Below are 141,015 nucleotides of genomic sequence, written 5' to 3'. Positions count from 1 at the left end.
CAGAGAGTAAAAGGAGCAGATTTCTGGGCGTGGAAGAGTAGATTCAAGGCATAATGTACAGACAAGAGTATGGTAGCATGTGAGTACAGTGGAGGTAAACCTAGGCATTGAGTGACGATGAGAGGTTTTGTCTCTAGAGGCACCAGTTAAACCAGGTGAGATTGCCGCATGTGTGAGGGGTGGGACAAAAGGGCTATCTAAGGCATATTGGGCAGGGCTGGGGGCTCTACAGTGAAATAAGACAATAATCACTAATCAAAACAGCAATAGACATGGCATATTGATATTAGGGAGAGGCATGTGAAGCCGAGTGATTATCATCCAATGAGTAGCAATAGGTGAGTCAGGCAGACGATTCAGTAGTCACTACTACACTAGGCAAGCTGGAGACACGGCGATTCAGACAACTAGCAGATGGGCCTAGCAGATGGGCCTTCGGCGATGTCGTAACGGAAGAGACTGTTGAGACCACCTCGGACGATTACGTCGGCAGACCAGTCGTGATGGATCTGCGGGGCTCCGTGTCGGCAGTAAAGGGTCCAGGCCAATTGGCAAAAGAGGTATTGTAGCCCAAGAATTGGCTGGTGGACCTCTTCGGCTAGCCAGGAGATGGGCTTCGCTCGAGGCTAGATCAAGTTTAACTGGTACTTGCTTCGGGACAGAGATGTTAGCCAGGAGTAGCCACTCGGATTGCAGCTAGCTAGCTGCGATGATCCAGTGTAAAGGTTCAGAGCTTGCAGGAGGAATCCGGAGACGTGGTAAAGAAAAAGCAGTCCAATATGCTCTGGGTTGATATCGCGCTGTGCAGACTGGCAGGTATTGACCGAGCTGAGACTGGCTGGTGTCCGAGTTAACGGTGAAGACCGCTAGCAATGGCTAACTGACTACTAGCTAGTAGCTAGTTAGCTGGCTAGCTTCTGATGGGGGTTCCGGTTCTAAAGTATAAAAATAGCAGGTCCGTACCACATTGGGTGAGACGGGTTGCAGGAGAGTATATTCAGTGTGTAGATGGAAAGTGAGATTAAAATATATACGAAATATATACAAAAAAAACGAGGAAAACGATATTTGCATGGGACAGGACAAGACACACATCCGACTGCTACGCCATCTTTGAACCATTTTTGTTTCAGATTGTTTCAGAATTCTAGGCCTATATTGTAGACTAATTTATGTTCTTATAAATGGAGGACGTAGGCTTGGTGTACTATGATCTTACATAATCATAGACATACACTGAGTGTACAAAACATTAGGCACAGCTAACACCCTCCTAATATTGAGTTACCCCCCCCCTTTTAACCTCAGAACAGCCTCAATTCGTCAGGGCAAGATGTCAAAAGTGTTCCACAGGTATGCTGGCCCATGTTGACTCCAAGTTGGCTGGTAGTGGATCTCTACTTCAAATAGCTTGTTCCATTTCCTCCCACAGATGCTCAATTGGAATGAGATCTAGTGACTGGGCAGGACACTAGGGATTAACATGGATAACTAGGATCCTGGGACTGTCCTGGGAAAACTTAACATTTCCTGAAAAAAACTAATGCCAAGTACCGGGAAATGACAAAAACATCCCCAATGTCACACTAATACAACTCCACAAAATACACATGCGCAGCAGCAGATTAGTAAAAAAATGAATGGCACATTATCCAAACTGTCACACCCTGATCGGTTTTACCGGTCTTTGTGCTCGTCTCCAACCCCATCCAGGTGTCGCCCATCTCCCCCATTATCGCCTGTGCATTTATACTTGTGTTCTCTGTTTGTCTGTTGCCAGTTAATCTTGTCTTAATAAGAGGCGTGTCTTAATAAGTGTGTTTCACGTCTTCCTGCTTTCTCAAGTTTATGTTTCCTAGTTTCCCCGGTTCTGACCATTCTTCCTGCCCTGACCTCGAGTCTGCCTGTCTTTCTTTACCTGCCTGACTCTACCCCAATTACGAACCTCTGCCTGCCCTGACCCAGAGCCTGCCTGTTGTTCTGTACATTATTGATGGACCTATTCCTGACCTTGACCTGTCTTTTGCCTGCCCCCTGTTTGGACCAATAAACATATGTGATTCTAACTATCTGCATCTGGGTCTTATCCTGAGTTCTGAACTGGCCATGATAAGACTCAGCAGGCAGACCCGCTCCACAATGTTGTCTCCCAGAAAGGAGCCACCAATGGAAGACACGAGGAGTTACTGCAATGCCTTATAGTGGGACTCCTGACCCTGGCGGAATGCCATGACCAGGTGTTCAATACATTGCTGGAGAAATTCAGCAGATTCTCTACAAGGCAGCAAGCCACACCATTATTTCTCCAGACTTTCAGCAGGCCCGCCACCAGCCTACTCCAGTGTCCCGAGATCCCTGCTTACATCATCTGGAGCATTACGCTGGAGATTCTGGAACCTGCGCGGCCTTTCTCTAGCCGGGGCTCCCTCGTCTTCGAGCTGCAGCCTTCTTTGTTCCCCTCGGACCGCTCGAGGATAGCGTGCATCATAACGCTGATGTCCGGGAGGGCACTTGCCTGGGCTACGGCGGTGTGGGAGCAACAGTCTGCCGTCTGCCTCAGTCTGTAGGAGTTTGTGGCAGAAGTATGGAAGGTGTTCAAGTCTCTGTTGTGTGGGAGAGAGGCTGCTCATAAACTGCTCCAGCACAAGACTCCCACACACTTCCGGCGCCGACAGAGATGGCCGCCTCGCTTCGCGTTCCTAGGAAACTATGCAGTTTTTTGTTTTTTTACGTGTTATTTCTTACATTAGTACCCCAGGTCATCTTAGGTTTCATTACATACAGTCGAGAAGAACTACTGAATATAAGATCAGCGTCAACTCACCATCAGTACGACCAAGAATATGTTTTTCGCGACGCGGATCCTGTGTTCTGTCTTACAAACAGGACAACGGAATGGACTCCATGCAGCAACCCAAAAAAACGACTCCGAAAAAGAGGGAAACGAGGCGATCTTCTGGTCAGACTCCGGAGATGGGCACACTGTGCACCACTCCCTAGCATTCTTCTTGCCAATGTACAATCTCTTGACAACAAGGTTGATGAAATCCAAGCAAGGGTAGCATTCCAGAGGGACATCAGAGACTGTAACGTTCTTTGCTTCACGGAAACATGGCTCACTGGAGAGACGCTATCCGAGGCGGTGCAGCCAACGGGTTTCTCCACGCATCGCGCCGACAGAAACAAACATCTTTCTGGTAAGAAGAGTGGCGGGGGCGTATGCCTCATGACTAACGAGACGTTGTGATGAAAGAAACATACAGGAACTCAAATCCTTCTGTTCACCTGATTTAGAATTCCTCACAATCAAATGTAGACCGCATTATCTACCAAGAGAATTCTCTTCGATTATAATCACAGCCGTATATATCCCCCCCAAGCAGACACATCGATGGCTCGGAACGAACTTTATTTAACTCTTTGCAAACTGGAAACCATTTATCCGGAGGCTGCATTCATTGTAGCTGGGGATTTTAACAAGGCTAATCTGAAAACAAGACTCCCTACATTTTATCAGCATATCGATTGCGCAACCAGGGGTGGTAAAACCTTGGATCATTGTTACTCTAATTTCCGCGATGCATATAAGGCCCTGCCCCGCCCCCCTTTCGGAAAAGCTGACCACAACTCCATTTTGTTGATCCCTGCCTACAGACAGAAACTAAAACAAGAGGCTCCCACGCTGAGGTCTGTCCAACGCTGGTCCGACCAAGCTGACTCCACACTCCAAGACTGCTTCCATCACGTGGACTGGGATATGTTTCGTATTGCGTCAGATAACAATATTGACGAATACGCTGATTCGGTGTGGGAGTTCATTAGAACGTGCGTTGAAGATGTCATTCCCATAGCAACGATTAAAACATTCCCTAACCAGAAACCGTGGATTGATGGCAGCATTCGCGTGAAACTGAAAGCGCGAACCACTGCTTTTAATCAGGGCAAGGTGTCTGGTAACATGACCGAATACAAACAGTGCAGCTATTCCCTCCGCAAGGCTATCAAACAAGCTAAGCGCCAGTACAGAGACAAAGTAGAATCTCAATTCAACGGCTCAGACACAAGAGGCATGTGGCAGGGTCTACAGTCAATCACGGACTACAAGAAGAAATCCAGCCCAGTCACGGACCAGGATGTCTTGCTCCCAGGCAGACTAAATAACTTTTTTGCCCGCTTTGAGGACAATACAGTGCCACTGACACGGCCTGCAACGAAAACATGCGGTCTCTCCTTCACTGCAGCCGAGGTGAGTAAGACATTTAAACGTGTTAACCCTCGCAAGGCTGCAGGCCCTGACGGCATCCCCAGCCGCGCCCTCAGAGCATGCGCAGACCAGCTGGCTGGTGTGTTTACGGACATATTCAATCAATCCCTATACCAGTCTGCTGTTCCCACATGCTTCAAGAGGGCCACCATTGTTCCTGTTCCCAAGAAAGCTAAGGTAACTGAGCTAAACGACTACCGCCCCGTAGCACTCACTTCCGTCATCATGAAGTGCTTTGAGAGACTAGTCAAGGACCATATCACCTCCATCCTACCTGACACCCTAGACACACTCCAATTTGCTTACCGCCCAAATAGGTCCACAGACGATGCAATCTCAACCACACTGCACACTGCCCTAACCCATCTGGACAAGAGGAATACCTATGTGAGAATGCTGTTCATCGACTACAGCTCGGCATTCAACACCATAGTACCCTCCAAGCTCGTCATCAAGCTCGAGACCCTTGGTCTCGACCCCGCCCTCTGCAACTGGGTACTGGACTTCCTGACGGGCCGCCCCCAGGTGGTGAGGGTAGGCAACAACATCTCCTCCCCGCTGATCCTCAACACTGGGGCCACACAAGGGTGCGTTCTGAGCCCTCTCCTGTACTCCCTGTTCACCCACGACTGCGTGGCCACGCACGCCTCCAACTCAATCATCAAGTTTGCGGACGACACAACAGTGGTAGGCTTGATTACCAACAACGATGAGACGGCCTACAGGGAGGAGGTGAGGGCCCTCGGAGTGTGGTGTCAGGAAAATAACCTCACACTCAACGTCAACAAAACTAAGGAGATGATTGTGGACTTCAGGAAACAGCAGAGGGAACACCCCCCTATCCACATCGATGGAACAGTAGTGGAGAGGGTAGCAAGTTTTAAGTTCCTCGGCATACACATCACAGACAAACTGAATTGGTCCACTCACACAGACAGCATCGTGAAGAAGGCGCAGCAGCGCCTCTTCAACCTCAGGAGGCTGAAGAAATTCGGCTTGTCACCAAAAGCACTCACAAACTTCTACAGATCCACAATCGAGAGCATCCTGGCGGGCTGTATCACCGCCTGGTACGGCAACTGCTCCGCCCTCAACCATAAGGCTCTCCAGAGGGTAGTGAGGTCTGCACAACGCATCACCGGGGGCAAACTACCTGCCCTCCAGGACACCTACACCACCCGATGTTACAGGAAGGCCATAAAGATCATCAAGGACATCAACCACCCGAGCCACTGCCTGTTCACCCCGCTATCATCCAGAAGGCGAGGTCAGTACAGGTGCATCAAAGCTGGGACCGAGAGACTGAAAAACAGCTTCTATCTCAAGGCCATCAGACTGTTAAACAGCCACCACTAACATTGAGTGGTTGCTGCCAACACACTGACATTGACACTGACTCAACTCCAGCTACTTTAATAATGGGAATTGATGGGAAATGATGTAAATATATCACTAGCCACTTTAAACAATGCTACCTTATATAATGTTACTTACCCTACATTATTCATCTCATATGCATACGTATATACTGTACTCTATATCATTGACTGCATCCTTATGTAATACATGTATCACTAGCCACTTTAATAACTATGCCACTTTGTTTACATACTCACCTCATTTGTATATACTGTACTCGATACCATCTACTGTATCTTGCCTATGCTGCCCTGTACCATCACTCATTCATATATCCTTATGTACATATTCTTTATCCCCTTACACTGTGTATAAGACAGTAGTTTTGGAATTGTTAGTTAGATTACTTGTTGGTTATTACTGCATTGTCGGAACTAGAAGCACAAGCATTTCGCTACACTCGCATTAACATCTGCTAACCATGTGTATGTGACAAATACAATTTGATTTGATTTGATTTGATAGTGTGGCAGACTACACGGTGGATTTTTACACGTTGACGACTGAGAGTGCCTGGAACCCGGAAGCATTGTTCGACATGTGCTTCACAGATTATCGGAGGTGATCAAAGATGAGCTCACAGCCTGGGAGTTTCCCATGGACCTCAACTCCCCCATAGCCTTGGCCATCTGGATTGATGGGCGGCTACGAGAACGTAGGAGGGAGAGGAAATCTGTTGCGTCGCTTTCACTCACACTCGATTCCCACCTCGACTCCCGGACTCCCAGAAAACCCAGAAGGCAGTTCCTGAGAAACTCCGACGTCACCCAAGTGCTCACGAGAATTGCTGAGGGCGGTCAACCCGCCTCCTCCAGAGCCCAAGCTACTGGGAAGGGCTCGATTGTCTCCAGATTAACGTTTACGCAGACTGAACACCAGGAGCTGTCTGTATTACGGGACTACAGAACATCATCATCACACCACCACAACCAGCCTGCAATGTTGACATGCGGCTTGATGGATGCATGTACTCATGTGGTTTTCTCCATAACCTAGTGCAGTCATAAACTGCGATCATGTCAGCCGACACTCAAGCCATCAGCTCGCTGTCAAGCCATCAGCTCTTCAGTTTCCACCTGAATTTGCGTATGTGAATAGACAACACTTTACAGTATCGAATGTTTTCTGGTAGGGAAACTGAGTCATATGCAATCTCATGCAGCACTCCACCAATCAGGCCTTCATGGTAGAGTGGCCAGACAGAGCAACTCCTCAGTAAAAAGCACATTATGGCCTGCTTGGAGTTTGCCAAAAGGCACCTAAAGACTCTCAGACCATGAGAAACAAGAATCTCTGGTCTGATGAAACCAAGATTGAACTCTTTGGCCTGAATTCCAAGCGTCACATCTGGAGGAAACCTGGCACCATCCCTACTGTGAAGCATGGTGGTGGCAGCATCATTCTGTGGGGATGTTTTTCAGCGGCAGGGACTGGGAGACTTGTCAGGATCGATGAACAGAGCAAAGTACAGAGATCCTTGATGAAAACCTGCTCCATAGCGCTCAGGACCTCAGACTGGGGTGAAGGTTCACCTTCCAACATGAAATTTGCAAAACATTCTAAAACCTGTTTTCTTTGTCATTATGTGGTTTTGTTTGCCACACCATTACAGAACATCATGATGAGTGGGCTGTAACTTAACATTTAGAAAAAGTCAAGGGGTCTGAATACTTTCCGAAGGCACTGTAAAAGCTAGATTTTAGCAAAAGTATAAACAACTGTTTCACAAATCCTCTTGTTACTTTTGATAAACAAATGTATTGAGCTAGCGATCTGCCATTCTGGGCATTACATAATAGGCTGCACTAGCACAACTAGCTTGTGTCCACAACTAGTTTGCTTATAACTTTATTTGAAAAAAAAAAAATGAAAAAAAAAAGCTTTATCCACTGCCTCTCACATTACCCAAAGCCAACAGGACAGTGGTACTGTAGGCTCAGCTGGAGCAATCCTTGAGTGAAAAGTAAATGGCAGCACTGCAAATAAATGCAATGCTAATTTGTGGTGAAGCCAAATCAAGTAACACTACTACCAAATATTTATATAACTAACCCAAGGTACTCTAATTTCTCCAATTAATCTGTTTTTGCTGTCTTTTGTCACTTGAGTGGCCTCTATTGTCATAATGTGGAACTGAAGACTTGACTGTTTTGCGAGAACAAGGAGAAGTCCTTTGTCATGTATGGCCAAATGCTTAATTCGTAGGTTGATAACAGAAATTGACAGAGAAATATTTGAGTGAACATTTTATTTCAGGGTATAAGGGGAAGAGACATTACAGGCTATCCAAAAGAAAACCATCGTCCTCCCCCTGGCAGATATCAGACCTAAATCATTAGATGTAAAACCTGCATAAATATATGCAGGTTTTATCACATCTCAGCGATATGCTGTCTTATATCAGGTGTTTGACACTTAAAAGCAAATCAAATGAGTGCATTAAATGATTAGAGTATACTGTACAGCGCGTGTCTGACTATTATTACAGGAGTTAAAAAAACAGTAGCCTACTTTGAGCTAAGAATAAGTGCTAACAAAGTAACAAGAAGCAGACCCCTAAACAGTAATAGGACAATAAGAAATATAGGATATCTTAAAAAAACAAAAAAAAATGGAAAACCTATGTGCAACTATAACACATTGACGAGATTGGTTTGACATGAGCGAGACATACTGTAAGAACAATGTGCTGGTGTTACATCAATACATATTATGGGTACATGGGCTTCGATACAATACAGGAACAATACTTTTTAGGGTAAACCTACCTAACCACACTAAGGATGATTACAGTTGAACACAATGTACATCTGTTGAGGCAGGGAACTTTGGCTAGCTACGTTATGGCCCACTTAAACCCTTAGATTCTGCCACTCAAATGAACATGCAGATGCAACAAAATAGTGAAATAAAATGTTCAAAAGTTATGGGGTGGCAGTATGTGCTTTGCGCAACTGAACCCCTTCTGCAGAATCCATACTGTGACCTGTAAGATAATGCACACAGAGATGGTGCATTGGCTGCAAAATGTACACTTATAACACACAGAAACATCCAATAGCACATTTCATTACCTCACAGAACATAACTGTTGAGATGAAGTAGTAGATGCCTGCGTCAAAGTCCTTGCCATGCGATGACTCTGTATATCTTCCTTATGAGGGCCTCTTCGCACTTGGAGACTGCAGGATGAGCAAACTTGGACCCTTCTTGTCTCATCCTGAAGGATCCAGCCACTTGCTCATCCGGTCATTTGTGACTGTGCCGTAGGGAAAGCTCTCGGTATGCAATATAATAGTTAAGTGAAAGGGTACTGTTAGTCATGCAAATTGTAGTTGAGAGACTCATCAAGACAATCAATTTCTTCAGACAAGAAAATTGTCTCAATGTCTTCGTCAGTGAGGGCATCAACGCTGAGGTGGCGGTGGAGAGCAAGTGTTCTGGAAAATACCAAGTGATAAAGGTCATTTTTTATTGATCAAATGTTGTACTCCAATAGCAAAATTTCTGCATGAAGAAGCCGGGTGGCTGTACCGACTCTGATGACGTATTAGTTAGCCATGTTTCCGTGAAACAACGAACGTTACAATCTCTGATGTCTCTCTGGAAGGCAACCCTTGCTCAGATTGTCTACCTTGTTGTCAAGAGACTGGACATTGGCGAGTAGTATGCTCGGAGCGGTGCGTGATGTACCCGTCTACGGAGCCTGACCGCTCCGTCTGCCCCTTCTGCGGCGCCGTTTGGGTCGCCGGCTGGGATCCAATCCATTGTCCTGGGTGGTGGACCAAACAGAGGAGCCGCTTCGGGAAAGTCGTATTCCTGGTCGTAATGTTGGTGAGTTGACATTGCTCTTATATCCAATAGTTCCTGTATGTAATATAAGCTAATATTTCCTGGGGTAAGAATGTCAGAAATAACACATTAAAAAAAATACTGCATAGTTTCCTAGGAACGCGAAGCGAGCATCTCTGTCGATGCCGGAAGTTAGAGCATGCACAGACCAGCTGGCTGGTGTGTTTACGGACATATTCAATTAATCCTTATCCCAGTCTGCTGTTCCCACATGCTTCAAGAGGGCCACCATTGTTCCTGTTCCCAAGAAAGCGAAGGTAACAGAGCTAAATGACTAAATGAAGTGCTTTGAGACTAGTCAAGGACCATGTCACCTCCACCCTACCTGATACCCTAGACCCACTCTAATTTGCTTACCGCCCCAATAGGTCCACAGATGACGCAATCACAATCACACTGCCCTAACCCATCTGGACAAGAGGAATACCAATGTAAGAATGCTGTTCATCGACTACAGCTCAGCATTTAACACCATAGTACCCTCCAAACTCGTCATCAAGCTCGAGACCCTGGGTCTCGACCCCGCCCTGTGCAACTGGGTCCTGGACTTCCTGACGGGCCGCCCCCAGGTGGTGAGGGTAGGTAACAACATCTCCACTCAGCTGATCCTCATCAATGGGTTCCCACAAGGGTGCGTTCTCAGCCCTCTCCTGTACTCCCTGTTCACCCACGGCTGCGTGGCCATGTACGCCTTCAACTCAATCATCAAGATTACAGACGACACTACAGTGCTAGGCTTGATAACCAACAACGACGAGACGGCCTACAGGGAGGAGGTGAGGGCCCTCGTAGTCTGGTGTCAGGAAAATAACCTCACACTCAATGTCAACAAAACAAAGGAGATGATTGTGGACTTCATGAAACAGCAGAGGGAGCAGCCCACTATCCACATCGACGGGACAGAAGAGAAGAAGGTGGAAAGTTAAGTTCCTCGGCGTACACATCACGGACAAACTGAAATGGTCCACCCACACAGACGGAGTGGTGAAGAAGGCGCAGCAGCGCCTCTTCAACCTCAGGAGGCTGAAGAAATTCGGCGTGTCACCAAAAACACACAAACTTTTACAGATGCACAGTTTAAAGCATCCAATCGGGCTGCATCACCGCCTGGTACGGCAACTGCTCTGTTCACAACCGTAAGGCTCTCCAGAGGGTAGTGAGGTCTGCACAACGCATCCCTGGGGGCAAACTACCTGCCCTCCAGGACACCTACACCACCCGATGTCACAGGAAGGCCAAAAAAATCATCAAGGACAACAACCACCCAAGCCACTGTCTGTTCACCCTGCTATCATCCAGACGGCGAGGTCAGTACAGGTGCATCAAAGCGGAGACTGAGAGACTGAAAAACAGCTTATATCTCAAGGATGGTGAATTTTACTAAAGTAGGAGGAGGAGGCCGTACTGACCAAGATGCATGCTGGCCATTTCGGAGTGAAGGGCAAGTTTGACAAAATCAACCCAAGCTTCTTCAGACGTAGACTTGTCAAGGAGGTGGACTGCGGCAAGTGAAATAATCTTTTGTTTATCAAACACATTCTATTGTATTTGAATTTATTATGATATCAATTAATGTCATATCAGAGGACACAATGTTTAAATTTGTCACTTTGTGCTTATAGGTCAGTACCTCAAGCCTGCCAGAAGTTTGAGAGGGTGAAGACTGTGGTGCCGGAGTTGAAGCCCATCAAAGTTGTTTCACCATGATACATGATCGGAAAGTGTCCCAATTCAAATTTTGCCCTGATACAGTGGATATTTAGTCAGCCATTTAGTCAGCCACCAATTGTGCAAGTTCTCCCACTTAAAAAGATGACAGAGGCCTGTAATTTTCATCATAGGTACACTTCAACTATGACAGACAAAATTAGAAAAAAATCCAGAAAATCACATTGTAGGATTTTTTATGAATTTATTTGCAAATTATGGTGGAAAATAAGTATTTGGTCAATAAAAAAAGTTTCTCTCAATACTTTGTTATATACCCTTTGTTGGCAATGACAGAGGTCAAACGTTTTCTGTAAGTCTTCACAAGGTTTTCACACACTGTTGCTGGTATTTTGGCCCATTCCTCCATGCAGATCTCCTCTAGAGCAGTGATGTTTTGGGGCTGTTGCTGGGCAACACGGACTTTCAAATCATTCCAAAGATTTTCTATGGGGTTGAGATCTGGAGACTGACTAGGCCACTCCAGGACCTTGAAATGCTTCTTATGAAGCCACTCCTTCGTTGCCCGGGCGGTGTGTTTGGGATCATTGTCATGCTGAAAGACCCAGCCACGTTTCATCTTCAATGCCCTTGCTGATGGAAGGAGGATTTCACTCAAAATCTCACGATACATGTCCCCATTCCTTCTTTCCTTTACACGGACCAGTCGTCCTGGTCCCTTTGCAGAAAAACAGCCCCAAAGCATGATGTTTCCACCCCCATGCGTCACAGTAGGTATGGTGTTCTTTGGATGCAACTCAGCATTCTTTGTCCTCCAAACACGACGAGTTGAGTTTTTACCAAAAAGTTATATTTTGGTTTCATCTGACCATATGACATTCTCCCAATCTTCTTCTGGATCATCCAAATGCTCTCTAGCAAACTTCAGATGGGCCTGGACATGTACTGGCTTAAGCAGGGGGACACGTCTGGCACTGCAGGATTTGAGTCCCTGGCAGCATAGTGTGTTACTGATGGTAGGCTTTGTTACTTTGGTCCCAGCTCTCTGCAGGTCATTCACTAGGTCCCCTGTGTGGTTCTGGGATTTTTGCTCACCGTTCTTGTGATCATTTTGACCCCACGGGGTGAGATCTTGCGTGGAGCCCCAGATCGAGGGTGATTATCAGTGGTCTTGTATGTCTTCCATTTCCTAATAATTGCTCCCATAGTTGATATCTTCAAACCAAGCTGCTTATCTATTGCAGAGTCTTCCCAGCCTGGTGCAGGTCTACAATTTTGTTTCTGGTGTCCTTTGACCGCTCCTTGGTCTTGGCCGTAGTGGAGTTTGGAGTGTGACTGTTTGAGGTTGTGGACAGGTGTCTTTTATACTGATAACAGGTTCAAACAGGTGCCATTGATACAGGTAACGAGTGGAGGACAGAGGAGCCTCTTAAAGAAGAAGTTACAGTATTACGGTTTTCTTCTGGTGAAAGAGAGGCGGACCAAAAAGCAGCGTGGTTATTTATAAACATCTTTAATAAAGATGATAACGTGAACAATATACTTATACAAAACAAGAAAACGTGGAAAACGGAAAACAGTCCTAACTGGTGCAAAACACAGAGACAGGAACAATCACCCAGGAAATACCCAAAGAATATGGCTGCCTAAATATGGTTCCCAATCAGAGACAACGATAAACACCTGCCTCTGATTGAGAACCACTCTAGGCAACCATAGACTTTCCTAGACAACTCTACTAAACACAACCCCATAAATCTGATAAACCCCTAGACAAGACAAGACACATAAAATCACCCATGTCACACCCTGGCCTGACCAAAATAATAAAGAAAACACAAAATACTAAGGCCAGGGCGTGACAGTAGTACCCCCGCTCCCAAAGGTGGCGGCTCTGGCGCGGGACGTGGACCCCACTCCAACATAGTCTTAGTCTGCTTTCTTAGCGTCCTTAGAGTGGCGACCCTCGCCGCCGACCTTGGCCTACTAATCTTAACAAAGGGCCCCACTGGACTGAGGGGCAGCTCGGGACTGAGGGACAGCTCGGACTGAGGTAGCTCGGGACTGAGGGGTAGCTCGGGACTGAGGGGTAGCTCGGGACTGAGAGGAAGCTCGGGACTGAGAGGAAGCTCAGGCAGGTTGATGGCTCTGGCAGATCCTGGCTGACTGGTGGCTCTGGCAGATCCTGGCTGACTGGCAGCTCTAGCAGATCCTGGCTGACTGGTGGATCCTGGCTGAATGGCGGATCCTGGCTGAATGGCGGCTCCTGGCTGACTGGCGGCTCTGGCGGATCCTGGCAGACTGGCGGCTCTGGCGGATCCTGGCAGACTGGCGGCTCTGGCGGATCCTGGCAGACTGGCGGCTCTGGCGGATCCTGGCAGACTGGCGGATCCTGGCTGACTGGCGGCTCTGGCGGATCCTGGCGGCTCTGGCTGCTCCATGCTGACTGGCGGCTTTGGCTGCTCCATGCTGACTGGCGGCTCTGGCTGCTCCATGCTGACTGGCGGCTCTGGCAGCTCCATGCTGACTGGCGGCTCTGGCTGCTCCATGCTGACTGGCGGCTCTGGCTGCTCCATGCTGACTGGCGGCTCTGGCTGCTCCGTGCTGACTGGCGGCTCTGGCTGCTCCGTGCTGACAGGCGGCTCTGGCTGCTCCATGCTGACAGGCGGCTCTGGCTGCTCCATACAGACGGGAGACTCTGGCGGCTCATGACAGACGGGAGACTCTGGCGGCTCATGACAGACGGGAGACTCTGGCGGCTCATGACAGACGGGAGACTCTGGCGGCTCATGACAGACGGGAGACTCTGGCGGCTCATGACAGACGGGAGACTCTGGCGGCTCATGACAGACGGGAGACTCTGGCGGCTCATGACAGACGGGAGACTCTGGCGGCTCATGACAGACGGGAGACTCTGGCGGCTCATGACAGACGGGAGACTCTGGCGGCTCATGACAGACGGGAGACTCTGGCGGCTCATGACAGACGGGAGACTCTGGCGGCTCATGACAGACGGGAGACTCTGGCGGCTCATGACAGACGGGAGACTCTGGCGGCTCATGACAGACGGGAGACTCTGGCGGCTCATGACAGACGGGAGACTCTGGCGGCTCATGACAGACGGGAGACTCTGGCGGCTCATGACAGACGGGAGACTCTGGCGGCTCATGACAGACGGGAGACTCTGGCAGCGCTGGACAGGCGGGAGACTCCGGCAGCTCTGGACAGACGAAGCGCACTGCAGGCCTGGTACGTTGTGCTGGCACTGGTGGTACTGGGCTGAGGACACGCATAGGAAGCCTGGTGCGGGGAGCTGCCACCGGAGGGCTGGTGCGTGGAGGTGTTACTGGAAAGACCGGACCGTGCAGGCGCACTGGAGCTCTTGAGCACCGAGCCTGCCCAACCTTACCTGGTTGAATGCTCTCGGTTGCCCTGCCAGTGCGGCGAGGTGGAATAGCCCGCACTGGGCTGTGCAGGTGAACCGGGGACACCATGCGTAAGGCTGGTGCCATGTATGCCGGCCCAAGGAGACGCACTGGAGACCAGATGCGTAGAGCCGGCTTCATGGCACCTGGCTCGATGCCCACTCTAGCCCGGCCGATACGAGGAGCTGGTATGTACAGCACCGGGCTATGCACCCGCACTGGGGAACCCGTGCGCTCCACAGCATAACACGGTGCCTGCCCGGTCTCTCCAGCCCCCCGGTAAGCACAGGAAGTTGTCGCAGGTCTCCTACCTGGCTTCGCCATACTCCCTGTGTTCCCCCTCCCAATACATTTTTGGGGCTGACTCTCGGGCTTCCATCCACGCCGCCGTGCTCGTCTCTCCAACTCCATTCTCCTATAACCCTTCTCGCACTGCTCCAGCGAATCCCAGGCGGGCTCCGGCACTCTCCCTGGGTCGACCGTCCACCTGTCTATTTCCTCCCAAGTCGTATAGTCCTGACTTCGCTGCTCCTGCTGCCGCTGCCTGTCACCACGCCGCTTGGTTCTGTTGTGGTGGGTGATTCTGTTACGGTTTTCTTCTGGTGAAAGAGAGGCGGACCAAAACGCAGCGTGGTTATTTATAAACATCTTTAATAAAGATGATAACGTGAACAATATACTTATACAAAACAAGAAAACGTGGAAAACAGTCCTAACTGGTGCAAAACACAGAGACAGGAACAATCACCCACGAAATACCCAAAGAATATGGCTGCCTAAATATGGTTCCCAATCAGAGACAGTGATAAACACCTGCCTCTGATTGAGAACCACTCTAGGCAACCATAGACTTTCCTAGACAACTCTACTAAACACAACCCCATAAATCTAATAAACCCCTAGACAAGACAAGACACATAAATCACCCATGGCACACCCTGGCCTGACCAAAATAATAAAGAAAACACAAAATACTAAGGCCAGGGCATGACATACAGGTCTGTGAGAGCCAGAAATCTTGCAGGTTTGTAGGTGACCAAATACTTATTTTCCACCATAATTTGCAAATAAATAAATTAAAAATCCTACAATGTGATTTTCTGGATTTTTTTTCTCATTTTGTCTGTCATAGTTGAAGTGTACCTATGATGAAAATTACAGGCCTCTCTCATCTTTTTAAGTGGGAGAACTTGCACAATTGGTGGCTGACTAAATACTTTTTTGCCCCACTGTAAATTGTTTTGTAATGGTTGACCACAGCAGAGTTCAGTATTATAGAATGTGTGTGTGTGTGTGTCAGTATCCTTACAAATATGAAAATCTGCATACTGTATGGCACAGATATGGGTAAGAATAAAGTGATATTCTCTCTAACACTTTAAATGTGTTACGGTGCGTGAATGAGGACCCAAAAGCGAATCAACTTAAACAGAGCTTCTTTAATTACCAAACATAGGTAGGCTCAGATGGACCGGCAGATTCCGACAGGACAGGACAAGGTTACAGCAAACATGACGACAGTCTGGTTCAGGCATGAATGACACAAACAAACAAGAATCCGACAAGGACAGGAGCAGAAACAGAGAGAGATATAGGGACCTAATCAGAGGGAAAAAAGGGAACAGGTGGGGAACGGGGTGAATGGGTAGTTAGAGGAGACAAGGGACAGCTGGGGGAAAGCGGGGGAGAAAAGGTAACCTAACACGACCAGCAGAGGGAGACAGGGTGAAGGGAAAGGACAGAGACAAGACAACATGACAGTACATGACAGTACCCCCCCACTCACCGAGCGCCTCCTGGCGCACTCGAGGAGGAAACCTGGCGGCAACGGAGGAAATCATCAATCAGCGCACGGTCCAGCACGTCCCGAGAGGGAACCCAACTCCTCTCCTCAGGACCGTACCCCTCCCAGTCAACTAGGTACTGATGACCACGGCCCCGAGGACGCATGTCCAAGATCTTACGGACCCTGTAGATAGGTGCGCCCTCGACAAGGATGGGGGGGGGGGGGGGAAGACGAGCGGGGGCGCGAAGAACGGGCTTAACACAGGAGACATGGAAGACCGGGTGGACGCGACGAAGATATCGCGGAAGAAGAAGTCGCACTGCGACAGGATTAATGACCTGAGAGATACGGAATGGACCAATGAACCGCGGGGTCAACTTGCGAGAAGCCGTCTTAAGGGGAAGGTTCTGAGTGGAGAGCCAAACTCTCTGACCGCGACAATACCTAGGGCTCTTAGTTCTACGCTTATTAGCAGCTCTCACAGTCTGCGCCCTATAACGGCAAAGTGCAGACCTGACCCTCTTCCAGGTGCGCTCGCAACGTTGGACAAAAGCCTGAGCGGAGGGGACGCTGGACTCGGCGAACTGAGATGAGAACAACGGAGGCTGGTACCCGAGGCTACTCTGAAAAGGAGATAGCCCGGTCGCAGACGAAGGAAGCGAGTTGTGGGCGTATTCTGCCCAGGGGAGCTGTTCTGACCAAGACGCAGGGTTGCGAAAAGAAAGACTGCGTAAGATGCGACCAATAGTCTGATTGGCCCGTTCTGCTTGACCGTTAGACTGGGGGTGAAAGCCGGAAGAGAGACTGACGGAAGCCCCAATCAAACGGCAAAACTCCCTCCAAAATTGAGACGTGAATTGCGGACCTCTGTCCGAAACGACGTCTGACGGAAGGCCATGAATTCTGAAAACATTCTCGATGATGATTTGTGCCGTCTCTTTAGCAGAAGGAAGCTTAGCAAGGGGAATGAAATGAGCCGCCTTAGAGAACCTATCGACAACCGTAAGAATAACAGTCTTCCCCGCTGACGAAGGCAGTCCGGTGACAAAATCTAAGGCGATGTGAGACCACGGTCGAGAGGGAATAGGAAGCGGCCTGAGACGGCCGGCAGGAGGAGGGTTACCGGACTTAGTCTGCGCGCAGACCGAACAAGCAGCCACGAAACGACGCGTGTCATGCTCCCGGGTGGGCCACCAGAAACGCTGGCGAATGGAAGCAAGCGTACCCCGAACGCCAGGGTGGCCGGCTAACTTGGCAGAGTGAGCCCACTGAAGAACGGCCAGACGAGTAGGAACGGGAACGAAAAGAAGGTTCCTAGGACAAGCGCGCGGCGACGGAGTTTGAGTGAGTGCTTGCTTTACCTGCCTCTCAATTCCCCAGACAGTCAACCCGACAACACGCCCCTCAGGGAGAATCCCCTCGGGGTCAGTGGAGGCTACTGAAGAACTGAAGAGACGAGACAAAGCATCAGGCTTGGTGTTCTTAGAGCCCGGACGATAAGAAATCACGAACTCGAAACGAGCGAAAAACAGCGCCCAACGCGCCTGACGCGCATTAAGTCGTTTGGCAGAACGGATGTACTCAAGGTTCCTATGGTCAGTCCAAACGACAAAAGGAACGGTCGCCCCCTCCAACCACTGTCGCCATTCGCCTAGGGCTAACCGGATGGCGAGCAGTTCGCGGTTACCCACATCATAGTTACGTTCCGACGGCGACAGGCGATGAGAAAAATACGCGCATGGGTGGACCTTGTCGTCAGAGAGGGAGCGCTGAGAAAGGATGGCTCCCACTCCCACCTCTGACGCGTCAACCTCGACAACGAACTGTCTAGAGACGTCAGGTGTAACAAGGATAGGAGCGGATGTAAAACGATTCTTGAGGAGATCAAAAGCTCCCTGGGCGGAAACGGACCACTTAAAGCACGTCTTGACAGAAGTAAGGGCTGTGAGAGGAGCTGCCACCTGACCGAAATTACGGATGAAACGACGATAGAAGTTCGCGAAGCCGAGAAAGCGCTGCAGCTCGACGCGTGACTTAGGGACGGGCCAATCAATGACAGCTTGGACCTTAGCGGGATCCATCTTAATGCCTTCAGCGGAAATAACAGAACCGAGAAATGTGACGGAGGAGGCATGAAAAGTGCACTTCTCAGCCTTCACAAAAAGACAATTCTCTAAAAGGCGCTGGAGGACACGTCGAACGTGCTGAACATGAATCTGGAGTGACGGTGAAAAAATCAGGATATCGTCAAGGTAAACGAAAACAAAGATGTTCAGCATGTCTCTCAGGACATCATTGACTAATGCCTGAAAGACAGCTGGAGCGTTAGCGAGGCCGAAAGGAAGAACCCGGTATTCAAAGTGCCCTAACGGAGTGTTAAACGCCGTCTTCCACTCGTCCCCCTCCCTGATGCGCACGAGATGGTAAGCGTTACGAAGGTCCAACTTAGTGAAAAACCTGGCTCCCTGCAGGATCTCGAAGGCTGAAGACATAAGAGGAAGCGGATAACGATTCTTCACTGTTATGTCATTCAGCCCTCGATAATCTATGCAGGGGCGCAGAGACCCGTCCTTCTTCTTGACAAAAAAAAACCCCGCTCCGGCGGGAGAGGAGGAGGGGACTATGGTACCGGCGTCAAGAGCTACAGACAAATAATCTTCGAGAGCCTTACGTTCGGGAGCCGACAGAGAGTATAGTCTACCCCGGGGGGGGGTGGTTCCCGGAAGGAGATCAATACTACAATCATACGACCGGTGTGGAGGAAGAGAGGTGGCCCTGGACCGACTGAACACCGTGCGCAGATCGTGATATTCCTCCGGCACCCCTGTCAAATCACCAGGCTCCTCCTGTGAAGAAGAGACAGAGGAAACAGGAGGGATAGCAGACATTAAACATTTCACATGACAAGAGACGTTCCAGGAGAGGATAGAATTACTAGACCAATTAATGGAAGGATTATGACAAACTAGCCAGGGATGGCCCAAAACAACAGGTGTAAAAGGTGAACGAAAAATTAAAAAAGAAATGGTTTCACTATGATTACCAGAAACAGTGAGGGTTAAAGGTAGCGTCTCACGCTGAATCCTGGGGAGAGGACTACCATCCAGGGCGAACAAGGCCGTGGGCTCCTTTAACTGTCTGAGAGGAATGTCATGTTCCCGAGCCCAGGTCTCGTCCATAAAACAGCCCTCCGCCCCAGAGTCTATTAAGGCACTGCAGGAAGCTGACGAACCGGTCCAGCGTAGATGGACCGACAAGGTAGTGCAGGATCTTGAAGGAGAGACAGGAGTAGTAGCGCTCACCAGTAGCCCTCCGCTTACTGACGAGCTCTGGCCTTTTACTGGACATGAAGTGACAAAATGACCAGCGGAACCGCAATAGAGACAGAGGCGGTTGGTGATTCTCCGTTCCCTCTCCTTAGTCGAGATGCGGATACCTCCCAGCTGCATGGGCTCAGCACCCGAGCCGGCAGAGGAAGATGGTAGTGATGCGGAGAGGGAGGCGACGGAGAGCGCGAGCTCCTTTCCACGAGCTCGGTGACGAAGATCAACCCGTCTCTCAATGCGAATAGCGAGTTCAATCAAGGAATCCACGCTGGAAGGAACCTCCCGGGAGAGAATCTCATCCTTTACCTCTGCGCGGAAACCCTCCAGAAGACGAGCGAGCAAGGCCGGCTCGTTCCAGCCACTGGAGACAGCAAGAGTGCGAAACTCAATAGAGTAGTCTGTTATGGATCGATTGCCTTGACATAGGGAAGACAGGGCCCTGGAAGCCTCCTCCCCAAAAACAGATCGATCAAAAACCCGTATCATCTCCTCCTTAAAGTCTTGATACTGGTTAGTACACTCAGCCCTTGCCTCCCAGATTGCCGTGCCCCACTCACGAGCCCGTCCAATAAGGAGAGATATGACGTAGGCGACACGAGCAGTGCTCCTGGAGTAAGTGTTGGGCTGGAGAGAAAACACAATATCACACTGGGTGAGGAACGAGCGGCATTCAGTGGGCTCCCCAGAGTAACACGGCGGGTTATTGATTCTGGGCTCCGGAGATTCGAAAGCCCTGGAAGTGGCCGGTGGATCGAGGCGGAGATGGTGAACCTGTTCTGTGAGGTTGGAGACTTGGGTGGCCAGGGTCTCAACGGCATGTCGAGCAGCAGACAATTCCTGCTTGTGTCTGCCTAGCATCGCTCCCTGGATCTCGACGGCTGAGTGGAGAGGATCCGAAGTCGCTGGGTCCATTCTTGGTCGGATTCTTCTGTTACGGTGCGTGAATGAGGACCCAAAAGCGAATCAACTTAAACAGAGCTTCTTTAATTACCAAACATAGGTAGGCTCAGATGGACCGGCAGATTCCGACAGGACAGGACAAGGTTACAGCAAACATGACGACAGTCTGGTTCAGGCATGAATGACACAAACAAACAAGAATCCGACAAGGACAGGAGCAGAAACAGAGAGAGATATAGGGACCTAATCAGAGGGAAAAAAGGGAACAGGTGGGGAACGGGGTGAATGGGTAGTTAGAGGAGACAAGGGACAGCTGGGGGAAAGCGGGGGAGAAAAGGTAACCTAACACGACCAGCAGAGGGAGACAGGGTGAAGGGAAAGGACAGAGACAAGACAACATGACAGTACATGACAAAATGTTTGGGGTGGACCTCATCGGACCGTTCACGAAATCCAGCAATGGCAACAGCTAGTGTCTGACGGCGAACGATCACTTTACCAAGTGCGTGGAGGCCACACCATTAAGGTCAGTAAAGCAAGAGAACGTGCTTAACTCTAAATCACCTTCTGCAACCCATTAAAAAGGGTCCTTGTAACCAAAAATGTATTTCCGTTTTGTATGATACCTATCAAGGACGAGACTGGAGCCGCAGCTGTTGACTGAGGTAAACAATGCAATTGTATAAACAATTATTGCATATACTGTAGTCTTTCAAATTTGTGATTGACTATAATGTACTTTCAGATCACTGTTGATGAACCAGATCGGAACTCCTTTGAGGACCACATTCAAGCACAGACTGAGAAGGATGTGGAGGTTTTCGACCAGGTAAAAATTGTAATTTATTTTCTGGCCCTCGAAGAGATATGTAAGAAATGTATTTGTAATATGAAATATAATTGCATATATTCCTGTTATCAATCAAGGTGAGACTGAACATCGAAAAGGCAAAGGAGAAACAGAAGGAGAGCTACCGGAGGAGAATCAAGCAGACCAAGTGCAGGAGACATCCAGGCAAATTACTTGGTTTGGAAGAAGGAAGAAATTATGGCAAGACCTGGGGATCAGGCTATACCTTCCGAAACTGTTGAAAAGTGCATATCTCCCATTTACAACCCTGCACTAAGTCATACATTTTTTTCACAGTAAAGTTTAACCTGTGTTGCTTGTTTACGTCTGTCTCCTACCATGTTCCCTTTAACTAGATTGGAAAGCTGCCGCGGTCATCCCCCTCTTCAAAGGGGGAGACACTCTAGACCCAAACTGCTACAGACCTATATATCCTACCCTGCATCTCTAAGGTGTTCGAAAGCCAAGTTAACAAACAGATTACTGGCCTCCCGGGTGGCGCAGTGGTTAAGGGCGCTGTACTGCAGCGCCAGCTGTGCCATCAGAGAGACTCTGGCTCTGTCGTAACCGGCCGCGACCGGGAGGTCCATGGGGCGACGCACAATTGGCCTAGCGTCGTCCGGGTTAGGGAGGGCTTGGTCGGTGGGGATGTCCTTGTCTCATCGCGCACCAGTGACTCCTGTGGCGGGCCGGGCGCAGTGCACGCTAGCCAAGGTTGCCAGGTGCACGGTGTTTCCTCCGACACATTGGTGCGGCTGGCTTCCGGGTTGGATGCGCGCTGTGTTAAAGAAGCAGTGCGCCGGGCCTCCCGGGTGGCGCAGTGGTTAAGGGCGCTGTACTGCAGCGTCAGCTGTGCCATCAGAGTCCTGGGTTCGCGCCCAGGCTCTGTCGTAACCGGCCGCGACCGGGAGGTCCGTGGGGCGACGCACAATTGGCCTAGCGTCGCCCGGGTTAGGGAGGGCTTAGAACCAGCTGCCAGTGTTCACAGTGCTCAGGTGTTCGTTAAGCTACACAGCGATTATTATTATTTATGATCACAGATCATTGCACCTGTTCATAGCCCATCTGTATAAAGCCCATCTATCTACCTTATCCCCATACTGTATTTATTTATTTAGCTCATTTTGCACCACAGATCTCTACTTGCACATCCATCTTTTGCACATTTACCATTCCAGTGTTTAATTGCCATATTGTAATTACTTCGCTACCATGGCCTATTTATTGCCTTAACTCCCTTATTTGACCTAATTTCCACTCACTGTATATAGACTTTGTTTTCTTTTTTTCTACTGTATTATTGACTGTATGTTTTGTTCATTCCATGTGTAACTCTGTGTTGTTGTATGTGTCGAACTGCTATGCTTTATCTTGGCCAGGTCGCAGTTGCAAATGAGAACTTGTTCTCAACTAGCCTGTCTGGTTAAATAAAGGTGAAAAAAAAGAAGAAAAAAACTGCTCCTGTTCTCCAGGAGCTAGGGGTTCTGCCCAACACCCAGGACTGGATGCACCTGATGTCCTCCATTACCAACCACCCTGCAACTTTTTATTACATCATCTACAGATACTCTTATTGTCATGTTATTATATGCCAAGAAAGTGGTCTTGCTCTATCATACTGGGCACACAATATGTGAGATAACACTAGTACTGCAAACACTCAGAACAAAGATAGCAGGCCCTGGACTTTTCAGCCTCTCTCTTCAAGTCCCCCTTCCGAGACTGGCTGCCTGTTGAAAACAAGTGACAGGCATAACCTCCCACCCACACAGCAACCTCCTCTATATCCCACGCACCAGAATTTAGTATTTTAGTCTATGATTGCCATGTGAGTGTAAAAAAAATGGCACAACTGTACCCAAAACATATCAATGTTTATATATAAAAATCTTAAATACTACCAGGTTGGTTTTCACAGCTGTTTCACCAGGTGTTCATTATTGTAAGTTGTAAGGTTTCCTTTGAGGGTATTTATTAGTTCCAGCAGCCTAGTGGTTAGTGTTGGACTAGTAACCGAAAGGTTGCAAGATCGAATCCCCAAGCTAACAATCTGTCATTCTGCTCCTGAACAAGGCAGTTAACCCACTGTTCCTATGCCAATCATTGAAAATAAGAATTTGTTCTTAACTGACTTGCCTAGTTAAATAAAGTTTTTTTTATTTTTATAAATAAATATCCTAGGACCTACAATAGATACATATATATTCAACATCAAGGGTGTACTAATGAGCTATGCAAGAAATTATATTATTTCAGTGTAATAATAGGGCAGGTTAAAATACTGACTTTGTAATCTGTAAGGTAAGTAACATTAATGTGTCAAGCAGATTACATTTTCTTAGCTATTTCCGAAATGTAGTAACATTTAAGACATGGATGTTATGTTGTTAACAAGATGCCCAAAAGTAGTTAGAAGTAATGTTTTCATTTTATTAGCTAAACACAACTCGTTGAAACAGCTACATTTTTGCGGAAATCAGCCTTATTTGCATAGCAGGGATGAAAAGAACATAATTTAGACATGTAATGATCTCCAAAATTCAAATCATTAGATCATCATACCATTGATACAGCAATGAAAGTGACCGTGGGACACTTTTTGGCTGGGGGCCATTATTTGGCATGACAGGCCCACAACCTCCAGGGGACCAACAACCCCCCAAAACAATGTCTGTTGGCCCTTACAAAAAAATATAGCAGTTTTAAAACTGCAATTAAAGTGCAGTAACTACAGTCGACTGTGGTATTGTGGACACAGTAATTGTGGAATAACTGCAGTGTTCTGTAATTATACTGCACTCTGACTGCAGTTACACAGCAAAATTACTGCAGTAAAAAAAAAAAAAATTTTAGACGCAGTATTTCTTTGACAGAAACTTTTTTGGTAATGTGGGGCTGTGGAGCTCAGGGGTCCCCGTGCATGTGCACAACATGCTCATTAGTAAAGTTAGGCTGCTGATTTCAATTGCACTAGACACTGTGCTTGACTCTGCCATGAGCTCACCGGAGCTGAGTACCAGCACCCCAAATGTTATACTCCTTGAGCTTCTGTTTCTCTTATAGAATATTAGCTCAAAAGTATTGTGGAGCTCCTGCACCTAAATATAAACAGGACTTAGACCCAACATGAATACCGGAACCTATTTCAGTCAGTCCAGCACTGACTACACAAACTTTTGTTCAAGGCTGAGCTAGAACTATTCGGATACAATACTTTAATTTCACAAGTTCAGCGGAATCAAAAGTCAACCCGTGCTTAGAATAGACTCCACTCCATACTTTATTATCCACAACGACAAGGCAACTTTAGACGCAGCCTTGCGGATGGATACATTTAACAGCACTACGAGTGCAAATAGCCCGACCAGGGAACAATAAATAAAACATTTATAGAAATCAACCAGTTAATCACGGAAATATCTGCCAAATTCCCATCTATAAATCCGACGGTAAATGTCGTTAGAAGCTTTTACAGTAGCCAATTCTGACACCAGAATCTCGCATTTTCCAAGAAGAGGGGGACGTGATAGAGTCAAAAGAACACACAAAAACGAAAGCACCCTTCCAGCTCTGCAGCGGTCTCCATTTTAACTGTTTGCCCAGTCGGTACCTCACGTGTTCTGGACGGTCTTTCTCACATGACCCTTGTTTGTCCCCGTGATCAGTACTTCCAACTCCGTTTTTCAGTGTCGCTGAATATCACATTTTAAACTGTAACCTTCATGGATATGCATGAACAGAGTTTGGACAGCTCTACAGGGTAAGAAAACGCATTCTACGCTCACAATAGCTTCACAGGCCTAGGCACCGTCTTTGCAACACATTAGCGCTAGCTATATGAACAAATGTTTTATTTTCTGTAATATATTTCGTTTTGTAAATCCAATGCATAAGACCAATATCTTAACGTGTTTGTCTAATATGTCGTGCTTTGCATTCAGTTATTATTGCTATGGTTTATTTAATCGACTCAGTCAAGCGAGACCAGCGACAGTCGTGTAGGTCAATTGTGTAGCTGTAACTGTCAAATTATTACAACCGTTTTAATGTCAGTGATGTGATTAGAAAATGTATGATGTCGCTTTTTTTTTGTTGAGAAATACATCAAAATAAGATTCATAATAATGCACGATTTATATACACAACTTCTATACTTCTCAGTGTTACGTCAGTAGAAAAATTTACATTATCCTCCTGTGATTTGTTTGCAACCCATGATGAACAGCAATGATAATATCATTATGGGTTACATGAAACTGGCTACATTTGAATAATGCATTTGTTTCAATGATTCCATTATATTATTGTGCAATATTCCACTATTGGTTTAATAATAATTTCTAATTTGTAAAGCGCGTTCTCACACCCAAGGCGCATCCTTATAAAGCTTTTCTGAACCGCACGGTCTTGAGCTGTGCCTTCAGTTCGAAGGATTAAAAGTGGCCGTTACCAATTTGTCAACGTTTTCGAAGTGGAGGGAAAGTCTAGTGTTGACCTGCTGATGCATGCAAATCTGATTACAAAAAACGTCAGCCAATATGCGTCAATTTGACTAATTCAACTTTAGCAGTCTAGTATGGTGATGAGTCCACTTTTTTTCCCGGTAACACAACGCCAGGGGCACTCTTGCTACTTATATCAGTGCACAGTAACACGGAACACAAACCGTAAAATATCAAAACAAACTCTGAACATTAATTTGGGGACAGGTCGAAAAGCATTAAACATGCTTGCACTTGCGAGCTAATTTGTCCTATTTAGGTAGGTTGCTGTTGCTAGCTAATTTGTCCTGGGATATAAACATTGAGTTGCTATTTTACCTGAAATGCACAAGGTCTTCTACTCCGACAATTAATCCACACATCAAATGGTCAACCGAATCGTTTCTAGTCATCTCTCCCCGTCCAAGCTTTTTCATCTTTGAACTTATATGGTGAATGGCATCTACACTTTCATAGTATTACCATGACAACTGGCAAAACAGTTCATCTTTCAATCATCCACGTGGGTATAACCAATGAGGAGATGGCATGTTGGTACCTGCTTCTATAAACCAATGAGGAGATGGGAGAGGCAGGACTTGCAGCGCAATCTGCTTCAGAAATAGGAATTACTTCTATTTTAGCCCTTGGCAAAGCAGACGTGCACAAGCAGTGTGGGTGCAATAATGGAATAACAAATATTCCTACATTTATTTTGCAACGCGAGCGGTATAGTCAGGGTATAAGAAGTACACAGTAATGCACGGATTGACTCCTAACCCGCAGTCTCCTGTTATATCCGCAGGGCTGACTGTTTTAGGGTTGTTAGGCTAAATATTGTGTGGATGAAGGGCAGGCGGGTTGAATAAAGAGAACAATACATTAAAAAAAGTCCATAAAGGTATAATATTATGCAATTTATATCTATAGGCTACCTTGAGGTTTTTCTTTAATTATGTTTGGCTATTTAGGGCCTAACTACGCACACTAAATACCCAACACGCCAATCCCCAAATACTTTTGGGAACGGGCAGAAAAAGGTAATGCTGATTTTTGGAGGCAAAAAGCAGAATGTCGGAGTTTAATTCAATATTAAAAAGCTGCGAAATGTAGAGTGGAAAATAAGAGAAGGGAGGGCAAGAAAAGTAATGTTTGGGAAATATTTGTTGAAGTGGTAAAAGAGGATGATACCATTGCCGGTGTTGTGCCAAATCTCCCCCATGCCAGGAACCCCCCCTCTTTGCACACTCACTTCATTGCTGCGACTTCTTTGCTAGTTGAGATTTCTAATCACGTTAGGCTGCGTTTCATTAGATTTTTTATGTCGGTTTGATCACGGGGGAGGCACTAGTAATGTCTGCAGTTTTTGGTTTGGCTATTTGTTTCAAATGTATGAGTCTATAAATAAATCTCTTTGACAAAATTTGCCATCTCTCCCATGTCTTATTCAACTAGTAATTGTTCTGAAATGTTTATTGCTTGCCTACATTTTACTCCCTCCTCTATGTTTAATATAACACACATATATAAATTATACATTTCGTTTGCCTATCCTGACGTGAAGTTTGTTCTATAGAAAATATTTGACTATGATGTGTGCAACAGAAAGTATTTGACTCTAGCCACAAAATTAAGGAAATTAGAAAGGCCATTTTCTTGCCTGCCGAAATCTCCCCCTAATAATTTCCTTAATTTTGTGGCTAGAGTCAGATACCTTCTGTGCCACACATCAGAGTCAAATACTATCTATAGAACAAACTTCACGTCAGGATAGGCAACCAAAATGAATAATTAATGTACAGTTGAAGTCGGAAGTTTTAGCATCTTGAAAGAATTATACCGTCTGAAGGTGCTATGTTTCAGCGTCATAAAAACTGATAGTATTCCAACCACATAAAATAGGCCTATTCATCCAAGCCAAACAGAAATCTTATCAGAAACATTTTGGGTCATTTTCACAGATTTCTCTTTCCTTACAACCGGTGAAACTGATGTAATATGGCCATTTTGCAAAGAAAATATTTCCTGTTATTTTTTTTGGCGGGGGGGTGGTTGTTACATTTTCATTAGGGATGGTAATTGAATAACCGTGTAACTGACGGTTATGGATGAAGCCCGCCATGAAAATAAAATAACCGTCAAAACTGTTTAAATAGGTCTACATGCATTTGAGGATTTATTTTATGTCAACTTCATTTTCATGTAGATAAACATGACCTAATAGCGGGAGTGTTGACTTATGACAAAAGCAATTGTTTTGCTAACTTTGTCTGGCTATTAAATGTACTATGTCTCCTCTTTCCAACTTTCCTTTGATGCTTGAGCAGCTCATCCCTAGATGTGCGGGGTGTAGAGCACTATAGGCAACAAAAAAAATTATGTGTGGACTTTCTTTTATTCAATGCACATTTTCATTGCTTGCTAGTAAATAAATCGGCTTTTAGACAAACTTTTTTTACTTTTTTTATTTTTTACTTCATTAATTATTCAACAGCAGTCAACAAGATTGTTCTGGCTCTGTGGCCTAAAATGCTCAGATTTTGTGTCAAGTGGACACGTGCCATCCTCTCCAACCTGGCATGGTATTATTTGATACAGAATATTTTCTTAATTGATAGACTGGCCGATATACCACCCTAGACGAGACAAAAAAAAAAATGCCACCCACATATACCCACAAAGTAGAATACCGTTAATCCCTGTCATTTGGTTACATACATTTCTGTTAATGCAATGTATTAATTACAGTAATATACCCATCTCATTGTCAGAGTGGAAATGTTGTTTGCAGAGCTCACAACTTGCTACACTTGTGAGAAACAAGTTTTGGTTTATTTCATACCATAATTTACATGCTCCATGTGAGAGCAATGAGCATGTGTCTGGTTTCTCTATCCTGTTAGTGTTGATGGCACGCAAGTCCTGAGCACACATAAAAGTATCTGGCCTGCTTAACGTAAATGTCAAATGTAGGAAAGTGCCCCGTTGGGCTTCTGTCATTTTTTTATTTTCTTCACCTCACACAGTAAGACAATGAATTCCATAGAAGTATTATAATAATATTTATATTTTACATGCATCCTTTCCAACACTCTCCCCTTTGATAATCAGTATTGCTGATAAATATGCTGTTGCGTGTATTTGTTTCTTTTAGTGATTGTCAATGTCATCTTCATGCTATAGCATAGCTGTCCCCTTCATACTTTCCTTGTCAATTCATTATCTTCTAGCCTACTTTTGGTAGACCTAGGTTTTTTAATACATTTAAGGAAAGGCAAAATATTTGCTCTTGAGTCTGACATGCGTTGGTGGCTTTGATTGACGTGTGCTTTTACAGGGGTGGGTGTGTGAGTTTGCTGACTCTCTATAGGCCTATATGTCCATTTAGAAAGTTTCCTTAACCTCTAGCTTCGAGCAATCCCGTATCCGGGAGCGTAATCATAGCCTCAAGTTCATTACCATAACGCAACGTTTCCTATTCATGAAAATCGCGAATGAAATAAATATATTCAAACACAAGCTTAGCCTTTTGTTAACAACACTGTCATCTCAGATTTTCAAAATATGCTTTTCAACCAAAGCTACACAAGCATTTGTGTAAGAGTATTGATAGCTAGCATAGCATTAAGCCTAGCATTCAGCAGGCAACATTTTCACAAAAACAAGAAAAGCATTAAAATAAAATAATTTACCTTTGAAGAACTTCGGATGTTTTCAATGACGATAGATAGCAAATGTTCATTTTTTCCAAAAATCTTATTTGTGTTGACGAAATAGCTCCGTTTTGTTCATCACGTTTGGCTAAGAAAAACACCGGAAAATGCAGTCACTTACAACGCCAAACTTTTTTCCAAATTAGCTCCATAATATCGACAGAAACATGGCAAACGTTGTTTCGAATCAATCCTCAAGGTGTTTTTCACATATCTATTCGATAATCTATCAGTGGTGGCAGTTGCCTTCTCATCAGAAGCAAACGGAAAAATACTGCAGCCGGAGATTACGCAATAATTGCGACGGAGGACACCAGGCGACCCACCTGGTAGATGTAGTCTCTTATGGTCAATCTTCCAATGATATGCCTACAAATACGTCACAATGCTGCAGACACCTTGGGGAAAACGTGGAAAACGTAAGCTGACTCCTAGCTCCTTCACAGCCATATAAGGAGTCATTGCCATGAGGCGGTTTCAAAAAATGCGGCACTTCCTGATTGTATTTTTATCTGGGTTTTTTCTGTAACATCAGTTCTGTGGCACTCACAGACAATATCTTTGCAGTTTTGGAAACGTCAGTGTTTTCTTTTCAAAGCTGTCAATTATATGCATAGTCGAGCATCTTTTTGTGACAAAATATCTTGTTTAAAACAGGAACGTTTTTCATCCAAAAATTAAAACAGCGCCCCCTATATCCAAGAATCAAGTATCTTGTCTGGACACCATCTCTTTATTAAAAAGTAAATGCTGCTGTCCTGATTTAATATTGTTGAATACCAATTTTTAGGAGCTTAGGCTACATTATTTCTCTGATTACGGTGTCCTCTCTTTGAAGAACATATGCCAATGCCATCGAATGACAGCAACCGGGTTTGTGACGTTATGTGAATATTTCGGGAAAAGTGGGAGAAAGCCCATCAGAATTTGTTTGAATGGTTTTGTGCGTCGAAATAGGATCTGCATTTATTTTTTTTATATACAGAAAAGCCAACCTATGATGAAAATTACAGGCCTCATCTTTTCAAGTGGGAGAACTTGCACAATTGGTTGCTGACTAAATACTTTTTTGCCCCACTGTACTGTACTCTATACCATCTTGCCTATGCCGTTCGGTCATCGCTCATTCATATATTTTTATGTACATATTCGTGTTCATTCCTTTACACTTGTGTGTGTATAAGGTGGTTGTTGTGAAATTGTTAGGTTATATTACTTGTTAGATATTACTGCATGGTCTGAACTAGAAGCACAAGCATTTCGCTACACTCGCAATAACTGCTAACCATGTGTTTGTGACAAATAAATTTGATTTGATATGTCTTTGTTTTGACTCTGTTAATGTTGTCAATACGAAAATGCGCAGATTCTCTCCAACCTGGCACTTCTTTAATTTGTTCATTTTAATAAGTAATAACCTGAATAATAATGAAACGCCATGATAGTTCAAAGTGTATTGGCTTGTTTCAAATAGGTTTTATTAAGAAGCATATCTATGTAAACAAGTGTACAAACATTATTTTTTTTCTCTTCCCCATCCCCGAACAGTTGTTGGTGACCGTGTACATTGGCCTGGCCAATTATTTAACCTCATATTACAAGACGTCATAGCTCAAATTTTCATCTCAGTCCCAAAGCATCTTTGCTCCACGAAAGAACCAGAAATTATGTAACTTTACCGATGTCAACTAGATAGATTGAATGCTTCAATCATTTATGACATTCTGGTGAGCAAGGGTTTATTTAGTTATCTAGGACAACGTAATGACAGAAATGGGGCCTCCCAAGTGACGCAGCAATCTAAGGCACTGCGTCGCAGTGCTAGAGGTGTCACTACAGACTTGGGTTCGATCCTGGGCTGTTTCACAACCGGCCGTGATCAGGAGTCCCATAGGGCGGCGCACAATTGGCCCAGCATCGTCCGGGTTTGGCCAGGGGGGCTTTACTTGGATCATTGTGCTCTAGCGAGTTTTTCTGGTGGGCTGTGCGCCTGGAGCCTGACGTTGAACTGTGTTTCCTCTGACACATTGGTGCGACTGGCTTCCGGGTTAAGCGGGCGGGTGTTAAGAAGCGCGGTTTGGCGGGTCATGTTTCGGAGGATGCATGACGAAACCTTTGCCTTCTGAGCCCGTTGGGGAGTTGCAGCGATGAGACAAGATCTAAATTGGGGAGAAAAAGGGGTGTAAAAAAATTATATAATGAGGAGAGGTTAATGTAACAAATAGCCTAAATTGGTTGAAATTATATGCAGAAACATATCAAAATCAGTCACAACAAATCCTTCACCCCCGTCAAAAAAATAGCTCTGCCTTTCCTGCATTGCATTTTCTATATTAACGGGTTAGTCGGGTGCGGGCTGCCGATTTTTTTTATTTTTATTTTTTATTTTTTTTATTTTTTAAACTTTTTCATATATAGTCTGCCGGTTGCGGATGGCTTATTAGCAACTGCAGGCAGGTGAACAGATGGCTGACTCATTGCACCACTAGTACACACAGTCACTTATAGTCCAGCGAATAGGTTAAATAATTGTTCAATTGTATGATAAAAGTATCAGACTTGGTACATTACTACTAGATACATTAAGGAACATTTTTAAAGATTGGAGGCAGTATGGGAAGCTTGTCAGTTAATCTGGATGTCCTGTTCAAAGAAAAATAGGGTAGTCATTCCAAACGATATAAAAATGGATTTGTAATATAATCTACCTACTATATAAACTGGTACGGTAATCTAGACAATTATCATCATAAAGTACTCTTAAGGCCTTCATGGAGGTCACACCAAGTTTGTTTTGACCATAGACCAGTGGTTATTGGGGGGGTGGACTTTGAGAGAGCCACCAAATTTTACACACACCTAGGGCATGTCTAAATAAGTATTTTGGGCTAAAGTGCCATCACAGATGTTGTCCTTTACCCCCCCCCCCACTGGCGGTCATTTCCAATGTGGCCGCTGAAAAATAGGCAATGATGAAAGACACCCATGATGGGGGAACTTTTTGGATAGATTTCACCAGGGATACTCTGATAATGTTAGGGAGCAAGCAGACACCAGTGTTCCAATATGTATTAAGGACATGTGGTTGGACATGGTGAAGTTGGATTTGTTTGTGGTTCTGTAACAAAGGAGACATTATAAGCAGGTTGCATTACATAATGTAAAGGTGATAAGGACGAATCAGGGCAGGCCTTATAATGTGACAAGTGTGTGGCATTGAGAGTCAACAGGTGAAATCAACTTGGTTGATAAAGTACATTTCAGTAGTATGCTGCTCCAATCACGATTCACATCTCCTAAAATAATTGGTACATACAGCCCAATGATGGCTTAAAATGTTTGAGGGGGGTCTGGAAAACAAAAATAAGATGCCATATATACATATTCTTAAATTTTTTGTAGAAAAATGCTGAAAATGTGTGCAAAACAAATTGGCTAGTTCTAGTAGTTGACATGTAAACACTTTTTAAAAAGTAATATGGGTGTTCGCTGAAGCTTATTGATTGCAATGATACAGTTGAAGTCGGAAGTTTACATACACCTTAGCCAAATATATTTAAACTCAGTTTTCACAATTCCTGACATTTAAATCAAGTAAAAATTCCCTGTCTTAGGTCAGTTAAGATCACCACTTTTTAATTAAGAATGTGAAATGTCAGAATAATAGTAGAGAGAATGATATAATTCAGCTTTTATTTCTTTCATCACATTCCCAGTGGATCAGAAGTTTACATGCACTCAATTAGTGTTTGGTAGCATTGCCTTTAAATTGTTTAACTTGGGTCAAACGTTCAGGGTAGCCTCCCACAATAAGTTGGGTGAATTTTGGCCCATTCCTCCTGACCGAGCTGGTGTAACTGAGTCAGGTTTGTAGGCCTCATTGCTCACAAATTTTCTATGCGATAGAAGTCAGAGCTTTGTGATGGCCACTCCAATACCTTGACTTTGTTGTCCTTAAGCCATTTTGCCACAACTTTGGAAGTATGCTTGGTATCATTGTCCATGTGAAAGACCCATTTGTGACCAAGCTTTAACTTTCTGTTTTGAGATGTTGCTTCATTATATCCACATAATTTTCCTCCATCATGATGCCATCTATTTTGTGAAGTGCACCAGTCCCTCCTGCAGCAAAGCACCCTCACAACATGATGCTGCATCCCCTGTGCTTCACGGTTGGGATGGTGTTCTTAAGCTTGCAAGCATCCCCCTTTTTACTCCTAACATAATGATGGTCATTATGGCCAAACAGTTCTACTTTTGTTTCATCAAACCAGAGGACATTTCTCCAAAAAGTACGATCTTTGTCCCCATGTGCAGTTGCAAACCGTAGTCTGGCTTCTTTATGGCAGTTTTGGAGCAATGGCTTTTTCCTTGCTGAGCCGCCTTTTCAGGTTATGTCAGTATAGGACTTGTCTTACTGTGGATATAGATAATTTTGTACCTGTTTCCTCCAGCGTCTTCACAAGGTCCTTTGCTGTTGTTCTGAGATTGATTTGCACTTTTGGCACCAAATTATGTTCATCTCTAGGAGACAGAACGGATCTCCTTCCTGAGCGGTAGGAAGGCTGCGTGGTCCCATGGTGTTACGTACCATTGTTTGTACAGATGAACGTGGTACCTTCAAGCGTTTGGAAATTGTTCCCAAGGATGAACCAGACTTGTGGAGGTCTACAATTTTTTTCGGAGGTCTTGGCTGATTTCTTTTGATTTTCCCATGATGTCAAGCGAAGAGGCACTGAGTTCTAAGGTAGGCCTTGAAATACATCCACAGGTACACCTCTAATTGCCTCAAATTATGTCAATCAGAACCTTCTAAAGCCATGACATCATTTTCTGGATTTTTCCAAGCTGTTTAAAGGCACAGTCAACTTAGTGTATGTAAACTTCTGACCCACTGGAATTGTGATACAGTGAGTTTTATAAGTGAAATAATTGGTCTGTAAACAATTGTTGGAAAAAGTACACTTGTGTCATGCACAAAGTAGATTTCCTATCAGACTTGCTATAGTTAGTTAACAAGAAATTTGTGGAGTGGTTGAAAAATGAGTTTTAATGACTTCAACCTAAGTGTATGTAAACTTCCGACTTCAACTATATACAGTTCCTTTAGAATGTATTTACAACCTTTGACATTTTGCTGTGTTACAGTCTGAATTTAAAATGGATTATATTGAGATTTTTTTGTATGTTTAATAAAAAATGTGAGGCTGAAATGCCTTGAGGCAACAAGTATTCAACCCCTTTGTTATGGCAAGCCTAAATAAGTTCAGGAGTAAAAATTTGCTTAACCAGTCACATAATAAGTTGCATGGACTCTGTGCAATAATAGTGTTATACATGATTTTTGAATGACTACCTCATCGCTGTAGTCCACACATAAGGTAAGGTCCCTCAGTCGAGCAGTTAATTTCAAACGCAGATTCAACCTCAAAGAGCAGGGAGGTTTCCAATGCCTCGCAAAGAAGGGCACCTATTGGTAGATGGGTAAAAATAATAAAAGCAGACATTGAATATCCCTTTGAGGATGGTGTATTAATTACACTTTGGATGGTGTATGAATGCACCCAGTCTCTGCAAAGATACAGTGGTCCTTCCTAATTTAGTTGCCGGAGAGGAAGGAAACCACTCAGGGATTTCGCCATGAGGCCAACAGTTAGAGTTTAATGGCTGTGACAGGAGAAAACAACCGAGGATGGGTCAGTAAAATTGTACACTACTGGTCATAAGTTTTTTAACAACTACTCATTCAAGGGTTTTTCTTTATTTTTACTGTTTTCTTCATTGTAGAATAATAGTTAAGACTTCAAACTATGAAATAACACATGGAATCATGTAGTAACCCAAAAAGTGTTAAACAAATCTAAATATATTTTATATTTGAGATTCTTCTAATAGCTACTCTGGCATTCTCTCAACCAGCTTCATGGGGTAGTCACCTGGAATGCATTTCAATTAACAGGTGTGTTTTCTTAAGTTAATTTGGGGAATTTGGGGATATACACAGAAGATAGCCCTATTTGGTAAAAGACCAAGTCCGTATTATGGCAAGAACAGCTCAAATAAGCAAAGAGAAACGACAGTCCGTCATTACTTTTTATTACTTTGTCAGTGACTACAGAAAATGTCAAGAACTTTGAAAGTTTCTTCAAGTGTAGTTGCAAAAACCATCAAGCACTATGATGAAACTGGCTCTCATGAAGATCACCACAGGAATGGAAGACCCAGAGTTACCTCTGCTGCAGAGGATAAGTGCATTAGACTTACCAGCCTCAGAAATTGCAGCCCAAATAATTTCTTCACAAAGTTCAAGTAACAGACACTTCTCAACATGAACTGTTCAAAGGAGACCGTGTGAATCAGTTCTTCATGGTCGAATTGCTGCAAAGAAACCACTACTAAAGGACACAAATAATAAGAAGAGACTTGCTTGGGCCAAGAAACACGAGCAATGGACATTAGACTGGTGGAAATTTCTCCATTGGTCTGATGAGTCCAAATGTGAGATTTTTGGTTCCAACCGCCGTGTCGTTGTGTGAACAGATGGTCTCCGTATGTGTATTTCCCACAGTGAAGCATGGAGGAGGAGGTGTTATGGGGGTGCTTTGCTGGTGATACTGTCTGTGATTTATTTAGAATTCAAGGCACACTTAACCAGTATGGCTACCACAGCGTTCTGCAGCGATACGCCATCCCATCTGGTTTGGGCTTAGTGAGACTATCATTTGTTTTTTAATAGGACAATGACCTAACACACCTCCATGCTGTGTAAGGGCTATTTGACCAAGAAGGAGAGCGATGGAGTGCTACATCAGATGACCTGGCCTCCACAATCCCCCGACCTCAACTGAATTGAGATGGTTTGGGATGAGTCGGACCGCAGAGTGAAGGAAATGCAGCCAACAAGTGCTCGGCACATGTGGGAACTCCATTAAGACTGTTGGAAAAGCATTCCAGGTGAAGCTGGTTGAGAGAATGCAAAGCTGTGTGTGCAAAGCTGCCATTGAGGCAAAGGGTGGCTATTTTGAAGAATCTCAAATATAAAATATATTTTGATGTGTTTAACACTTTTTTGGTTACTACATGAATCCATATGTGTTATTTCATAATTGTGATGTCTTAAAATAGTAAAAATAAAGAAAACCCTTGAATGAGTAGGTGTTCTAAAACGTTTGACCGGTAGTGTAGTTACTTCACAATACTAACCTAATTTGACAGAGTGAAAAGAAGGAAGCCTGTACAGAATAAAATAAATATTCCAAAACATGCATCAGGCACTAAAGTAATACTGTAAAAAATGTGGCAAAGCAATTCACTTTCTGTCCTCAATTCAAAGTGTTATGTTTGTGTCAAATCCAATACAACACATTAGTGACTACCACTCCATATTTTCAATCATAATTTGTATGCTTGGAAACGTTAAGGATTGGAGTTTTTAGGATAAAAAATAAACCGAATGGAGTTAAGCAACAATAAAATCTGTAATAAGTCAAGGGGTATGAGTACTTTCTGAAGGCACTGTAATATAATATTATGTTTTGTGTAAATTTTTGGAAAAACTACAGCAAACCTTCCCTGTACACGTCACTCTTTATGTAAAATCCCATGGCAATGTATTATGTCCTGGTGGCCTTTGGTCGCCAGGGGGTAATGGACAAAATATACGATGGCTCTAGCCAAAAATACTTCTTTAGACATGTCCCAGCTGTGTGTGTATTTTAGTGGCTGTATCAAAGTCCACAATTTTTCCCGTAGACACTGGACTATGATCAAAATAACCTCAATTATGACCCCCATGAAGGTCTTAAAGCTATTTTATGATCAGAATTATTGTCTTTATTATCTGTGGGGTTTATATAGTGGGCAGATAAAAACATTGTTTGGAGTGATTTTACCCTATTCTCTTTTAACAGGAAATCCGATTGGCAGCCATTTATTAAAATGGCCGCACTGGTTGACTGACATGCTTCCCAGACTGCCTCCAATCTTTAAAATGTTCGTTAAGGTATTTAGTATTAGTGTATCAAGTTTGATACTTGTATCATAAAGTGGAACGATCTTGGTATATTACGTTCTTATCTGCTGGACTATTATTAATTAGCCTATTGCACACAGCTGATCAATTGAATAGGAGTGTTATAACAAAAAAATCCCTTCTCTTTCCGTCAGTCACGAGAAACAGGAAACAGAGGAGATTCTCCAACTGGAAGGTAGGTATCGGGGTGTGTGAAATTTACTCAGTTCAAACAGATAATTATGGAATTTGTATGTGTGTGAGAGAGAGAGAGCTTAAGTGTGAGTTCTAACATGCTAGTGTGTTTTTCTCAAAAGGTGTGGGGACGGAGGAGCAGACTGCAGCTACCATAGAGAGTGTACAGCAGGCCGTAGCTTTTGCGGATCATAATGTTCAATACCAGTTCCGCACAGAGAACAGTGGAGGACAGGTGAGCTCAATCAATGACCTAGCTAATTTTGAACACACACAGTTCTTACTACCACAGTAACACAAAATCCCCCTTGTCTGGATGAACAAATGACAAGAAGAATCTGTAGATTGTGTAAATGATTTTGTCTGTACATTCTGTTTATTGTTGTCAGCACCATTTCTCCAGGTCAAATTCCTGGTACATGTCAAATGTACTTGGCGAAGAATCAGAATAAACCATATATCTGAAATGTTTGCCATACTCCTGTCCGGACCTCTCCCCTTGACTTTCTTCACTCCAGGTGACCTATCGTGTGGTCCAAGTGACAGATGACCAGCTAGAGGCAGCAGGCGACGGGACTGGGGCAGTCAGTGTGGTTTCCACTGCTGCATTTACTGGAGTACAGCAAGCAGTGGCACAGGTGTGTGTGTTGGCATGGCATACCCTATCATCTTAGGGGAGTAGTGCTGTCTAATTTGCCTTTTCTCTCGCTCTCTCTCTAGGCTGTCATTCAGAACCCCTTCAGTAATGAGGGTAGTCCGGCGGGGGAGACAGTGGGTGGGGAAACGCGTTTTGCCTATTTCCCTGCTGCCACAGTCAGTGTCAGTGATGGGGCAGCCACAGCAGTGTCGGTGCAGGCTGACCCAACACTCACACAGGCCGGAGGTGAGTAGCCACCAATCCTAGTATGAAACCCACATATAGTGTACCCATTCACTAGTGCAGCTCACTTAATGTTATGGTATTGAACAAAGATATACTGTATACATGTATTTTTTTTTTTTACAAATTAATTTGTAACCATCTCTTCTGAGTTCCAATAATTTTTAACCTAGTATCTTGGTGTTGGGGTATGTTCGTCTGTAGTCATAATGTGAAGGTTAATGTGTGTATAACCATAAATAATGTAGTGCAGTGCCTCCACCTAATAAGTAATGTAACCCTAAAGATATATATTTACAGGGGAAAAAAGCACAAATAGATATCCCCTTGAACTATGATAAAGAATGATCACAACAAACAAGATGTAGTCATTCTTTATTATTAAAGTCAAGACGTATCAATTCAGTTTCAATCCAAAACTCAAGCTTGAATCAAGTTATTAACCAAAAATGATCAACATAATTTTAATTACATCTATGTACACTTAATTAGTAAGGACCTGATACTCACAGCCCTAAATCCAGACCGTGACTGATGAGAAGCGAACGGGCCAATGGCTGTCCCATTCAAACACGGTAGATAAAAAGTCCCTCTTCTGAAAAGGATAAAAACACAGTACTCCTCGAATAATGGAGACTGGTCCCAATGTAGCTAATTATATAGCTACAGTTCATTGTTTGTTTTACCACAACCAGCAGATAACATTAGTAAAATCACCCAGAGCTCAGTCTCTCACAGCATCTGTCTGTCGAGCCTCTGAGCGGAGAGAAAAAACAGAAATCATCCAATGATAGTTGAACCAAAAACAAATCCAATGCTGTCCTCACGGTGGTCTGGGATGCGGGACTAGCTAAGAGTTCATCACTTTGGTTTACCGCATTACAACAGCTTTTTAAAGCAATAGCTAAAACAATGAAATAGCCGTCTTGCTAGCTCACGGAGTACACAGGGTGGTCCTCCCTTCACTCTCTCGTGTGTCTAACTGTTGCCTTGTGATGGTCTATCTCCAAAATATGTCCCACATGCAACAGTAAATAATTGTCTGTAAAAATACATGTATTTGACTGAATATAGTTTTGACTATTGCCTTTATCTCAATAGGGCCAGAGACATTAAGTCACAATAGTCTTTCTTGGGAATCCTATAAATCCCTGATTTGTATTACCTCTGACACCAGGTCAGTTCTATGTGATGATGAGCCCACCTGATGTGTTGCAAGCTGGCACGCCAAGGACCATTGCCCCTCGCACACAAACCTACACCACGTGAGTAAGGCTTCACCTGCCACACAGTTTAGTGTTCCATACACATTCATCACACCCCAATGCTCCTCCATCTATGTGGTTCATCTCACTTCTCCCTCCCAACTCCACATTGGAATGGACTTTCCCTAGCTAAACCTTCACGAAATTATCACCTCTTTGTATTTACCTGCCAAATTTGGCATGATTGGTTTGTGATTGTGTGTATCATGAGAAAACATTCAATTGAAATCAAAACGTGAGAAAACAAAAACTGTCCCACTTGCCTGCCATCCCCAGAGACCACGGTGAAAATGAGATACTACAGCATGGCAGTTCAAACTGGTGAGGACAACTTTCGCTCGCATTCTCTAAAACTAACCCCCTCTCCTCCCATCCTTGGCAGATGTGTGGTGAATCCACAAGTCGTGATGAATCATATGTTTTAGTGTACCTGTCAGGTGAACGTGATGTATAGTGTGTGTGTGTGTATATAGCTTTGGGTTATAGGTTCACCGAAGGAGTCCACTTCAATGGGGCGAGGAAACGTCTCGGGAATACTTTATTTGGATAGTCCATCCATAGATACTCTGCAGTCAGTAACATTTCAGATCACAATCTACTAACCCTAGCCTTATCTTAACCCTAAACTTAAGCCTTACTTTAACCATAACCCTAACATTAACAAGCAGTTGTTAATCAATAGATAATTTGTTGATAGTATGATGGATTCATGCAGGTCCCGTGTGGCTCAGTTGCTAGAGCCTGGCACTTGCAATGCCAGAGTTGTTGGTTCAATTCCCATAGGGGGCCAGTACAGTGTTTTTATGAGTGTGTATTTTACAGTGCTTAACAGGGACATAATGTTATCATTTATTTGTCTCTTTGCAGGAAGATGGATGGTCCACGGGCACCTAGGGATGAGAGAAGGAGAGCGCAACACAATGAAGGTAAACTGATTACAGAAAGTATGTATCTGGCAAATGGAAACTTGAAAGTAAAAGTTCAGATTTACCATGGGCATAGAGAGAAAAAGGAGGAGCATTACGATTTTTTTTGTTGTTGTATAATAACACTGAACAAAATTATAAATGCAACATGTAAAGATTTCGTCCCATGTTTCATGAGCTGAAATAAAAGGCCCTAGAAATGATCCATGCGCACAAAAAGCGTATTTCTCTAAAATGTGCACATATTCGTTACATCCCTGTGTGGCTGATCAAGAAACTGATTAAACAACATGATCATTACACAGGTGCGCTTTGTGCTGGGTACAATAAAAGGCCACTCTAAAATGTGCAGCTTTCTCACACAAAAAATACCACAGATGGCTCAAGTTTTGAGGGCGCTTGCGATAGGCTTGCTGACTGCAGGAATGTCCACCAGCGCTGTTGCCAGATAATTGAGTGTTAATTTCTACCACAAACCACCTCCAACATCGTTTTAGAGAGTTTATCAGTACATTCAACCGGCCTCACAACCGCAGACCACGTGTAACCACGCCAGCCCAGGACTTCTACATCCAGCTTCTTAACCTGCAGGATTGTCTGAGACCAGCCACCTGGACAGCTGGTAAAACTGTGGGTTTCTGAAGAATTTATGCACAAACTGTCAGAAACCGCCTCGGGGAAAGTTCATCTGCGTGCTCGTCATCCTCACCAGGGTCTTGATCTGACTGCAGTTCAGCATCATAACAGACTTCAGTGGGCAAATGCTCTCTTTCGATGGCCACTGGCAAGCTAGAGAAGTGTGCTCTTCACGGATGAATCCCAGGTTTCAACTGTACTGGGCAGATGGCAGTCGTGTGGGCGAGCGGTTTTCTGATATCAACGTTGTGAACAGAGTGCCCCATGGTGGCAGGCATAAGCTACGGACAACAAACACAATTGCATTTTATCGATTGCAATTTTAATGCACAGAGAGATGCCATGATGAGATCCTGAGGACAATTGTTGTGCCACTCTTATGCCGCCATCACCTCATGTTTCAGCATTATAATGCACAGTCCCATGTCACAAGAATCTGTACACAATTCCTGGAAGCTGAAATTGTCCTGCATAATCACCAGTGGCCTGCATAATCACCAGACATGTCACCCATTGAGCATGTTTGGCATGCTCTAGATTGACGTGTACAATGGCGTGTTCCAGTTCCGGCTAATATCCAGCAACTTCGCACAGCCAATGAAAAGGAGTGGGGCAAAATCTTTCAGGCCACAATCAACAGCCTGACCAACTCTATGCGAAGAAGATGTCACGCTGAATGAGGCAAATGGTGGTCAAACCAGATACTTACTGGTTTTCTGATCCATGCCCCTCTTTTTTTTTATTTTTAGAATCTGTGACCAACGGATGCATATCTGTTTTCCCAGTCATGTGAAATCTATAGATTAGGGCCTAATGAATTTATTTGAATTGACTGATTTCCTTATGAACTGTATCTCAGTAAAATCTTTGAAATTGTTGCATGTTGCGTTTTTGATATTTTTGTTCAGTTGAGTATATTGTGTAAATGGTGTTGACCCGAGGCTTAATCCCTCTGTTCGTTATGTGATCTTGTATTGGAACCGTAGCTCCTTCAAATTATTAAGATATGGCATTATTAGAGTGCTATCTGAAAGCCACTAATAACATCATTCACATACTGTCAACACTCATTACATTTAGCATCAACTGATAAACCACGAGTACCATCAATCTTTCAATTTTATCACTCTCTTTGTTAGTTTCGGTAGTCTCCATATCTATTTCCTTCAACTAGGATCATTATACTCTTCCCGATAGAAAAACCCTGTCAATCACTACGGATCACTCTCGAACAATGTTTTGCTTTTACCCCTATTGTAAGGTTTAATGGATGGGGGATGATGCCATTGTCCCCCTTTTACATTTTAGTCTACCTTAGCAATGATATATATTTATTACCAATTTCCGTTGGATATTCACTTTCTGCCTCACACTCATTAACTGTCTATTATTTTGAGATTTAATATGACCGAAATTATAAAATACATCGGTCAATTCAGAAATGGAGACATTATTTAAGGTAACTCTTGAGACTTGAGTTTCTATCTGGGATCAACATTTATTATAACTGGGCTAGCACTGCCTAACAGTCCACTGTTAAAGAAGTACTCTGTGCATAAGGTTTCTGGTACCTGAGACAGAATCGACTGAGAGACCGAGCCAGTTTCCCACTCCGTCTTGTGGAGTTGTTCAATTTAGCCTACTCGCGGATTGGTATAGAACTTCATTGCTGGGGATATCAACGAAAACTCCATCAGGAGTACAATAAATTGTAGCCATAAGTTAAACAAGTCTACCTATCAAGTTAAAAGGTTGCGTGGGTGAATACAGAAAATCATGTTCAACATTCAATGGTCCTATTGAACACGGCATGGGTTTTGTTTCAGAATGTATTACCAGGGTGGTATTTATTTAATTCTTTACGAAGGCTCTGATTAACGTGGCAATGATATTTGTCATTGGAAGCTGTTTAAAAAGCATAGAACATGCTCCAACCTTTGTTTAAGACATTATTTCACAGACCCTTTAGACCAGGGGTGTCAAACTCAAATACCCAGTGGGCCAAAATGTAAAACCTGAACAAAGCCACGGGCCAACATTGAACAAATTAACCTTTTAATATGGACCCAAACAAGTTTTGCTTTAACATTGAATATGGAACAAGCATCGCTTATTACCATACAATATATAATTTAATAGTGGAGACATGCAAAATCGAATTTCAAATGAAAAAACACATCAATGGCATTCATTTATTAAATAAATAAAATTGAAATAAAAATTGTATGCCTCTTTTCTATTTGCAGCCTTCTGATTTAAATACCAAAATAAACTTTTTCCACTGGCTAATAATTTTACAAATAAAATAATAATAAATCAATCAACCATTCAAGCCCATGCCTTGTCGCAAGAAAAAGTGCATAAAGAAAACGTTAATTATTGCACACTGGTCTAATCTGATGTGCCCAAGCCAGATACTTGGCATCTCTTCTTGGATGCTAGTTCATCAATGTCTGGGCTCAAGCTCTGAGCTGAAGAAATCCTCAGTATCGAGCGAAGATGTTCATCAGTCAGACGTCTCCTGTGAGTTGTTTTGGTCATCTTCATCGAGGAGAAAAGTTGCTCGCATAGATAAGTGCTGCCGAACATGGAGAGCATCTGAGCAGCTTGGGTGCGGAGCTGAGGCATTGTGTCAGGGATGAACCGTGGAAACTGTGCGGCGCCCACAGCATCATACTTTGACTTCAGCGTGTCGTTGCACTGGAGTTCAATCAGCTCCATTTGGATGTTGGTTGGTGCATTTTCCACATCAACTGCGAAGGGATTACTAAGCAGTTCAAACTTGCATTTCTGGGCATCGAAGTCGGCAAATCGCCGGCTAAACTCAGCGGCGAGAACACTGAGTTTTTCAGCAAACTGTGCGCATGGGAACACGGCGGTAGAGATCTGCGCTTTTATGGATTGGCAGCAGGGAAAATGGCAAGGGTTTCCTTGCAGCATCTGATTCTCCCACAGGCACAGTTTAGTTTTGAAGGCCCTCACTGCAGCGTACATGTCTGTGATGATGCGCCCCCGCCCCTGAAGCTGCAGGTTCAGCGCATCGAGATGGCTCGAGATGTCACAGAGAAAGGCCAGCTCACACAGGAACTTTTGCTCCCGGAGCTCTGCTGTATCCTTCCCTTTGGTTTCCAGGAATTGACATATTTCCTCACGCAGCTCGAAACATCTGTTCAGTACTTTTCCTCTGCTTAGCCATCTCACCTCTGTGTGATACGGCACGTCTGCGTATTCCGAACCACACTCCTCCAGAAAAGATTTAAACTGGCGGTGATTTAGACCTTTGGCTCTTATAAAGTTAACTACCTGTGTTACTGTGGTCATAACATGTTCCATCTTTAGGACTTTGGCACACAGTGCTTCCTGATGTATGATGCAGTGGTAAACAGTTAGCTCACCTGCACAGTTCTCTTCCCGCATCTTCTCCCGAACCATGCCCACCAGTCCACTCTTTTTACCGCACATCGCGGCCAGAGTTTGACACCCATGCTTTAGACTGTCATTCAGTGCTTTAACCTTATCATTATCAAATGATCCGTAAAGGGGCCACTGAACATTTCTCCAAATACTTTTTACACCACCTACATACGTCTAGGTGTGGGTGCACAAGTGTGTATTGTTTTTTGTTTAGTTTTTTACTTTATAAAATCTCTAGTAACCCATTATATACGCATACATTTTCATCTCTCTTTATCCAACTACACCTCTCAACCGACACAATTCTACCAACTTCATTAACCGTACCTTCAATGCAGTCCAACCGATTCCTGCTGTAAAGTAGTCTAAACTATGTGTATTCAATGTAGGCTCTCTGATTCCTGCTAATACATACAGTATCACAACTAACTTTTCACTTATTACCAATCTAATAATTTGTTAACTTCCTGTAATTACATCAACCTTCTCACTTACAGTGCATTCGGGAACTATTCAGACCCCTCGACTTTTTCCAAATTTTGTTATGTTACAGCCATTCTTAAATGGATAACATTGTTTTTTCCCCTTCGTCAATCTTCCACACAAAAATGGAAATTGACATTTTACATAAGTTTTCAGACCCTTTACTCAGTACTTTACTCAGCACTTAATTTACTCAGTGACAGCGATTACAGCCTCGAGTCTTCTTGGGTACAAGCTTGGCACACCTGTATTTGGGGAGTTTCTCACATTCTTCTCTGCGAATCCTCTCAAGCTCTGTCAGGTTGGGTGGGGAGTGTCACTGCACAGCTATTTTCAGATCTCTCCAGAAATATTTGATCATGTCCAGGCTCTGGCTGGGCCACTCAAGGAAATTTAGAGACTTGTCCCGAAGCCACTCCTGCATTGTCTTGGCTGTGTGCTTTAGGGTTGTTGTCCTGAGCGCTCTGGAGCAGGTTCATCTAGTCTCCTAGCCGCTGAAAAACATCCCCACAGCATGATGCTGCCACCACCATGCTTCACCGCAGGGATGGTGCCATTTTTCCTCCAGACGTGACGCTTGGCATTCAGGCCACAGAATTAAATCTGGGTTTCATCAGACCAGAGAATACTGTTTGTCATGGTCTCAGAGTCCTTTAGGTGCCTTTTGTCAAACTCCGATCAGGCTGTCATGTGCCTTTTTACTGAGGAGTGGCTTCCATCTGTCCACTACCATAAATGCCTGAATGGTGGAGTGCTGCAGAAAATGGTTGTCCTTCCGGAAGGTTCTCCCATCTCCACAGAGGAACTCTGGAGCTCTGTCAGAATGAGTTCTTGTTCACCTCCCTGACCAAGGCCATTCTCCCCCGATTGCTCAGTTTGGCCGGACAGTCAGCTCTAGGAAGAGTCTAGAATAAGCCTGTAACATGACAAAATATGGAAAAAGTCAAGGGGTCTGAATACTTTCCGAATGCACTGTATCCCTTGAAGTTACAACAGCTCACCCCAAATTCTACCACCACAGGAGTATGGCTCATGCTGTAGTTTTGACAACTAAAATATGGGATTATTGTGTTTGCAGTGGAAAGACGGAGAAGAGACAAGATCAACAACTGGATTGTCACCCTCTCAAAGATCATCCCAGACTGCAACATAGACAGTACCAAGACTGGAGCAGTGAGTGTGGTCAATTTGCCTATAGAGATTAAGTCCCATAGAACCAACTTTATCAGGACACAGATTAAGCCTAGTCCTGGACTAGAAAACATGCTCAATGGAAACTCTCCATTGAAATAGGTTTTTAGTCCAAAACTAGGCTTAATCTGTGTCTGAGAATCTGATCCGCAATGGCAGATTGTTCAAAATCACGGTTTCTTATAATAGAAGTAATGTGCAACCTCTTCTCTCCAGAGTAAAGGAGGGATCCTGTCGAAAGCGTGTGACTACATCCGGGAGCTGAGACAGAATAACCAGAGATTGCAGGACAGCTTCAAAGAGGTGTTGAGAGTTCAGGCAGACAACGAGCTACTCAAACAACAGGTACACACTTATATGTGTAACTCGCACATTCCACTATGCTGTCTGTTTCGTCAACACGTCCGGTGTATTCATTGGTTCACATTGTAGCAAAACATTTTACAACAGAAAAATGTTGCAACGAAAAAGATAATTGCTTAAATTTATTTTAGTCCCTCCCTGTTTCAGCCCGTTTGCATTTGTTTGGTAATTTTTCATGCCTATGTATGAAGGTCTTATAAAATGCCTACATTGAAGTCTTCTCACATTTGGAAGTGTTGGCATTTGGTTGTTAACATTGTTTAATTGCGACGTTCTGTCATGTTATAGATTGAGGAGATGAAGAATGACAATGCACTGCTTCGAGCTCAGCTACAACAGCACGGCATAGAGATCAATGGAGATACGACACCACAGTGATCTACTGGACACACACACACACACTTACTCACTGGAACACTGGTAAAATACAAATACTTATAGAATGCATGAAAGTACACATGCTCACGTGTATGCATCATCAGAAATTGCCACGCATACACACAGAACAGAGGGCTTGAGAGGAAGAAGTGGACTGCTGACTGATCAATCCCCCTCCAACCTCCACACACACTCTCTTCCAAGGCTGAAAGCTGAAATTCATGACTCTAACTAAATTAGTTCCCCACTTCTGCTCAAAGACATTTTCCAAATGTCGTGCATTCACCTAACTCTGTTTTTGTTATGGACAATGACAATTCACATTTATTCTGTTTTAATCTGCTGCAGTTTTCCATGACTTTTTTTGGCATTTGTTGTGAGTTATACTACTGTGTCTGACATGAATGAATCATTTTGTTTGTCATTTAATGTATTAGTTTACAATCATGCAAATATAGGGCTGAACTTTGCTGTTCCATTTTCTCTTAGAGATTACAAACCATGGTAGACATCAGGCACCTTCATCCTTTGATGCACACCATTTCAAAGGGTTGTTTCATTGTCAAGTGGGGGTAGATAAGAGAATATTGATCTAAGCTGTTTTAAAGGCCTGCGATGTAAAGGTATGGTTGTTGTATTAACACTAGGCCTGACATCGCAGACGATCAGGGCAGTAGGTGATAGCATAGCTCAGGTCATTAGGACAATATATAATATTGGTTCCCAAATGAATTTCAGTCCCCTCTTCCTTGCTTTAATTCCTCTTATCTCTTGTATTGTCCCATCTGGTGCACAGTAAATCATTTAACCTGAATATCAGTCTCACTATATGGTAATGATGCATATTGGGCATGAAATCATGGTATGTATCTGCTTGTGATAGGTCACTTACCGGAATTCAATACATTAATTGGAGCATGTGTCAGCATTGCCATGTATTTTTTATTTATTTTTATTTCACCTTTATTTAACCAGGTAGGCTAGTTGAGAACAAGTTCTCATTTGCAACTGCGACCTGGCCAAGATAAAGCATAGCAGTATGAGCAGACAACACAGAGTTACACATGGAGTAAACAATTAACAAGTCAATAACACAGTAGAAAACAAAGGGGGAGTCTATATACAATGTGTGCAAAAGGCATGAGGTAGGCGAATAATTACAATTTTGCAGATTAACACTGGAGTGATAAATGATCAGATGGTCATGTACAGGTAGAGATATTGGTGTGCAAAAGAGCAGAAAAATAAATAAATAAAAACAGTATGGGGATGAGGTAGGTGAAAATGGGTGGGCTATTTACCAATAGACTATGTACAGCTGCAGCGATCGGTTAGCTGCTCAGATAGCTGATGTTTGAAGTTGGTGAGGGAGATAAAAGTCTCCAACTTCAGCGATTTTTGCAATTCGTTCCAGTCACAGGCAGCAGAGTACTGGAACGAAAGGCGGCCAAATGAGGTGTTGGCTTTAGGGATGATCAGTGAGATACACCTGCTGGAGCGCGTGCTACAGATGGGTGTTGCCATCGTGACCAGTGAGCTGAGATAAGGCGGAGCTTTACCTAGCATGGACTTGTAGATGACCTGGAGCCAGTGGGTCTGGCGACGGATATGTAGCGAGGGCCAGCCGACTAGAGCATACAAGTCGCAGTGGTGGGTGGTATAAGGTGCTTTAGTGACAAAACGGATGGCACTGTGATAGACTGCACCCAGTTTGCTGAGTAGAGTGTTGGAAGCCATTTTGTAGATGACATCGCCGAAGTCGAGGATCGGTAGGATAGTCAGTTTTACTAGGGTAAGCTTGGCGGCGTGAGTGAAGGAGGCTTTGTTGCGGAATAGAAAGCCGACTCTTGATATAAGATGATAAATATCCCTGAGTCTCTATGATAGGGGATGTTCATTTACAGGCATTCAATTCAAATTTGGGACACTCAACTAAATATTGAGGATCTGAGGGAGAGTTGTCTATTATGGAATTTCACCATGTCCTCCAGTAATTTATATGTTTGGGAACCAGTGCTATGAAGGATAATTGTAGCACATCCCAGGTCAGCAGTGCTTTAAGGAATTGTTTGTGAGTGAAGGTTGTCAGCATCCTTGTTTTATCTCCACTGAAAGCAATCACAGCATGGCATTCTAACCACTGGCAAAATTTATTCCAATTGTACAACATTTCAATGTTTATACCATAGCATTGGATTGGTTCTGTAGTAAGGTGGAGGTGCATTTTCAAGAGCTATATGCCCAATTCCAAGTCGATCCCTAGGCCCTACACTTGGATTGGATAGGTAAGCAATGTGGTGTTTGCATTCTGATTGGCTAGGTGACATTTTCCGCATTGCTTACATCATATCCTTTTACGCCTAGTGCCTTGGGGATAGAGGCAGGAGGTGGGTTTGGAATTGAGTTTCTGAACCAATCCTTTATTGGTTCTGTTTTGAGGGGTCCAGACACGCTAGCGATTTCACTTGGTTTTGAGAAACTTGGACCACCCGAAATAGACTTCCTCATTGCTCGTTCTGCAGTTTTTTTTTTCTTCTTTTTTAAAAAAATTTTTTTTTTTTTTTTTTTAATTTTTTTTTTAACCTTTTATTTTACTAGGCAAGTCAGTTAAGAACAAATTCTTATTTTCAATGACGGCCTAGGAACAGTGGGTTAACTGCCTGTTCAGGGGCAGAACGACAGATTTGTACCTTGTCAGCTCGGGGATTCGAACTTGCAACCTTTCGGTTACTAGTCCAACGCTCTAACCACTAGGCTACCCTGCCGCCCTGTGTAGCCCACTCAGCAGAGCTGGTAGGGGAAATGGCTTGAGTCGAATCAAATGGAATATAATGTTGCGGATAAAGTTGAAATTGTGTTATTCCGAAGTGTACAACATCTAAAGACCTGCATCACTATACTGAGAGTGTGGCCATTTCTAAAATAATGTATTTTTCCGTAGCTCCTATACTGCAGAACGAGCAATGAGAAAGTCTATTTCGGGTGGTCGAAGTTTCTCAAAACCAAGTGAAATCGTTAAAAAAGTGGACCCTTATATAACATACTATTTACATTTAAAAAAATATTTGTTCGGACATGGTGAAGCAATCCTTTACCCCCTTATAAAAAAAACTTGGGGGCATCTTGTCTGTTTAAAACACCTTATCCAGGGGAGTGGCTAACCTAATGTTTACTGCTCGCTATAATTATCCCTATCTGGCTCGAAGTACCATGAAAAAGAGTGGTCCTTTGAGACAGATATGGACAACAATATACTATATAACTGAAACAAATATGGACAACAGACTTTAGTTTCATTAGCATGAGCTAGCAGGGAGAATATAGTTGCCATGTAATTTTGAACTTGTAGGTCAATTTGACTTGTATTGCCAATAGGGCTGTCCCCGACTGAAGAAAACTCTTGGTCCACCAAGAGTCAGCTGTTCTTTCGACCAATCGATTGGTCAAACATTTTTAAACATGTATTTTTCCATATATAGACACACCCAATGTGTTTTAATAAATTCTACTATATGCATTGAGCATGTCTGATGCTTTAAGACACAAATGACTCAAGAGGGAGCCAGAGATAAAGATAACCAAAAAGAAGGCCAAGTAAAACGCTGGAGAAAGCTCTCACTGAAGATTCAGTTAAGCACCTTGGGGAGTGCCACTGCAGCGGCCGCTGTCAAGCATATAAAACCTGTCAATGTTTTAGCCTACTCCGTAGTTGCATTCTACCTTACTGTTTTCAAGTGGTATGTCATATTCGTTGTTGAACTATGAGCAAACCGCTGTTTGCACTATTTGCATTCTACTTTTTGTTTGTCTTAAGTAGGACGTAGACACTGTATGTACCGGTAGGTAAATCTTAGGCTATGATTAGGCTCATTTGCGTGTGCCGTCTGGAAAGAATCTGCCGGATACACAGTTGAATGAAAGGGGATGTTTGGCATATATGTTATTAGTAATACACCATACAATTCAGGAAAACGCATTTGTTATAAAATATTTTTATTAGTGTTACACCATTGCTATTACATAACTTAACCATATACAATTTCAGTAGCACAATTAGTGCCTTCAGAAAGTATTCATAACCCTTGACTTATTACACATTTTGTTGTGTTAAAGGCTGAATTCAAACTCTATTACTTTTTTTCACCAATCTACACACTACCCCATAATGAAAAAATGAAAATATGATTTTAGAAATGTTTGTAAATGTATTAAATTAAATACAGAAATATCTAATTGACATAAGTATTCACACCCCTAAGTCAATACTTTGTAGAAGCAACTATGGCAGAGATTACAGCTGTGTGTCTTTCTGGGTAAGTCTCTAAGCGCTTTCCACACCTGGATTGTGCAACATTTTCCCATATATTATATTCAAATGCCTTCATACTTTGTCAAATTAGTTCTTGATCATTTTCAGGATTTGCCATAGGTTTTCAAGTAGATTTAAGTCAACTGTAATTCGTCCACTCACTGTCTTCTTGATAAGCAACTCCAGTGTAGATCTAGCCTTGTTTTAGGTTATTGTCCTGCTGAGAGATGAATACATCTCCCAGTATCTGGTGGAAAGCAGACTGAACCAGATTTTCCTCTAGGATTTGTCCTGTGCTTAGCTCCATTCTGTTTATTTTTTTATCCTGAAAAACTCACCAGTCTTTAACGATTACAAGCATACACATAACATGATGTCGCCACCACTATTTTTGAAAATATGGAGTGTGGTACTCAGTAATGTGTTGTATTGGATTTGCCCCAAGCATAACACTTTGTATTCTCGACAAAAAGTGAATTACTTTGCCACATTTTTTTGCTGTATTACTGTAGTGCTTTGTTGCAAACAGGATGCATATTTTGGAATATGTGTATTCTCTGCAGGCTTCCTTCTTTTCACTCTGTCAATTAGGTTAGTTACTACAATGTTGTTGATCCATCCTCAGTTTTCTCCTATTACAGCCATTAAACTCTGTTACTGTTTTTAAGTCACCATTGGCCTCATGGTGAAAACCCTGACTGGTTTCCTTCCTCTCCGGCAACTGAATTAGGAAGGACGCCTATATCTTTGTAGTGACTGGGTGTATTCATACACGAACTAAAGTGTAATTAATAACGTCACTATGCTCAAAGGGATATTCAATGTCGGCTTTTATTATTTTTACCCATCTACCAATAAGTGCCCTTCTTTGCAAAGCATTGGAAACCTCCCTTTGGTTGAATCTGTGTTTGAAATTCACTGCTCGACTGAGGGACCTTACCTTATGTGTGGACTACAGCGATGAGGTAGTCATTAAAAAATAATGTTAAACACTATTGCACAGAGTGAATCCTTGCAAGTTATTATGTGACTTGTTAAACACATCTTTACTCCTGAATTTATTTAGGTTTACCATAACAAAGGGGTTGAATACTTACTGACTCAAGGCATTTCAGCTTTTAATGTAAACGTTTTGAAAAACATCATTCACTTTCACATTATAGGATATTGTGTGTTGGCCAGTCACAAAATGTGGAAAAAGTCAAGGAGTGGGAATACTTTCTGAAGGCACTGTATGGACTTTGATGTCACACTAAGATGGCACACTCCATCACACTGGATTGGTCCACTGAGACAGGCACGAATCAGACAGGTGTCTTGTGTGCCGTGAAGAAAATATAAATACGCGACAGCTCAACCGAAAAATGATCTGCCGACCAACAGCCTATTGACCAAGCAATTGACCATTTGACTGATTAAATGGGGTCAGCCCTAATTGCCAATCTGCTGCGTCAAACAAGGCACTAAACTGAATTCAATCCCATTGTATCTATAATGTTAGAATGTACTGGTAAACTAATAACCAACACATAGTTCACTGAATATACAGGACTCAAAAAGAGCATTTATCTGTATTTATCTAGACCAGCACAAAGGAGTGCAGGTGTCTATTGGCGTGGATTACAGTTTGGAGAAGGAGCTCATGATTGCTGAATGGATGTCAAACGGTCCTTATCAGTTCTTTTGCATCACTGAACCCCTGTCTTGTTTACAGTTCCTATCATTGGAAAGAGGAGCCTGGTACACTGTGACACTGCTGTATAATCTCCCCATGTTTGCACATCCTGCTTTACATGTTTGTTACATTAAATTAACTCAATTATAGACATCTTTCACACCCACTTCTGGACTCATACAGCCTCTGGTTCTAATTTATTTCTTCCAAGCCCCATAGAGCAAGTATATTTTATGGGTGTTGCCTACTGGTCAGAGCAAAATTTAAGTGATAAGGGAGATCGATTTATTCGAACTGCACAAACTGTGGTTTGTTGAGGCGTGGGTAATGGTTGTACCATAATTGTGGCACTCCTTTTGGTAGCGTAATCAATCATAGGTAGGAACTTTGATAACATTAATTATCTTCGCAAACTTTTCCAACAGTTTCATAACATAACAGAATACACCTAATACATACTGTATAGAATACATAATTGCACTTAAAACATACATAAACCTTCATACACACTCAAGGGGGTCATGTTTCTCTGTATTTATCAGTCTTGAAGGCTACCAATGGGGGGCAGCAGTGAAGCTCCTGAAGCTGTGACTGAGCATGCCTCTGACAGACGCAGAGAAGTAGAAGATGATGGGGTCCAGGCAGGCATTGATGGTACTGGAGAGCAACGCTACATCACTCCAACTCTCGCCCTCTTTCCGAACGAACCCCACCACATGGGAAATGGTGTAGGGTCCAAAGCAGAGGGCAAACACCAACAGCTCGATGTTGGGCAGCGGAGACAGAATGCAGATGAAGTTGACATAGCAAAAGAGGCAGACGAGGAAAGGTACCAGGAATAGCTCCAGACGCACTGGGAGAAGGATGCTGAGCTGGTCTTGGGTGAAGTTCAGGTAGAACGTTGTCTGGGGATTATCCATTACGATCCCATTATTGTATATCCACTGGGAGCATAGCACAATGTTCATGATGCTGAGGTTCAGTGAAGACACCACCACCCAACGTATCTGATAGGGAAGGCCACATCAAGCTAGCGCTCCACACTCACCGCGGTCTGGAGGAGGGTGCTGTCGTAGATGGTGGAGTAAAACAGGAAACTAGTGACTGGACACAGGATGAAGGGGAGGTTCCAGTTCATATCATCCTTCATCTTGAGGGGCAGGAAGATTAGGTCCAAGATGGTCAAGTTGAGTAGCAGGATGTCAATGTAGGCAGGTTTGCGGTGCACGTTTTTGGCAAAAGTTGCAGAATGCCAGGATGTTGGCAGGTACTCCAATCACGAAGGTGACAATGTAAACGGACAGCAACAGATGAATGATTGGCATGGCGATTAGCCTACTCCATCAGTTATTGACACTTGGAGGCTCAACACAGCTGAGTGTTGAGTTGGAATGTGTAATATCTCTTTTGGGACTGTTGCAGCAATGTGTTACCAAACAGATGTCCCATAACAATATCCCATGTGATGTCCCATGAGATACTAATTTTCAGACATTATCTGTCAGCATTTCAGTAGGTAACACTACTCGTTAGCCATATTTTTGTCTGATTTTGTGTTTGATTGTTCACCTGTATAAAAATATAAGCCTCAACTTGACTTTTTTATAAAACTTTAGTTAATGTAAATGTATTACCTGTGTTCTGAATAAGTAAAATCATTAGTAGAGATTGGATTGATGCATACATTCAGAATTAACTCAATGTTAACAATATACAAAATAAATAAATAAACTGAGTGTACAAAACATTATGAACACCTTCCTAATAGCACCCCTTGCACCCCTTTTACTCTCAGAACATCCTAAATTCGTCAGGGCATGGACTCTACAAGGTGTCAAAAGTATTCCACAGGGATGCTGGCCTATGTTGACTCCAGTGCTTCTCACAGTTATGTCAAGTTGGCTGGATTTCTTTTGGGTGAGGGACCATTCTTGAGACACAGGAAACTGTTGAGCATTAAAAACCCAGCAACGTTGCAGTTCTTGACAAACTAAAACTGGTCTGCCTAGCACCTACGACCATAACCCGTTCAAAGGAACTTACATCTTTTGTCTTACCCATACAATCCATGTCTCAATTGTCTCAAGGCTTTAAAATCCTTATTTAACCTGTCTCCTTCCCTTCATTTACAGTGATTGAAGTGGATTTAACAAGTGACATCAATAAGGGATCATAGCTTTCATCTGGATTCACCTGGTCAGTCCATGTCATGGAAAGAGCAGTGTATTGTCTGTTGTGGTGAAGTTTTATGAATAACCCCTCTTTTGTACTGATACAAAGCAAAAACAGTTTTTTAGAAATACCTTATTTGCATAAGTATTCAGACCCTTTGCTATGACCGTCGAAATTGAGCTTAGGTGCATCCGGTTTCCATTGATCATCCTTGAGATGTTTCTGCAACTTGATTGGTGTCACGGTTGTCGTAAGAACGGGACCAAGGCCCAGCGGATGTTGAGTTCCACATATTTATTGAAAAGTGAAACTAAACGTGACTACGTGGTGCACAGGCACAAATACAAAACAATATCCCACAAACACAGGTGGGAAAAATAGCTACTTAAATATGATCCCCAATTAGAGACAACGATTACCAGCTGCCTCTAATTGGGAATCATACAAAACACAAACATAGAAATATTTAACTAGAATACCCCCTAGTCACGCCCTGACCTACTACACCATAGAGAAACAAGGGCTCTCTATGGTCAGGGCGTGACAATTAGAGTCCATCTGTGGTAAATTCAATTGATTTGACATGATTTGGAAAAGCACACACCAGTCTATACAAGGGCCCACAGTTGGCAGTGCATGTCAGAGCAAAAACCAGGCCATGAGGTTGAAATAATTATCCGTAGAGCTCCGAGACAGGATTGTGTCGAGGCACAGATTTGGGGAAGGATACCAAAAAAGGTCTGCACCATTGAAGGTCCCCAAGAACATAGTGACCTCCTTCATTCTTAAATGAAAGAAGTTTGGAACCACCAAGACTCTTCCTAGAGCTGTCGGTCTGGCCAAACTGAGCAAGGCCTTGGTCAGGGAGGTGACCAACAACACAATGGTCACTCTGACAGAGCTCCAGAGTTCCTCTGTGGAGATGGGAGAACCTTCCAGTAGGACAACCATCTCTGCAGCATTCCACCAAATCAGGCCTTTATTGCACAGTGGCCAGACAGAAGTCAGTCCTCAGTAAAAGGGCACATGACAACCTTCTTGGAGTTTTCCAAAAGGCACCAATAGAACATGATTCTCTGGTCTGATGAAACCAAGATTAAACTTTTTGGCCTGAATGCTAACCGTCACGTCTGGATGAAACCTGGCACCATCCCCATGGTTAAGCATGGTGGTGGCAGAATCATGCTGTTTTTCAGTGGCAGAGACTGGGAGACTAGTCAGGATCGAGGGAAAGATGAACGGAGCAAAGTGAAAGAGATCCTTGATGAAAACCTGCTCCAGAGAGCTCAGGACCTCAGACTGGGGTGAGAGTTCACCTTCCAACAGGACAACAACCCTAAGTACACAGGAGGACGCAGGAGTGACTTCGGGACAAGTCTCTGAATGTCCTTGAGTGGCCCAGCCAGAGCTCGGACTTAAACCCGATCAAAAATCTCTGGAGAGACCTGAAAATAGCTATGTAGCGGCACTCCCATTCCAACCTGACAGAGCTTGAGAGGATCACATTTCTGCACTGCTAGAGATGTCCCGGTCAACTTTAAGTGCTGTCATTGTGAAGTGGAAACGTCTAGGAGCAACAATGGCTCAGCCTCGAAGTGGTAGGACACACAAGCTCACAGAACACGACTGCCGAGTACTAAAGCATGTAGCGTTTAAAAATCATCTTTCCTAGTTTGCATAACAAGTCCCTACAGCAATATTCATCATCAGTGTATTTTTTTATTTATTATGGATCCCCATTAGCTGCTGCCAAGGCCCCTACTCTACTACCACATCAAATCAAATCAAATGTTATTCGTCACATGCACCGAATACAACAGGTGTTGTAGACCTTACAGTGAAATCCTTAGTTACCAGCCCCTAACAGTGCAGTTTAAAAAATATGGATAAGAATAAGAGATAAAGGTAACAAGTAATTAAAGAGGAGCAGTAAAAAATAACAATATATACAGGGGGTGCCAGTACAGAATCAATGTGCGGGGGCACCGGTTAGTTGAGGTAATATGTACATGTAGGTAGAGTGAATTACAGTGAGTATGCGTAGATGACAACATAGAGTGGCAGTGGTGTGGAGAGGGGAGTGGGGGGGGGGGGGGGGGGGGCAATGTGAATAGTCTGGGTAGCCATTTGACTAGATGTTCAGGAGTCTTATGGCTTGGGGGTAGAAGCTGTTTAGAAGCCTCTTGGACCGAGACTTGGCGCTCCGGTACCACTTGCCGTGTGGTAGCAGGGAGAATAGTCTATGACTAGGGTGGCTGGAGTCTTTGACAATTAAAAGGGCCTACCTCTGACACCACCTGGTATAGAAGTCCTGGATGGCAGGAAGCTTGGCTCCAGTGATGTACTGGGCCATTCGCACTACACTCAATGTGTAGATGTCGGTGATCAGGCCTACCACTGTTGTCATCGGCAAATTTAATGATGGTGTTGGAGTCGTGCCTGGCCATGCAGTCATGAGTGAACAGGGAGTACAGCAGGGGGCTGAGCACGCACCCTTGAGGGGCCCCTGTGTTGAGGATCAGCGTGGCGGATGTGTTGTTACCGACCCTTACCACCTGAAATCGGCCCGTCAGGAAGTCCAGGATCCAGTTGCAAAGGGAGGTGTTTAGTCCCTGGGTCCTTAGCTTATTTATGAGCTTGAGGGGCACTATGGTGTTGAACGCTGAGGTGTAGTAAATGAATAGCATTGTCACATACAGTTTAAGTCGGAAGTTTACATACACTGAGGTTAGACTCATTAAAACTCATTTTTCAACTGCTCCACAAATTTCTTGTTAACAAACTATAGTTTTGGCAAGTCGGTTAGGACACCTACTTTGTGCATGACACAAGTAATTTTTCCAACAATTGTTTACAGACAGATTATTTCACTTATAATTCCCTGTATCACAATTCCAGTGGGTCAGAAGTTTACATACACTAAGTTGACTGTGCCTTTAAACAGCTTGGAAAATTCCAGAAAATATTTATAAACTTTGAACTTCAACTGTAGGTATTCGTTTTGTCAAGGTGTGAAAGGGGATTGTGGAGTGCAATAGGGACTGTGTCATCTGTGGATCTGTTGTGGCGGTATGCAAATTGGTGTGGGTCTAGGGTTTCTGGGATGATGGTGTTGATGTGAGCCATGACCAGCCTTTCAAAGCACTTCATTGCTACAGTCGTGAGTGCTACGGGTCGGTAGTCATTTAGGCAGGTTACCTTAGTGTTCTTGGGCACAGGCACTATGGTGGTCTGCTTAAGCATGTTGGTACTACAGAGTCGGTCAGGGAGAGGTTGAAAATGTCAGTGAAGACACGTGGTTGGTCAGCGCATGATCACAGTACATGTCCTGGTAATCCGTCTGGCCCTGCGGCCTTGTGAATGATGACCTGTCTAAAGGTCTTACTCACATCGGTTGTGGAGAGATTAATCACACAGTCTTCTGGTACAGCTGATGCTCTCATGAATGTTTCAGTGTTATTTGCCTCGAAGCGAGCATACAAGTAGTTTAGCTCGTCCGGTAGGCTCGTGTCATTGGGCAGATCTCGGCTGTGCTTCCCTTTGTAGTCTGTAATGGTTTACAGGCCCAGCCACATCCGACGAGTGTCAGAGCTGGTGTAGTACGACTCAAACTTAGTCCTGTATTGACGCTTGCCTGTTTGATGGTTCGTCGGAAGGCATAGCGGGATTTCTTATAAGCTTTCGGGTTAGAGTCCCGCTCCTTGAAAGCGACAGCTCTTGCCTTTACCTCAGTGCGGATGCTGCCTGTAGTCCATGGTTTCTGGTTGGGGTATGTATGTAAGGTCACTGTGGGGACGACGTCATCGATGCACTTATTAATGAACCCAATGACAGATGTGGTGTACTCCTCAATGCCATTAGAGGAATCCCAGAACCTATTCCAGTCTGTGCTAGCAAAACAGTCCTGTAGCTTAGCATCTGCTTCATCTGACCACTTTTTTATTGATCTAGTCACTGGTGCTTTCTGCTTTAGTTTTTGATTGTAAGCAGGAATCAAGAGGATGGAATTATGGTCATATTTGTCAAATGGAGGGTGAGGGAGAGCTTTGTATGCATCTCTGTGTGTGAAGTATAGGTGGTCCAGAGTACTTTTCCCTATGTTTGCACATTTAACATATTGATACAAATTAGGTAAAATTAAGTTTTCCTGCATTAAAGTCTCCGGCCACTAAGAGTGTCGCCTCTGGGTGAACGTTTTCTTGTTTGCTTATGGTGGAATACAGCTCATTAAATGTTATCTTGGTGCCAGCCTCTGACTGTGGTGGTATGTAAACAGCTACAAAGAATATAGATGAGATCTCTCTCGGTAGGTAATGTGGTCTGCAGCTTATCATGAGAAACTCTACCTCAGGTGAGCAATGGCTCGAGACTTCCTTAGATATCGTGCACCAGCTGTTGTTGACAAAAATACATAGACCGCCGCCACTTGTCTTACCAGACACCGCTGTTCTATCCTGCCGGTACATCATATAACCAGCCAGCTGTATGTTGATATTGTTGTCATTCAGCCACGACTCCGTGAAGCATAACATGTTAAAGTTTTTAATGTCCCGTTGATAGTTTAATCTTCCCAATAACTCGTCCATTTTATTGTCCAATGTTTGCATGTTTGCAAGCTGAATTGGGGGGTATGGGGGTTTATTCAATCGCCTCCTACTCCTCAGAAGGCAGCCTGTTCCCGAGGGAGCCATATATCCTCCGCCTCAGGCTGGTCAGAGTCTTGAAAGAAGAAAAAGGATTCTGCTAGTCAGTGGTGAGTAATCTCAGTCCTGATGTCTAGAAGTTATTTTCGGTCATAAGAGATGGTAGCGGCAACATTATGTACAAAAATAGTACAAAAATAAGTTACAAACAATGCAGATAAACAAAAAAAACACAATCGGTTGGGGGCACGTAAACGTCTGCCTTCTGCTCCGGCACCATTTTCTGCTCCGCCGCCATTTTACATACAGTGCCTTGCAAAAGTATTCATCCCCCTTGGCGTTTTTCCTATTTTGTTGCAGTACGAATCTATTAATAAACCAATTAGGCACATTTGGACAGTCTTGATACAACATTTTGAACAGATATGCAATGGTTCATTGGATCAGTCTAAAACTTTGCACATACACTGCTGTGCATACACTGCTCTGATGGTCAAAGTCTAAATTGCACCTGGGCTGGAATAATATATTATGGCCTTTCTCTTGCATTTCAAAGATGATGGACAAAAAAACAAAAACATGTTTTTTTCTTTGTATTATCTTTTACCAGATCTAATGTGTTATATTCTCCTACATTAATTTCACATTTCCACAAACTTCAAAGCGTTCCCTTTCAAATGGTATCAATAATATGCATATCCTTGCTTCAGGTCCTGTTAGATTTGGGTATGTCATTTTAGGCGATTATATTTTTTTAAAGGGGTGGATCCTTAAGATCAGTATAAAAAAGACATGGCAGATACAGTTGGTCAGCCATTAAATCATTGTGCTTTGATTGTGAAAATATTAGATATAGAAATAATTTGGGAATCATCTGTTTCTGCCCACCAGATGGCAGAGTCAATCGTTAAAGAGTTGCACCAATGTTAGGGACTCATTTGATCATGTGGTATGCTTAAAAGAAAACACGAGACACAAAAATGTGAGTTTGTTACATTTTGTGAAGACAAATGTATCTCATTCACACTACAACACACTTAAACTCCCATGAATAAATGTTTATTAAAGAGTCAAGTCTCGCATGCTCTAGTCCTGATGATATTCTAAGTGACTGACTGGCTATTAATAACAAAGGGTTGGTGATGGGGGTCAATCACATTTACACTGCATTCACTATACAGGCTCATAAATGACTGGATCCAGCATTTTCAACTAATGACAATAGAGAAAAGCAATGAAATTACATAATGATATTTATAAGTCTTAATAAGTATTTCGCAGCATACCACATCACAGGCACTTGTCAGTCTGACTATCAGCATCACTTTGTGCTGCCAGTACGTTTGAGGATCAATCGGATGACTTTGGGGTCTTTGTGGCTATATATTTTCAAGATCCATGGAGGTGAGTTTGTCATTAGAATACTCAAACGTAACATTTTGAATATACTAACCTGAGGTGTCAATAATTAGACAGGATACAGTCCATTTCGCAATTTTCTTCAAAGTCACCTACTCAGTATCCCAGGGTCACTAAGACATTATGGTAACCAGACAATCAGATCAAATGAAACAATAATCTGTTTTACCCTGGTCTAGGGAGATGGAAGTGGTTTTGCTCAAGGAAGTGGAAAGTGAGAGCAAATTAGTCACGAAAAGTATCAAAGTATCAAAAGTATCAAAATCCAAACCAAAAAGGAACCCTTTCCCTCTCCACTAGCTCTCTTTGGGCCTAGTTATAGGACCTTAAAACTCCTGTCAATCATAACTCACCACCCATCTACCTTATTCTATTGGCCGTCTACTATTTGTTAAGTTGAGCCAGTTTTTACATTCAGCATCACTCCATCATAGGAAGTATAGTATTCTTTCTAACAAAGATATCTAGATATACTCTATTTCAGGATGTTGTGTATGCATGGAAATAAACAGAATTCATGTGAACATTACACTTTTCAGAACATAGCTTGTGACCTCTTGGCACAACTTACCCTGGGTATGGGGTAAATTAAGCCACGGGACAGGGTTAGTTAAGCCGCATTATGAAACTTCTAACACATTAATTTGTTTTACATGGTGAAAATCTGTTTTTTTGGACCTAACTTGCTTACCATTTTTTCCATGTGGTTTCTTCCTTCACAGACTCCATGAAACGTCTTCCTAAATATTTGGTAAAATTATAATTTTGTGTATGGTTTCCTAGAAACAAGGGTGGCTCAATTTACCCCACTCTCCCTTACATACATGTTTGGTTTCAGTGTCACATTTAACTCGTACACGAACACCAATACATGCAAGTGTGTTGTGGTATTGTTCTTTGCTGAATTTGCTGACTTGAAACTTAGTCATTAAGAGGTCCGGAAATAACCTAAATTAAATAACGCAGGGCCCCGGAGCTGGAAGCTGAAGTAGGGGTAGGTGGTACTGGTGGAGGGAGCGCTGGAAATGAGGTGGGAAGGCCACTCCTCTCCCATCGGTCCATCCTCTCCATCATCTGATCCATGGCTGACCAAAGTGAAGAACAGTGGTGTGATGAAGGACCCTCTCCTCCATTGATGGGAGAGGAAGTGTGGCTGCTCCTGCTGATTCCATAATGAGGTGCGGGATTCTGTCACGGCTGACTAGGTGTGTAGATAAAAATCAGGCGCAGAGAGTTCCAGGGGAAAGATGCACTTTAATCCGGCACCAAAAGTAAATGCCCAAACACACAGGGCGCAAAACACTGACCAACTCAAAACACAGGGTAACAACGGTCCGGAGAACAAACAACACCAACGACACAAATGTAATCCCATACAACAACAAAGGGGCGGATTCCACTCGCTAAATAGGGAAGCAAATCAAGAACACACAAAATAGGAACAGGTGTAACTAATGAAACAAAACTAACCGAAAGGAAAAAGGGATCGGTGGCGGCTAGTAGGCCGGTGACAACGACCGCCGAGCGCCAACTTCGGCGGGAGTCGTGACACACTGCTGCTCGATCATCCTATTTTTCCAACTTCATTGAGGAAAATAAAAACAATCCAAAATGTATTTTCGATACTGTCGCAAAGCTAACTAAAAAGCAGCATTCCTCAATGAACTTCTTTGAAGAAAAGATCATGATCATTAAAAAGCAAATTATGGACTCCTCTTTAAATCTGTGTATTCTTCCAAAGCTCAGTTGTACTGAGTCTGCACAACTCTGCCAGGACCTAGGAACAAGGGAGACACTCAAGTGTTTTAGTACTATATCTCTTGACACAATGATGAAAATAATCATGGCCTCCAAACCTTCAAGCTGCATACTAGACCCTATTCCAACTAAACTACTGAAAGAGCTGCTTCCTGTGCTTGGCCCTCCTATGTTGAACATAATAAATGGATATCTATACACCGGATGTGTACCAAACTCACTAAAAGTGGCAGTAATAAAGCCTCTCTTGAAAAAGCCAAACCTTGACCCAGAAAATATTTAAAAAACTATTGGCCTATATCAAATCTCCCATTCCTCTCAATTTCTTTTGAAAAAGCTGTTGCGCAGCAACTCATTGCCTTTCTGAAGACAAACAATGTATACAAAACGCTTCAGTCTGGTTTTAGACCCCATCATAGCACTGAGACTGCACTTGTGAAGGTAGTAAATTATCTTTTAATTGCGTCAGACCGAGGCTCTGCATCTGTCCTAGTGCTCCTAGACCTTAGTGCTGCTTTTGATACCATCGATCACCACATTATTTTTGTTAGCGCTGCAGTCATTACAAGAGAGAGGAGAGCATAATGATATACTGACCTTTCAACCCAAAACTGTTGGGAGACAGCTATCTGAACGGAATTATTCAACTAACATCTCAGCTGACATTGCTGTCTCATTCACTTCCTGTCATGACTCCAAACTAAGATATTACATGGTAGATTTATAATGACAAAGTTCTGCTACTTCTTTCATTTCTATTGAAGTGTTTGAAGATTATTTTCAGGAACACCTGTCACGTTCTGACCTTAGTTCTTTTATTATGTCTTTGTTTTAGTATGGTCAGGGCGTGAGTTGGGTGGGTTGTCTATGTTCTATGTTGTGTTTGCGTTTGCGTTTGGCCTGGTATGGTTCTCAATCAGAGGCAGGTGTCGTTAGTTGTGTCTGATTGAGAATCATACTTAAGGTAGCCTTTTCCCACTTGTGTTTCGTGGGTGTTTATTTTCGGTTCTGTGTTTTATTTCACCGTTCAGGACTGTTCGTTTGTCGTTTAATTGTTTTTGTTTCAGTGTTCACTATTCGTATTAAAAATCAAGATGAACACTTACCACGCTGCGCTATGGTCCTCTCCTTCATACGACGACCGTTACAACACCTGTACAAAGGAAATGGATAATGGCTACGAATAAGGGGCAAAATTAAAAGAAAAAAAGAAAAAAAGAAAGATACCCAGTTTCTTACAGTAAATAGAAAAATATACCAGAATACATTCAAACTATTTTTATGAATCTGACTTTTTAAACAACGTCTCCATTGTAATTAGTCACTCAGCTGATAATAGTTCTCCTGCCCTCACTCTTGGTGGCGCAATCCAGACCAGACCATCACAGTAGAGGGCTCAACACTAGCTCATCTCAGAACACTTTTGGTAAATGTCCTTTCCACCTGTAAAAATCTTTCCACCTCTCATAAGCAACAAAGGTTCTTCATATGATCACTGTGGTTTGTTATCAAGAGCTTTCTAAAGATTTCAGAGCATAGAAAGCATAGAGTATAATTTTGTCCTTAACTATTTCCCACTCCCACATCTTGCATGTCTTGTTTGTACAGATTATTCCTGATTTAACTTGGAAATGTTTGCTCCGGTCTGACTGTCGGTCAGCGACGCCACTCCCCTCACATTTGCCAGAGGGTCCCATGTGATGGTGTTGCTACCATGGTGGTGGCACCCTTCTGTCCGGGTGTATCTGCTGGGCCTACCACAGAGCCTTCCCATGAGGTTGTGGGGCGTTGCCGGAGACCGCATCAGCATGACCACAGGAAGACGTTACAGGAGCTGGACAGCATGGTCTCAGTCCTCTAGTGGACTTTCAACTGCAGCACAAAGCCCACAATGTGTGAGGCGTTGTAGGGTGTGTAGCACACCACAAACACAGCCAGAGTGGAGATAGCTGTGGCCAGGTTGCGACTCTTTTCTATGGTGGGCAGGACCGCCACACCAGAGCCACTCAGCGTAGCGTGTAGAAGGTGGTCACGACCAGTGGCAGCCAGAAGAGGAGGAGTGCCATCTCCAAGCGCAGCAGCAGCAGCAGGTCTAGCCGGTCCTGGATGAAGTTCTCAAAGCAGACTGACGTGTTACGGCTGGAGGTGGACACAAAGCCACCCCGCCTTCTGCCACCAGACCCAGACCACAAGGCGGCGCTGATGAAGTAGGAGATGCAGCCCTGCCGGTACAGCTTGTTGCTGATTGGAAAGGCGATGCTGAGGTAGCGGCCCACCGTCACAACCATGAGGAAGAGGCAGCTACCGTAGATCGAGGCACCAGCAGGTTGGAGGGGAGGCCCAGCAGGACCGTGAAGGAGTTGCCTATCAGGGAGACACTGTCCTCACACCTCCTGCTCAGTAGTCCAGGAGCATAGAAGGCACTGCATCAGAAGCAACTTCTGAAGTCTCGATTCTGCAACGCTCCATTTCTGCAAGTAAAATCATTTGAGATGGGTAGAAAAAAAACATCTGCCCTGTGGCAGACGTAATGGATGTTAAAATATAAGCTCTCTTGAAGCAACTCGGTTGAAAACAAATTCCAAAGCACATATGGTAAATACTCACAGATCCTCTCCTGTTAATCAGTCCTCTAGCTTCAATGTGTGGACAGCATTCCTCTTGTGAAGTCAACGCGCATCAATAGTACAGTTTCCCACCGTGCAAGCACATCGCTCTTGAGCAAACTCCTATCTCCTCCACACACAGGCTTGGCACTGAGCCAGATAGAGCAGTTAGGCAGAATCAACTCTTTGGTGACGGTAGTATAGAGAGCGGAAGTGGGGTAATACTGGCGTGTGTTTGTGTGTGTGGGCATGAAGGGGCAGGGTGCAGCATGACAGGTAGACAGATAAGGGAAGGTGCCCATTCAAGCATTTAGGAGCAACCAGCCTGTCTTCTCTAGGATAGGGGGCAGCATTTGGAATTTTGGATGAAAAGCATGCCCAAATTCAACTGCCTGCTACTCATCCCCAGAAGAAAAGATATGCATATTATTAGTAGTTTTGGATAGAAAACACTGAAGTTTCTAAAACTGTTTGAATCATGTCTGTGAGTATAACAGAACTTATGTGGCGTGGCAGGCAAAACCCAGAGGACAAACCATTCAGAGGTTGGATGGTTGTGTGTGCAAAAAAAAAATATATATCTTCGAAGAGAAGAGGATAACTGATATATGAGTGATATGTGAGAAAATAAAGGATGACTTGTGAGTTCTATTATTTAAAAAACATATCACTGATATATGATATATCATTACAAAAACAATACCCCCCCTCAGTGTGCAGCTTTGTTCAAAGAGAGAAACCTGAAAAGACAGCTACCCTTATCTACAAGTATTACATTTATTCCTCCATCACCATGGGACAGTTTCCCAGACACAGATAAAAGCCTAGTCCTGGACTAGAAAGCAAGGTCAATGGAGAATCTCCATTTAAATATGTGTTTAGTACAGGACTAAGCTTGATATATGTCTGGGAAACCTGCCTTTTACGTTTTACTTGTCAATTTGAGGTAGCTTTAATCTCTGAATTGGTATTTAGAATAGCCTTTATTTCCTTTATTCAATGAAACGCAAATAATAATTAAATATCATTGCTGTTGGTTTGGTTTCTACATCACTGACACATTGACACACACACAGGTGTGATAGAGAGCAGAGGAAGTCCATTTTTACTTAAAAGCAAAACCATCCTTCACCTGAAGTGTGCAATGTGATCTGTGCAGGGTGCAGTATGATATGTGCAGTGTGATGTGTACAATGTGATCTGTTAATTGTGCGATGTGTGTGTACAGATATAGTATCTTAATTTGATCACTCTGTTGTTGTTGACAAATTCAAATGAGCCTCGTGATTTACAGTACCAGTCAAAAGTTTGGACACCTACTCATTCCAGTGTTTTTCTTGATTTTTACTATTTTCTACATTGTAGAAATAATAGTGAAGACAACAAAACTATGAAATAATACATGTGAAATAATGTAGTAACCAAAAAATATTATATTATATTTGAGATTCTTCAAATAGCCACCCTTTGCCTTGATGAAAACAGAGGATAAGTTAATAAGTTAAGTTAACCGGCTCAGAAATTGTAGCCCAAATAAATGGTTCATAGAGTTCAAGTAACAAACACATCTCAACAACTGTTCAGAGGAGACTGTGTGAATCAGGCCTTCATAGTCAAATTGCTGCAAAGAAACCACTACTAAAGGACACCAATAAGAAGAAGAGACTTGATTGGGCCAAGAAACACGAGCAATGGACATTAGACCGGTGGAAATTTGTCCTTTGGTCTAGAGTTCAATTTTGAGATTTTTGGTTCCAATCGCTTTGCCTTTATGAGGTGTAATGTGGGTGAACGGATGATCTCCTCATGTGTATTTCCCACCGTGAAGCATGTTGGAGGAGGTGTTATGGTGTGGGGGTGCTTTGCTGGTGACACTGTGATTTATTTAGAATTCAAGGCACACTTAACTAGCATCACTACCACAGCATTCTGCAGCGATACGCCATCCCGTCTGGTTTGGGCTTACATTTCTTTTTCACCATGACAATGACCCAACTCACCTCCAGGCTGTGTAAGTGCTATTTTACCAAGAAGGAGAGTGACGGAATCAGATGACCTGACCTCCACAATTCCCCGACCTCAACCAAATTCAGATGATTTGGGATGAGTCGGACTGCAGAGTGAAGGAAAAGCAGCCAACAAGTGCTCAGCATATGTGGAAACTCTTTCAAGACTGTTGGAAAAGCATTCCAGGTTAAGCTGGTTGAGAGACTGCCAAGAGTGTGCAAAGCTGTCAAGGGAAAGGGTGGCTACTTTGAAGAATATAAAATATATTTAGATTTTTTTTGGTTACTACATGATTCCATGTGTTATTTCATAGTTTTGATGTCGTCACTATTATTCTACAATGTAGAAAATAGAAAATAGTAAACATAAAAACCCTTGAATGAGTAGGTATTCTAAAACTTGTATCCAAAATCCAACTATAGCTTACTGTAGCCTAATTTCCTGTTAGAAATTCTAACTTTAAAAAAAAATATATCTAATCGTCCTGCTGCAGGGATATTTCACTCCTGCGACAAAACTGGTCAAATTAAGATCCCAAGTGGCAAGAAAAAGTATGTGAACCCTTTGAAAATATCTGGATCTGTATAAATTGGTCATAAAATGTTATCTGATCTTCATCTAGGTCCCAACAATAGATAAACAGTCTGCTTAACCTAATAACACACAAACAATTATACATTTTCATGTCTTTATTGAACACACTGTGTAAACAGTCACAGTGCATGGTGGGAAAAGTATGTGAACCCTTGGATTTAATAACTGGTTGACCCTCCTTTGGCAGCAATAACCTCAACCAAATGTCTTCTGTAGTTGTGGAACAGACCTGCACAACGGTCAGGAGGAACTTTGGACCATTCCTCTTTACAAAACTGTTTCAGTTCAGCAATATTCTTGGGATGTTTGGTGTGAACTGCTCTCTTGAGGTCATGCCACAGCATCTCAATCGGGTTGAGGTCAGGACTGGGCCACTCCAGAAGGCGTATTTTCTTATGTTTTTGATTTACTTTGGTGTTTTGGGTCGTTGTCCTGTTGCATCACCCATCTTCTGTTGAGCTTCAATTGGCGGACAGACAGCCTAATATTCTCCTGCAAAATGTCTTGATAAACTTGAGAATTCATTTTTCTGTCGATGATAGCAAGCTGTCCAGGCCCTGAGGCAACAAAGCAGCCCCAAACCATGATGCTCCCTCCACCATACCTTACAGTTGGGATGAGGTTGGTCATAAAGTGCAGTTTTTTTATTTTATTTTTACCTTTATTTTACTAGGCAAGTCAGTTAAGAACAAATTCTTATTTTCAATGACGGCCTAGGAACAGTGGGTGAAGCTGGTTCAGGGGCAGAACGACAGATTTGTACCTTGTCAGCTCGGGGATTCAAACTTGCAACCTTTCGGTTACTAGTCCAACGCTCTAACCACTAGGCTACCCTGCCGCCCCAGTTGGTGTGCTGTGCCTTTTTTCTCCACCCATAGTGTTGTGTGATCCTTCCAAAAAACGAAACTATAGCTTCATCTGTCCACAGAATATTTTGCCAGTAGTGCTGTGGAACATCCAGGTGCACTTTTGCAAACTTCAGACGTGCAGCAATGTTTTTTTTTTGGACAGCAGTGGCTTCTTCCGTGCTGTCCTCCCATGAACACCATTCTTGTTTAATTTTTTTTACGTATCGTAGACTCGTCAACAAAGATGTTAGCATGTTCCAGAGATTTCTGTAAGTCTTTAGCTGACACTCTAGGATTCTCCTTAACCTCATTGAGCATTCTGCACTGTGCTCTTGCAGTCATCTTTGCAGAACGGCCACTCCTAGGGAGAATAGCAACAGTGAACTTTCTCCATTTATAGACAATTTGTCTTACTGTGGACTGATGAACATCAAAGCTTTTAGAGATATTTTTGTAGACCTTTCCAGCTTTATGCAAGTCAACAATTCTTAATTTCAGGTCTTCAGAGATCTCTTTTGTTTGAGGCATGGTTCACATCAGGCAATACTTCTTGTGAATAGCAAACTCAAATTTTGTGAGTGTTTTTTATAGGGCAAGGCAGCTTTAACCAAAATCTACTGTCTCGACTCCCTGATTGGACTCCAGGTTAGCTGACTCCTGACTCCAATTAGCTTTTGGAGAAGTTACATGTATTAGCCTAGGGGATCACATACTTTTTCCAACCTACAATGTGAATGTTTAAATTATGCATTCAATATAGTCAATAAAAATATAATTTGTGGGTTATTAGTTTTAGCACACTATGTTTGTCTATTGTTGTGACTTAGATGAAGTTCAGATCAAAATTGATGCCCAATTTTGCAGAAATCCAGGTTATTCCAAAGGGTTTTACATACCTTTTCTTGCCGCTGTATGTAATTCTAAAACATGTGCTACTTGACTGAAGAGAAAGTTTCATTTAAAAAAGGGTGATAAAAAGGCTTCTTATATCTATAGATGAACTGTATATACAGTTGAAGTCGGAAGATACACCTTAGCCAAATAGATTTAAATTCAGTTTTTCACAATTCCTGACATTTAATCCTATTAAAAATTCCCTGTCTTAGGTCAGTTAAGACCACCACTTTATTTTAAGAATGTGAAATGTCAGAATAATAGTAGAGATAATGATTTATTTCAGCTTTTATTTCTTTCATCACATTCCCAGTGGGTCAGAAGTTTACATATATACATATCCTGACAGAGCTGGTCTAACTGAGTCAGGTTTGTAGGCCTCCTTGCTCGCACACGCTTTTTCAGTTCTGCCCACACATTTTCTATAGGATTGAGGTCAGGGCTTTGTGACAACAATACCTTGACTTTGTTGTCCTTAAGCCATTTTGCCACAACTTTGGAAGTATGCTTGGGGTCATTGTCCATTTGGAAGACCCATATGTGACCAAACTTTAACTTCCTGATTGATGTCTTGAGATGTTCCTTCAATATATCCACAAAATGTTCCATCCTCATGACGCCATCTATTTTGTGAAGTGCACCAGTCCCTCCTGCAGCAAAGCACCCCCACAGGATGCTGCCACCCCTGTGCTTCACGGTTGGGATGGTGTTCTTCGGCTTGCAAGCTTCTCCCTTTTTCTCCAAACACAACAATGGTCATTATGGCCAAACAGTTCTGTTTTTGTTTCATCAGACCAGGGGACATTTCTCCAAATAGTACGATCTTTGTCCCCATGTGCAGTTTTAAACCGTAGTCTGGCTTTTTTAATGGGGGTTTTCTTCCTTGCTGATCGGCCATTCAGCTCATACCTCTCCTTCCTGAGCGGTATGACGGCTGCGTGGTCCCATGGTGTTTATACTTGCGTACTATTGTTTGTACAGATGAACGTGGTACCTTCAGGCATTTGGAAATTGCTCCCAAGGATGAAACAGACAATTTTTTTTGTCTGAGGTCTTGATTGATTTCTTTTAATTTTCCCATGATGTCAAGCGAAGAGGCACTGAGTTTGAAGGTAGGCCTTGAAATACATCCACAGGTACACCTCCAATTGACTCAAATGATGTCAATTAGTCTATCAGAAGCTTCTAAAGCCATGCCATAATTTTCTGGAATTGTCCAAGCTGTTTAAAGGCACAGTCAACTTAGTGTATGTAATCTTCTGACCCACTGGAATTGTGATACAGTGAATTCTAAGTTAAATAATCTATCTGTAAACAGTTGTTGGAAAAATTACTTGTGTCATGCACAAAGTAGATGTCCTAACCGACTTGCCAAAACTATAGTTTGTTAACAAGAAAATTGTGGAGTGGTTGAAAAACGAGTTTTAATGACTCCAACCTAAGTGTATGTAAACTTCCGACTTCAACTGTATGAAAAAACAAATATTATGAAAAACAAATTCTTAGAAATATCTGTCACCTTCCTCCTCTTTAAAATACTATCTGACATGAGCACATTTGGAGAAATTAGGACAGGTAGTTTGGGAGGCTTATCATCAATGATTCTCTTTCCTGTGCGTATTTATTTTGTTTTTATCAAGCTACCTCCTAGTATGAGACAAAGGTCATGGCCTAATAACCACCAAGCCCAGGACTCTGGATCAAAACAACCTCTTTTGGGTTGCATCCCAAAAGAGGACCCCTTGACTTTTTCAACATTTTGTTACGTTACAGCCTTATTTTAAAATGAAATAATTTATTTCCCACATCCATCTACACACAATACCCCATAATGGTTTTAATACCCCATAACAGTACCCCATAACAGGTTTTTAGAAAATTCTGCTAATTTATAAAAAATAAAACACTAAGACATACATACAGTGCCTTGCGAAAGTATTCGGCCCCTTGAACTTTGCGACCTTTTGCCACATTTCAGGCTTCAAACAAAGATATAAAACTGTATTTTTTTGTGAAGAATCAACAACAAGTGGGACACAATCATGAAGTGGAACGACATTTATTGAATATTTCAAACTTTTTTAACAAATAAAAAACTGAAAAATTGGGCGTGCAAAATTATTCAGCCCCCTTAAGTTAATACTTTGTAGCGCCACCTTTTGCTGCGATTACAGCTGTAAGTCGCTTGGGGTATGTCTCTATCAGTTTTGCACATCGAGAGACTGACATTTTTTCCCATTGCTCCTTGCAAAACAGCTCGAGCTCAGTGAGGTTGGATGGAGAGCATTTGTGAACAGCAGTTTTCAGTTCTTTCCACATATTCTCGATTGGATTCAGGTCTGGACTTGGCCATTCTAACACCTGGATATGTTTATTTTTGAACCATTCCATTGTAGATTTTGCTTTATGTTTTGGATCATTGTCTTGTTGGAAGACAAATCTCCGTCCCAGTCTCAGGTCTTTTGCAGACTCCATCAGGTTTTCTTCCAGAATGGTCCTGTATTTGGCTCCATCCATCTTCCCATCAATTTTAACCATCTTCCCTGTCCCTGCTGAAGAAAAGCAGGCCCAAACCATGATGCTGCCACCACCATGTTTGACAGTGGGGATGTTGTGTTCAGGGTGATGAGCTGTGTTGCTTTTACGCCAAACATAACGTTTTGCATTGTTGCCAAAAAGTTCAATTTTGGTTTCATCTGACCAGAGCACCTTCTTCCACATGTTTGGTGTGTCTCCCAGGTGGCTTGTGGCAAACTTTAAACAACACTTTTTATGGATATCTTTAAGAAATGGCTTTCTTCTTGCCACTCTTCCATAAAGGCCAGATTTGTGCAATATACGACTGATTGTTGTCCTATGGACAGAGTCTCCCACCTCAGCTGTAGATCTCTGCAGTTCATCCAGAGTGATCATGGACCTCTTGGCTGCATCTCTGATCAGTTTTCTCCTTGTATGAGCTGAAAGTTTAGAGGGACGGCCAGGTCTTGGTAGATTTGCATTGGTCTGATACTCCTTCCATTTCAATATTATCGCTTGCACAGTGCTCCTTGGGATGTTTAAAGCTTGGGAAATATTTTTGTATCCAAATCCAGCTTTAAACTTCTTCACAACAGTATCTCGGACCTGCCTGGTGTGTTCCTTGTTCTTCATGATGCTCTCTGCGCTTTTAACGGACCTCTGAGACTATCACAGTGCAGGTGCATTGATACGGAGACTTGATTACACACAGGTGGATTGTATTTATCATCATTAGTCATTTAGGTCAACATTGGATCATTCAGAGATCCTCACTGAACTTCTGGAGAGAGTTTGCTGCACTGAAAGTAAAGGGGCTGAATAATTTTGCACGCCCAATTTTTCAGTTTTTGATTTGTTAAAAAACGTTTGAAATATCCAATAAATGTCGTTCCACTTCATGATTGTGTCCCACTTGTTGTTGATTCTTCACAAAAAATACAGTTTTATATCTTTATGTTTGAAGCCTGAAATGTGGCAAAAGGTCGCAAAGTTCAAGGGGGCCGAATACTTTCGCAAGGCACTGTATGTATTCAGACCCTTTACTCAGTACTTTGTTGAAACACCTTTGACAGCGATTACAGCCTCATGTCTTCTTGGATAGGATTCTACAAGCTTGGCACAACTGTGTTTGGGGAGTTTCTCCCATTCTTCTCTACATATACTCTCAAGCTCTGTCAGGTTAGACGGGGAGCGTCGCTGCACAGCTATTTTCAGATCTCTCCAGAGATGTTCGATCAGGTTCAAGTCTGGGCTCTGGCTGGGCCACTCAAAGACATTCAGAGACTTGTCCCGAAGCCACTCCTGCGTTATGTTGGCTGTGTGCTTAGGGTCATTGTCCTATCTGAGGTCCTGAATGCTCTAGAGCAGGTTTTCATTAAGGATCTCTCTGTACTTTGCACCATTCATATTTCCTTCGGTCTTGAGTAATCTCCCCGTCCCTGCCGCTGAAAAACATCCCCACAGCATGATGCTGCCACCGCCATGCTTCACTGTAGGGATTGTGCTATCATTGCGTTTACTTGATAGCTACACAAATAGCTAGCTAGAACAAAGTGTTAATAAGATAAATTTATTAAAAAGATTAAAAGCAATACAAAAGATTTCCTCCAGATGTGATGCTTGGCATTCAGGTTAAAGTGTTAAATGTTGGTTTCGTCAGACCAGAGAATCTTGTTTCTCATGGTCTGAGAGTCCTTTAGGTGCCTTTAGGCTACATCCAAGTGGGCTGTCATGTACCTTTTACTGAGGAGTGACTTCCATCTGGCCACACTCTACCATAAAGGCCTGATTGCTGGAGTGCTGCAGAGATGGTTGTCCTTCTGGAAGGTTCTCCCATCTGGAGCTCTGTCAGAGTGACCATCAGGTTCTTGGTCACCTACCTGCCAAGGCCCTTCTCCCCCGATTGCTCAGTTTGGCCGGGTGGACAGCTCTAGGAAGTCTTGGTGGTTCCAAACTTCTTCCATTTAAGAATTATGGGGGCCCACTGTGTTCTTGGGGACCTTCAATGCTGCATAATTGTTTTGCTACCCTTCCCCAGAGCTGTGCCTCGACACAATCCTGTCTCGGAGCTCTACGTACAATTCTTTCGACCTCGTGGCATGGTTTTTGCTCTGACATGCACTGTCAACTGTGGGACCTTGTATAGACAGGTGTGTGCCTTTCCAAATCATGTCCAATCAATGGAATTTACCACAGGTGGACTCCAATCAAGTTGTATAAACATCTCAAGGATGATCAATGGAAACAGGATGCACTTGAGCTCAATTTCGAGTCTCATAGCAAAGGGTGTGAATACTTATGTAAATAAGATATGTTTTAAACATTAGAAACCTGTTTTTGCTTTGTCCTTATGGGGTATTGTATGTAGATCGATGAGGAAAAAATACAATTTAATACATTTTAAAATAAGGCTGTAATGTAACAAAATGTGGAAAAAGGAAATGGGTCTTTATACTTTCCGAATGCTCTCTTCCCAAATTAGGATGCCATTTGGGATCAAGTCTTGGCCAAACAATGTGTGGATAGATGGAGTATAAACAGGGTCATTAATGCTAATGCTCAATGAACATAGATTACCTTAAACATGTGTTATGGAATAGGTTAGGTAGTTTAGTTCTTAGGAGCACAATTAGACCACACTCCATCACCAGGTGGCAGCAGCAACCAGTCAGTTGCTGTACTCTGCCAGGAAGTCTTGATTGTGCACAGATGTGGCAATTAGAGGGTGTGGCTGCTTGCAGAGCCGTGAGTCTGCTGGAGTTTGATGGCCATTTCGTTTACTTTTTGCATGTACTTATTTTAGTCACCATAAACTGAACACACAATAATCCTTTTGGGCTGGCTGACCAAGAGTCAAGACAGAGCTGGCCCTGGACCCTGGTAAGGTTGCCATCTCTTGGGGCACATGCATACAACACAGTCTGCATACTCTGACATCTCACATAAATGCACACAATAAATCAGGTAACAGACTATTTAGCTAGGCCTAGGACTCCTAGAATTAGCAAGTGAAGAGGTGTCAGTAGGCAAGCTAGCTGATTTCTTAATACATGTGCAAATTAGTCATGGTTCTTGAATGAAATCACATTCAGAGATAATCTGCCTCCCTGAGAAACTAGATAGGCCAACCTGTCAATTGGAAAATTATTTTCAGATTATTCAGAAAATGATCATGTAATTTACATCAATAGCATCCCATTCTATTGATATCAATATCTTTACAAATGTTGATGATACATTTGAACTGAATGAACTCTTAGGAGAATTACTTACATTGAAAAGTTTACTTAAAGATGCACTGTGCCGAAATTGCTCCACCATTTCCTGGCCGCTAAACTTCTAAAAGTTCGCCTAATTTCAGTTCATGTGACAAAACAAGAAAGTATCGCCTAATTTCAGTTTGTGACAAAACAAGCAAGTATGTGTAGAGAATCATTGTACCACCTAAACCACTTTAATATATTTTCAATAACCAATAATATTGTATTTTCAGCTGTTTTGAAACAAAACCGAAAGACACAAAAACATAACTTTAGAACGGGAGGCATCGAAATAAGGCACATAGAACAGACCTACTGCTTCTTAGACTTGCTTTCAAAGAAAATTACATAGCTATAATTCATATTTCTATGTAAAACTGGTCAGGTCGCCCAAAAAGTTACATATTGCAGTTTTAATATGATGCCAATCTTTTTTGATACACTATGTTCAATTGATAACACATAACGGAACTTACAGAAGATAGGTGTAAGGCTTTGACCGCTGTAAAACGCACAGAAAAAAAAGATAAACATAGACACAAAAACACAATTGAGATGCGAATGTGCATATTTATGGTATGGTTAATAAATTGAGGGAAATAAGGTTACGGTCAGAGAACCCTAAGGTTGTGTGTGAGATGAATTGGTGAGCCTAGGCCAGCTCCAGGTTGTGTCTCCCGCTGGAGATGGTGAGGGGGACCACGGCGCCAGAGGACACGTCAGTGAAAGCAGCGGAGGCGAGGCGGCTGCGTGTCTCAAGGCTGCGCTGCTCTAGAGAGAGGGCGTCCTTCTTACGGGACAGATCCTCCCCCATTTGGGCCTGGTGCAGCTGGAGAGCCTGGAGGGCATACCTGGAGAGGAGGAGAAAGGAGGAAGATAGACATGGGACATGTTATTGGCATGGGATGGTTCATTCTCATTTTGTTCATAAGAATCAATAGTCTACATTAGATGTAATTCAGAAAGACATTACTCACTGAGCCTGGGCCAGTTTCTGTTTCAGAGCCAGAATGGTGGCCTCCAGCTGATTGGCTTCATCCACAAGCCCATACTGAACCTGGTTCAAACACAACAAGCTGATAAAGTCCCGTTTTAAATCTGTTGACCTCTCCAATTCAACATTCCTGTTAATTTTTTCAATTGTTTTACAGTACAGTATTTTCACGACCACAAAACCTATTGAAAATGGCAGTAAATGAACCAGTGCCCGTCCAGGTGTAGCCTACCTCATCCCTACAGAGATCGACTCCAGGCCTCTTGGTCCTGTTCTCCAGCCGGGTGTGGACCAGCTTTAGTGGGGCCATCTTAGCCTGGAGATCATTCTCTAGACTACGGATGTCCCTCTCCATATCTGAGATCTCATCCTGGGACTAACAAAAAAAACAGACATCCATATGATCCCGGCTAGGGATTTTGTCAACCGGTGATTGTCAAGCAAATAACAACCGGTCTCACGTAATTGACCGTTAATTAACATAAACACATTTAGCATCTCCTGGCTTACAAGGATAGCCTACATGCCACTGATGCAGACGTTTGGAGCATCTACATTTTAAAATCCATGTAATCTAGCCGCCACCATCCCAATAAATCCATTATTTATTTTAGACAGGTCTAAAGAAACATGATATGACGAAAATGTAGTCTATTTCAGAAGAGCCAAATAGCATACTCAGAGTTGTCCTTATATTAGGCCCTGATCTGGCGAAGCCATATGGCTGTGGGCTACACAGGTTCATTTAGCGGACAAGATTTGCTGGCATTATGTGGCATTATTTCCTATTTTATAGTATGAAGAATACAATTGAACATAGCTGAATAAAATAGAAAGGATATTTTCTCCAAACCATTTAACCGCACATGCGGTTATTACTTTGGCAAAGTGGGTGGGGTTGTATCCTGCCTGGTTGGCCCTGTCCGGGGGTGTCGTCGGACGGGGCCACAGTGTCTATGAACGTGTGAACATCTTGGCCATGTACTGTTATCTCCACCCGGCACAGCCAGAAGAGGACGGGCCAACCCTCAGAGCCAGGTTTCTTCCTAGTTTCCTGCTTTTCTAGGGAGTTTTTCCTAGCCAGCGTGCTTCTACATCTGCATTTCTTGATGTTTGGGGTTTTATGCTGGGTTTCTGTACAGCACTTTGTGACATCGGCTGATGTAAATAAGGGCTTTATAAATACATTTGATTGACTGATTTTGTGTTGAGCGGATAACAAAGAAACAGGTTATCCTATATGCTTAATTTAGAGTTATTTATGTAACTTTAGTTGTGATACAAAGGCTATTTCTTTTGATTTTGAATACATTCTAAGGCTGCATGATGCGACTCTAATGATGACTTGAATCCCCTTTCAGTGGCCATTGTGCCCTTGGGAATTATAATTATTATATTCAGCGCTTCTCCCAGTTGCATGCTCCGAAGCACCACTAACTCACATGACTCTCTACTATCCCCCATAGTACAAAAGTTGACATATTCTGTGTGAGAAATAAATATTCCAAACATAGTCTGGGAAAGTTGTGGAATGTGATAGATCCCAAATTAATACAACCACTTAGCATTAAAAAAGAAATGTAACAGATCAGAATGTTTAGCTTAAAATGTTGATAAACTATTAGACTAATTCTTCACATTATAGCGCAAATGTTCCTATTAGCAGGAAAACACCATTCTCAAAAGTGACCGAAAATATGAATATGTATGTAATGCTTTTATGTTAAAATGTGCATTTTTATGGTGAAAATTATCCTCCCCAAACTTGAAACTCACGCGCTGCGCACGTATGCCAGTTAGGCTCTACACCTGTTGTAAAGCTGATTAATGTGCTTAATTTTAAGAAGTTATTTGGTCACTTCTGTTGTGATACAAACCTTATCAAAACATATAGGCCTATGGGCTAGGCTACATGGTGTGCAACTATGATTTAAAAGCCGCAAGAAAAAAAAGGTATGCACTGTTTATAAATCGGACTATTATTGATTTAATCTTGTCTTTACATATAGTAAATAATATATGTGTGAAATTTGTTTGGATTTGGAATGGACCATTATCATGTCTCGAAAAAGGGACAGGGGAAAATTGAGGACGCTTTTCCCGTGGCTAATTTTCATGCCAGCCTGTTGTAAAGAGATGCAATGTGTGTAATATTAGGACAGATGAGAAATAAATATAGTAGGCCTAGCCTATAGAAAGCTGATGGGATCTTCTTTTTAATAGAGGCCATCACTCTGTTTTCATGCAATTGCATAGCCTATAGAAATGTTGCGCAACATGAGCTCTCATGAAGTGTTTGATTAGATTTTTGATTACATTTGCATTGATGTCAGAGTGATTAGAGGGACAATAGAGTGTTGAGTAACAGACAGTTAGCGAGTTTGGAGGCTACTTATGACCATGAGCAGCATCAGAGCTTGAAGCCTAATTACCGTGACTAAATGCTCACATGAAATTTAACTGACATTATGTCTCGTGACCGCCAGTGTGGCGGTAATACGGTCACCGTAACAGCCCTAATCCTGGCCACTCTTCTAAACATTCGACCCCACTGTCAAGCCAGGTTAGGCCAAGCCACAGTTAATTTTGACCTGCAGCCTAAAGCGTTGTCCCTAATTCTGCAAGTTCACGCCTTGCATGTCTTCAACATTGATAAAATCAGTTTGGCACTGAGGAGGAAGAAGAGGTGGAGAAAGGTTGACTACTCACGCTCTTCATCTGCCACTGCGTCTCATCGTGAGCCTGCTCCAGGTGGTGAGTGCGTTTACGGATGGCAAACACTGTGGCGATTCGCTGAGCATCCAGCTCATTCTGCAACTGAGGGATGACAACCCAGATATAACACACATCTTTACCTAACTCTCACTAGTCTTACACGGACACATTCTAGCAATATCTATGAAGCAGACCCAATCAGATACCACACACAACAACAGAGAACCCTGTGAAAGCAGTGAGAGTGCATCCCAAATGGCACCCTATTCCCTATGTAGTGCACTACTTTTGACCCTTTGGGACCTGGTCAAATGTAAGGCAATAGGGTGACTTTTGAGACGCAAAAAGAGACAGTGCTGTTTTATAGGAGCCAATACAGAAAAGTGATATTGATATAGGGCTGGCCATATGTTAACGCTACACTCCTCTCTCCCTACCCCAGGCCCCATTTCACACCTGTGCCCTGGTGACACTCATGTCCTCCCTCAGCTGCAGTGATGCCTGCATCTCCTCCTGAGCTCGGGCCACGTTGTACTGGCTGAACTGCTCCCACTGCTGGGGGGTGGTGGAACTGCAACAGCACATTTTACACATTCAGATACAGGTATTTTACAGCAGTGGCTAAAATAAGGGAGGATGATTGTTTTTTCTATGAGCATGACCTTATTTCTATTACAGCATATTGGATGACTGTCATTCATATTCCATTAACCAAGCTCAATTTAACATTGATAGGCTTAGGCTACTGTATGATACTCAAATTTTCCCTGTACCCATCACAAGGTTGCTACAAACTATGAATGAAAGTTTACAACGTAGGTGCACAGGGTGAGAGAATTTTCAGTAATCAAGGTGACAGACATTGATACGTTCAATACCGCCTTGCACACTATTGCCTGCATCTAACTGATCTACGGTATAATCATTAGTCAAACAATTGCAAATGTGAGTTTTTACAGGTATGTTTATCCTTGTTTTGTTTAATTCCGATTAAGAATCATTTTTTTTCAATAGAAACAACGGGATGAATACACCTCTGAACACACGCAAACACAGTTCACTTTCATAGCAACCACATAGAAACAGCACGATCACTTTGCTCGTATGTATGTATGTACAGTGCCTTGCGAAATTATTCGGCCCCCTTGAACTTTGCGACCTTTTGCCACATTTCAGGCTTCAAACATAAAGATATAAAACTGTATTTTTTGTGAAGAATCAACAACAAGTGGGACACAATCATAAAGTGGAACGACATTTATTGGATATTTCAAACTTTTTTAACAAATCAAAAACTGAAAAATTGGGCGTGCAAAATTATTCAGCCCCTTTACTTTCAGTGCAGCAAACTCTCTCCAGAAGTTCAGTGAGGATCTCTGAATGATCCAATGTTGACCTAAATGACTAATGATGATAAATACAATCCACCTGTGTGTAATCAAGTCTCCGTATAAATGCACCTGCACTGTGATATTCTCAGAGGTCCGTTAAAAGCGCAGAGAGCATCATGAAGAACAAGGAACACACCAGGCAGGTCCGAGATGCTGTTGGGAAGAAGTTTAAAGCCGGATTTGGATACAAAAAGATTTCCCAAGCTTTAAACATCCCAAGGAGCACTGTGCAAGCAATAATATTGAAATGGAAGGAGTATCAGACCACTGCAAATCTACCAAGACCTGGCCGTCCCTCTAAACTTTCAGCTCATACAAGGAGAAGACTGATCAGAGATGCAGCCAAGAGGCCCATGATCACTCTGGATGAACTGCAGAGATCTACAGCTGAGGTGGGAGACTCTGTCCATAGGACAACAATCAGTCGTATATTGCACAAATCTGGCCTTTATGGAAGAGTGGCAAGAAGAAAGCCATTTCTTAAGGATATCCATAAAAAGTGTTGTTTAAAGTTTGCCACAAGCCACCTGGGAGACACACCAAACATGTGGAAGAAGGTCAGATGAAACCAAAATTGAACTTTTTGGCAACAATGCAAAATGTTATGTTTGGCGTAAAAGCAACACAGCTCATCACCCTGAACACACCATCTCCACTGTCAAACATGGTGGTGGCAGCATCATGGTTTGGGCCTGCTTTTCTTCAGCAGGGACAGGGAAGATGGTTAAAATTGATGGGAAGATGGATGGAGCCAAATACAGGACCATTCTGGAAGAAAACCTGATGGAGTCTGCAAAAGACCTGAGACTGGGACGGAGATTTGTCTTCCAACAAGACAATGATCCAAAACATAAAGCAAAATCTACAATGGAATGGTTCAAAAATAAACATATCCAGGTGTTAGAATGGCCATGTCAAAGTCCAGACCTGAATCCAATCGAGAATCTGTGGAAAGAACTGAAAACTGCTGTTCACAAATGCTCTCCATCCAACCTCACTGAGCTCGAGCTGTTTTGCAAGGAGGAATGGGAAAAATGTCAGTCTCTCGATGTGCAAAACTGATAGAGACATACCCCAAGCGACTTACAGCTGTAATCGCAGCAAAAGGTGGCGCTACAAAGTATTAACTTAAGTGGGCTGAATAATTTTGCACGCCCAATTTTTCAGTTTTTGATTTGTTAAAAAAGTTTGAAATATCCAATAAATGTCGTTCTACTTCATGATTGTGTCCCACTTGTTATTGATTCTTCACAAAAAAATACAGTTTTATATATTTATGTTTGAAGCCTGAAATGTGGCAAAAGGTCGCAAAGTTCAAGGGGGCCGAATACTTTCGCAAGGCACTGTATATATACACACACACAGTACCAGTTAAGTTTGGACACACCTACTCATTCAAAAGTTTTTCTTGATTGTTACTATTTTCTACATTGTAGAATAATATTGAAGACAAAAAAAATATGAAATAACACATGTAGTAACCAAACAAAGTGTTAAACAAATCAAAATATATTTTATATTTGAGATTCTTCAAATAGCCACCATTTGCCTTTGACAGCTTTGCACATTCTTGGCATCCTCTCAACCAGGTTCATAAGTCACCTGAAGTACATTTCAATTAACAGGTGTGTCTTGTTAATTTGTGGAATTTCTTGTGGTATTCCTTCAAGACTGTTGGAAAAGCATTCCTCATGAAGCTGATTGAGAGAATGCCAAGAGTGTGCAAAGCTGTCATCGAGACTAAGGGTGGCTACTATTGTGGAGAAATTACAAGATTGTTAATAATACTGTTATTGCACCAAATTGTTATTTTATGCAACAAAATAGGGTTCTTAGAACTCTATTGTGTCTGTGTGAACTGAGAGGAGCTTCAGAGATTTAACTCTAGCAACTGATTTATGATGGTCTTGTCCTCTCTCGGAGCCCACATTCCATAGAATTAGTTGGTGTTTGTGTGCCGGGAGGTACCAGGGTGGAGATGGCTCCGGTATGGATAACGATGATAGGAACTTTGTTTTGGGGGCCAGACCCTGTTTCTACATAATGAGAGCAGTCTTTACAGCAGATACTGTCGGCTGTGAATTATTAGTATCTTTCATACAAATCCTAACCTTGTGACCCATTCCATACATCTGTTGTTTGTCATGAACATTCAGGAGGATGTACTTTGCTATAAAATAGTGTGGCTAAAATCAGCTCGTTGGCTCTCAACTAATCATCTTGGGGTGATTCGTCAACCAGCTTCATTATTGCAATAATTAATCTGTTATTAATACATTTTTAATAAAGTCATATCCTGATTGGTGATTGTCTCTCCTCATTATTGATTAGAATTAGAATTCCCACTACAAATATATTTTGATTTGTTTAACACTTTTTTGGTTACTACATGATTCCATATGTGTTACTTCATAGTTTTGATGTCTTCACTATTCTACAATATAGAAAATATAAAAAATAAAGAAAAACCTTTGAATGAGTAAGTGAGTAAGTTTGAGCTGGGTGTTTGAGTAGGCTAAACTAGCTTGCTGCATTCACTTAGCTAAGTGAAAGTGAAAGTTTAAAAAATGACAACCAAATATAGCCAGGTCTCTCTTCCTCTTGCTTCTCCTTAATTTTAGGACATTAATTTGTTCAAAATTGTTAAACTATTGTATTTCTCTCTCTTGGAGTAAAAAACTCTATGTACATTCAAATCTTTTGAAAGGCAAGTGGTGGCTTTGCAGAAAATCATTGGATGAGTTGAGAGCCTGGTAAATTAATATTGTAGCTAGTTAGACATGCATATGCATGTAAGAATGGCAATTGTACGAGGTGCTCATTGACAACAACAGATAAGTAGGTTTGATCTAGAGATCCTGCTCTGAATTTCAGAACGCCTAGTATTTCTTTGTATTGTACTGTACACCCTCATTCCAGCTCACCCTATGGGTATGCGCAGGGGGTTGGGCTTCAGGGAGGTCTTAGGTGATGTCACAGTGATAGACAAGCAGGAGAGGTCAATGTCCTGGGCCTCAATCTTGTTCTGAAGGTCATGGGTCAGCTGCTGCCGGGACACCTGAAGAAGACTGGAGAGAACAGCCATTGACAAGTACTGAAATCGCTAAATATGTGATAGAGCGGCACCAGAGTTTAAATCAAAACATGTCTTACCTTTTTGTAGTTCATAAATTCAATGTGAAACATGATATCTATAATATGATTAACATGGTGGCGCATCGTACTTCCGCGTGGTCTCCGTGCTGCTGTGCAGTTTGTCGCTACTTGGCTACCTACCAAACTCACTTTTACTCTTAATAACCATTTAATAAAACTCTGTATTTAACAAGTTTAGAAACAGCTTAGTTTTGTCCTCACATAAACACTTTTAATTAAAATTTTTCACCCCGGGGCTTTATCTGCACATGGATCTGCAGGACCTCCTCCAGCCAAAAAAGCAAAGTAACATTATGCCTTCTCATGGCAGTTGCTGTAGTCATAATATATCGCCTTATATAGTGAGAATAGGCGAGTTGCAAGCTCGGCTTTAGACACATTCGTTAGGCAAGGGCAATTTAAATGTAGAAAATAATGATACAGCATCGATGCCACGAGTAAATACAGGTAAACTCTGCAAAAAAAGAAACGTCCCTTTTTCAGGACCCTGTCTTTCAAAGATAATTAGTAAAAATCCAAATTAATTTCACAGATCTTCATTGTAAAGAGTTTAAACACTGTTTCCCATGCTTGTTCAATTAACCATAAACAATTAATGAACATGTACCTGTGGAACTTTTGTTATGACACTAACAGCTTACGGATAGTAGGCAATTAAGGTCACAGTTATGAAAACTTAGGACACTAAAGAGGCCTTTCTACTGACTCTGAAAAACACCAAAAGAAAGATGCCCAAGGTCCCTGCTCATCTGCGTGAACGTGCCTTAGGGATGCTGCAAGGAGTCAGGAGGACTGCAGATGTGGCCAGGGCAATAAATTGCAATGTCCATACTGTGAGATACCTAAGACAGCGCTACAGGGAGACAGGATGGACAGCTGATGGTCCTCGCAGTGGCAGACCAGGTGTAACACCACCTGTGCAGGATCGGTACACCCGAACATCACACCTGTGGGACAGGTACAGGATGGCAACAGCAACTGCCCGAGTTACACCAGGAACGCACAATCCCTCCATCAGTGCTCAGACTGTCTGCAATAGGCTGAGAGAGGCTGGACTGAGGGCTTGTAGGCCTGTTGTAAGGCAGGTCCTCACCACACATCACTGGCAACAACGTTGCCTATGGGCACAAACCCCCCGTCGCTGGACCAGACAGGACTGGCAAAAAGTGCTCTTCATCGACGAGTCACGGTTTTGTCTCACCAGGGGTGATGGTCGGATTTGTGTTTATGGGACACAACATTGGTCAAACGGTTTCTTACCACAGCTGCTCGAACGCCTTGTCGATGCGCTGCTGGAGCACCCGCTGTGCTCCGTCGATCATCTCCACTTCCTTCTTCAGCTGGGCCTCCACTGGGTCGCTGACCAGCTCGTTGCCGCGGCGACCCTCCCTCAGGGTCAGGCACTCCACTGTGACCTCTAGAGGCACAGCGGTGGCTGTCAGAGCCCGCTCAGTCTCCTCCTTCCCCTGAGACACAGAGGCAGAGCAGCCAAACTCACCTACACTGTACTAGCACGTCAATACATCACCCTACAACCTGGTTTATTGCTAAGTCTAATAAATGTAGAAAGCTGCCTGAATGTTTTTTTTTTTACCAGGTACTTCACACTTTGTTTTTACGTAGAAACAATGGCATGCCAGATTAATACTAATCTGAAATCTCACCAGGGTTAAGGCATCCATCTCTTTCTCCACTTCCTGTATGCATGATTCCAAAGTCTCTCTCCAGCGGGAGATATCCCAGATCCTATCACTCAGTCTGCGAGAGCTGTCACTCTTATCCCAGTTAGTCTGTGGGAGATGAGGTAGAGAGAGAAAGAGGAGGGAGAGAGATTGAGGGGGAGAAAGAGGGAGAGTATAGAGAGAGATGGCATGAATAACTGTGATGATAATAAATAATAGTCCATGACAATTTGTGTTAACTAATTTATAAGGCTTTGTCTGTACAGTCACAAAGTCAAGCAAGCCCTTACTGAATTGGTTGTTTCATTACATAGTCACAAAATCTTACCTTGCTGGTTGTCTCATTGCGTAAGGCCCTCCCTTCCTGCCTTGTCATGTGTGACATGTGTCTCCTGTGTTCTGCTGTGTCAGATATCTGCTTGTTACTGGTGTCCCAGTCAGACACACTGTACCTGAGCCCAGGCTTGGAACTACAGTGCTCTACACTCTCATGCTCTGAGTGCATTCTCTGACCACGTTCTCTTAAGTACATTCTTGTGAGGACAAGACTGTGGAGAATGGATAAAACAACACATTTGAGAAGCACTCACACTCAACTGTAGCACCTCATGCTTTATTCGTGGTTATCTGGCTAGCTAACAATACTGGTAGCTAGACAGTTAGCCCTATTGACTTATGTGATCGCTATATACAGTACGTAGGCAGGTAAACATGCCAAAATTAACTCCGCATGTATTTATTAACGTATGAAGTTTAAATATTGTAGGCAACATATGAGATGTGAATAGGCAACATTTCAATCCGAATTCGGAGTGCATTTTGTCTGGCCAAATAGTGTTCGCCATTGATTTCAAGAAAGTTTGCATAATTTATTTTGAAGCTTGCATCGAGCCATGCTTCAAAATATGTACAAACGGAGTAGGCATTCGCGAAGTGCCCCTCGTTTCGCATAATTTGATTTGGACTCGTACCCCGTTTCTCCCGTGCTCCAATTTGCATTGCTCGGGGCATGGTCAGAGAGAACAACGAGACAGACATTTCACCGGATATATAAATGTGAAGCGTCCACTTGGCGTTTCCACTCGTAGTGGGGAAGCCAAGTGTCCGGCAGTTGGAGAAGCAGGAACTAGGTGGATTTGGCCGATATTCTGCACATTTTCTCATCGATGAAACATTTGATCTCATTAACAGTTTTCTGTTCCCAAAACTATCCTCTGTTTCGAACAGCGTGGACTAAATTTTGTAGGTTTACCCCTTAGTAAAGTAAGAAAAAACGTGCATTGTTTAGGAGTGCGAAGGCGAATTTAGCCACTTTTGAGTCGGCGTTCCCTTACAGAAACATGAAAATATATGCTACAACGCTCCAATAGGATCTCGCAAGCTCCTGCTTGGCCTCTGCCCAGGTCCTTGCTTGTTCTGCCAACTATGACTAATTTGTTCCCTATCTTGGTTTAGTTATAACACATGTTTGGCACGGTAGTATGCATTTTGAGAAACACCTGCAACTTTTCCTCAGAAAAGAGACTAGGCCTAATCAAATTTAAACTAGATACGGTTTCTCCGTAGCCTATGCTTAATTCAGCACACAGACTAGGCTACTGTCATTAACATCAGGTGTTTGAATAATGGAAAATACCTGCAGTCTTGTTTTTATGGTGGCTGTTTTGATAGTTAGCCTAATAAATTGGTGTTCATTTGATATTGAACCTATAAGTAGACAACCTTTATCCATTCAACATGGCTTTGGCATTATGGCACAAGCTAAATTGTTACATAATGGAACTTTCGAACTATATTTACTTACCCAAAGTTCTCGAATTTGCGGAAATCCTGGAGTGTCTGCACCGGTGTTTCATAAACTGTCCCTCACCAACTCTTGCAGACTGTCTCCAGGTAACGCACAGACGCAACGACTAAATAATTAAAATGCCATGGCAACGTTAAACAAATATCCCTATGAGGGGCTTTAGCGATTGACAATCTTTGACTGTCAGATGACGCAACACTGTAGCCTACATCATAATGTGGAGCTCTATGACTGTCAGCTGATGCAAAAAGGTACCCAAATAGAATAGTTGGCGACAGATTAGTCTCCAACTTGGAGAAATAAATGTATGCTGTATCCTGGGCCATTAGTGCTCCCCTATATGCTTTTCTTTTCTGTGAAGCCAACTATGGCCTTACTCTAGTTCTAGAAGTACAACTAAGTCATTTAAATGAAGAAATGCTTAATAGAATCGTACACTTAAGTGTAACACCCCATCACAGTTGAATACCGTAGCTACAGTATCTCAGTCTGGCTAGGAATGAAGCAGAAAAAACTGCAAGAGTCAACATGCATCACTTATCCAGTCGCTCAATGAATACACCAACAGATTTCATACATTGTTTTAATTAAAACTATTACATATGACAACCAAATAAAAAGGCTAAACAGCATCACAGACAAAAAATTATATTTGCAATTTTTTTTGCATATTGTTACCAAATGAATTTGTCATTTGCATCTTATGAATAAGTACGATATGCAGCCAACCACAAGAAGAGGTGCAGGGTTTGGAGATTTTCAGAGGAATTCTTTCCTAGGCAAGCAGGCATTCTTGTGGCAAAATTGCATGTTGTTCTCTGTCTGTAAACCTCTAGCTGTAAGATATTGAGAAGAAATGTATACATGCAAGAGCAGTGGTTCTAAACAAATAGAATGCATTTTTGTTTAGGCCTGGAATAAATGGTTGGGTTCACCAGAGTTACTTCCCAAATTGCACTATTCCATCCATCTATATAGTGCACTACTTTTGATCAGAGCCAATATTAGTGCACTATAAAAGAGAATAGGGTGCTATTTGGGACATAACCAAAGGTGTTTGAAAGAATTTAGCATCAACATGTGTCAAATGGTATGCAAAGTGGCTCTCACGGGATAGTAATTCAAAAGAAGAGGTACTCTGGTCAAAAGTAGTGCACTATAAGGAATATGGTGCCATTTGGGAAGCACCCCCTGGTGTAATCCCAACAGCTAGTTGCTCAGAGCCTAAAGATCACTTTGTTTATTGCTGTTCACTTTGGGTAGAACACCATCACTGAACATCTATCTACTAAAGGTTTAAACAAAGGGAACCAGGGTTTGAAATCCCATGCATTACAGAAAACTATTTTCCACCTGAGGAGGGTGGCAGTCTAAAATATCCACTATAGTGTCATGCCCAGTTATTAAATGCTACTTTTTTGGTTGTGCCATGCGAGTGCCTGCCTACCTTACCATCCCCATAAGCATTTTTGGTCCTGACACCTCAAAACTGGTTGGTTCTGCATATTATTGTGTTCTTATACTGTATGTCAGTGTCACAAACAGACACCCAGGCACCCACACAAAATTGTCATGTATCAATATATACGTATCAATGTAGACATAGGCATATTGCCCTCAACGTTTTGAAAGTAAGATCTCTTTGATTTACTTGTTTTCAGCACCATCAGGAAAAGGCACAGTCTACAGACTATTCTGTCCAAGGATAAAACCTTCACTCCTTCCACAAGAAAAACTTTGAGGGATGCACACAGTCAAATGTTGGAGGAAATCAATCAAAATGTAGGTCACATTCACTACAGGTTCTAGAAGACCAGGCTCTGTGAGATGAATGGAACCTACTGAATGGAAGCTAGGCTACTCTCCAGAGATTGTTAGTTCATTGAACAGAGAGGAGGGTGATGGGAAATAGCAGGAGGTTCATCCAATCAGTCACAAGACAACAGCTGCCACAAAAAAAACATGCCCCCCCCCCCCCCCCCCCCACACAGTAGGTCATTTAAATGCAGCAGATGTAGCTTCGATATGACACGCTTTGCTTTAAAAGCTGCAATATGTAACTTCATTGGCGACTCGACCAAATGCACATAGAAATGTGAGTTATAGATCTGTCACTCATTGAAAGCAAGTCTAAAAAGCGGTTGATCTATTCTATGTGCACTTTTTCTAGGCTTCCCGTTCTTAAGTTTCGGGTTTACTTTCAGTTTTGTACACCAGCTTAAAAAAGCCAAAAAGCCAATTTTTTTGGTTATTAAAAAGATATTTCACAGCAGTTTAGATGGTACAATGATTCTCTTGCTTGTTTTGTCACAAACTGAAATTAGGGGAACTACTAGAATTTTAACAACCAGGAAATAAACGACAGTCTATTGAATTATTACATTTGGATTATTATCAGTGACTATATCACTATGGTCTTTATTTCATTATTATCGTCACTATTGTTCTACTTTTCTAGAATTTATTAGCAAAAATAAGTGGCTCATTATATTATTCCATATTTTAAATATACAAATATATCTCCATTTCGGAATTAAAAATGCATTAGAATAACAAAAGAAGGCATCTGATGTCCAGCTTTTAGTGGGGGGGGGGGGCAACACATGAAGGAGCCTGGTTCAACCTCAAATGCAACCCTACTTCCCTATAGTGCACTACTTTTGCCAAGAGGCCTATGGGTCCTGGTCAAAAGTAGTGCATTATATAGCCATGTATTACCCCCCTGCCTCAGAATGATGCTGCGTTCGTAACCAAGTGTGAATTTACCACATTCGACTGGGGAAAATCCACTGGAATGGCCCTCCAACCAGTAATTACTAGTGTGAAATTCATCTATCAAGCCGATCTCACACATGGTGACCTCTGACATCACCTACTAAGGAAATTACCTGTTCAACAAAACATAAAACAAAACATGTATCTATTAATATGGTTTTTGAACACTAATTTGATTGGAACCATGATCCATTATATATACATAAAAGGTATGTGGCCACCACTTCAAATGAGTGGATTTGGATATTTCAGCCACACCCGTGGCTGACAGGTGTATAAAAACAAGCACACCGCCATGCAATCTCCATAGACAAACATTGGCAGTAGAATGGCCTTACTGAAAAGCTCAGTGACTTTCAATGTGGCACTGTCATAGGATGCCACCTTTCCAACAAGTCAGTTCATAACATTTCTGCCCTGCTAGAGCTGCTCTGGTGAACTATAAGTGCTATTATTCTGAAGTGGAAACGCCTAGGAGCAACAACATAAAAAGTGGTAGGCCACAAAAGAGCACAGAAAGGGACAACCGAGTGCTGAAGTGTGTAGCGTGTAAAAATAGTCTGTCCTCGATTGCAACACTCATTACCGAGTTCCAAACGGCCTCTGGAAGCACAAGAACTGTTCGTCAGGAGCTTCATGAAATGGGTTTCCATGGCCGAGCAGCCGCACACAACCCTAAGTTCACCATGCTCAATGCCAAGCGTCAGCTGGAGTGGTGTAAAGCATCGCCCCGCCATTGGACTCTGGAGCAGTGGAAACGCGTTCTCTGGAGTGATGAATCGCTCTTCACTATCTAGCAGTCCAACGGACGAATCTGACCTCAACCCAATCAAACACCTTTGGGATGAATTGGAAGGCCGACTGCGAGCCAGGCCTAATCGCACAACATCAGTGCCCGACTTCACTAATGCATACTTCACTAATGCTAGTGGCTGAATGGAAGCCCCCTCAGTCCCCTCAGCAATGTTCCAACATTAGGTGGAAAGCCTTCCCAGAAGAGTGGAGGCTCTTATGGCAGCAAAGGGAGGGCAAACTCCATTTTAATGCCCATGATTTTGGAAAAAGATGTTCGACGATCTGGTGTCCACATAATTTTGTAGTGTAGCTGTACTTTTAGTTTATGGTTTACGCAGCTTGTTGGACATTAGACAAAATCGGCATTTCTCAATGAGTTAAAAGTGTGTGAACGCCTCCAAATGGTATTTATAACTTCACAACTGGTAAATTCCCACCTTCCACTTGGTTACGAACACAGCACAAGCTCCCAATGCTCTGCCTCCTAGATGCAAAACCCGACCCACTGGCTCTAGAGGTCGATTCCGTGGCAACGTGAGTGTAGAGCGAATTCCTTCCTGTACTACTGCTGTACAGACTTAAATTATTCACACAAGCAGGGCAGTTACACATTAGCCCACAGTTGCAGTTGATCAGATCCTACCTATGCTGTTCAAGTAAAATCAAATGCTGGTAATGTCTGACATCTTGCAAGAAAGTAACAATTTTAGCTGTGACAATTCGCACAAACCGCAGGGGCGGAGCTGTATTGTATTGATGTCCACAAACCGGTGTAAACCATGTTACTAAACAATCGTACCCTCTGGGAATTAAAGTATGTCCCCTGTATCATAGTGAGAGAGTACTCTCTATTGTTACTCCTGATCCTTGAAAAACACCCAATGAATCTCAATCTCTGACTACAAGAGACAGTCTGTCTACTAAACCCCCCCATAACAAACTGCATCTCTCAGCACCAGGGCATGTGTCTCACCTGAAACACATGCATCTTTAAGTGCAGTAAATTGTCATTCTTATAGTCTCTTTGTACAAATATATATGAACAAAATAAAAATGTAGTATAGCAGCTAGTTTTGTTCTGGTAACACGTGGCTATAGGACAATGAGTGTGGCAAAACATCGGCCATGCTACAACGTGGCTGCTTCTTTTGCAAAGGCAGTGAGAGCAGGGATCAACTGTATCCCAGTTAGACAAGGCCCATACAATCCATTCCCCAAGCAGATGACCCCAGGCACGTTGGTTTGGTCCAAGTGGAACGAGATGAAACTCAACAGCCTCACCTGGAGGATACTTCACAGCAAGGCAAATGGAGAGACAATGCCCTTCAAATACAATGTGACAAAATGGCTTGATAAAACTCTGAAATATGAATGCTTACTTTTAACAGTGCAAAATGAATCCTACCACCAGTGTTAAAATGAATGAGACAGATCCGTTAGCTAACTGTCCCCCACCTTCAATTGGTCAGTCTACATACTCAATAATAATTCACATTAAAAACTAAATCATGAAACTGAATCAATGCAGCCACACCCGCTCTGCTCTCTAACCCCAGACAGTCCTGGACAACACATCATGCTTACAGTAATGCTTGGATGAAGTAATATGACTGTATAACTAAACAAACTAACTAATCTCACAGGCGCTCTAACGAAAAGAAATACACCCTTTGTCTTTCAAATTCTTCTTCACACCCAAAACAGGCACTCATTCACCCAATTTACAAAAAAGCTTTGTCATTTGTCACCCCCACAACAATTTTATGGCATAAATTTTTGGCCCAGTTTACATTCTTTATCCGTTATAACTTGCCCATGTCCGATCATAATGGCCCAAAAATATCAAATTGGCATGTTAACCATTGGACCGGCTTTCTGCATTAACGACGTATTGCACTTAAGGATTGCATGACATCATCAGTTCCTTAGTTAAAAATGTGAAAAACCTCTTCGGCCATTGACAGACAAACTAACGGTGTTCTATTTGCTGAAAATGAATGTTAAATAAGACTAATCTCTTAAAATAGCAGGAGTAAAACTAAGGAAAAGTTAAATCTGTAGCTACCACAGTGAACTCTGTAAAGGTTCTGAGTAGGTCCATGATGTGGGTAGGGTTGATATTCTAACAGTACTTAACAGGTAATCCCTAAAACAATGGCTGTGGCTGTATGTAAAAAACAACAACTCTGTTGATATTGATAGAGAATGCAGTGTTAAACTTTGACTGGCGCATTGACTACAAGTAAGTCACCATTGGCTTAGAGAGAGTAGAGTAACTGGGCGAGCAGCTTGCCGTATGAAAAATGGCATAGCTGTGATTCACGAGCGTTCTTGACAAACGGGCATCATCATGGCAATCAGACCTCTACAGAACATAAGACGCACATACAACAACAAGCTAACGGAGACATGTATAAAGAGGACAACTTATACAAATGAACCCCTTGGATAGACAAGTCAGCATATCATTCATCACTTTGTTGAGGAAACAAGACTGATCCTCACTGGACCTGCTATGCCCCCACACCCTGAAACCATCCTTATCAATTCCCCTGTCTTGTCTTCTACACTCTGGCATTTTGAAAGTAACACAAAGCAAAAGTTGAGCTGCTGTCAAACCTGTAAGGCGAGGACATGACTTGCACAGCTCAAGGAGCAATATCAGAGACAATCCATAATCAATTAAAAACACAGCAGAAGAGAACAGGCCGGGAGAGGATTGGCTGGTTTCGTATTGCATAACGTTTCTGTACTCCACTCTGGCTGTTGTAGTTGTTGTTGCCTTTAGCAGCTTGGCATCCCCTTGTCAGGACCAGAGCTGTGCCAGCCCGGGGTCCAATGTGAGATTGACAAGGCTGACAGAATACCCCTCCCAACACCCAACTCTCAGGCGAAGTACATGGTCCTCAGTGTGTCGTGATGAATCTGAACAGCCTTGGCGAGGGCTGTGGGGTCTCGGCCATTACTCTGCCCCGAGACGTGGCTGCCCTCCGCACTGCGTGTGTTCAAGAGAAGGAAGTGGGGAAACGAGAAAGGGAAAAGGACAGAAAGGGAGGGAGAGAGCCTTGAATGAACATTTTAAAGTCAATACATGATATCGACCTCCAGTTTATTTTTACCTGATAAACAGCAAGACATTGATTTTAGCCCCACAGAAAAGTATACTGATCACAATGAAATGAATCCCCCCACCTGTCATGTTCTTTGTCCACCAGGTGGTAACGGGCGCGGAAGGCCACCAGGTGGGCGTAGTAGGCTGGCGCGGGAATGGAGACTGAGCGGGTGCAGCGGACGTAGGTGTGGCACAGCTGGTAGGTGAGCAGCTGGAACTCGTCAGCCGTGAAGCAGTTGTCGTCCCACAGAACATGGTAGTGGGAAGGTCTGCTGGTACCCTGGAGGGAGTATGCGAAGTCAGTAATACCACAGGGACAATGCAGGTTCCATGGAGAGAATACCAGCATTGATTCAACACTGACAATGAAGTTCAGTGGAAATTAATAGAAGCCGATAAACCTCTGAGAAAATATGACGGCAAGAGTCAACATTAGGGAGAAATAAGCAGGAGATACTACCTGAACTTGTCCAATAAGAATGCTGACTTAGTTTAATAAAATGCTATTGAACACAACCCTGGTATGAGTCTTGACACACACCTGTATTCCTGCATGGCTGCAGAGGTAAAAGTCAAACTCATAGGGGTGGGTTATATCTGTGTCCACAGTGGTGCCTGCAGGAATGTTACCACTCCGTCCAACCTGCCAAATAAACACTCCATTTAAAAACAGTTCAACAACCAATCTATACCTAGCAAAGTAAATCGTTAATGTACAACGAGAGATCCATAGCACCCCTTACCCGCTCGTTCCGGTCAGCACAGAAGAGTCGTGTGTGATGGCGCTTCTGCACTACAATGTAGGTGATGCCCGGCTGGTACTCTTTCTCCAACATGATACAGGCTTCTCTGATGGCCAGCAGCTCATAGTACAGCACCTGCCACACAGAGAGAAGTCAACACATCAGCAAAGAGTGGCGAGCAGTGAAGAATTTAGGGTTGATGACCAATAGCTAAAGATTTAAGATTAAGACTTTTGTAATAAATGCATTTCAACATAGGGATATCCTTTGGCTTAGCTGTAAACTTTAAATGAGAGATTGAAGGAGGTCATAAGTATTTTAACTAACCTGTCTGAACTGTCCCTCTGACACACCATCCCTATAAAATATGATTCTGGTTGGTTTGTAGCGGGTAGACTTGTAGAACTGGATGAGGAGCTCCCGCACCATGGAGGCCAGGTCTTGGATCACCTCCTGTCTGGGTCTCTGGACCCTCACTGTGGCACAGTACCTGCTGGGGTGGGCGTCCATACTGCCCACCACCTGGATAGGGCCAGAGAGAGGGAGATGGTCAGAAACATGACTTCTGACACCATGTTTCAGAATGCCATTGTAGGGGTCTGGGTAACAAAACAAACGAGTAGATTACCAATGTACTAGATGCCTCAGACCCCTTGACAACTAGATAGACAGACAAGGCAGTGTTTGTGAGGAAAGTGGCAATGGAAACAGGAAGAAACTGACTGCTGCGATGGATGGCTTCTTTCCGTCTCCGGCTGGAGGATGAGTGACGTCGGCCCCCAGGAAGATAACAGGCTGCTGGAACACTGAGGGACTGGGTGGAGAGAGCGACAAACACAAGGCACATAAATCCTAACTCCAACACCATCATTAAGGTTGCCGACGACAACAGTGGTAGGCCTGATCACCGACAACGATGAGACAGCCTATAGACAGGACGTCAGAGACCTGGCAGTGTGGTGCCAGGATGACAACTTCTCCCTCAACGTGATCAAGACAAAGGAGAAGATTGTGGACTACAGGAAAAAGAGGACCGAGCACGCCCCCATTCTCATCGACGGGGCTGTAGTGGAGCAGGTTGAGAGCTTCAAGTTCCTTGGTGTCCACATCACCAACCAACTATCATGGTCCAAACACACCAAGACAGTCGTGAAGAGGGCATGACAATGCCTATTCCCCCTCAAGAGACTGAAAAGATTTGGCATGGGTCCTCAGGTCTTCTAAAAGTTCTACAGCTGCACCACCGCCTGGTATGGCAACTGCTCTGCCTCAGACTGCAAGGCACTACAGAGGGTAGTGCGTACGGCCCAGTACATCACTGGGGCTAAGCTTCCTGCCATTCAGGACCTCTATACCAGGCGGTGTCAGAGGAAGGCCCAAAAACTTGCCGAATACTTCAGCCACCCTAGTCACTGTTCTCTCTGCTACTGCACAGCAAGTGGTACCGGAGCGCCAAGTCTAAGTCCAAAAGGCTTCTTAACAGCTTCAACCCCCAAGCCATAAGACTCCTGAACAGCTAATCAAATGGCTACCTGGACTATTTGCATGGTCCCCCCTTCTTATGCTGCTGCTACTCTGTTTATTATCCATGCTTAGTCACTTTACCTCTATCTACATGTAGAGTTGAAGTCGGAAGTTTACATACACCGTAGCCAAATACATTTAAACTCAGTTAACAGTTCCTGACATTTAATCCTAGTAAAAATTCCCGGTTTTAGGTCAGTTAGGATCACCACTTTGTTTTAATGGGAAATGTCAGAATAATAGTAGAGAGAATGATTTATTTCAGCTATTATTTATTTCAGCTATTATTTATTTCATCACATTCCCAGTGGGTAAGAAGTTTACATACACTCAATTAGTATTTGGTAGTTGAGTGAATTTTGGCTCATTCCACTTGACAGAGCTGGTGTAACTGAGTCAGGTTTGTAAGGCCTCCTTGCTCACACACACTTTTTCAGTTCAGCCCACAAAGTTTCTATAGGATTGAGGTCAGGGCTTTGTGATGGCAAATCCAATTCCTTGACTGTTGTCGTCATTAAGCCATTTTGCCACAACTTTGGAAGTATGCTTGGGGTCATTGTCCATTTGGAAGACCCATTTGCGACCAAGCTTTAACTTCCTGACTGATGTCTTGAGATGTTGCTTCAATACATTCACAGTTTCCCTTCCTCGTGATGCCATCTATTTTGTGAAGTGCACCAGTCCCTCCTGCAGCAAAGCACCCCCACAACATGATGCTGCCACCCCTGTGCTTCACGGTTGGGATGGTGTTCGTTGGCTTGCAAGCCTCCCCCTTTTCCTCCAAATATAACGATGGTCATTATGGCCAAACAGTTCTATTATTTTTTCATCAGACCCGAATACATTTCTCCAAAAAGTACGATCTTTGTCCCAGTGTGCAGTTGCAAACCGTAGTCTGGCTTTTTTTATGGCGGTTTTGGAGTAGTGGCTTCCTCCTTGCTGAGTGGCCATTCAGGTTATGTCGATATAGGACTCGTTTTACTGTGGATATAAATACGTTTGTACCGGTTTCCTCCAGCATCTTCGCAAGGTCCTTTGCTGTTGTTCTGGGATTGATTTGCACTTTTGGAACCAAAGTACATTCATCTCTAGGAGACAGAACGAGTCTAATTCTTGAGCAGTACGACGGCTGCGTGGTCCCATGGTGTTTATACCTGCATACTATTGTTTGTACAGATGAACGTGGTACCTTCAGGTGTTTGGAAATAGCTCCCAAGGATGAAACAGCCAAGCAAGGAGGCACTGAGTTTGAAGGTAGGTCTTGAAATACATACACAGGTACACCTCTAATTGACTCAAATTATGTCAATTAGCCCATCAGAAACATCTAAAGCCATGACATTTTCTGGAATTTTCCAAGCTGTTTAAAGGCACAGTCAACTTAGTGTATGTACACTTCTGACCCACTGGAATTGTGATACAATTAATTATAAGTGAAATAATCTGTCTGTAAACAATGGTTGGAAAAATTACTTGTCTCATGCACGAAGTAGATGTCTTATCCGACTTGCCAAAACTAAAGAATTTGTGGAGTGGTTGAAAAATGAGTTTTAATGACTCCAACCTAAGTGTATGTAAACTTCCGACTTCAACTGTACATATTACCTTAATTACCTCGACTAACTTTGGGTTGTGCCGTGGCGGAGATCTTTGTGGGCTACACTCGGCCTTCTCTCAGGATGGTAAGTTGGTGATTGAAGATATCCCTCTAGTGGTGTGGGGGCTGTGCTTTGGCAAAGTGGGTGGGGTTATATCCTGCCTGGTTGGCCCTGGGTATCATCGGATGGGGCCACAGTGTCTCCTGACCCCTCCTGTCTCAGCCTCCAGTATTTATGCTGCAGTAGATTATGTGTCAGAGGGCTAAGGTCAGTCTGTTATATCTGGAGTACTTCTCCTGTCTTATCCGGTGTCCTGTGTGAATTTAAGTATGCTCTCTCTAATTCTCTCTCTCAGAGGACCTGAGCCCTAGGACCATGCCTCAGGACTACCCGGCATGATGACTCCTTGCTGCCCCCAGTCCACCTGGCTGTGCTGCTGCTCCAGTTTCAACTGTTCTGCCTGCGGCTATGGAACCCTGACCTGTTCAGCGGTCGTGCTACCTGTCCCAGACCTGTTTTCAACTCTCTAGAGACAGCAGTAGCGGTAGAGATACACTCAATGATCGGCTATGAAAAGCCAAATGAAAAACCCTCGACAACTACTGTGATTATTATTATTTGACCATGCTGGTCATTTATGAACATTTGAACATCTTGGCCATGTTCTGTTATAATCTCCACCCGGCACAGCCAGAAGAGGACTGGCCACCACTCATAGCCTGGTTCCTCTCTAGGTTTCTTCCTAGGTTTTGGCCACCGTTCTTCTACACTTGCATTGCTTTCTGTTTGGGGATTTAGGCTGGGTTTCTGTACAGCACTTTGAGATATCAGCTGATGTAAGAATGGCTAAATAATACATTTTATTTGATTTAACCTGTGCCCCGGTACCAGTAGCCCCTGTATATAGCCTCGCTACTGTCAGTTTATTGTTGCGCCTTAATTATTATTATTATTTTTATTTCAGTTTATTTTAGTAAATACTTTAACACTTTTTGGTTTAGAGCTTGTAAGTAAACATTTCACTGAAAGGCTTACACCTGCTGAATCCGGCGCATGTGACATTTTATTTGTATCAAGATTAGTCCACCACCCAAAGGACATCCAGCCAACTTGACAACTGTGGGACGCATTGAGTCAACATGGGCCAGCCAGCATCCCTGTGGAATGCTTTTACAAGGTATTTTACCTTGGTGTCAGAGTCCATCCCCCTACAAATTGAGGCTGTTCTGATGGAAAATGGGGGGGGGGGGGGGGACTCAATATTAGGAAGGTGTCCTTAATGTTTTGTATACTTAGTGTATGTATCTCTGCTAAATAGCACATAAGTGTTTTCAAATCACCCAAATAGGGGTTTTCTGCCAGTGGAAACACACTCTTTCACTCTGTGCGTTACCGTTGGTGTGGCACCAGGATGTTGTTGATGCCCCCCAGTTTGACGTTGATCTTGAGGCAGAGGTTGGAGAGGGTCTGAGGGGATGTCTTTACCACGTTCTTCACCTGGACACACTGAGTGGCCATGCCCAGGAGGGTGTCTCCAACCCGCTTCACCTCAGCTGTGGGAAAGAGGGAACTATTTTACAGCTGTAGGACACAGGTAACCATTTTACACCTGATACCATCTTGTACATGGCACATACAGTACCAGTCAAAAGTTTGAAAACACATACTCATTCAAGGGTTTTTCTTTATTTGTACTATTTTCTACATTGTAGAATAATAGTGAAGACATAAACTATGAAATAACACATATGGAATCATGTAGTAACCAAAAAAAACAGTGTTAAACAAATCAACATACATTTTTATTTGAGATTCTTCAAAGAAGCCACCCTTTGCCTTGATAACAGCTTTGCACACTCTTGGCATTCTCTCAACCAGCTTTTCCAACAGTCTTGAAGGAGTTCCCACATCGGCTGAGCACTTGTTGGCTGCTTTTCCTTCACTCTGCAGTCCAACTCATCCTGAACCATCTCAATTGGGTTGAGGTCGGATGATTGTGGAGGCCAGGTCATTTGATGCAGCACTCCATCACTCTCCTTGGTAAAATAGCCCTTACACAGCCTGGAGGTGTGTTTAAGGTCATTGTCCTGTTGAAAAACAAATTATATTCCCACTAAGCGCAAGCCAGATGGGATGGCGTATCACTGCCGAATGCTGTGATGGTTAAGTGTGCCTTGAATTCTAAATAAATCAAGGACAGTGTCACCAGTAAAGCACCCCCACACCATCACACCTCCTCCTCCATGCGTCACGGTGGGAACCACACATGCAGAGATCATCCGTTCACCTACTCTGCATCTCACAAAGACACGGTGTTTGGAACCAAAAATCTCAAATTTGGACTCATCAGACCAAAGGACAGATTTCCACCAGTCTAATGTCCTTTGCTCGTGTTTCTTGGCCCAAACAAGTGTCTTCTTCTTACCGGTGTATGTTAGTAGTGGTTTCTTTGCAGCAATTTGACAATGAACGCCTGATTCACTCAGTTTCCTCTGAACAGTTGATGTTGAGATGTGTCTGTTACTTGAACTCTGTGAAGCAATTATTTGGGCTGCAATCTGAGGTGCAGTTAACTCTAATAAACTTATCGTCTGCGGCAGAGGTAACTCTGGGTCTTTCATGTGGCGGTCCTCATGAGAGCCAGATTCATCATAGCGCTTGATGGTTTTTGCAACTGCACTTGAAGAAACTTTCAAAGTTCTTGACATTTTCCAGATTGACTATCCTTCATGTCTTAAAGTGATGGACTGTCGTTTCTCTTTGCTTATTTGAGCTATTCTTGCCATAATATGGACTTGGTTTTTTACCAAATAGGGCTATCTTCTGTATACCACCCCTACCTTTTCACAACACAACTGATTGGCGCAAATAAATTAAGAAGGAAAGAAATTCCACAAATGAACTTAAGGCACTCCTGTTAATTCAAATGCACTCCAGGTGACTACCTCATGAAGCTGGTTGAGAGAATGCCAAGAGTGTGCAAAGCTGTCATCAAGGCAAAGGGTGAAGAATCTAAAATATTAAATATATTTAGATTCAACACGTTTTTGGTTACTACATGATTTCATGTGTTAGTTAATTCATAGTTTTGATGTCTTCACTATTATTCTACAATATAAAAAATAGTCAAAACAAACAAACACCCTGGTGTGTACAAAATTTGGACTGGTACTGTATATACTCAGGCTATGGAAATAACATACAAATAAATAGTATGTGAATAGAGTTTTTAGAAAATAAAAGTAAAAAAACAAATTCATCAAATGTAAAACAAAATTAAACAGTGTCTAGTCTGTACCATAGACTGGGGTCTTTCCAGGTAGGATGACGATGATGAGCTGCAGGCCAGCGTAGGTGTTCTTCAGGTGCCTGAACATGGGCTCTACGCTGTCTGATCCCTGAGCGTACTTACAGAAACATGGCTGGCCCTGGATGGGCATCCCAGCATCCTTAGAGATCTTACGCAGCTGGTCAGTAAAACCTCTGTAGCGATGTAGGGAAAGAGAGTGAGAGGATGAGAAAAAGAGCAAGAATGAGAAAGAGAGGGAGGATGAAGAGACCCAAAGAGACAGTTACAGAGACGAGAGAAGTTTAGACACTTACTAATTCAAGGGTTTTTCTTTATTTGTACTATTTCTGACATAGAATAATAGTGAAGACATCAAAACTATGAAATAACACATATGGAATTATGCAGTAACCAAATATATTTTTATTTTAGATATCCAAAGTAGCCACCCTTTGCCTTGATGACAGCTTTGCACACTCTTGGCATTCTCTCAACCAGCTTCATGATAGTCACCTTCTTAAGTTCATTTGTGGAATTTCTTTCCTTCTTAATGCTTTGAGCCAATAAGTTGTGCTGTGACAAGGGGGTATACAGAAGATAACCCTATTTGGTAAAATACCAAGTATTATTATTAAGGCAAGAACAGCTCAAATAAGCAAAGAAAAACGACAGTCCATTACTTTACATTCCAAGAACTTTGAAAGTGCAGTTGCAAAAACCATCAAGCGCTATGATGAATCTGGCTCTCATGAGGACCGCCACATGAAATACCCAGAGTTCCTCTGCCGCAGATGATAAGTTCATTAGAGTTAACTGCACCTCAGATTGCAGCCCAAATAAATGTTTCACAGCGTTCAAGTAACAGACACATCTCAACATCAACTGTTCAGAGGAAACTGAGTGAATCAGGCAATCATGGTCAAATTGCTGCCAAGAAACCACTACTAACGGACACCAATGAGAAGAAGAGACTTGATTTGGCCAAGAAACACGAGCAAAGGACATAGACTGGTGGAAATCTGTCCTTTGGTCTGATGAGTCCAAATGTGTGATTTTTGGTTCCAACTGCCGTGTCTTTGTGAGATGTAGAGTAGGTGAACGGATGATCTCTGTATGTGTGGTTCCCACCGTGAAGTATGGAGGTGGTGGTGTGATGGTGCTTTGCTTAACCAGCATGGCTACCACAGCATTTTGCAGCGATATGCCGTCCCATCTGGATTGCGCTTAGTGGGACTATCATTTGCTTTTCAACAGGACAATGACCTTAAACACACCTCCAGGCTGTGTAAGGGCTATTTGACCAAGGAGAGTAATGGAGTGCTGAATCAGATGACCTGGCCTCCACAATCACCCGACCTCAACCCAATTGAGATAGTTTGGGATGAGTTGGACTGCAGAGTGAAGGATAAGCATCCAACAAGCTCAGCATATTTTTATTTTACCTTTATTTAACTAGGCAAGTCAGTTAAGAACAAATTCTTATTTACAATGACAGCCTACTGGGGAACAGTGGGTTAACTGCCTTGTTCAGGGGCAGAACGACAGATTTTTACCTTGTCAGCTCGGGTATTCGATCTTGCAACCTTCCGCACTAACCACTAGGCTACCCTGCCACCCCATATACAGTGCCTTGCGAAAGTATTCGGCCCCCTTGAACTTTGCGACCTTTTGCCACATTTCAGGCTTCAAACATAAAGATATAAAACTGTATTTTTTTGTGACGAATCAACAAAAAGTGGGACACAATCATGAAGTGGAACGACATTTATTGGATATTTCAAACTTTTTTAACAAATCAAAAACTGAAAAATTGGGCTTGCAAAATTATTCAGCCCCTTTACTTTCAGTGCAGCAAACTCTCTCCAGAAGTTCAGTGAGGATCTCTGAATGATCCAATGTTGACCTAAATGACTAATGATGATAAATACAATCCACTGCAAATCTACCAAGACCTGGCCGTCCCTCGAAACTTTCAGCTCATACAAGGAGAAGACTGATCAGAGATGCAGCCAAGAGGCCCATGATCACTCTGGATGAACTGCAGAGATCTACAGCTGAGGTGGGAGACTCTGTCCATAGGACAACAATCAGTTGTATATTGCACAAATCTGGCCTTTATGGAAGAGTGGCAAGAAGAAAGCCATTTCTTAAAGATATCCATAAAAAGTGTTGTTTAAAGTTTGCCACAAGCCACCTGGGAGACACACCAAACATGTGGAAGAAGGTGCTCTGATCAGATGAAACCAAAATTGAACTTTTTGGCAACAATGCAAAACGTTATGTTTGGCGTAAAAGCAACACAGCTCATCACCCTGAACACACCATCCCCACTGTCAAACATGGTGGTGGCAGCATCATGGTTTGGGCCTGCTTTTCTTCAGCAGGGACAGGGAAGATGGTTAAAATTGATGGGAAGTTGGATGGAGCCAAATACAGGACCATTCTGGTAGAAAACCTGATGGAGTCTGCAAAAGACCTGAGACTGGGACGGAGATTTGTCTTCCAACAAGACAATGATCCAAAACATAAAGCAAAATCTACATTGGAATGGTTCAAAAATAAACATATCCAGGTGTTAGAATGGCCAAGTCAAAGTCCAGACCTGAATCCAATCGAGAATCTGTGGAAAGAACTGAAAACTGCTGTTCACAAATGCTCTCCATCCAACCTCACTGAGCTTGAGCTGTTTTGCAAGGAGGAATGGGAAAAATGTCAGTCTCTCGATGTGCAAAACTGATAGACATACCCCAAGCGACTTACAGCTGTAATCGCAGCAAAAGGTGGCGCTACAAAGTATTAACTTAAAGGGGCTGAACAATTTTGCACGCCCAATTTTTCAGTTTTTGATTTGTTAAAAAAGTTTGAAATATCCAATAAATGTCGTTCCACTTCATGATTGTGTCCCACTTTTTGTTGATTCGTCACAAAAAAATACAGTTTTATATCTTTATGTTTGAAGCCTGAAATGTGGCAAAAGGTCGCAAAGTTCAAGGGGGCCGAATACTTTCGCAAGGCACTGTATGTGGGAACTCCTTCAAGACTGTTGGAAAAGCATTCCTCACGAAGCTGGATGAGAGAATGCCAAGAGTGTGCAAAGCTGTTATCAAGGCAAAGGGTGGCTACATTGAAGAATCTAAAATATATTTTTATTTAACACTTTTTTGGTTACTACATTATTCCTTATGTGTTACTGTCTTCACTATTATTATACAATGTTGAAAATAGTTTTTAAAAAAAGGAAACCATTTGAATGAGTAGGTGTGTCCAAACTTTTGACTGGTACTGTTAGTGTTGCAGACACCAACCAAAAGAAACTAAGAAATGTGATAACATAATAGATATGCTAATAATGCTATTTTTTAGTTGATTATAATGTTATTGCATTGGGTTGAGTATTTATCTGTTGAAAAAGAGACCTGTGTGTGTGTTTATGATGTATGTTTGTATAAGACAGACAGCACTCACTTGAGGATCTCCTCACGACACTGCCTCTGTGTGGCAAAGCAAGCGATGGCCCACATCTTGATCTCCACCCCAGTGTGGAACTGTTTGCCCCTCATGTCCCACACGCCGTGGCTGGGCGTGGCCACCGTGCGGTTCTGCAATGACACCGCAGGGTTCATCTGCTGGGACTGCCACCCACACACACACATACATAAATACAGACAGTACAGACATTGACAAAGGTGGAGAGACCATTTGGTTCTAAAAGATTGAGAAAATGTTGTTTTGTATTTTCTCCGAAATGGTCATTTAATGAATCTAAAAACATTGTCATGCCATTTGTCATAGCCTTCACACAAGTAAAGTAGTAATCATTATTTTCAGAGAAAAAAAACAGAGGTGGGTGAAAGAGAGAGGGTGGTAGAGATTGACAATTGGCGGCAGGTCGCCTAGCAGTTAAGAGCGTTGGACCAGTAACCGAAAGGTTGCTGGTTCGAATCCCCGAGCTGACTAGGTGAAAAATCTTTCTATGTCCTCTTGAGCAAGACACTTAACCCTAATTGCTCCTGTAAGTTGATCTGGTTAAGACCGTCTGCTAAATGACGTAAATGTCAAAAGTGACTAAATGAAAGAGCCAGGGGCATGAAAGAGAGAGATGGGGAAGCTAAATTACAGAAACATGTGGATGAAGGATGATTTAAAAGGTAGGTACCATGAAGTGTTCCAAGCTTGCCCTGCCGCCGTACTGCAGCCCGGGGGCCGGCAGCACACGGCCCGTCACCTGAGCCATCTCGTCACGCACGCGGAACTGAAACTCCTGGACGAACGGGTCCGCCTCATAGTTCGCACTCCGCACCTGGATACAGAGTTGGAGTGAATGAGAGAAGAGGAGGATAGAGGGGTAGGACGGAGGGAGGGGTAGTAGCAAAACAGGAAATTATTCGTTTGGAGGAGATGATAACTTAAGCAGGTGCATCATATTGGTGGTGGATGAGAAGAGTTTCCCCCTTACTACAGTATGTAAGTAATTTGAGTATCTGGAAAAGTGCTATATCAATTAGTAAGATGAATTATAAAGACATGTCACTCAGTAGTCATAACACCTCGCAGTCATTCAAGGATAGATAGTACTCACCAGCCTGCTGATCTCCTCCTGTCTGTCTGGGGCAGAGCGGGCCGTGGCTTTGATCATGGTGGACGTCTGGTTATCAGTGAGTTTTTTAATACAGCGCTGGCCAGCTACTATGTTGCACACCTGCAAGGAGACACATAGGAATGTGAGTTAAAGTAACTTAATACAGTAGAGAGAGCAGAACTGGTACAGTTTTATGCTTAGGGCCCTGAGTTGATCCTGACCACATGAAAGACAATAACTCAGGTCTCTACTTATGCTGACTAAGATCACGGCTGCTGAGCGCAAACTCCCATAAACAAAGCAATAATGCACATAATCAAAGAGGTTGATAATTGGTCAAAAGTACAAAGAGCCAGTAGTACTCACCTCCAGAGGCAGGTAGGTGTGTTTCTGCTCCTGGCCCACCTGTAGGCAGGGGAGGTGGGGGTACTTCAGCTGCAGGCTGTACTTCTCTCTGAAGTACTGGGCCACCGTGCGCTCCACTGTCTGACCATTCTCCAGCTGCAGGGGGAACCTGGGTGTTCGGGGAAGAGGAACATGGAGTTGATGTTTTTGTGACTTTGTGCTCATCTAGTTCTCATGTTTAACTCTTTGGGGTGGCTTCCTGGACACAGATTGCTTTTTATTCCAGGAATAAACTTCATCTCAATGGAGAATGTGTCAGAGTTAAACTACACATATCCCCGTCTCTCTGTGTAGGTACTCACGTCTGGTGGCTGGCAGGACGACGAGTCACATTACACACTCTGTACTTCCTCCGCATCGTCCCGCAGTGGGTCACTTCCACCTTCAGACCTGGACACAACAAAGGAAGGAGGGGAATATGTGTGAGAAGAACTATCCAACTATATTTATATAGTTTGAGGGGCTTCCAATGCCCAATGCAAACACATTTTCATGTGGTGTGTACAATTTGGTAGGTAGTAAAACAATTACCAATATCCCTACAACCAAAACAAAGTCAGAATGACAAAAACATTAGCCCTGGAGTTCAACAGTGATGCAAGGAGTCTAGCAGTGTTAGCACTCCCGAGCCTGGGGTGGTGGTGACGTCACTCTGCATACCTTTGATCTCTTTGGTGAACTTGACCCTGTGGGAGTCGGTGAGGGGCCGGGGCTGCTCGTCTATGTTGTGGATGTCCAGGACCTCGCACATGAACTGGATCACCGGCTGGGCCTTGTAGAACGCTGTGGCTGATACTATAGATGAGAAGTGGTCAAATGAAAATAAGTTACTTCAATGCGGAAGGATCCAAGTTATGATAGTCTACAACCAAATCCAAAGAGTAAGAGTTAGATTAGGTTCATTCGAAATCAGGGACTTCAATGTAGCTAAGGAACCCAATTCTGATAGCTTTACAACCAAAGAAAAAATGAGGGATAGGCTGAATTCTATTCCAATTGGACTAATCAAAGACATAAGTAAACACGATGCAACTCAGACACTTCCACGCTGCCTCCGTGCTGTTTGATGCTACTTGGCAGGAGCCAAACACTTTTAATAACTATTAAATCAAACTCTGTATTTAACACATTTACCAACGTCTTAGTTTTGTCCTCACTCAACGTTTTTTCAACCAAGTTTTCCGCCCCGGACACTTTCTGGACATGGATCTGTAGGACCTCCACCAGCCGAAAAAGCTGAGTAAAATGATGACTTCGAATTGCAGTCGCTATAGACCTACTCATAATATGCAGGAGAACTATCCCCTTATGGTGAGGATAGCCAAGTTGCGAGACGCAATCGTTAGGCAAGGGCAATTCTGTGCCACCAGTAAGTACAGGTAGTAGTGTGAAATCCCCCCCACAGTTCCCGCAGCAGGACATTTTTTCCACAGCTTCTGGAAATAAATGCTGCCGGCAGTCTTAACCAGTGTCGCTCATTCAGCCAACAGTGACTTTCAACCGGTTTTCCCCACTAAGCAGCGAGTCGGAGTCAGAGCCCGAGCATTCTCAGGTCTGTCCTCCACCCGTTTACGGGGTCTGAGCGGCCGAAGCCTCCCACCATTAGCTCTGAAAAATTTAAAACCCTAGTCATTGCCAGCTTAGTGGTGTCTGCCCATAGCACAGTCATTGTAGTCAGCTCAAGACAGTGTATGTCTCTCCCCTCCTGGAGGATCTGAGCCATAGGACCATGCCTCAGGACTACCTGGCCTGATGACTCTTGGCTGTTGCCGTCCCCAGTCCACCTGGTCGTGCTGCTAGTAGTTTCTGCTGTTCTGCCTATGGAACCCTGACCTGTTGTCCTGCTGTCTTTAACCTCTGAATGTTCAGCTTTCAGCTGACAAGAGGAATACCTATGTGAGAATGCTGTTCATTGACTACAGCTCGGCATTCAACACCATAGTACCCTCCAAGCTCGTCATCAAGCTCGAGACCCTGGGTCTCGACCCCGCCCTGTGCAACTGGGTACTGGACTTCCTGACGGGCCGCCCCCAGGTGGTGAGGGTAGGCAACAACATCTCCTCCCCGCTGATCCTCAACACTGGGGCCCCACAAGGGTGCGTTCTGAGCCCTCTCCTGTACTCCCTGTTCACCCACGACTGCGTGGCCACGCACGCCTCCAACTCAATCATCAAGTTTGCGGACGACACAACAGTGGTAGGCTTGATTACCAACAACGACGAGACGGCCTACAGGGAGGAGGTGAGGGCCCTCGGAGTGTGGTGTCAGGAAAATAACCTCACACTCAACGTCAACAAAACTAAGGAGATGATTGTGGACTTCAGGAAACAGCAGAGGGAACACCCCCCTATCCACATCGATGGAACGGTAGTGGAGAGGGTAGCAAGTTTTAAGTTCCTCGGCATACACATCACAGACAAACTGAATTGGTCCACTCACACAGACAGCATTGTGAAGAAGGCGCAGCAGCGCCTCTTCAACCTCAGGAGGCTGAAGAAATTTGGCTTGTCACCAAAAGCACTCACAAACTTCTACAGATGCACAATCGAGAGCATCCTGGCGGGCTGTATCACCGCCTGGTACGGCAACTGCTCCGCCCTCAACCGTAAGGCTCTCCAGAGGGTGGTGAGGTCTGCACAACGCATCACCGGGGTCAAACTACCTGCCCTCCAGGACACCTACACCACCCGATGTCACAGGAAGGCCATAAAGATCATCAAGGACATCAACCACCCGAGCCACTGCCTGTTCACCCCGCTATCATCCAGAAGGCGAGGTCAGTACAGGTGCATCAAAGCTGGGACCGAGAGACTGAAAAACAGCTTCTATCTCAAGGCCATCAGACTGTTAAACAGCCACCACTAACATTGAGTGGCTGCTGCCAACACACTGACACTGACTCAACTCCAGCCACTTTAATAATGGGAATTGATGGGAAATGATGTAAATATATCACTAGCCACTTTAAACAATGCTACCTTATATAATGTTACTTACCCTACATTATTCATCTCATATGCATACGTATATACTGTACTCTATATCATCGACTGTATCCTTATGTAATACATGTATCACTAGCCACTTTAAACTATGCCACTTTGTTTACATACTCATCTCATTTGTACATACTGTACTCGATACCATCTACTGTATCTTGCCTATGCTGCTCTGTACCATCACTCATTCATATATCCTTATGTACATATTCTTTATCCCCTTACACTGTGTACAAGACAGTAGTTTTGGAATTGTTAGTTAGATTACTTGTTGGTTATTACTGCATTGTCGGAACTAGAAGCACAAGCATTTCGCTACACTCGCATTAACATCTGCTAACCATGTGTATGTGACAAATAAAATTTGATTTGATTTGATTTTGAAAAGCCAACTGACATTTACTCCTGCGGTTCTGACCTGTTGCACCCTCTACAACCACTGTGATTATTATTTGACCCTGCTAGCCATCTATGAACATCTTGTAGAACGATCTGGACTTAATGTCCATGTACTCCTATAATCTCCACCTCTCACAGCCTGGTTCCTCTAGGTTTCTTCCTAGGTTTCTGCCTAGGTTCCTGCCTTTCTAGGGTGTTTTTCCTAGCCACCGTGCTTCTACATCTGCAATGCTTGCTCTCTGGGGTTTTAGATTTGGTTTCTGAATAAGCACTTTGTGACAACTGCTGATGTAAAAAGGGCTTTAGAAATACATTTGATTGATTGAGACCTCACAGACAACATGGAAGGAAACAAGTCCCTGCCAACAGTAAAGAATATATATTTTTTAATCATTGTCCATGTTCACCGTCAATGTTGAGCATCATCTTCCACATGGCGGGCCGCACCGACTGGTGGAAGCCGAACCACACCTCCCTACCCCCGCCCAGGGGGTGGTCGTAACCCTCTGGGGCGGAGAAGAAGGAGCGCCCCACTGGGGTGTACCTGGGGAGAAGAAAGAGGGTCACCTTTCACAGACAGAAAATTAATTGAATTACTCTACTAATCATGTTTTATTCAAGATCTAGCTTCATTGGGTTATACATAATCATTGAAATAATCTATAGTATAGATATATAATACAATGCTCAAAAAAATAAAGTGAACACTAAAATAACACATCCTAGATCTGAATGAATGAAATATTCTTATTAAATACTTTTTTCTTTACATAGTTGAATGTGCTGACAACAAAATCACACAAAAATGATCAATGGAAATCAAATTTATCAACCCATGGAGGTCTGGATTTGGAGTCATACTCAAAATTAAAGTGGAAAACCACACTACAGGCTGATCCAACTTTCATGTAATGTCCTTAAAACAAGTCAAAATGAGGCTCAGTAGTGTGTGTGTGTGGCCTCCACGTGCCTGTATTATGACCTCCCTACAACGCCTGGGCATGCTCCTGATGAGGTGGCGGATGGTCTCCTGAGGGATCTCCTCCCAGACCTGGACTAAAGCATCCGCCAACTCCTGGACAGTCTGTGATGCAACGTGGCGTTGGTGGATGGAGCGAGACATGATGTCCCAGATGTGCTCAATTGGATTCAGGTCTGGGGAAAGGGCGGGCCAGTCCATAGCATCAATGCCTTCCTCTTGCAGGAACTGCTGACACACTCCAGCCACATGAGGTCTAGCATTGTCTTGCATTAGGAGGAACCCAGGGCCAACCGCACCAGCATATAGTCTCAGAAGGGGTCTGAGTATCTCATCTCGGTACCTAATGGTAGTCAGGCTACCTCTGGCGAGCACATGGAGACAAAGAAATGCCACCACACACCATGAGTGACCCACCGTCAAACCGTCTGGAGGATGTTGCAGGCAGCAGAACGTTCACCAAGGCGTCTCCAGAACGTTCTCCAAGGCGTCTCCAGTCTGTCACATGTGCTCAGTGTGAACCTGCTTTCATCTGTGAAGAGTACAGGGCGCCAGTGACGAATTCAATTCAACGGCTCAGACACAAGAGGCATGTGGCAGGGTCTACAGTCAATCACGGACTACAAGAAGAAATCCAGCCCAGTCACGGACCAGGATGTCCTGCTCCCAGGCAGACTAAATAACTTTTTTGCCCGCTTTGAGGACAATACAGTGCCACTGACACGGCCTGCAACGAAAACATGCGGACTCTCCTTCACTGCAGCCGAGGTGAGTAAGACATTTAAACGTGTTAACCCCCGCAAGGCTGCAGGCCCAGACGGCATCCCCAGCCGCGCCCTCAGAGCATGCGCAGACCAGCTGGCCGGTGTGTTTACGGACATATTCAATCAATCCCTATACCAGTCTGCTGTTCCCACATGCTTCAAGAGGGCCACCATTGTTCCTGTTCCCAAGAAAGCTAAGGTAACTGAGCTAAACAACTCACTTCCGTCATCATGAAGTGCTTTGAGAGACTAGTCAAGGACCATATCACCTCCACCCTACCCGACACCCTAGACCCACTCCAATTTGCTTACCGCCCAAATAGGTCCACAGACGATGCAATCTCAACCACACTGCACACTGCCCTAACCCATCTGGACAAGAGGAATACCTATGTGAGAATGCTGTTCATCGACTACAGCTCGGCATTCAACACCATAGTACCCTCCAAGCTCGTCATCAAGCTCGAGACCCTGGGTCTCGACCCCGCCCTGTGCAACTGGGTACTGGACTTCCTGACGGGCCGCCCCCAGGTGGTGAGGGTAGGCAACAACATCTCCACCCCGCTGATCCTCAACACTGGGGCCCCACAAGGGTGCGTTCTGAGCCCTCTCCTGTACTCCCTGTTCACACACGACTGCGTGGCCACGCACGCCTCCAACTCAATCATCAAGTTTGCGGACGACACAACAGTGGTAGGCTTGATTACCAACAACGATGAGACGGCCTACAGGGAGGAGGTGAGGGCCCTCGGAGTGTGGTGTCAGGAAAATAACCTCACACTCAACGTCAACAAAACTAAGGAGATGATTGTGGACTTCAGGAAACAGCAGAGGGAACACCCCCCTATCCACATCGATGGAACAGTAGTGGAGAGGGTAGCAAGTTTTAAGTTCCTCGGCATACACATCACAGACAAACTGAATTGGTCCACTCACACAGACAGCATCGTGAAGAAGGCGCAGCAGCGCCTCTTCAACCTCAGGAGGCTGAAGAAATTTGGTTTGTCACCAAAAGCACTCACAAATTTCTACAGATGCACAATCGAGAGCATCCTGGCGGGCTGTATCACCGCCTGGTACGGCAACTGCTCCGCCCACAACCGTAAGGCTCTCCAGAGGGTAGTGAGGTCTGCACAACGCATCACCGGGGGCAAACTACCTGCCCTCCAGGACACCTACACCACCCGATGTTACAGGAAGGCCATAAAGATCATCAAGGACATCAACCACCTGAGCCACTGCCTGTTCACCCCGCTATCATCCAGAAGGCGAGGTCAGTACAGGTGCATCAAAGCTGGGACCGAGAGACTGAAAAACAGCTTCTATCTCAAGGCCATCAGACTGTTAAACAGCCACCACTAACATTGAGTGGCTGCTGCCAACACACTGACACTGACACTGACTCAACTCCAGCCAATTTAATAATGGGAATTGATGGGAAATGATGTAAATATACCACTAGCCACTTTAAACAATGCTACCTTATATAATGTTACTTAGCCTACATTATTCATCTCACATGCATACGTATATACTGTACTCTATATCATCGACTGCATCCTTATGTAATACATGTATCACTAGCCACTTTAACTATGCCACTTTGTTTACATACTCACCTCATGTATATACTGTACTCGATACCATCTACTGTATCCTGCCTATGCTGCTCTGTACCATCACTCATTCATACATCCTTATGTACATATTCTTTATCCCCTTACACTGTGTATAAGACAGTAGTTTTGGAATTGTTAGGTAGATTACTTGTTGGTTATTACTGCATTGTTGGAACTAGAAGCACAAGCATTTCGCTACACTCGCATTAACATCTGCTAACCATGTGTATGTGACAAATACAATTTGATTTGATTTGAATTTGCCAATCTTGGTGTTCTCTGGCAAATGCCAAACGTCCTGCACGGTGTTGGGCTGTAAGCACAACCCCCACCTGTGGACGTCGGGCCCTCATACCACCCTCATGGAGTCTGTTTCTGACCGTTTGAGCAGACACATGCACATTTATGGCCTGCTGGAGGTAATTTTTCAGGGCCCTGGCAGTGCTCCTCCTGCTCCTCCTTGCATAAAGGCGGAGGTAGCGGTCCTGCTGCTGGGTTGTTGCCCTCCTACGGCCTTCTCCACGTCTCCTGATGTACTGGCCTGTCTCCTGGTAGCGCCTCCATGCTCTGGACACTACGCTGACAGACACAGCAAAACTTCTTGCCACAGCTCGCATTGATGTGCCATCCTGGATGACCTGCTCTACCTGAGCCACTTGTGTGGGTTGTAGACTCCATCTCATGCTACCACTAGAGTGAAAGCACCGCCAGCATTCAAAAGTGACCAAAACATCAGCCAGGAAGCATAGGAACTGAGAAGTGGCCTGGTCACCACCTGCAGAACCACTCCTTTATTGGGGGTGTCTTGCTAAATGCCTATAATTTCCACCTGTTGTCTATTCCATTTGCACAACAGCATGTGAAATTTATTGTCAATCAGTGTTGCTTCCTAAGTGGACTGTTTGATTTCACAGATTTCACAACACATTGTGTTCTTTAAGTGTTCCCTTTATTTTTTTGAGCAGTGTATATACATTGTAGACTACTAGTATATTCAGGACTATAAGGGTATATAAATTAGAGGTCGACCGATTATGATTTTTCAATACCGATACAGATTATTGGAGGACCAAAAAAAGCCAATACCAATTATTGGAGGACCAAAAAAAGCCGATACCGATTAAGCGGCCAATTATTTTTTTTATTTGTCATAATGACAATTACAACAATACTGAATGAACACTTATTTTAACTTAATATAATACATCAATAAAATCAATTTAGCCTCAAATAAATAATGAAATATGTTCAATTTGGTTTAAATAATGCAAAAACAAAGTGTTGGAGAAGAAAGTAAAGTGCAATATGTGCCATGTAAGAAAGCTAACGTTTAAGTTCCTTGCTCAGAACACGAGAACATATGAAAGCTGGTGGTTCTTTTTAACACGAGTCTTCAATATTCCCAGGTAAGAAGTTTTAAATTGTAGTTATTATAGGAATTATAGGACTATTTCTCTCTATACGATTTGTATTTCATATACCTTTGACTATTGGATGTTCTTATAGGCACTTTAGTATTGACAGTGTAACAGTATAGCTTCCATCCCTCTCCTCGCCACTACCTGGGCTCGAACCAGGAACACATCAACAACAGCCACCCTCGAAGCAGCGTTACCCATGCAGAGCAAGGGGAACAACTACTCCAAGTCTCAGAGCGAGTGACGTTTGAAACACTATTAGCGCGCACCCCGCTAACTAGCTAGCCATTTCACATCGGTTACACCAGCCTAATCTCAGGAGTTGTCATAAACAGCGCAATGCTTGAAGCACGGATGGCATCCCTAAGTCTAAATATTGCTGTTACATTGCACAACCTTCAATGTTATGTCATAATTACGTAAAATTCTGGCAAATTAGTTTGCAATGAGCCAGGCGGCCCAAACTGTTCCCTGACTCTGCGTGCAATGAACGCAAGAGAAATGACACAATTTCACCTGGTTAATGTTGCCTGCAAACCTTTCTTTTAGCTAAATTTGCAGGTTTAAAAATATATACTTCTGTGTATTGATTTTAAGAAAGGCATTTTTGTTTATGGTTAGGTACACGTTGGAGCAATGACAGTCCTTTTTCGCGATTGCGCACCACATTGATTATATGCAACACAGGACACGCTAGATGAACTAGTAATATCATCAACCATGTGTAGTTATAACTAGTGATTATGATTGATTGATTGTTTTTTTTATAAGATATGTTTAATGCTAGCTAGCAACTTAACTTGGCTTCTTACTGCATTCGCGTAACAGGCAGGCTCCTCGTGAGGCAGGTGGTTAGAGCGTTGGACTAGTTAAAAGTAAGGTTGCAAGATTGAATCCCTGAGCTGACAAGGTAAAATTCTGTCGTTCTGCCCGAACAAGGCAGTTAACCCACCGTTCCTAGGCCGTCATTGAAAATAAGAATGTGTTCTTAACTGACTTGGCTTGTTAAATAAAGTTGTACATTATTTTTATTTTTTTTTAAATCTGTATGCCAGTGCTGTCCACTAGGGCGGCAGCAGTCACTCACTTCATGGAAGGCAGGTGTCGCAGCACCACATCCACTGCGTGTACAGGGTTGGTGCTGATGGGCTTGTCCAGCTCCAAGGGCTCAGGCATGGTGCGCCCCATCAGGACCTCGTGCAGCAGGTGCCAGCTGACTAGCGACACAAACTTGATGGACACTTTGAAGGGGCGATCCTTACCCCCCTCCCCTGGCAGGGTGACATCCAGATCCACCTGAGGAGAATATATATGGGAGCTCAAGCAACTCAATGTATCACTAGCACACCCATCTGACATTCAACATTGTAAATTACACTAGAAATGTTATCATGTGTATCTTGTGTGAACGCGCAACTCACCCCCGCTGTGGCGACTGGTAGGGGGTTGGCTGTGTAGAGGCTCCTCTTCCCATCGTAGACTGGCCTTCGGTCCCCAAAGATGGTCACCTTGAAGTGCTTCACCATGGAGTCCACCACCTCCCTATAGGGGCACCAGAGAGACAAATATATCAACTCCAACACTGCTCCATAACCCTGGTCTTTTAAGTGGGTAAAGTGATGCAAAGTACAGTTCATGAGATCACATGAAAGATCTGCAGCTGACTGACGGACAGCTGTTTACCTGTTGACGCGACGTGGGCACTTCTCAGGCTTGATGTCTACTTCATAGAGGTAGACGTCCATCTTGGGGATATCCACCTGGAAGCAGTTGGCCAGCAGCTTGATAGGCTTCCCCATGGTGCCAAAGCCAGGCCTCCGTGGCACTGAGAACAGGGCCTGGGCCCCAACATCTCCTAGAGGGAGAGAGAGAGAGGGTGCCAGTACTCAATATAAAAACACTTATGAAAGAGGTTGTGGGGGAGGAGAAGGACAGAAAGGGATCAAGAGAGAGTGAGTGTGACGAAGTGAGAACAAGAGCAAAATCAAACTGTAGATAGGAAGTAGTAGATAATGTGGCGAAAGGCAGATATAAAAAGGCTGTGAGGGTATTGTGGGATCCCACTTAAGGTGGTGATGAAATAGGAGTCATGAGTAGCCTAGTTTTTTTTTCCTCCCCAGAGCTATTGACACTAAAGGCCAGAGTTTTATGGTAAATGTCACCACGTTAAGGCATTGAATTATCCTAACTGACAAACACAAGCTTTGGATGAGAGTAGAGTAGGGGTGTGCCAGCCACACTACGCCAATTCTACCAAAGCACTTTCATTGACAGCCTCGTCGGAAACTACTCCGGTAATCATGACGTCACAAAACCACACACTACCCACACTCAGATGAGCCGTAAACGACCTACTCTGACACCCACACAAAAGACATGACATCCACTCATATAGTGTCATGAGTCATCTCTCAGAAAACATCCAATCAAAATCATGTGGAAAGAAGAATATAATAAACCATATTTTTGACCTATGAGTTAAATAGGATGTGTTCTTCACATATTGTAGACCTTAAACGTAGAATTACATGTAGAACATTTATTATAGGATCTCTATGACCTCAAATTGAAAAAAAAGATGACTAGGTCTAAAGGGGAAACTGAAAAGGTGAGGCTGTCCTGGTTCAGAGCACTGTGTCAGGGTCAGAGAAGGACCCTGTAGTAAAGTGCTCCGGGATAAAGTTTCCCCTAGGTACAGATCTAGGATAAGCTTGCCTTTCCCCAATACTAAACTTAAGCATTAGGCCTCATGGGGGAAATTACCCAGCATTTAAGGGGCAACTTCACCCTACTCCCAGAAACACGGTGTAGTGGAGTGGGATCATCTGTGATGGCGCGTCCCCCAGTGTCTTATCACTCGCTCCTGTGTCGTTTCCATGCCAACATCACCTATGTTGTTGCCACTTCTCCATGGTAACACAGACCATGCTAACAAGAGGGAGTCCAAGAGCGGGTGTATTTGAACGTATGTCTCGATAAACCAGGAAGATTATGATCAATATTCAAAGATTTAATCTTTTTGGGGGGGTAATCTGAACCTTGCCTATATGAAGTAACAGAAGGTGACTGGAAAACACGGTGATCACACACATGGGCAGAAGAAACCGAAAAGGACAAGGCATGGCTGAATAGATGCTTATCACCTCAGATGCTAGTAGCCCACGTGAAGACTTTCCAGAACTCAAGGCAAAATGTCTAATTATTCTCACTACTGCCACCTACGCCGTAAGAGCCTTCCAGCCAAATACAGAGCAGTCAAAAATGGTTCTACCAACCCTGACATTCCCAAAGCCATCTTTGAGAAACATTGAAAAAAACAACAGAGACTACCTCCAAATTAATAGTCTCTCTCAGCCACTGTGCAGCAACATCTCAAACAGGTGTCAACCCAAAGCAAAAACAATATTGACCATTGAAGCTGAAATACAGAAACTGCAACAGGTGAATCTCCAAATGCAACAGAATATCATATCATCGAAGTCCAGCGCCACAGCCGGAGATGGAACCTGAAACTGCATGGGATGCGAGAAAAGGACTGGGAGAGCATACGGAGCGTTACCATTGACATCCTCGGGAAAGTAGCACCCAGGATTCGAGACAAGCTCCCAGATGTCATCGACGTGGTGCACCGCCTGGGAAAGCAAAGAGATGACGGATCTCCGCGGACAACCATCATGTGGTTCACAATGTGGGGTGGCAGGTAGCCTAACGGTTAGAGCGTTGGACTAGTAACCGGAAGGTTGCAAGATCGAATCCCTGAGCTGACAAGGTAAAAATCTGTCGTTCTGCCTCGGAACAAGGCAGCTAACCCACTGTTCCAAGGTGGTCATTTACAATAAGAATTTGTTCTTAACTGACTTGCCTAGTTAAATAAAAGCTAAATATAATAAAACTGTGAGAATCTGCAGAGATGTTGTATGGAAAGAAGCCAAGGAGTCCAGGTTTCTTATGGAGAATAAACTACGCATCAAGAGGCTCTCACTCCAGGAGATGCTGTTGCAATGGAAAAACTTTGGCCAGTGGTAAAAAAAAGCTAGAGAAGAAGGTTAGAGATCCTTTTGCATTTATCGATGGAAAGAAGATCGATTGTCAGGACGTCAAGTGAATGTATGCTGAATGTTTTGAAAACACTGCTCAGGGATATAACTACACTAACTCAAAATTGATGTCCTATTCTTTTTAAGTCAAATGAAAACTTTAGCTAAATGACTGAGTTAAGTCAATTGCCATTTTTACATTCACCCCGTTTTATATCACCAGGTTTGTCAATGAATACAGGTTCACCATATTGATCATAACTACCTCGGTTTAGGGTAGTCCAGTTCTTTCTCTAAGCTCAGGTTTCCTTACTAGCTACCTAGTTTACTAGTTCAGTTATTATTTTCACTAAACTGTATTTGTTTTATTTTTGTCAGGTTTTGCAACGTTTTGAATAAAATGCACTAAATAGTCTCTCTAAATGCCAGGGGTTTACGAAACATAACTAAAAGAAAATTACTTTTTACTTTGTAAAAACTAAATGCAGATTTCATTCTACTCCAGGCGAATTGTGATTCAGATTCTAGAGTTTGGAAATCTCAATGGGGAAACACTGTTTATTATAGTCACTGGTCTAACCACTCAGCTGGTACTATGATACTGCTTCAAAAGTTTAGAGGTGATATTTCAGAGTTGTGTACGTCCAAAGATGGGAGATGGGTTATATTGATTTCAAAACTAGATAATGCTTGTTTCATTATATGCAATGTACAGTTGAAGTCAGAAGTTTACATACACTTAGGTTGGAGTCATTAAAACTCAATTTTCAACCACTCCACAAATTCTTTAGTTTTGGCAAGTCGGTAAGTCGGATAAGACATCTACTTCGTGCATGACAATACATTTTTCCAACAGTTGATTGCAGACAGATTATATCACTTATAACTCACTGTATCAAAATTCCAGTGGGTCATTAGGTTAAGTTGACTGTGCCTTTAAACAGTTTGTAAAATTCCAGAAAATTATGTCATGGCTTTAAAAGGTTCTGATAGGCTAATTGACATGATTTGAGTCAATTGGAGGTGTACCTGTGGATGTATTTCAAGGTCTACCTTCAAACTCAGTGTCTCTTTGCTTGACATAATGGGAAAACCGAAAGAAATCAGCCAAGATCTCAGAAAAATAATTGTAGACCTCCACAGGTCTGTTTCATCCTTGGGAGCAATTTCCAAACGCCTGAAGGTACCACGTTCATTTGTACAAACAATAGTACGCAAGTATAAACACCATGGGACCACGCAGCCGTCATACCGGAATTAGACGCGTTCTGTCGCTTAGAAATTAATGTACTTTGGTGCGAAAAGTGCAAATCAATCCCAGAACAACAGCAAAAGGACCTTGTGAAGATGCTGGAGGAAACGGGTACAAAAGTATCTATATCCAATATCCACAGTAAAAACAAGTCCTTTATCGACATAACCTGAGAGGCCGCTCAGCAAGGAAGAAGCCACTGCTCCAAAACCGCCATGAAAAAGCCAGACTACGGTTTACAACTGCAAATGGGGACAAAGATCGTACTTTTTGGAGAAGTCGCCTCTGGTCTGATGAAACAAAAATAGAGCCGTTTGGCCATAACGACCATCGTTGTGTTTGGAGGACAAAGGGGGAGGCTTGTAAGCCGAAGAACACCATTCCAACCGTGAAGCCCGCATCATGTTGTGGGGATGCTTTGCTGCAGGAGGGACTGGTGCACTTCTCAAAATACATGGCATCACGAGAAAGGACAATTATGTGGATATATTGAAGCAACATCTCAAGACATGAGTCAGGAAGTTAAAGCTTGGTGGCAAATGGTTCTGGATGGACAATGACCCTAAGCATACTTCTAAAGTTGTGGCAAAATGGCTTAAGGACAACAAAGTCAAGGTATTGGAGTGGCCATCACAAAGCCCTGACCTCAATCCTATAGAACATGTGTGGGCAGGACTGAAAAAGTGTGTGCCAACAAGGAGGCCTTCAAACCTGACTCAGTTATCTTAGCTCTGTCAGGAGGAATGGGCCACAATTCACCCAATTTATTGTGGGAAGGTTGTGGAAGGCTACCAGCAACATTTGACCCAAGTGAAACAATTTAAAGGCAATGCTACCAAATACTAATTGAGTGTATGTAAACTTCTGACCTACTGGGAATGTGATGAAAGAAATAAAAGCTGAAATAAGTCACTCTTACTATTATTCTGACATTTCACATTCTTAAAATAAAGTGGTGATCCTAACTGACCTAAGACAGGGAATGTTTACTAGGATTAAAATGTCAGCAATTGTGAAAAACTGAGTTTAAATGTATTTGGCTAAGGTGTATGTATTCTTCCGACTTCAACTGTATATGGGTAAAAGTCTTCCTCCTCATATAAGACTTTATTTTTGGATCTTGCTGATAAGCTTACTGAGCTGCAAAACAAGAATACAAAATGCATGGCTTATAATAGCTGGAGACTTTAACGAAACACCTGATACTCTTTAGATAGATTTCCACCTAGAATAGCTCAAAGATCTCAGAATAGTGACGTCTCATTTTGCTGTAAACTGACAGTGATCAATACATGGCGCTTCTTTAATACTAACTTAAATAATACACCTGGTGTAATAGGTCAATGACGAATCAGATCCAGAATTTATCTGTTTTTCATTTCTCCCCCACTTTTACAGTGTGTACAAGAAGTAAATCATAAACATGCTCCTTTGACTGATCATAAAATGATATTATTAGAATGTTCTGAAAAATCCAGTGGCACTCGAGGATACTGGAAATGTAACAATTCACTTCTAAATGATCCAGTCTTTAACAAGAGCATACATAACTTGACCATAGACTTGTTTAACTCAAATGATTTAGAACCAAAGCATGGAAGTAACTGGGAAATATTTAAATTCAAGATAAGATCTAAATCACCATTACATGCAGTAAGGAACTAAAGAAGCAAAAATGTTTTCAAAATGAGCTTGTGAATAAATGTAATGTTCTCTTAGAAAAGGATACCCTTTCAACAGAAGAAGAAACGGATTTGAATACATCTCGATTAGAACTAGATCAAATGTACATTTATTTAGCTAAAGGAGCCTTTATTAGATCTAGAGCAAAATGGGTTGAGGAGGGTGAGGAAAAAAACAAGCTATTTTTTCTCTGAAAAAAAAGGAACTGTAAAGAGAATCTCTTTCTGCCTTGATTTTTATTTTACCTTTATTTAACTAGGCAAGTCAGTTAAGAACAAATTCTTATTTCCAATGACGGCCTAGGAAGAGTGGGTTAACTGCCTTGTTCAGGGGCAGAACGACAAATCTTTACCTTGTCAGCTCAACCTTTCGGTTACAAGTCCAAGACTCTAACCACTAGGCTACCCCTCCCCCCCCCCCCCCCCCCCTTAAATATTGGCAATACCTTGTGTAAAGACCCAAAGATAATCTCTAACTTTGTGTATTCTTTCTGTGAAAATCTGTAGAAGTCAAATTTGAATGGGATTGAATGTGAACATTTTATAAAACATGTCCATGGTCATGTTCCAATGATTTCTGATGAGTTCAAGTCCATATGTGAAGAGGAGTTTTCGATTGTAGAGATTTAGAGATGTTCTTAAATCTATGAAGGGCACCTGGAACAGATGGTCTTTCTGTGGAATTTTATTTACACTTTTGGGAACATTTAGAGGGAGAGATGATTACTACCATAAAACAAGGGGTTATTTCCTTAATACCAAATCCTGATAAAGATCCTTTTCATAGGTAATTGGAGACCCATTACATTATTAAATACAGATTAGAAATGGATAACTTTAGAATATGCTAATAGACTTAAATGGGCCTAAACCACCTTATTAATGAAACCCAAACTGGTTTCATGAAAGGTCGCCACATCAGCTGTAACATTAGGTTAGTTTTAGACTTGATTGATTACAGTTGACCCAGAGGCTATTATTTTATTCCTCAACTATTTGATACAATTGAACACAAATTCCTAATACATTCGTTGTACACATGGTTTCGGGACTAACTTTGTCTCTGTTATCAATGTTTTATAAAGATATTAATAGTTCCATTATGATTAATCGTAACACATCTAAAATATTTAATATTCACCATAGTGTACGCCAGGGTTGCCCTATTTCAGCACTTATAGTAATTCTACAACTAAAATAAATATCTAACATTTTAAACAACCCTGAATTAAAAGGTATTTCATAATTTGAAAAATAACTAATATAAAATTAGCAGATGATACAGCTCTGTTTCTAAAAGACAAGGATCAAGTTGCTATTGCACTTAATATAATGAAATCATCCTCTTCTGCTTCTGATCTGGATCTTAAATCATGCGAAATATTGTCCCTGCATGACTCAAATTACCAATCTGTTGAGAATATTGCAGTGAAAGACAATGTGAAATATTTAGGGGTGTACATGGTGAAACACCATATTGTCCGTCAACATCTCAATTTCGCTCAGAGATTAAAGTAAACAAAATCCACCTTTAATAACTGGCTCCAACGTATTATTGGAATGGTTTTATTGTCCAAAGCAGAAGGTCTGTCACGTTTTGTCTACCCTGCTATCCCTATTTGTAGCTGATCAAACCAGCAAGGATATCAACAACAAAAAACTTTCCTAGACTTTATATAGAAAAATAAAACGCAAACTTAAGAAGTCTGTAATATCAAACCAAAGAGCTGATGGTGGGCTTGAAGTACTAGATTTCATTGACGTCAACAATATCTTTAAAGTAAACTGGATAAAAATATGTATACTTAGATCGGAATCTATATGGTACTTCATTCCCTGTCATATTTTTATGAAATTGGGTGGTCTTTGTGGAAGTGCAATTATTCTCCAGCAAAATTACCCATCAAACTGTCCAAATTTCATGAACAAGCCCTTTTAGCCTGGAAACTGTTATGTCCACAACTTCTACCCACACAAGCCACTTCTGTGGAACATCTATTTGATAAAGAAGGAAATATACTCTTATAGAAAGTTCTTAGAAACATAACTTCCCAACACATTATAAATAATTTAATTCTATATGCAAAGCAATATCTTCAGGACTTAATTAATGAAATCTAATTTGTGTTTTGCCAAACATGTCATGATAGATGCACAACTTATGTTACAAGGTTTCCCCCTGCTGGATAAGAAATGTAATACATTCATAAGATAACTTTTTCACTCCAAGAACAAGATCTCCTAGAGGGAAAATATTCTGGTACGCACATATTACTGAAATTGAATGGAAGAAAGCTTGGGTGCTTCCCCACCCATTTTGTATGTCAAATAAAGTTTTTTTTAAATCACTTTAAAATTCTGCACAAAATATATCCTTGCAATAACTTCATGGATTTAGAGGACATTTTCTGTGATAATGGAGAAACTATCATACACATTCTGTGTGTGTGACTCTGTGAAGATATTTTGGAGCAAGTATTTACAATTTTTATTTAATCAATAAGACCCATGTATTTACAATGAAAGATGTAAAATGTTATTATTCAAATGAAAACAAAACCACTGAATTAGTCTATTAGTTATAATTTCTTCATTCTCGCTGGTAAATTGTATATACACAAAAACAAATATTTGAAATCTGTCCCTAAATGCAATATATTTTCACTTGAAATCCAATATTTAATAAAATCTCTAGAATTAGTCAATAACAAAAAAACACTATTCTTACAACTCTATCATAAGTTTATACAACTATAACCCCTGGCTTCTTTCATATTTTTTTGTCATTTTCTTTAAGAACTTTAACTTTTAAAATCAATCTTTCATTTTTTCACTTTTAATGCTATTTTATGTTTATTCAGAAAAAATACACATGCAGCAGCATACCACCCTGCATACCACTGCTGGCTTGCTTCTGAAGCTAAGCAGGGTTGGTCCTGGTCAGTTCCTGGATGGGAGACCAGATGCTGCTGGAAGTGGTGTTGGAGGGCCAGTAGGAGGCACTCTTTCCTCTGGTCTAAAAACAATATCCCAATGCCCCAGAGCAGTGATTGGGGACACTGTCTTTCAGATGGGATGTTAAACGGGTGTCCTGACTCTGGAGGTAATTAAAGATCCCATGGCACTTATTGTAAGACTAGGGTTGTTAACCCTGGTGTCCTGGCTAAATTCCTGATCTGGCCCTCAAACCATCATGGTCACCTAATAAGCCCCAGTTTACAATTGGCTCATTCATCCCCCTCCCCTGTAACTATTCCCCAGGTCGTTGCTGCAAATGAGAACGTGTTCTCAGTCAACTTACCTGGTAAAATAACAGCTAAAAAAATAAATAACCATGTAGTGATGTAATTTGAAATGTTATATGTAGAAAATGCTGACGAGGAAAAATGGACAAAAACAAACAGCGATCTCATCAAGGGTCTAGCTTAGCTTACCTGTGGAAAGGAAAATGGTGTGTTGGAAAATGAAGTGTCAGCCAGGAACAGAAATAGCCTATGCGCTCAAACCTTAACTTATACACCGACTGCACAACAACCAAGTGGGCAGCAATGGAGGTGTGGATGGCTAACTGCCTCTTCTTTCTCCTTCCCTTTATAGTTAGGGCTCTGTTGGTTTACACATACAAAACAAACACCATGTGAAAGCTGTAGGCTTTCATCATAGTGAGTCTGCCAGTTGTTTTCAGCCAGGTACAGGCACTCGGCAGCTTTGACGAAGATGTACTGTGAAGGAGCCTACCGTTAATCCTTTAGCTCCAAGGACATTACAATGCCTTCAGAAAGTATTCATACCCCTTGACTTATTCCACTTTGTGTTACTGCTTGAATTCAAATTAGATTTGATATATTTGTTTCCTCGCCCATCTACACACAATACACTATAATGACAAGTGAAAACGTGGTGTTTTTAGAAATGTGTTCAAATTTATTGAAAATGAAATACAGAAATATCACATTTTCTTAAGTATTCAAACTCGAGTCAATCAATACATGTTAGAATCACGATTACAGCTGTGAGTCTTTCTGGGTAAGTCTAAGAGCTTTGCACACCTGGATTGTGTAATATTTGCAAATAATTATTTTAAAAAAGTCTTCAAGCTCTGTCAAGCTGATTGTTGATCAATGCTAGAGAACCATTTAAGTCTTACCATAGATTTTCAAGAAGATTTAAGCCAAAACTAAACTAACTAGGTCACTCAGGAACATTCAATGTCATCTTGGTAAGCAACTCCAGTGTATATTTGGCTTTGTGTTTTAGGTTATTGTCCTGCTGAAAATGTGAATGTCTCCCAGTGTCTGTTGGAAAGCAAACAACCAGGTTTTCCTCTAGAATTTTGCCGATACCTAGCTCTATTCTGTTTTTGTATCCTAAAACACTCCCTGGTCCTTGCCGATGACAAGCATACCCATAACATGATGCAGCCACCACCATGCTTGAAAATATGAAGAGTGGTACTCAGTGATGTGTTGGATTTGCAGTTTTACTTTAGTGCTCTATTGCAAACAGGTTGCATATTTTGGAATATAATTTGTGTACAGGCTTCCTTTTCAAACTGTCATTTAGGTTAGTATTGTGGAATAACTACAATGTTGTTGATCCATCCTCAGTTCTCCCCTCATAGCCATTAAACTCCTATTCCTGTTTTAAAGTCACCATTTGGCCTCATGTTGAAATCCCTGAGCGGTTTCTGTCCTTTCTGGCAACTGAGTTAAGAAGGACACCTGTATCTTTGTAGTGACTGGGTGTAATGCTGCAACATCCAAAAGCATACTTAATTACTTCACCATTCTCAAAGGGATAGTCAACATATGCTTTAAAAAATATTGACCCATCTACCAGGGTGCCCTTCTTTGCGAGGCATTGGAAATCCTCCCTGGTCTTTGTGGTTGAATCTGTTTGAAATTCACTGCTCGAATGTTTACTCCTAAACTTATTTAGGCTTTCCATAATAAAGTGGTTGAATATTTATTGACGCAAGACATTTTAGCTTTTACATTTTTGCATTTGTAAAAAATATCTACAAACAGAATTCCGTTTTGATATTATTGTATTGTGCATAGGCCAGTGACAACATTTTTATTTAATATATTTAAATTCGGGCTGAAACAACAAAATGTGGGGGGAAAAAAATAAAGGGTTGTGAATACTTTGGTAGACTGGCTCCGGCAACCAAAACAGCCAAATATTCCATCCACATCTGGATTGATTCTCAATTGCAAAACAATTCTAGAAACATAAAGCCCTTTCATACCACATCAAAATAATTTAACAAATTTTTAACCAGCTTTACCACAGTTGCAGCCAACAGTATTTTTCAGTGACACCTTCTGGCGGCCACAGGTGTTCGGCGCATGCTAGATAGCTAATTAGCACCGGTGGTCCCTCGGTCTTCCGTACACCCTTGCTGTAACATGAAGATATGGCCCTGTGGGAACACTAACCCTAGAAAGGTGTATATCAAGTTAACCTTCATGCCATTTTAGTCTTGCTGATATAAAACGCCCTTATGCACCCAAAACCCTACCACAAGCAATGCGTGTTTATGTTCAGACCGAGCGTCGGACCTTTTAACAAAACTCCCTTGTACAGAAGACGCCTTTGTCCAATGTGTAAAGTAATGGAACGGAGAGTCATGATCAAGAGCTATCGGCAGCTGTATCCTACCTTTGGCTCCTCTCTCGAGCCACATTAACACACGTGTCATTTGGTGTGTGCAAAATGTATAATTTTTTCCCCTAAACACAGTGTCCTTTGGAGGAAGTAGGCAATTTTATTAATCTATGCATAATTTATCTACCACGCCTCATTTAAGACACCAAATACAGATTAAAGCAGAACTATGCAGAAATTGCTCTACCATTTCGTGGTTGCTAAAATTCTAATAGCCTAATTCAGTTGTTACAAGACAAGCAATTATAGTGTAGAGTAATACATTTGTGAAATCTATTTTCCATATCCAAAAATACTGTATTTTCAGCTGTTTGAAGGTGTAAATAAAAAGACGTAAAAAAGACCGGGGAGTATAAAAATAGCGCACATAGAACAGATCTACCGCTTCTTAGACTTGCTTTCGATGAGAACGACAGCGCTATAACTCACATTTCTATGTGAATTTGGTCAGGTCGCCCAAAACGTTGCAGCTTTAAGATTTGATGTTAAACTGACAGAATAAGGTGGACCTTATTAACCTAATGACATGGCCTCTTGATTCCCATAGTCTCGTAAGCAGTCATCCTGTTCGTCAGAAAACATGTCGATCCACCAGACTGTGTCGAATGAGTGCTAAGAAAGCAGACAGCACAAATCATGTCCATCTCCAATCATGGTTGGTTTCAATGTTAACAGCTCAAAAGTACACCAACAACCATTACTCTCAAAGCAGCTGCCCATTGGTTATAGTTAACTGACTTTGTGGCTGATCTGATTATTGAGCGAGGCTACAGTGAGCACCACTCAATAACTTCCGACACCAGATGGTGTGGAAGGCAGGCAGGCAACCTCCAAACACACACACACAGCCAGCCAGTCTCTCACGGGCTCCAGATGAGGCACACCTGATGGGCCTTCCACCTGCCTATGACAGACATCTGCAAAACGTTTACCAACTGGCTAAGCTAACATAGCAGGCATAAAAGAAACCCTGAAACTATACTTAACAAAAATATAAAAACATAATTAAATAATTTACTGAGTTACAGTTCATATAAGGAAATCAGCCAATTTAAATAAATTCCTGGATTTTACATGGCTGGGCAAGGGTGCAGCCATGGGTGGTCCTTGGAGGGCATGTTCAGTGTACTGGTCTTGACGAGAAGATAAAAAAAATATTTAAATAGCTGTCTTAGGAGGTTTTCTACTATACTGTTCAACCAATCGAGTAAATGTGGAGAAGGAGTTAAGATGGAGTGTCGTCTTGTTTATGTCCAAAAGCGGAAGTCACGTCACAGGCTCTTCCATTTCCCCTGAAAACTCAAACATCCGGTTGATGCAATAGGGTCCAGCTGCAACATCATCTCTCAGAGCAGTCATCCCTCAGGTCTCTATGCTGCTACCTACTGATATGTCATCTCTTAGCACAGTGCATCTCTCAGGAAAAGTAGGGGTGTGAAAGGAACCATATAAGGAGAAGTGGGGTTTTTCAAGGAGTCTTATAACTAGAAGCGCTGGAATTCCATAACTACTAGAACCGCCATGACTTGATATTTCAATTATTATGATTTAAAATACTGATTAATAAAATAGTCGAATGTATGAATTTTTTTAAATAAAAAAGGTAGCTAACGTTAGCTAGCATTTTCATTTATGAAAAAACTAAGTTACCTACCGGTAGCCATGGATGTAACATTCAAAGACACAGCTCACAGCTCAGTGAATACATATTTTTTTTAATTACTGAAATATCATACTGTCATTTCTGCAGACTAACGTCCGATAACCCAAATAACGTTGAGTGGCAACTTTTGAAACGCCCACTTCTCCTTATATAGAGGGCTTGCAGTTGATGTACGGCGGCTCCTGACGGCCATGTAGGAAGAGCAGCGCATTAATTATCACCCGAGTGACTATCGCAAACTGCATGATAACAGAACCTAAAACTAGTTGATTCGTCAACCGTGATTCATTTGATTATGTACTACTGTAGGTTCAGCAGCTAACCTTTATCAAGACACCCATGTCGACTGGATTCCCACTGTGAAGATGTGCAGTGCTGCAGCAGCATTAGTTTATACTACTTGGTCCTTTTCCAGATATGAAAGGAGACGTCCCTACAATTATACGAGATGGTTGTTATATGCCGCACTTTGGTCAAATCTGAGCGAGTCGGTTGTGCCATTTGAGTAGAGCACCTTTACCTTGTCGTCAGGACAAAAGTGCCCCCTTAAACCATATGAATATCTAAAATCTAAATTTGGAACATGTGAAAGACTATTGTAAACATACTGTACTTTAATTATAGCGAATATTATTGTATGGGTGAAAGAAAATCATTGTCATCTCTGCTTTGCCTAGCCCCATAAAAACACATTTAGCATTGACAATGTAATTGTTGTAGTTATCACAGTGGCACCTCTAGGTGCCACTCAGATTTTCTTGGAGAAAAGTCTCTGGCATTGAACTTGGCAGTAGTAATTGTGTGTATGTTTTAATCTAAGGATCTTATCTCCAGCTTTCAGACATTTCACCACCTAGATTACAAGGGTTGGATTTTTTTAAACCAAAAATGTAATATCAGTACACGGCCTGTACAAAATCTAGTATAATGATTAGCCACATATACATTGTCTACTGGTATCGTTTTAAAATGTAAAACAAATAGCTGAACAATATGTAAACAGTGTGTGAGTTAAGCTATTTTCTGCTTCAGATGGACAATGTCATGGGGTGGATTGCAAACGCCCATGAGGCTTAAAGGCACTACATGGTCAATCCGACATCTGCATTGGCCATGCAGCATTTACGCTGATATGGCCTCTGCAGAAGTCGGGGCATTCATAATTATTGTGGTACGTGGAGCAGAGCTGTTGTGAAGGAAGTTGTCAAGGAAGTGAGTGTGTTTATACAGGACCTCCCGCCCGCCCTCACCTACCAATCATGTCAATGCAGAGTTATACGGAGCCCTCCACATTGTTACAAAATTTGAGAGGTGCACGGCGATGCGGTACGGAGCTCAAGTTGGCCTCTGCGTACCTCCGGAGGCTACACATTGTGTCATATCATCCAAAAGGTCATGCATAAATTTGCTTTAATGCCATCATACTGTAGGCCAGTGGTTCCCAACTCTGGTCCCCGAGTACCCCACAACAGTACAGTTTTACTGTAGCAGCAAACACACTTGATTCAACTAATCATCAGGCCCTCAATGAGTTGGATCAGTATGTTGTCAGGGGCTACAGAAAAAGTGCTTGCTATTGGGGGTACTCAAGGACTAGAGTTGGGAACCACTGCTGTAGGCCTTTGGCTGCATTGGCATTGCATGCAATTAAAAAAATGGGTTCACAATCAAATAAAACTAATTGGAGAATGTATGACTAAACAGAAAGGTGATGTTAATTTGAGAATACAACACAAGAACAGACAAATTAGAGAGATTCCCTTCCCCTCTTTATTGCTGGATTGCGATCTGTGATTAAATCAACATAAGCGCTAGTTCATCCTGAATAATAGTTAAGTTAACAATTAAAACAAGTTTAAAAACACTTCACTTCAAAGAATCAACACTTTCATATAATTTCAAAGTGTAAAAGTAAGCTAATCCATATGTAAACGTGTAGACATTTTAGCAACAAGTAGGCTACCATTACTAAAACAATTTTGGGGGTGGAAATGTCAATACCAACCTCGCGCCACCGATCCCTGACTACTGGGTGTGCAGAGTTCTGCTTGAATAAGGTGCATTAGTGCTGGGCTGGAATAGAAGCCTGCACACCCAGCAAGGTTGGCCTGCTCCAGTTGTAATAGGTTTATACATTGTGTGGCTTTTAAACTATTTTTGTTGACAAAATTTGCTAACATATATCCATGGTATCTCTTGTGAGCTCTTCATCTGCAGACAAGGGTTTGACAGCTCTCTGTATCTGAAGACAGTAAACACAAAAGAAACAGGCTGCATTATACTAAAGTTTTGACATCCCTGAAAAATCCGTCCTCAGTTTCTCCTCACTAGGGACTGGAACTGGAGAAGTTTCATAGTGTACTCCCACAAAGTTATCTGCCATATCCAGAGTAGCCTACTCTCCCTTCTCAGACAACTGGAAGTGGTAGCTAATCCTGTCACCCTCTTCCATGGCTGTTAGTTAGCTATCTACAGTACCTAGCTACAAATGCATTTGGAATTACAACAAATACGTAAAGATAGCTAACTAACTAATATGACGTTCGTAAACTGGTGATATTTAATTCACGTAGCTAGCTACCTATACAGTATGTAAAGTTAGCTAGCTAGCGAACATTACGTAAGGAGCTCATTTAAGTTAGCCTGCACACTAAGTTTCTGTAGCAAGCTAGCTAGCTAATAATACATTGATCATTTTAAAAATATGTTTACTTACTTGAATAGGTTCTACCCCGACTCTGTTTTCTGGGTCCTTGAAAAACAAAATAACGGGCAATCTTTCCAATGTTCATGGTGGTTTCAAAACACAGCAAGCCATTTGGACAATTGGAGAACTTTCAACAGACTGACATGCTGACCACACCGCTCGCGTCGCATACATATTATTCAATAATTTCACCCACACTGCTTGCGCACTTCAATGAGTGCTTGCACTAAAATAGATATTGGTTTTATTTGTGACGCTTGACGTGCTGCCTCTTCCATCTCCTCATTGGTTTTTAGGAGCATATACCCACGTGTGACTTAAAGATGAATTGAGGTCCACACGCCAGTCCAGTTGGTAGTGGTAATGCACCTTAAAGTTGGTTGCCAACCACAATATAAAGTCCAAAGAAGAAGCATCTTGAAGGAGGTGAGATTACTAGAAACAAACTTGGTTTACCCTTTTATCTGCAAATTAATTGTTGTGGATTACATGTCGGAGTAGAGGACCTTGTGCATTTCAGGTAAAATAACAACCCAATGTTTGTATCCCAGGACAAATTAGCTAGCAAGAGCTAGCTAGCTAATTTGTCCTGGGATATAAACATTGGGTTGTTATTAGCAACAGCTAGCTAAATTGCCATAAATGTTTGCTTTTTGACTGGTCCCCAAATTAATATATTTGGTTCAGAATTTGTTTTGATATTTCAACCTGCTGTCCTGGTAGTGTTTGGTGTGCGTGGACAAAAACAACATGCGTGCAATGGCGAGCACGCTGTCTGGTCAGCATGCGAGTTTGGTCTTCCAACACGAAGCTTGGGGTTGCTAGGTGATTTGTGACGCAACTGCAAGCACTCTATGGTTCCGTTCGAATCCCCCACTTTTCCTGAGAGATTACATATCAGTAGGTGGCAGCATAGAGACCATGAGAGATGACTGCTCAGAGATTATGTCGCAGCTGGACCCCTCGGTTGAAGGGGACCCGGCAGAGGCTACCAACCAGCAAACAATCTTACCAACGACAGTATATCTGGTCACCCAAATTAGTTTTCTAACCCAGACAGTACAGTGAAAGGACTGAATGAGTTGATATTTAATTTAATCTGATTGGCATAGTAGGTTTGATCGTATGCTATATGCTATAAACTGGTAACGTTAGTCAGCCTACAAAACTTCAACACCAAATGTAACAATTTAATATGGCGTTCCACAGACGATGTAAGAATATACCTGAAGTTCCGATTTCCATTCATGAGGTCTCTGTCCGGATACTCCCCGGCTCCCAATGGTCAAATATCGGCGCAGCTCCTGTTCGCACGACGCTATTTAGTCAGCGCTGTAGCTCTAGTGTTGGAGATTTTCCACCCGAAGACTCTCAAGCCGACACCCCGGCTTCTGTTGCTGATGTGGACACGGGCCGCTTGCGGTGTCCACTTAACCAGAGGTCCTCCCAAATTTCCCCAGTTGTTGTCAACCCGCACAAGTTAAACGACGTATCCCATTATGATCGTTGGAGTATTAATTGTTTCCAGCAGACAAATCTATTTATTTTCAAAGACAAGTCTCTGAAAATATTTCACGGAGACTCAACAGACGGCGCCTATTCCTGAACGGCTTTAATGCTACCTGATGACGTTTTGCCTCGTCATCAGTTGCCAGGATAATAACAATTACTTGACATTTGTTCTTCGAACGATAAACGTGAACACTTTGCCGCTCTTTTGGTGTTGTTCTGCCGGCAAATTTGTGTTTCACACCCCGGTACGTTCTCGGTACTACCGCTGTGAAGCAGACAAGAATAATGAAGTACTTTCCGGGTCATGGTTTTTGGAATCCTTCAGAATAAGAGTCCTTTCTATACTTTGAAAATTAACAAATATATTTGTGTATTTATATATATTTTTTAACTAGGCAAGTCAGTTAAGAACAAATTATTATTTACAATGACGGCCTACCCTGGCCAAACCCTAACCCCGATCATGGCTGTTTGTGATACAGCCTGGAATTGAACCAGTGTCTGTAGTGATGCCCCTAGCACTGAGATGCAGTGTCTTAGACCGCTGCGCCACTCAGGAGCCCTTTCACAAATCAGACTGTTGAATAAACTTAATTGAATGTACTTTACCTGTTGTCTCCAGATTTTGTCTTTATGTAGAGGAGGTAATATGAGACGAAATATCCACAGGGAAGTGTTATTACAATGCGAGCGTTGCAAAATAAATGTAGAAATCTATATTATTCAGTTATTGCGCCAACGAGCGCCTGCGTTGCCAAGGGCTAAAATAGAAGTCAGTTCTATTTCTGACGCAGATCACACTGCAAGTCCTGCCTCTCCCATCTCCTCATTGGTTTACCCATGTGGGTGACTGAAGACAAACGAGATCAGTGACGGTAATGCACCTAATTTATGAAAGTTGCCAATCACAATATAAAGTCAAGAGAAGAAAAAACCTGGAAGGAGGGAGAGATGACTAGAAACGATTCAGTTGACCGTTTTATGTGTGGATTAATTGGTGGAGTAGAAAACCCTGTGCATTTCAGGTAAAATAACAACTCAATGTTTATATCCCAGGACAAATTAGTTAACAACAGCAAGCTAGCTAACAAAATTTCCATAAATGTTGAATGCTTTTCGACCTGTTCCCAAATTAATATATTTGGTTCAGTGTCGTGATCGCATTTGGGGTGGGGGGACGAAATACATTTATGCACGATGGCGCATGCGCGCAGCCAGTTTGGGTTCCTTGTTAGCTTGATTTTCAGTAAACTAGTATGTACATTGTGTGTATTTCCTTTATTAATTTTTTTCAATACTGGTGCAATTCGCATGTGACATACACTAGCACAATATCGCAGAGCCTAACCGAACAACAGCTGATTGCGAGGAAACATCACAGATAGAACATAAGACATATTTCAGTGGATGTATAAATGTGAAGCATCTGATTAGTGTTTCCACTCACTACTAATATGGTAGTCAGAGGAAGCCCACTGGCCAGCAGTGGGAGAAGATGGAACGAGATGGATTTTGGCCAACATTGCAAATTTGAAACATTTGATCTCAATAGTTCTGTTCCCAAAACTAGAATATGTAATGAACAGAGTGGACTAAGTTTTGTAGACTTTACCCTTTGCTAAAGTTTTTAAAAAGTGCGTTATTTAGTAGGAGTGCAAAGACAAATTGAGTTAAAGCACTCGCGCACTTCATTGAGTAGGCGTTTCCTAACGGAAATATGCAGATGATGCTACAACACGCCAATAGGATCACGCTAGCTCGTGCTTGGCTCTGCCCATCTCCTTGCTTGTTCTGCCCACTATGACTAATTTGTTTCATTAGACCACAGCCAGTCGTTTCCATCTCTTTTGTTTAGATATAACAAATATTTGGAAACGTGCTTCGTTCGACTACCTTCGTTTGGCTATGTTGACATATTGTGCATCATGTGCAATACGTGAAAGAGATTGAAAATACAAAACAGAATTTACCGGTGCCGTAAAAGTTGGGTAAACAACCATTTCCTGTGGATTCCCTATCTCCACCTCCTACCAACCAAAAGGTACAACCGGTAAAGAAATTGTAAATATAATTTTATTCAACATTCTGGCATCTTCTTCTTTAAGGTTTTATTGGTGACTACATCCAAAAAGGTGTATTGCCGCCACCTACTGGTTGGGGTAAAAACTGAGATACTTTAACAAAAAAAGAACAAGATACAAATTAAACACTCATATTATTCGCACGTGTGCGCCATCGTGCGCAAATTGATTTTGTCTCCCCACACCAAACGCGATCACGAAACACAGGTTGCAATATCAAAACAAACTCTGAACCAATTATATTAATTTGGGAACATGTCGAAAAGCATTAAACATTTATGGCAATTTAGCTGGCTAGCTTGCAGTTGCTAGCAAATTTTTCCTATTTAGCTAGCTAGCTTGCTGTTGCTATTTAATTTGTCCTGGGATATAAACATTGAGTTGTTATTTTACTTGAAATGCACATTGTCCTCTACTCCAACAATTAATCCACACAGAAAACGGTCAACAGAATCGTTTCTAGTCAACTCTCCTCCCAGGCTTCTTTTTCTTCTTTGGACTTTATATTGCGATTGGCAACTAACTTTCATAATAAGGTGCATTACCACAACCGACCTCAGTTCATCTTTCAATCAACCAGATGTGTGTTCCTAAAAACCAATGAGAAGATTGCAAGTGGGTATATGCTTCTAAAAACCAATGAGAAGATGGGAGAGACAAGACTTGCAGTGCGTTCTGCGTAACCAATAAAATCAACTTCTATTTTAGCATCTGCTGCCATAGCTCAGATTTATCAATTGGGCATACCGCAAGCTTTTAATTTTAGAATCCTTTTACATTCAGCTTGTGTCATGTTAATTTAGCTTTTTGCGACCCGCGGAACCAATTTTGCAGAAGACCAAAACATGTAAAATCCTCAAAAATCGCTGCAAGAAGCCGCACCACACTGTCGACAGAGCTCTTATTATCGGATGTATTAGGTTACGAAATCATTATATATATTTTTTTATGTAATGTTAATATGTTAGAAAAAGACCCCACTGAACAATTCAGAACATAAAGAATGTATGGGTAAATCCATTTGAATTCAAATACTTTTTGACAGCACCCCTTTTGAGTTGAACGAAACCTTCCATACATATTTGCCCATTGCAGAAGTGCTCAGAAAGGGACTTTTTGGACCTGAATGGCAAACATTCAAGGGATAAAGGTGCTCAAAGTTGACCTATTTTGCATACCACGCCATTCTATGAGACATCCCACAAATTTCCCCCTAACTTCAGACGCCCTCTATAGTGGTTGGAGGACTAAATCACTTTGAGCTCAACATTTTAATGGACTGGAAATTAACAGTACATATTCAGATGGAGTTATCTTTCTAAAATGTATATAGTATGCCAAGTTATTTAGCTACATGAATTTCCCACAACAGTATGGAGAAAGTCAAAAGGAAGCAATGGAGTGAAGTGGACATGTTTCAAGCCATGGAGGAGTGCAGGGCAGGGATGGCTATCTGCCGGGCTGCCAAGGATAGTCATCTTTTGTTTTTAGGACATTACCACATGTATGTGAATTTCATCTGTTAATAACAGTTTTCTTTTCTTATCAACCAAGGTGCATGGTGTACCTCGGCAGACCCTGGCGGAAGGGCTGGGCGGCCGGGTGACCATGGTTGTTGCAGTGGACTGCAAACATTGCTTGCACCAGAGGATTACTATTATCTGGTGCAGTACTGTATCTACTGTGCCAGCTATTGGTTCAGCTTCACCAGACAGAGGCTGATGAAATACGCCGACAAACTATGCAAGTGTGTTTTATGTGTTTTATGCACATATGTTTTATGTGTTCATGTATGAAGAATGCTATGCTGACTGTTCTTAATGTATGTGAGGCCAAAATAAACATAATTCTGGGTGGACAATTTATATTCTATTCTAGGTTTCGGCACCCAAGGGAGACAATCACACCATTGGGGAAGAGGTGACGGGAAATGTTCAGGAGGAGGCCAGACACCCTGGACGGGGGGAGCTGAGCGTGCCACCCGTCTGACTATGGACACCTTCTTCACTTCTTATGAGAAGCAATTGGAGGAAAGCTGGTTGAGGGAGAAACCCAGAAAAATCTATAACTGCGTTGAGTCTGGGTTTTGTAGCGGCCAGAGCAGGCACAGGTGCCAGAGCAGATGCGAGGGCGCAAAACACGTGTACCCGCAGGGGGCCAAGGAGCATATCACAGTGCTTCAACACAGCTGGGGAGGACCTCCCCCTATTTATCATCTACCCCAAGTGTTTCCCCGGAGGCCACTACACACTGGGAGGGCCCCCCCCAAGCCTTGGGAGGGCCCCCCCAAGCCTTGGGAGGGCCCCCCCACCAAGCCTTGTATGGACGGTCAAACAGTGGCTACATCGACGGGGACCTGTTCAGGAAGTACTTTAAGCACTTTATCAAGCATGCTGTTGGGTTGTAATTTGAAATACTTGCTACACCATAAGTTAATGGTTATATGTTGGAGGAATGTATATGGTCGGGTCAATGGAGGATGGATATGAACCAGGGCTTAGAGAGTTACTAAGTAAGGGAAAAGGCAATCACATGGTCACTGATGAGGATGGATAGCTGTGGATTAGCGAGGAATGGGGGGCGAGGTTAGGTAAGTTCACATGAAGGGAGAAGGAACAGTTTATTACCCATATCACTTAACGTCCTGCCTAGCAACAAAGATGTAGTGTTTAGAGATAAGGAGGAGACTCCGCCTAAAAGGGGGAGGGGGCGTATAAACACTTTTGCTGATGGAAACATGTCTTTGTTTTATGCAGCTGTGTGACCCGGTGGGTGAATACACTTGGTTTGAGCTTTACTAGTCATCCGTGAGTTTTGCTCAGTTTATTTAGAACCTAAAAGGGTTCACCACAATTTACAGTCAAACTAGAGAGTCCAAAACAGTGAAACAGGAGCCAGCACCAAAAATCAAGGTAGGCACATTTACCACTCATTCTGACATCTTGGGGAGATAAGAGTCGTAGGCTGAACGGATTATAGGATATGGACCTGGAAAGCCTACATTTATTCAGTAATCCCATTGTATTACGACCGGTTGTAGATTAATGGTATATGGTAAGTCCCGGAAGGTAAACCCGAGCAAGCTGGTACCTGCAGAGAGTAAGTCCTAGGGGTTAAATCCTGAGTGGTTTGGTTCCTGCGAGTACCATAAAGAGTAGGGTAAGTCCCGGAAGGTAAGCCCGAGCAGGCTGGTACCTGCAAAGGGTCCATCCTAGGGGGTAAATCCCGAGTTGGGTTGGCTCCCTACTAGACCCGAAAGGGGGGTGAAAGCCCAGCCGTGGTGGCCGTGAGGCCGTAGAGTCTGTGTGTGTATGGATAAATTGTCATGCTTAGGTAGGTTGTAGAGAATAAGTCCACTTGATAAAAGGTTGCATATAATTTCTGGAGGAGAGCCACATTCATACATTCATGGTTAGAAAAGTAAGAAGATATTCAAACGTTGTTTGAAAGTGATTTATGTGGATTAACACTAGCAATAAAGAGAGAGATTGGTTTATTCCCTATTGGGACAGGGAACACTGACAGATTATATGGAAATAGGAAACGACTGTGAATAATTTCGGTAATGTGTGTTGTTAACAACAGTGATATTTCAGCCGTAACACTGGTATAAGACATTATGTCAACAGTAATCTCCAATAGTAAATTTACTTTTCAGTACTGGTTCTAATAAAAGGTATTAGGTGCTGTGACCAATTAATAGGCACAAATACCATAACTACTCCCCGGAGAAGTGCGTATCGCTACCTTTGAAAATAGTTCAGACTCCTTGCAAGCTCGGGGGAGAATTAGAGTTAATATTGTGAGTAATTGTTAGTAGAGTTTTGAAAAAACAATTCTGTCGAGTGACAGCATTTGGGTTACCAAACCTAAAATGACCTTTTAACAATTTTGAACATTAAGGGCATGGTAGGACAGTGGTCTTAGCATTATCGTGTTTTGTTTGTAATTAAAATGTTTGTGTTGCTGATTAAGTTTAGCATAAGTGAATACTAACGAAATGTACACTTTCTCTTCCAGGAGAGTATTCATTATCTCTCTCTTTGAAGTGTTTCCTGAGACTGTCCTGGAAGAGCAGTTAGTGAAATTCTGCAGTTTTATAAAGTATAAAGGTATACGGATCCAGCCGCAAAGGGAGCTCCCAGATAAGGAAGGCCTGGCCATTTGTGTGTTTTTGCTCCATGTTTTACCGCACACACACACACACACACACACACACACACACACACACACACACACACACACACACACACACACACACACACACACACACACACACACACACACACACACACACACACAACAACGGTTATGAATATTAGTTAGTGGTGTTAGTACCGTGTTTGATTTATTGTGTAGGGTCTTTTGAATTTGGTTATAAATTGGGTATGCAGAATGATGGAAATGTTTGAAATGGTTTTTAAACCGAGGGAAAGAAAATACTTAATGGTGTTGAATGACCTTTGTTCTAACTTTCTGGTGAGGCCTGATCAACCTCACTAGAAAGGATAGACATTGGGTGAGATTTAAGTATAATATGAAGAAGTGTATAGCTGTTTATGTTTTGGTTTTTAACTTTGTTTCGATACAAATCTCACCAGATTGGGTCTACTGTATGGTCAGGGTTTCTCCCTAAGGGTTAGCTCTCCAAATCCCTGACCCGGTAACTGCAGTGAGATTGCCAGTATGATAAGGGTGTATAAGCCTATTTGGAAAATATTGTCAGCAGTGTGTTGGTATGCTCTTTAACATTTGTCTTAGAAATGTTGTATTAAGAAAATTAGGAAGGTAATAATTTGCCATTCGGTAAATAGTTGTTTGGGTTTTCCAATTCAGAAATTCCTTAAACTTTTGTTTTGGTCTATCCTCTCTCAAAGTTATGGTGATAGCATGGAGAGAGATCCCGTCCAATCTTCTTTCATGATGCTGGTGTACTGGTTGAAAAATGAACAAGTTATAATGGAATGTAAAAAACAGTGGCGGCTCAGGTGAGATACATTATCATGGGCCATCCACTTTGAACATGTGATATTGGGAGGACAAACTGAAACACTCTCTGAAGCAGAACATGAATAAACACCGGAAAAAGAGTACGGGGAAGGAGGGGGTGGTCAACTGTGCCTGTGAATTGATTTAAGGTTGCTGTAAACTGTTTATTTGGGGTATCATGTTGATTTTGGAGGTCTACACACGCTTATTGTAATTTAGATTAAAATGCATTTGTAACGATTTTCCTCTTCTTCTGACCGAGGAGAAAGAGAGGTCGGATCAATGTGCAGCGTGGTAAGTGTTCATTTTAATATATAAAACTGAACACTACAAAAATACAAAATAACAACGTGAATGAACAAACGAAAATCAAAACAGTCCCGTGTGGTACAAACAGACACAGGAAACAATCGCCCACCACTCAAAAGTGAAACCAGGCTACCTAAGTATGGTTCTCAATCAGGGACAGCTGCCTCTGATTGAGAACCATACCAGGCCAAACACAGAAATCCCAAATCATAGAAAAAGGAACATAGACAACCCATTCAACT

The 141,015-nt window shown here is 42.8% G+C and overlaps 3 protein-coding genes and 2 pseudogenes across 11 annotated transcripts; 1 reads left to right on the top strand and 4 right to left on the bottom strand.

Annotated features, from left to right (window-relative positions):
- The first annotated feature begins 24,641 nt into the window (after nt 1-24,641).
- Nucleotides 24,642-52,407, top strand: LOC110530848 (upstream stimulatory factor 2). 5 transcript variants are annotated; one of them, XM_036971299.2, is made up of 12 exons: nt 24,780-25,250; nt 37,595-37,676; nt 37,851-37,891; nt 38,013-38,125; nt 38,409-38,528; nt 38,611-38,773; nt 39,948-40,035; nt 40,312-40,356; nt 40,903-40,961; nt 46,573-46,667; nt 46,902-47,030; nt 47,337-48,346. In XM_036971299.2, the coding sequence occupies exons 1-12, from the start codon at nt 25,223-25,225 to the stop codon at nt 47,424-47,426; spliced, it is 1,053 nt and encodes a 350-aa protein (XP_036827194.1). In that variant the 5' UTR covers nt 24,780-25,222; the 3' UTR covers nt 47,427-48,346. The 5 variants fall into 5 exon arrangements, with proteins under 5 accessions (XP_090084441.1, XP_036827194.1, XP_036827196.1 ...); XM_090228316.1 differs by having other exon boundaries at nt 24,805-25,250; nt 37,595-37,686; nt 47,337-52,407; XM_036971301.2 differs by lacking the exon at nt 37,595-37,676.
- Nucleotides 52,408-53,961: 1,554 nt separating this feature from the next.
- On the bottom strand, nt 53,962-54,735 carry LOC110488463 (free fatty acid receptor 3-like; annotated as a pseudogene).
- Nucleotides 54,736-65,011: 10,276 nt separating this feature from the next.
- Nucleotides 65,012-66,114, bottom strand: LOC149970310 (free fatty acid receptor 2-like; annotated as a pseudogene).
- Nucleotides 66,115-76,306: 10,192 nt separating this feature from the next.
- LOC110531041 (tektin 2) lies at nt 76,307-88,130 on the bottom strand. 2 transcript variants are annotated; one of them, XM_036971580.2, is made up of 10 exons: nt 87,871-88,130; nt 86,395-86,614; nt 86,049-86,174; nt 85,645-85,850; nt 84,153-84,296; nt 80,294-80,408; nt 79,832-79,939; nt 77,355-77,498; nt 77,106-77,185; nt 76,307-76,979 (listed from the first exon to the last, which is right to left on the bottom strand). In XM_036971580.2, the coding sequence occupies exons 2-10, from the start codon at nt 86,596-86,598 to the stop codon at nt 76,781-76,783; spliced, it is 1,326 nt and encodes a 441-aa protein (XP_036827475.1). In that variant the 5' UTR covers nt 86,599-86,614; nt 87,871-88,130; the 3' UTR covers nt 76,307-76,780. The 2 variants fall into 2 exon arrangements, with proteins under 2 accessions (XP_036827475.1, XP_036827476.1); XM_036971581.2 differs by lacking the exon at nt 87,871-88,130 and adding an exon at nt 87,038-87,490.
- Nucleotides 88,131-88,442: 312 nt separating this feature from the next.
- Nucleotides 88,443-133,722, bottom strand: LOC110530849 (protein argonaute-3). 4 transcript variants are annotated; one of them, XM_036971833.2, is made up of 19 exons: nt 133,109-133,722; nt 116,555-116,726; nt 116,293-116,413; nt 115,959-116,167; nt 110,499-110,635; nt 107,354-107,488; nt 106,996-107,083; nt 106,655-106,802; nt 106,289-106,408; nt 105,866-106,009; nt 105,175-105,341; nt 101,719-101,903; nt 99,814-99,973; nt 96,022-96,112; nt 95,626-95,820; nt 95,299-95,433; nt 95,097-95,198; nt 94,636-94,835; nt 88,443-94,438 (listed from the first exon to the last, which is right to left on the bottom strand). In XM_036971833.2, exons 1-19 carry the CDS (start codon nt 133,125-133,127, stop codon nt 94,330-94,332), a joined length of 2,637 nt encoding a protein of 878 aa, XP_036827728.1. In that variant the 5' UTR covers nt 133,128-133,722; the 3' UTR covers nt 88,443-94,329. The 4 variants fall into 4 exon arrangements, 2 of the variants coding, with proteins under 2 accessions (XP_036827728.1, XP_036827729.1); XM_036971834.2 differs by having other exon boundaries at nt 105,175-105,308; XR_016493689.1 differs by lacking the exon at nt 101,719-101,903 and having other exon boundaries at nt 93,603-94,438; nt 105,175-105,308.
- Nucleotides 133,723-141,015: the final 7,293 nt, after the last annotated feature.

Source organism: Oncorhynchus mykiss, chromosome 30, assembly GCF_057628025.1.
Source record: "Oncorhynchus mykiss isolate SJ-2025 chromosome 30, ASM5762802v1, whole genome shotgun sequence".
In the NCBI taxonomy this organism is placed as follows: Eukaryota; Metazoa; Chordata; class Actinopteri; order Salmoniformes; family Salmonidae; genus Oncorhynchus; species Oncorhynchus mykiss.
Note: the sequence above shows the minus strand (reverse complement) of the source record. Positions and strands in the feature narration are given on the sequence as shown.

Coding starts and splice junctions, on each gene's coding strand:
- LOC110531041 (XM_036971580.2), bottom strand. CDS start 86,598: ATGTACTTAAGAGAACGTGGTCAGAGAATGCACTCAGAGCATGAGAGT. Junction 86,175..86,394: donor GCAATGAGACAACCAGCAAG/GTAAGATTTTGT, acceptor CATCTCCCACAG/ACTAACTGGGATAAGAGTGA. Junction 77,499..79,831: donor CGCAGTGGCAGATGAAGAGC/GTGAGTAGTCAA, acceptor TTTTTTTGTTAG/TCCCAGGATGAGATCTCAGA.
- LOC110530849 (XM_036971833.2), bottom strand. Junction 95,199..95,298: donor GTGCTGACCGGAACGAGCGG/GTAAGGGGTGCT, acceptor TTTATTTGGCAG/GTTGGACGGAGTGGTAACAT. Junction 94,439..94,635: donor GTGGACAAAGAACATGACAG/GTGGGGGGATTC, acceptor GAACACACGCAG/TGCGGAGGGCAGCCACGTCT.
- LOC110530848 (XM_036971299.2), top strand. CDS start 25,223: ATGAACAGAGTTTGGACAGCTCTACAGG. Junction 38,126..38,408: donor CAGAGAACAGTGGAGGACAG/GTGAGCTCAATC, acceptor TCTTCACTCCAG/GTGACCTATCGTGTGGTCCA. Junction 40,357..40,902: donor CAGCATGGCAGTTCAAACTG/GTGAGGACAACT, acceptor GTCTCTTTGCAG/GAAGATGGATGGTCCACGGG.